This window comes from Leucoraja erinacea, chromosome 7 (assembly GCF_028641065.1).
Source record: "Leucoraja erinacea ecotype New England chromosome 7, Leri_hhj_1, whole genome shotgun sequence".
In the NCBI taxonomy this organism is placed as follows: Eukaryota; Metazoa; Chordata; class Chondrichthyes; order Rajiformes; family Rajidae; genus Leucoraja; species Leucoraja erinaceus.
In genome coordinates, this window is record NC_073383.1 from 64,740,506 (window position 1) to 64,884,684 (window position 144,179).

The window sequence follows — 144,179 nt, forward strand, 5'->3', positions numbered from 1 at the left end:
TTGGATTGACGTATCAATTAAATGGTTTTATTTCAGACACTTTGTAAGTCTTTTCGCCAGCACACTGAAAAAGATCTTGTTCTCTATGTTAAGAAGGTTTATTTGCCGAAACAGTTTGATGATGGTGGAAGAAACACAGTTGGACATAGTAAAGCTTCCCCCCCCCCCCCCCCTCCTGGAAAGGGCGTTAACTTCATCGCGGTTACTGGCAGGCAAGAGGACCAATCAGCCATTTTTTCTAAAATCAATACAGCGCAGACAGGAAGTGGTCAAGATGAGACTTTTAATTATATAATTTGAATTGTTATATAATGTTGAGTAAGATAGACACAAAAAGCTGGAGTAACTCAGCATGACAGGCAGCATCTCCGGAGAGAAGAAATGGGTGATGTTTCGGGTTGAGACTCTTCTTCCGTAATATTCACCTTTACATTGTGCTTGTTTAGACATCTAATGCTGAGTTGTATTCATTGGATTTAAGTTAGCTTTTTCACAGCATTTGTTTAGCTTCCATCACCCAGTTTAGTCCAACACCTCTACCTAGTCCCATATGGACCACCCCTTGCACTACTATAGACTGTTATTGAATGATTGAAAGATACAACATGGAAATGAGCCCTTCAGCCCACCAAGTCCATGCCGCACATCGATCATACACTCTAGTTCTTTCTCATCCACTCCCTGCACAATTAACCTACAAGGCCTCATATCTTTGGATGACGAAGGAAACTGGAGCGCCTGGATGAAACCCATGCGGTCACATGGGAGAATGTGCAGTCCACATAGATGGCATCCGAGGTCAAGATCAAACCTGGGTTGCGACACTGCGATGCATCAGCTCTACCACCTGTGCCACCCTTGTTGTTTTATAATGTTACTTTGCACATTAGAAAAAATCTTTGTTTTTCTGTGCAATCTATTTCTTCTCATTGTCTTGCAGAATTTCTGTGTAATTTATGGAAAGTTTATGCCACTGTATGATGTCTAAGTCTATCTGCCTATGGTGCTGATGCAAGCAAGCTTTGCTTTGTATCTGTACCTCGCTGTAACTGCGCAAATGACATTAAACTTGACTTGGCCATTGATGAAGGGAGTGTACTGAGGTCATAACTACAAGGTTAAAAGCTGTCAATTGGCAGGTCAGACACAATAGTGCACCAATTCAATTTTTAATCTAGTGGTCCTATCATCACTGATACTGCTTTTTAATTCTTTATTAATTTAGTTTTTGAATTTAGTTTCTGCAACACCCATGGTGGGATTTGAACACTTTTTAAATTCAGAATTATTAGCACTAACAATTAGTTTGACTAATTAGTTATGACGACAAACTCATAGAGCAGTGGTGAGTTTCTCAAAACAAGTCGATTTAGTTTAGTTTAGTTTAAGTTCATTGTCCGAGGTACAGTGAAAAGCTTTTGTTGCGAGCTAACCAGTTATTCAAGGCCTTAATGGTATATATTGGAAACAATCTGACAGAACCCAAACTTCTTCATTAATTCACAGCACCTACAGGATTTTCACACACTTTGACCAATGGTTAGATTCAATTCAATTCAATTCAATTCAATTCAACTTTAATGTCATCGCACAAATACAAGTATCAGTACAACGAAATGCAGTTTTGCGTCAGTCCGTAGTAGTTGTACATAAAGAGAAAAAACAAGAAAAAAATAGAAAGAGAGAAGATACAGAATAATCAGGAAATACAGAATGATTAAACAAAGGGGGACGGAGGGACCAGATGCCTATTTTACATTTTACATTTACGCCTAAATAGATGCCTATTTTACATTTTTTTAATAATTCCTAAGTGACCAACCTTGAACTTCCTGTTCCTTCTTCATTACAAAACTGTTCTCCCATCTGTCTTGCAAATGAGTGTCAAAAAGTGACTTTTCTTTCCCCAAGATCAGTTTTATTGCACTCAGCCTGGTTATCAGCCTCCCATGTTTATCTATACTCCAGCTAGCTATGCCGTAATCTAAACACCTCTAAAATCTATGCATTGTCTTCCCTAAAATAACCTTCAATTTAACTTCACTATGTTGGCTTATTTTCCCATCGTGCTTCTTCAGCATGAAAGGTCTTAGGTTAAATATATTACAACGTTTCCCAATTTCCTTATAATTTCCTTACAATGACCAGAATTTGCCCTATCAGTACTAATTTACAAACATGTGCCAGAGCAGAATTCATCAGGATCAGTCAGCATTGCCGCATAAACTATTGCATTTGGCACTTCAATCAAGCCGAATAATATGTAAACGAGACTCACACAGAAGATAGCTGCAACCAACTGACATAACAAGAAATCAAACAATTCAATTCCAGAATAAACAAGATGTCTCAAATTTAAAGTAATTGCACCTCACCATATTTTAAATCGACAATTAAAAAAACAAAAAGAATCATTTAGTTTGACCATAATAATCTTGAACAATTGGTGCCAGGCAGAGTGAGATGGCCAAACTGTAGTTCGTCTTCCATGAATCGTATGTTGGAATTTAAATTTCTTAACAAGAATGACTTCAATATCCAATGCCATTGATTAATCATGTTAGAGTGTGGCACTGATCTAAAACGTGCTTCTGATTTATAATGACCTACTCCACAATGTGTCAGAGACATTGAACTTCTTTAAAGATTGGTTGCCACAGAAACAAATTAATCTTCAGAATGATCAGAAGTGCTAAACTGCTCAAACTAAACATGTTGCAGAGGTGGAGTTATTTTTATTAAAATTGAATGATTAAAAAGGGTTCTTGAATTATTTTATTTAAGGCTTCAAAAGTATAATGGTAAGTTAGCATTCAGCATATTTGTAAACTCATTATTATACTATTTTGCCAAAGATGGACTACACAAGGGTGGCACAGTAGCACAGCGGTAGGGTTGCTGTTTTACAATGCCAGAAACACGGGTTTGATCCTTTCTACGGGTGCTGCCTGTACGGAGTTTGCACATTCTAACAGTGACCGTGTAGGTTTTCTCCGGGTGCTCCCGGTTTCCTGTGACATTTCAATGATGAACAGGTTTTTAGCTTAATTGGCTTCTGTAAATTATCCCTAGTAGGATGTGTAGGATATAACTAGTGTACATGTGATCATTGGTTAGCGTGGTTTCGGTGGACCAAAGGGCTTGTTTCCACGCTGTATCTCTAAACTAAAATAACCATTCTGGTCAATGAGACTTCCAAGATTTTTATGTCTAACCAACCATTCTGCAACCACCCTCCTTTCCCCCCACCCCCGCCCCCACCCCCCCCACCCCACCACCTCATAAAAGTACAGCCAGCCCGACTATGCAATATTTCAGTAGATTAATTGAATCACAGATTGATTACTGCCAAAGTGCAGATCATTTAGAATTAATTTAAAAGAAAATAAACATTTGATAGGTGCGGGAACTTTAAGATGTAAAACAAGGAACACAGAGAGAAAAAGGCTGCAGTTTTATTACAATAAATGGTTAAAATAATTAGCTGTTCTGTGCAATGTGGTTACTTTGACCTTTGTCAAAATGTCAGCTTGAAAGGACATCAATACATGCATTAGTGTGCTCTTTAATTGGCACAGAACAAAGTAATTACTAGAACCGTGGAACACAGTGAAAATCATTTTTAATGTATTCACTCACACAAGTCATTCAGTCCTGAAGATTCAGATAGGCCCCATTGCTCCTTGCTTTGTAATTAAAAGAATGAGCTCAAAATTAATGCTGTAAAGAGTGACATTTTAGAATTAACGTACAAAACTTCCATGAACATTTAAAGTGCTTCCATAAAAATGCACTTCCACAGTAAATATCTTCCGCAGTATAATATTGCTCTGTCTTCATTTATCTAAATAAATATCCAATATGATTTGTAAATTTACTGCAACTAATCTTGGGAGATAACGTTCTCTACCCACTGCTGTGAAATTCACTTCTGATTGCCCTGAGTCTTGGGATATCAGAATTAGAATCAGAATCACACTTTATTCGCCAAGTATGTTTTGCAACATACGAAGAATTTCATTGACCAGGTCAGTCATACAATTAAAAGCAACAGATCATTCAAAAACACATTTTAACATGAACATCCACCACAGTGACCTGCACATTCCTCACTGTGATGGAAGGCGAAATAAAGTTCAAATATTTTGCCACTTGTTGATTACATCCAGATGCAAGGCAACAATAAAATCCTCTGCCAAGTCAAAAAATAATGTAAGGTCAGAAACTTCTCAAGAGATCATAAACATGCTTTTGATGTCAGACATGACACAATGGCACCGAGGTGGATGAGTTATAGTCATCCTTCATCCAATATCACTACAACAGATTATCTTGTCATTATCACTGCTGTTTATAGGAACTTGTGTATGTAAAGCATTTGAAGCCGTCCACATTTTCAAAAGGTGCATTATAAAAGCATTATAATGCTTTCTAAAGATATCTTAATAAATGTATTATAAATATATCTTTATAGTAGATGTTAATATAAGTACTTGGTAATAAATAAAATGTAAAATATGTTTTTGATATACCCAAGCAAAAGTCCAATATTAATTGATTGGCATTAAAATATCTCCGGGTTAAGGAAATGTAATTGAATATTTTGTCACTTGACTACAATGTTTATCCAAAATGTTAAATGACACAAATAAATTCAGCACCTGCCTCAGAGTCCTGACAGAAAGGATAGAATAGAAAAGTAATATTAGTATTTGAATAGATCAGATATATAGTCGGCTTCACCAATTTGACACCATTATTCAGATTGTTTTACTTTCGTGATCACTCTGCCACAATGAAAGGAAATTTTTGTGCAACAGCCCATAATATCTACAATGGATAGAGGTGATTTATTTGCAGCTATAGTTTCCAGATGTTTCCACTAATGGGAGAGTCTAGTACCTGAGGTCAGCCTCAGAATTAAAGGATGTTCCTTTAGGAAGGAGATGAGGAGGAATTTCTTTAGTCATAGGATGGCGAATCTGTGGAATTCATTGCCACAATAGGCTGTGGAGGCCAAGTCAATGGATATTTTTAATGTAGATATAGATAGATTCTTGATTTGTATGGGTGTCGGGGGTTATGGGGAGAAGGCAGGAGAATGGAGTTAGGAGAGAGAGATAGATCAGCCATGATTGAATGGCAGAGTAGTCTTGATGAGCTGAATGGCCTAATTCTACACCTATCACATGAATTCCTGAACTCTTATTTTTTTTAAATGGTCCTAGCTTATGGGAGATATGGATTCTGGGAGAGGCAAAGAGGTTTGCCACGCACTGCAAGGGAGCAGTGGACCAGACAGGAAGAGCGGACGGAATTACCACTAGACAGCCAAACCAGTAGGTAATTTACGGCTGGGGTGAGTACTTTCCGATTTATAGGAGGTAGGATTATATAAATAAGGGGTGTATCAATACAGTAGGGGATTCTTAAATAGGACCAGTTAATTACTTATATAAGATGGGCGGTCAGGAGATGTGCCAATACTGCGAGATGTGGGAATTTGTCGACACCATTGATGTAGAAGATCCCTACAGCTGCAGTAAGTGTTTGAGGCTAGAGGAACTCCAGCTCCGCATTGATGAGCTGGAGACCCAACTTCATACGCTGCGGTACATCAGGGAGGGGGAGTATTACCTGGATGTTTTGTGCCGGGGGATGGTCACACCGACCAGTTTAACTAATTCAGTAGGCAGTGAGCAAGGAAAGGAAGGTGTGGCCATAAGCGAGGCAGGTAGGGGGAACCAGGAGGAGATGCGGCAGGAGCCACAGCCCTTGTCCCTGACGAGCATGACCGAGGCTCTTACTCAATGTAAGGACGGGATCAGGGGCTGTGGGAGGGATGAGCAACCTGGCTGCAGCACCGTGGATCAGGAGGCCATTCAAGAGGGGGGAGTTAGAAGAAATGCCGTAGTGATAGGGGATAGTATTATTCGGGGGGTAGATAAGGTTCTCTGCGGCCAGCAGAACATGTCCCGAAGGCTGTGTTGCCTACCCGGTGCTAGGGTTAAGGATATCTCTGCGATGCTGGAGAGAAATTTGCAGAGGGAGGGGGAGGATCCAGTGGTCGTGGTCCATGTGGGGACCAATGACATAGGAAGGACGAGGAAGGAGGATCTGCTGAAGGAGTTTGAGCAGTTAGGGAATAAATTAAAAAGCAGAACCTCGAGGGTACTGATCTCCGGATTGCTACCTGAGCCACGGGCCAAATCGGCGAGGGTACGTAAAATTAAAAAGCTAAATGCGTGGCTCAAAGACTGGTGTGGGAATAATGGGTTTGGTTTCTTGGGCCACTGGCACCAGTACTGGGACAGGGGGGATCTGTTCTGTAAGGACAGACTTCACCTGAACGGTGCTGGGACTGGGGTCCTGGCAAATCATATAACTAGGGCAGTAGAGAGGTCTTTAAACTAAGTAGCGGGGGGGAGGTATCAAGGGGGGTAATAACGGCAGGGGTAGAGGAAATAGAGCAGGGTATCAGTGGGGAAGCGGAAAGTCAAAATGTGACAAGAGACAGAATGTGTGAAGATAAAGCTTTAGATGTAAAAGGGGCAAAAACGGAAAGGAAGGGTAGTAAAAATCATCTGAAAGTGCTTTATCTAAATGCACGGAGTATTCGTAATAAGATAAATGAATTAACGGTGCAATTAAGTATATATAGTTATGATATCGTGGCCATTACGGAGACATGGCTGCAAGGGGATCAGGACTGGGAGTTAAATATAGAGGGGTACTCGACAATTAGGAAAGATAGACAGGAAAGAAAGGGAGGAGGGGTGGCCCTTTTAATAAGGGAGGGAATAACGGCAATAGAGAGGAAGGATATTGCGTTGAAGGATCAGGATAGTGAAACAGCTTGGGTACAGATAGAGAATAATAAGGGGAAAAAAACACTAGTGGGTGTAATTTATAGACCTCCAAATAGCTGTGACGCTGTTAGTCAGAACATAAATCTGCAAATAGTTGACGCATGTAAAAAGGGAACTGCTGTAATCATGGGGGACTTCAATTTTCATATTAATTGGGCAAACCAAACTGGGCAGGGTAGACTAGAGGAAGAGTTTATAGAATGTATTAGAGACGGGTTCCTAGAACAGTATGTCACAGAACCGACAAGGGGGGAGGCAATCTTGGATCTGGTCCTGTGTAATGAAGCAGGATTAATTAAAAATGTCATAGTTAGGGACTCGTTGGGAACAAGTGACCACAATATGGTCGAATTCCATATTCAAATAGAAGGGGAGCAGGTTGAAACTCAGGCTAGGGTGCTTAGTCTAAATAAGGGGGATTATGAAGGTATGAGGACTGAGCTGATCAAAGTTGACTGGGATAGCAGACTCAAGAATAAGACGGTACATGAGCAGTGGTGTACGTTTAAGGGTATACTGTATAACCTTCAAGAAAAATTTATTCCTATGAAGAAAAAAAGGGGTAAGGGTAAGAACAGTCAGCCATGGCTCAGTAAAACTATAAAGGATAGTATTCGGCTGAAGGCAAGGGCATATAAGGTAGCCAGAGATAGTGGGAGGGTAGAGGATTGGGAAGCATTTAAAGGTCAGCAAAAAATAACTAAGAGATTAATTAAGACGGGGAAAATAGACTATGAAAGGAATTGCGAACAACATAAAAACTAATAGTAAGAGTTTTTATAGCTATATAAAAAGAAAAAGGGTGGCTAAGGTGAACGTTGGTCCATTGGAGGGTGAGACTGGAGAGTTGTTGGTGGGGAACATGGAAATGGCAAAGGCATTAAACGAGTATTTTGTATCAGTCTTCACCATAGAAGACACAAAAAATATTCCAACGCTGGATAAACAGGGGGCGGTAGGAATGGAGGAGCTAAATACTATTAAGATCACCAAGGAGGTGGTATTAGGGAAATTAATGAGACTGAAGGAGGATAAATCCCCTGGGCCTGATGGATTACATCCAAGGGTCTTGAGGGAGATAGCGGTGGGGATTGTGGATGCATTGGTGATAATTTTCCAAAACTCCCTGGAGGCAGGAACGGTCCCAGTGGATTGGAAAATGGCCAATGTAACACCTATATTTAAAAAAGGAAGTAAACAGAAGGCGGGTAACTATAGACCGGTTAGTCTAACATCGGTGGTGGGTAAAAATGTTAGAGACAATTATTAAAGAAACACTAACGGGGCACTTGGATAAACATGACTTCATCGGACAGAACCAGCATGGTTTTGTGAAGGGGAAGTCCTGTTTAACGAATCTGCTCGAATTCTTTGAGGAAGTAACAACCCGGGTGGATAAAGGGGAACCGGTGGATGTGGTATACTTGGACTTCCAAAAGGCTTTTGACAAGGTGCCACATAAGAGACTATTGCTAAAAATAAAAAATTATGGGATTGGGGTAATATATTAGCATGGGTAGAGGATTGGCTAACAAATAGGAAGCAGAGAGTGGGGATAAATGGTTCATACTCGGGATGGCAACCGGTAACTAGCGGGGTTCCGCAAGGGTCGGTGCTGGGACCCCAGTTGTTCACAATTTATATAAATGATTTGGAGGAGGGAACCAAGTGTAATATATCAAAATTTGCGGACGATACAAAAATGGGAGGAAAAGTAGGGGATGAGGAGGATAGGAAGAGTCTGCAAAAGGATATAGATAAGCTAGGTGAGTGGGCAACAATTTGGCAGATGAAATTTAATACTAATAAATGTGAAGTCATTCACTTTGGGAAAAAAAATGATAGGGCAAGTTATTTTCTAAATGAGGAGGAGCTGCGTTGTAATGCAACGCAAAGGGATCTAGGGGTATTAGTACATGAATCACTGAAAGTTAGTATGCAGGTGCAGCAAGCAATCAGGAAGGCCAATGGAGTTTTGGCCTTTATTGCTAGGGGGATTGAGTATAAAAACACGGAGGTCTTGCTGCAGCTGTACACAGTATTAGTGAGACCACATTTGGAATACTGTGTACAGTTCTGGGGTCCATACTTAAGAAAGGATGTACTAGCCCTGGAGGCAGTGCAGCGAAGGTTTACAAGATTAATTCCTGCAATGAGGGGATTGACATATGAGGAAAGGTTAAGTAGGCTGGAACTCTACTCTTTGGAGTTTAGAAGAATGAGAGGCGATCTCATTGAAATATATAAGATCGTGAGGGGCCTTGATCGGGTGGATGCACCGAGGATGTTCCCAATGATCGGGGAAACTAGAACTAGGGGACATAGTTGCAGAATAAGGGGGGGCTCTTTTAAAACTGAGATGAGGAAGAACTTCTTCACCCAGAGGGTGGTTAATTTATGGAATTCACTGCCCCAGGGAGCAGTGGAAGCAGAAACTTTAAATATATTTAAGACTAAAATAGATGGTTTTTTAGCTGCCAAGGGGATAAGGGGCTACGGGGAGAGGGCAGGGATATGGACCTAGGTATGGTTAGTATAGTAAGACCTGAGTGATCTCCTGGACAAGTGTCGATCGCCTAGATTGGGGTCGGAGAGGAATTTCCCGGATTTTTTTCCCGAATTGGACCTGGGTTTTTATCCGTTTTTTTGCCTCCCCCAGGAGATCACGAGGTTCTTGGGGTGGAGAGGGGTGATAGCGGTATAAAGGGGAGGGTAGTGTCTTGTGTTCTGTGTCTTGTGTCTACTGTTTGTGGGTAAGTGTGTCTGTTTAGTGTTCAGCCATGAGCGAATGGCGGTGCGGGCTCGATGGACCTGGTGTTCTGCTCTCGCACCTACTTTCTATGTTTCTATGTTTCTATGTATGGAAAGACCATTCAGAAGCTCGATAACATGTAAATTATATTGCCAATGATCAAAGGAACATACATACTTGCAGGGCCAGATTTAGATGAAGAGAGGCCCTAGGCTATTTCACTAGTGAGCCCCCCCCTCCCCCTCCCAATCCCCCACCCCCACGAATAGAGGACCATGATTACCCGACAGTGACAGTGTGACAGTTTTAGATCCTACTAGAAACATAGAAACATAAAAAATAGGTGCAGGAGTAGGCCATTGGCCCTTTGAGCCTGCACCGCCATTCAATATGCTCATGGCTGATCATCCAACTCAGTATCCCATCCCTGCCTTCTCTCCATACCCCCTGATCCCTTTAGCCACAAGGGCCACATCTAACTCCCTCTTAAATATAGCCAATGAACAGGCCTCAACTACCGTCTGTGGCTGAGAATTCCATAGATTCACCTCTCTCTGTGTAAAAAATGATTTTCTCATCTCGGTCCTAAAAGACTTCCCTCTTATCCTTAAACTGTGACCCCTAGTTCTGGACTTCCCCAACATCGGGAATAATCTTCCTGCATCTAGCCTGTCCAACCCCTTAAGAATGTTGTAAGTTTCCATAAAATTCCCCCTCACTCATCTAAATTCTAGCGTGTACAAGCCGAGTCTATCCAGTCTTTCTTCATATGAAAGTCCTGCTATCCCAGGAATCAGTCTGGTGAACCTTCACTGTACTCCCTCTATGGCAATAATGTCTTTCCTGTACTGTATGGTGTCATTAAACAGTTGGTTTTAAAATACATATTGGATTCTCCGCGGAGCGGGCGATGCCATACCTGGATCGCCTTTTGAAGCTCCGGAGTGTTGGGCCTGCTGCTTCAACATCATGGAGCTGTGGTTTGCGGAGCTCCCAGCCTCAGGCCGCACTGTAGTGTGGGTGGGGAAGAGCTGGGGTCACATGGTTTGAGGGGGATGGGGAAGACCCAGTGGAACAGCCACTGATGTTACCAGGGTTGGGGGGACTGGCACTAGGACCCAGCGCAGTCAAACCCAGGGGAGTTGGAGTCTGTAGCGTGGAAACTTCAGGCCCGGTGCTGAGTCCAGGATTCAGGTAAGATGACGGCTGCTGTGTGCTGGAGAGCAGTGGAGTGATGATGGTCGGTCTGGTCGGGTCAAGCGGATGAAGCATGGGAGGTCCTGGTGGGCGGATGATCGGTGGGGCAGCGAGGTTCGGTAGGCCCAGTGAGGTGGCGAGGTGAGTAGGCCCTGGTGTGGCGGGGAGGTTCGGCGGGCCCCGGTGCAGCGGCAATGTTCAGTGGGCCCGGTGAGGTTCAGAGGCCCCGGTGCGACAGCGAGGTTCGGTGGGCCCAGTGCAACAGCGATGTTCAATGGGCCTGGTGTGGTGGCGATGTTCGATGGGCCCTGTGAGGTGGCGAGGTGAGTAGGCCCCAGTACGGCTGTGAAGTGGGTAGGCCCCAGTGAGGCGACGAGGTGAGTAGGCTCCGGTATGGCGGCGATGTTTGATGGGCCCGGTGAGGCAGCGAGGTGAGTAGGCCCTGGTGCGGCGGCGATGTTTGATGGGCCCGGTGAGGCGGCGAGGTGAGTAGGCCCCGGTGCGGCGGCGATGTTTGATGGGCCCGGTGAGGCGGCGAGGTGAGTAGGCACCGGTGCGGCGGCGATGTTCGATGGGCCCGGTGAAGCAGCGATGTACGATGGGCCTATTGTGGTGGCAATGTTCAGTGGGCCCCGTGCGGCGGCAAGGTTCAATGGGCCTGGTGCAGCAGTGATGTTCGGTGGGCCCCTGCGGCGGTGAGGTTCGATGGGCCCGGTGAGGTGGCGATGTTCAGCAGGCCCAGTGAGGCGGCGAGGTGAGTAGGCCCAGGTGCGGCTGCGCGGTGGGTAGGCCCCGGTGCGGTGGAGAAGTGGGTAGGCACCAGTGAGGCGGTGAGGTGAGTAGGCCCTGGTGCGGTGGCGAGATGGGTAGGCCCCGGTGCGGCGGCAAAGTCGGTAGGCCCCAGTGGGGCGGCGAGGATCGGCACACTGCTCCACGATGGTACCTCAGTGCTGAAGCTGCAGCTCGAAGCTCTGGCTGGTCCCGGCAGGAAAGGCTGCGCCAATCTGAATGGTAGTCCGCGAAGAGGGGGCGAAGATGCGGCTTGGAGAAAGGACGCATCCTCGCCCATGTAGGGACTGGGAAAAATGGTTAAATAAACGACATACCTTTTGCTTTGTTCTGCACTTGTGATCCGAGATGGTGAAGGCGTTGAAGGCGTTTTTAGTCGCTTAGAACGGATTTTCAGCATCAGGTCCATGAGTAGCAGTCCGAGCAAATCAAAGATCCAAGGATCATTGGAGCAAATACCTCTCTGACAACGAATATAAACCTCACCTGCATTTTAATCCCCCCCCCCCCCCCCCCCCCACACACCACCAAAGCCTCGGAATCACAAGCACAGCGCCACTGATGGTAGGTTTTGTAACAACGCCACTATCGCGCAGCGCCGCTGATGGTAGGTTTTGTTACAATGCCACTATATCAAAAGTTTTGTGCACCTTGGCGGAGCGAGGCCGAGGCTCCCCTAGATCTCGAGGCCCTAAGCTTAAGCTTTTGAAGCTTATACGTAAATCCGGCCCTGCATACTTGTAAATAGTTTCACTCAAGATTTACTTAAAAATTCTGTTTTCGTATTTCCAGTGTGAATAATTCTGGATCAGGTCCATTTAGCTAACTATCCCTGGATCCAATGCAATCTAAACTTCCAGAGCAACCTAACATGTAGAACCTTATTAAAGCGCTTGCTGAAGTCTATGTAGACCATGTCTACGGCCTTGTGCTTGTTAACCTTTTTAGTTACGACTTTAAATTCAAATTCAATCAAATTCATGGCACAATCTTCCACATACAAAATGATGCTGACTATCCCTAATCAGCCCCCATCTACCCAAATACATTTATATTTTATCCCTCAGAATCCTCTCCTATAGATGTTAGGCTCACGAGTCTATAGTTCCTAGGCTTTTCCTTGCAATCTTTCTTAAATAGAAACACAACATTAGCCATCCTCCAGTCATCCAGCACTTCACCCGTGTCTAACAATGATTCATATATGTCAGCGAGGGGCCCCGCAATTTTGTTTCCTGCTTCCCACAGCATCCACAGATATATTTGATCAGGCATAGGAGATTTATTTACAATAACATTTCTGCTTGCATCTGCTCTAGTTTAGTCACTAAAGGCAGCTCATTATTAGTGTAGTTCTTCCTTGCCCACCCTCCATTCATTAGGCAAATACCTTACCAATTAATCAAATGGATTAGATTTTTAAATTTGTTCCATTATGTACTTCCTTAATTGAATCACAAATATACATGTGAACCTTCGTTAGATGAGGTCAAGTCTTATGTTTGGTATTCTGATTAATTTAGTAAATTTCTATATTTCATTGACCAACATTACTCAGAACAAGTATGTCTCTTATTCATCCGCTCATATAATAGGAATAACTATTAAATTAAACTATCAAAACACCTGCTGCATTAAAAATAGTGTTACGGAACCAACCCTATCCTTGGAGTGGTTCCATTCAACTGTCTTCTTCTGGAACTTCCTCTTTACAAAGCCCTAGTAGCCAGCAGCTCACCACATGAAAAAAGGCTTGTTTCTGTATCCACTTTCTTCACATTCCAAGATACTGAGAGTGGCTGGTAATTTAAACTATCAACAGAACTATTTTGTTCGAGAAAGAACTTACAAGAATAGCTGGCATCCTTACAGCTGCTTCATTTCAAATCTCTCCCTTCTGTCACTGGCATCCCCAAACACTACAGCAGCAAAGCAGATGAAGCTCTTGCAGTAAAGGAATAATTATTGTGCATGGACAAATTTTACATTTGATGCAAATATTAGAATCATAGAAAATAGGTACAGGAGTAGGCCATTCGGCCCTTTGAGCCAGCACCGCCATTCAATATGATAATTTTGATCATCCAGAATCAGTAACCCATTCCAGCTTTTCCCTCATATCCCTTGATTCCGTTAACCCTAAGAGCTATATCCAACTCTCTCTTGAATGCATCCAGTGAATTGGCCTCCAATGCCTTCTGTGGCAGAGAATTCCACAGATTCACAACTCTCTGGGTGAAAATGTTTTTCCCCATCTCAGTCCAAAATCAGAATCAGAATCAAAATCAGATTTTATTCGCCAAGTATGTTTTGCAACATACAAGGAATTTCACTGGCCAGGTCAGTCATACAATTAAAAGCAACACTCAAAAACACATTTTAACATGAACATCCACCACAGTGACTCCTACACATTCCTCACTGTGATGGAAGGCGAAATAAAGTTCAAGTCCTTCCCTTTTGTTCTTCCTCGGTCGGGGGCCTCGAGCCCCCGTTGATGAGATGATCTTGACCGCCGTAGCCGGTGGCGTTCGGGCCTTCCACGTCGAGGCATTCAGCTCCCGCAATGGTGGGTTGTCAGCTTCCCTGTGCTAGGCGATCAAAACTCGCGTTGGGGCTGGTCAAGCCTTCTGCGGCGTTGGAGCTCCCGACTTGCCTCTCCCGAGACTGCGAGCCCTTGATGGTAAGTCCGCAGGCCGCGTGGGAGCAATCCCAGGCAAGGGATCCGATCCGATGTTAAGTCCGTGCCCCGCGGTGGGACTCACGGCAGTCCAAGGCGGCTTCCAGCTCCAGCGATGGTAGGTGGCAGAGCCCGGGGAATGTGATCCGAAAAATGATCACATCTCCAGGAAGGTAAGAACCTAAAAAAACTGTTTTCCCCGATCCTCCCCCCCTCCCTTCACATAAAACAAACCGAAGCACATTAAATCAAACTTTTAACAAACACTAAAAATAACAAAAAGATGAAAAAAACGAACCTGGCCATCTCCCCGGCACCCCTAGTGGTGCAATGGCGCCCCTGGTAGTGTAAATGGCCGACCCCTTATTCTTAAACTGTGACCCCTGGTTCTGGACTCCCCCAACATCTGGAAAATGTTTCCTGCATCTAGCCTGTCTAATCCCTTAATCATGTTATATGTGTCTATAAGATCCTATTGCAGGAGTTTTTGCATTCAAATAAGAATAATGCCCATAGACCAATATTACCGATGGTACAACTGTTACAGACTGGCATCGCCTCAAACTTTCACTATCTGGGTGTTGAGTTATGGATATTTTAGGTACCCTATCGACCCACCCGTTAATATCCCTTGAATAAAGTCGAATAAAAGGAAACCATAAAGGGGTAACTCAGCCCCTTCTAAAAAGTCACTTCCAGCTGCCGCAATGCCACAGCCAGTTACCAAAGTCAAATGTCTGAACCATCAATTTTATGAAGCTGCATCACAAAATAGGATCAACACTTCCGTTCTGGATCACAAAGCAGGTAAAATAGTTATTTCTCCATCTTCCACAAATGCAAAAATAACTTGACCTTGTTGGTTGTCAGGTGCAAATTTGCAGTCCTGCAATGTTGGTTCAGTGCAATTTAGTGGTAGCTACATTATCAGCAGCCCTCTGGTGAACCTGAATATGTTTCGGGCAAGCAATCTGTCTCAGAACGTTGTAAATCAATGTTATTACAAACGTCTGAAAGGAAAGCTAATTTGAAACAGTCCATGTTACAGTAGCACTCTCCAATCCTTTCTTTTCTCTTTACATCCCACTCCATTTTCTTGATTGATCTCTCTCTCCCAACACCTCCCCCAACACATTCCTAAGCCTCACTTTAGCAACCATGCCACCAAGGACCTATACGCAGCTTGGGATAGAAGCATCTTAACGCCACCATAAGCATATGATCAGCCAAACCATGCAATATACATAGTGTATCCGAGGAGGGTTTGCAAACATCATCAGTGGACCCACCGGTCTCAGGATTGAAGGTATAGCACAAAATGCTGGAAGTAACTCAACAGATCAGGCAGCATCTCTGGAGAAAAGGAATAGGTGATGTTCTGGGTCGAGATCCTTCTTCAGCCATTTGAGCCAGCCAACTGGATTTAGAGAATAAATGTTAGCCTTAAGAACAACAACGGATTATTTTTCAGATTTAATCATCATCTACATTCTATAAAAATGCCTCAAATAGCAATTTAACATTCCCCTTATGCCAGTGAACATATGTGAAGTTCTACTGTCGAAGATGTAGCAAAATAAAGACGTCTCCTTTCAAAGAAATTGAAAAAAAAATTAATAGTGCTAAATAATAGAGCAAACTGCCCAGTGCAAAGTGGCAGTGTTTTGCCAGTTCAGTTTCCCAAGTTGCGTGGACCTGAAAGCAAAATAAGAAAACACTTTATTGTCTACCCTATAAATGTTGATTAAGGAATTATCTTACCCTTACATACTTGGCCTTGCACTGTGGGTGCTAGTCTGAAAAAGACTGAAGAAGGGTATCGACCCAAATGCCACCTATCCATATTCTCCACAGATGAAGCCTTACCCCCCGAGTTACTCCTGCATTTTGTGTCCATCTTTGGTATAAACCAGCATCTGCAGTTATTTTTATTACTTTCAGGTTGGAATCCTTCTTCAGACAGATTGCACAGGGGGGGAGAGGGGCGAGGAGAGGGGAAAAGCGAGATGGGGGCATGACATTTCGGGTCGGGACTCTTCTTTCCTACCTGAAACATCACCTATACATGTTCTCCAGAGATGCTGCTTGATCCGCTGAGTTACTCCAGCACTTTCTTTCTGCTCAAGTACTTGGAATGGGTTTGGAACCACAATCTTCTGATGTCGAGAAAATATGATCACCAACTATGTATTAACATGAACGGAAGCTAGTTTTGGAATAATTGGACCTGGTTTTCTTGCTATAACTTAGTTCCCTTTTTCAAAATATATGTCAATCACACAGTCAAGATTGTATAAATGTTTGCATTATTTGTTTATGCTTTTTGTCATGTACTACTATAAGTCATGTTGTGTGAATACATTTAAACTGAGGCACTTAACATCGGGAAAGTGTGCACTGGCATCATATTTTTAATACATCAATTTCTTAATATTAACACAGAAATATGGACTTACAAATATAAATGTAAATATGTGCTCTTCAGACAACAATTCTGGGCCAGAATGTGCTGCCAGCAGAAAGCTACAGTATATGACGCTTAATGAGAATTACTGGAGTGAATGTTGGCAGTTCAGTATGGAATCATCAATATTTCCCTGTTCCAGTCTTTTGTTTCCCAAACCTTTTTTTATGATTTATATATTCTCCAGAACTATCAATCTCTCTCCTCATCTGCCAGTTTTAGTCCTCTGCAGTGTACCTTTATCTTGGAGTTTCATGCCAACACAGTAATGGTATTTCTACTGATTCTTTTATATTTTAAAAAAAATCAAGAAATATTTGGGAAGAAGCATTTATCTGATTACTCTAAGTTATCATTAAACAATGTTCAGAAGTATGGTTTCTAATCCCTAGAAATGGCAAATATTACATTTTCATTTTATGTTTGAAATCAGAGCTGATCTTTCCACAATTAGGGATTAAGGTTAAGGGGATAGTGAGAAAGAGATGTTTTTTTTTTAACTCCATGGGACTGGTAACGTCTATGATAATGGAGGTGGTTAGGCATGGTGTCAAATGTAGATGCTGGTGAGAATATCAGCAAGAGATGAAAGATAAAGTTTTAGGAATAGTTTAATGTACCGCAGTTATGTTTAGCAGCACTGGGAAGTGAGTAATTGTGAAACGCTTTCTTCAGAGAGACCAATCTTGTGTGCTGCAAAGAAATTAAAACAATTGTGCCTGGTCTGCAGAGGGAGAAGATTGCTGAGACAACTGGCTATTTTCACTCTATATTCTTTATCAAAATTCTGCTTTACATGTGGTTCCCACTAGCTAATTTACATATTTGTTCTGTTGGATGATCAGCCATGATCATATTGAATGGCTGTGCAGGCTCGAAGGGCTGAATGGCCTGCTCCTGCACCTATTTTCTATGTTTCTATGTTTCTATGTTCTTATGCTGTAGTTTCTTGCTTCTCAAATTTCATTGGAAGGATTATCCTTTGATAATACGGCCATATCTTAATAATGTGTCATTTTATAATTATTTCATTGTGCCCAATTTAGTAATCTCCCCAAGTCCTGTACCATGCATAAATTCTCTATTTCAATTATCGTATATTTGTGTACATCTTCAACCCAGCCACCAGTTTTCAATTTAGCTGCACAGTAATTATTTTCTTCTTTTATCTTTCAAACCAAATTACCCTTCTTCTTTCTTTAATGCTTTGCTTAAAATGTATCTCCTGGACCATGATCATCCCTTTCAGTAGCTGCTTATTTAGCAAACACATATTTGTTTCATCTCTGTGGAATGCTATGAGACATTTGTCTGCATCAAAGACATGAAATAAATACAAGGCAGGTTATTGAAATTAACCGAACTGTGCGTTAGCATTTCATAGCTCACCAAGCATGTTCTTAACCATGCATCGACAATGTATTTCATCCATACACCTTATAAACACGTACATGCTAAGTACTGACTATAAAAGTGGGGATTGGCTTGTTCTAACTCGAATAAAGCATGTGAATAACATTTTAATACCCAAGGAAGGTGGAATCATCCAGACCACAATAATCTCAATTCTCTATTTTGTACACAGCTGCAACAATATCACAGTACAGGTTAGAGACAGTGAAAGTAAAATCACTTGTAAACCTGGCATCGATTAAGCTTTTGAAAAACAGAAATGAGAATTTCATGCATTGCATTTGAAGGCAGTTTTTGGGGCCGCTCATTTCAAATTAATGTTTAATGCTAGCAATTACAAGTTAATGTACCTTTTTAAAGACATCATAATTGCTCATTAGTGCCAATCAACATTGCTGGCTCTCTAATTAACTAATACAAAAAGGTAATTTCCTCTCCTCATGTCTTGAAAATAAACAGGTGATATTAGAAAAGTTACATTTTCTTCATGCTTTTCATTTTACTCCCCCATCTAATATATTTGTTTCTACTCTTTATATGATTTTCTCTACTTGATTTGAAATATAATTTACTGTTCTTTATTCATCCTTGTTCTTGTTCCACCTCTAGAAAATTTCAATGATACATCACACTTGCTTGAAAATTACAATATTTCCATCAATCATTCAGAAGAAAATGTCCAAGATCCAGTATTACTCAATTCGAATTGACTTCAGGATGCCTCGTCTTGAAAGGCTAGTTTTGCCTTTAAACATACTGTTACTTCTGTGCAAATTCAATAGTAACTATGAAACAGTCAATGAGAAGATCCAATTAAACATAGACAACTGGAAATTGGTATTTAGGATATTCGTCCATTTTTTCTTCACGAATAATATCTTTCACTGTTTGGATCAGTATTTACGGGCAATTAACATCATAAACTTGCCATACTGGCAAAGAGGTAGGGAACTAAAGCCATCTCATTTGATTTAGAAATTTGTAGGATAGTAAGTGGTAATTAAATAAGAATAAAGTGTTAATTTCTGATATGCAAAAATTTAGTAGTACATTTGTGCAATCTTGTTTCTTCAAAATCAAACATGCTAATGCCCCATCATAGGGCAAGTTCGCCCTCATTTTAAGAAGTCCGGCAAGATAATTAACAATTTTCTTGACAATGTAAGGACATAACTGGGTCCAGCTCTACCTTGAGTTTCAAATCTTCAAATTCAATAAAACTGTAGAAATGAGAAACTGCTGATGCTGGTTTACACTAAAGAACACAAAGTGCTCGAGTAACTTAGCAGGTCAGGCAGCATTTCTGGAGAACATGGACAGGTAACATTTTGGGTTGGGACCATTCTTAAGACTGTATTCTTGAACTTTGATGGTGCTGGAGTGCAGATTTTCCGGACCCCTCAGATGTCACCAATTAATAACACAACACACTTTTAATTCACTTTTTCTTAATGCTGCGTGTTAATTTGCTAGCAGACTGGGTAAATTTAGAGGGAGTTTGGGAAACAGGGCTCAGATAAGTTTCAACAGATCACAGGGAATGGAACCAGGTGTGTTTAAAGGAAGCACAGGAATTAGGACCCCTGTGAATTTAAAAGCATTGTGGAAACCAGGATCCCATTGTATTAAAGGAAGAGGGGACGCAGGACCCCAGTTTTAAAGTACTAGGGTGGCACAGTGGTGCAGCAGTAGAGTTTCTGCCTTACAGTACTTGCAGCGGGTTTGATCCCGACTATGGATGCTGTCTGTATGGAATTTGTACGTTCTCCCCGTGATCGCGTGGGTTTTCTCCTCCCATGCTCCAAAGACGTTCAGGTTTGTAGGTTAATTGGCTTGGGTTTGTATACTTGGGAAAAGTGTAAATTGTCCCCAGTGTGCGTAGGCTTGTGTTGGTGTGCAGAAATTGCTGATCGGTGTGGACTCGGTGGGCCGAAGGGTCTGTTTCCATGCTGTATCTCTAAAACTAAAACTAAAGCTTCCATTAGCTAACCCTATACAAGAGCATGGTGTTCACGGGACAAGATTATGAAACTTCGGTTAGGTCACAGCTGGAGTAGCTGTGAGTAGTATAGTTAGGATGGATAATTATAATTTTTCCTTATAATGAAAAGGTCTAATGCAGCGGGCATCATTTTAATGTAAAGAAAAGGAGGGGCATTGGAGGATATGAAGTTTCTTTTTTCTCACCCAATGCATTGCTTGCAATTTGCAATACACTGCCTGAGAACGTGGTGCCAGCTAATACTCCTGCAACATTTAAGGAATATCTGGATAAGCATATCAACAAGAAGACCGAAGAAAGGTCCCGGCCCAAAACGTCACCCATTCTTTTTCTACAGAGATGCTGCCTGACCCATTGAGTTACTCCAGCACTTTGTGTCTATCTTCGGTATAAACCAGCATCTCCAGTTCCTTTCTACACATGCTATTGTTGCCCTGGATTGATCAACTCCTAATGCCCTTTTGCCTCAGCACTACTATCAGATCGGTTAGTTTGTACAATCTGCGGGTAAAAAGTTTGTTGAACAGAAGGTTGTTAGGGTAAATGTAGCTAACAACAGACTACTGTTACAAGCTTGATCACAGGAAGAGTTAACTCTTGATCTGTGAATAGAGACATATTAGATAACTTGATCCTTCAAAATTATACATGCCAATGCCCCATAATAGAGGTAAGTCATCCTTGTGACGTCTTAGGCAAGAAAATCCACAACTCTCTTGACAATATAAGGACATAAATAGGTCCAGTTTTATCTAAATCTTTCATCTAAAAATATTTATGTCCTTATATTGTCAAGAGAATTGTGGACTTTCTTGCCAGGCTTCCTAAGAAGCCATGAGGACGATGTAACTCTATGGAGCATTAGTATGTATGATTTTAAAGGATCAAGTGAACTAATGTCTGTATAATATGAGATATGTTTCAGGATATTTTCATGACCAGCATAACATTTCCAGTTTGGTTGCTGTGGACATTGAGATAATTGCAGGAAGAATCTCAGTAGAAAAGGTTCAGAGTTAGATTCACAGTTCACAAAGGATTGAAAATGGAATTCCAGGAGAGTTGTCCTCGGCAGTGAAGGACACGAAGGAATGTAGAAAATCATTAATGTCATTGAAGGTTTTCATCGCTGGCATCAAGGCTACGACATAAGGGGGAATTAATAATTCTCTCATCAAATTCAAATAATTGAAATCTTTCCAGATAACATCTCTCCAGCTTTTCTGACAACTATAATTTTTGAATATGTTTATATCTAAGCATTTAAATTTCTGACTCCGACTTAGTGCATATCACCAAATCACATCACAGCAAACAGACCACACAGTAGCTTGAGTGACCTTCAAACAACAGTGACAACAAAGACGTAAGATTATATTTGTGTAGTAATATGTGACTGAATATGTGACTGAATATGTTTCTTACTTCAGAAACAAGGAGCTGCAGATGCTGGTTACAAAAAGTGCTGGAGTGATAGGTAGACAGAGGTGATGGAGTTTTAGATAGGCAGATGGTTGGACAAACGCCAGAGATGAATACACCTAAAGGTGTCTCATATTTATAAAATCATGAGAGGAACAGATCGGGTACATGCACAGAGTCCCTTTCCCAAAGTAGGTGAATCGAGGACCAGAGGACGTAGGTTTAAGCTGAAGGGGAAAAGATTTAATAGGAATCCGAGGGATACATTTTTCACACAAAAATTGGTGGGTCTATGGGATAAGCTGTGAGAGGAGGTAGTTGAGGCTGGAACTATCCCAACGCTTAAGAAACAGTTAGACAGGTACATGAATAGGACAGGTTTGGAGTGATATGTGCCAAATGCGGGCAGATGGGAATAGTGTAGCTGGGACATGTTGGCTGGTGTGGGCAAGTTGGACCAAAGGGCCTGTTTCCACATTGTGTCACTTTATGATTCTATGACTATGTGAGATAAGGATAGAAGGATAAATAGGATAGAGCTGTAAAATGTGAAGCCTGAGGAAGGAATGTAGGTGGAAAGAGTGTGCCAAGGGCGAAATGGGTGAAAGTCCAGAGGGCGCACAAGGAGAAGAGGGGAAAAGAGGAATAGAGGGGAGGGAAAAGAAGAGAAAGGGCTACTAGAAGGTCTTACACTGAAGTCATCCTTGTTTCTTGGCTAACGGAACGGCCCAGACTCTCTAAGCAAAGTCTGTCTGGACGAGATAGCCACAGGTGATTTTCATTGGGTTTCTACGACAGTCGACAGGTGGTATGGCACATACAACTACTCTGAGAATAACAGCCTTTGTGAAGGAATTCCAGTTGGATTATTGATATTGGGCATTGATTCAAGGGAACAGTGAGTGACAGACCCAGTGGGTCTCACCAGTTCCTGAAAGATTTTCTTGCCTGCACTTCTACTCCCTGATTACAAGCAGAAATTGAAGTGAGGTCTTTCACTATTGCTTTGACTTGCTGACCCATAGACCACAATTAGTGAGGATAGGTGACAAAATATCCTCCACGTCGGTGCCCCACAAAGATGCATTGTCAGCACCCTACTGTACTATCTATACACTCAAGACTGTCTGATCAAACTCTGCTCTAACTACATTAACAAATTTGCAGATGACACCGCCATAGTGGACCAGATCTCTGACAGTGACGAGACGGAATACAGGACAGAGATAGAGCTTAATAACATAGTGTCAAGACAACAACCCATTTCTCAATGTCAGTAAGGTGATGAATCTAATTATTGACTTCAGGAAGTAAAATGAAGGACATGCTCCAATCAGTATCAATGGTGCTGAAGTAAATATGGCCAAGAGCTTCAAGTCCGTAGACATCAATATCAACAACAATTTGTCCTGGACCAGACACATTAAAACCTTTACTTCCACAGAAGACTAAAGAAGTTCAGCGTGTCTCCAATGACTTGCACACATCTACAGATGCACAACAATAAGCACACAATTGGGATGTATGTATATAATATAGCCCAATTTAATTTGATTGGATGACACACAAAAACATTTCACTGTATCTTGGTGCACATGACAATGATAAACCAATATCAATACCAGAGATCTTAAGGAGTAAGGATTACTACCTGACCTCTATAAAAATTAGAACATGGTTTTCTCAAATCTCTTGAATTTTTTTGTGTCATTAGACTCTGATAGACCACTGTCCAGAGACGGACCAGTTACAGGGTGTATTTCCAGATATAACAGTGCAACCTGACAAAAGCTCTTACTTTTAGATTTATTTGGATGAATTGCTGGTGAAAAAGTTGACAAGATCATTTACATTTCTCAAACATTTTCTTCATGCCATCTTTCCAAACAAAAACAAGTCCAACATACCAAAATATACCTCCTAACCAATGCCCCTGATCCCGAATCAACATTATGTTCCCTCTCTATGCATATTTAGTTTTCCTGTTTTGCATACATACTGCGCATGAGGTCTCGCCAGCTATTTTTCAAACATAATCACATCATCTGCTTTGTAATCTATCCCTCAGTTATCGCACATGTCCTGCTAAATTTCAAATGCTCAAGAATTATATTAGAACATATGAATATTACAACATGTTCAATCTGCCACAGTTCAAACTGTTCCCCAGATGCTATCACAGTGAAGCTTTCAGCACATTTTGTTCCTGGCAATTGAACGAATTGAGTTTTTCCTGAAAAATTCAGCATGAAAAAAGAGCTTATTTTATGAAATAAATTTCAATGGATTATCACCATCTGTGATCCAACCCAAAAGGATAATTGCATTCACTTGGGCCTTAAGAACTTCTAAATTATTCAAACCACAGTGATCAATAGAAAATTAAAATTAAATCTGTGCACTGAACTAGATCAAGGTGAGAACGTTACATGAGTTTCTTAGCTTTATATATTAATGGTCAGGTTAGCACAATGGCAAAGCATAAATAGAAAATGTTCTTGCTTCCACACGACCATTGTTGTAAGCATTTCTAAAGCTTATTTATATCAATAGCAAATCTTTGCACTGTGGAATTTCAACTTTGCATTCACCTATGTGAGTTCTCTTATCCTCTTGCTCACTCCACTGTCCAAGTTTTAGTATATTCCATTTGTTTTCTTTCTTATTTCAAAACCATTACTGATACTGATTCTGATTACAATCCAATAATTGGATAACAATATAACATGTCTGTGAAAAGAAAATCAGACTCCACTATAATGTGTATAGCAAGGAAATGCAGATGCTGGTTTACATCGAAGATAGACACACAATTCTGGAGAGACTAACAGTCTGAAGAAGGGCCTCGACCCAAAACTAACCCATTCCTCTTCTCCAGTGGCTGCCTATCTCGCTGACTTACTCCAGCATTTTGTTTCAGACTCCACTATAATTCCAGAGCTAGTTCTTCCAAATTCTCGCCACACCTGCTTCTACATTGATTTCCAATCCTAACCACCCCTGACCACTTTTCTCCTTGCTCCCTCACTCTTTGATTACACTCATTTGGTAGTTTAGGGGTTCTATTCTTACATATTCACTCTCTTTCTCACTTTCTTTATTTCTTGCTCTTTCTCTCTTTTTTTATTTCATCTTTGTTAAATCTTGTATATGTCATATGCCACGCGTTATACTTTTGTACACAGCTTCAAATAAAAATATAAATAAAAATAAAAAATAAAAAATATATAAAATGCTGGAAGAACTCAGCAGATTCCTCCAGAACTTTGTGTTTTGCTCAAGTGATCAAGGGAGACTTCTGCGCACATCAGATAAAAGTACTGATATATGATTAGCCTCATATGCAGCATGTAGACAATACCACAACTACATGGAATATCAAATCTTTCACCTTGAAGGCATTTCTCTCAGTCAGTTTTGCATTCTTACATTATGTGCCACCGAATGGCCTACTCCTGCACCTATTGTCTATTGTCTATTATCTATTGTCATTGGTTTTTAGCATCTAATCATATACCATCTGGTCCTCATTTGGACTAATTCCATCCCAAATCTGATATAATAATCTGAGCATTGAACACAACCCATTTACTTTTGCCCAAGACATGCTTTGATTAGACTGCACTGTACATCAAACAGGCCATTCCTTACTTTATGACCGCCCCATAACATGCTTCCAAACATCTGAAGAACATAAAACATCATAGAAACTGAAGCACACCAATAAACCCAATAAACTCTATGCCAGCTCTCTATCATTATTGCATTCTGCGTCATTTAACAGGCGGCACAGTGGCGCAGCAGTAGAGTTGCTGCCTTACAACTCGTGCAGCGCCAGAGATCCAGGTTCGATCCTGACTACGGGTGCCGTCTGTACGGAGTTTGTACGTTCTCCCCGTGACCGCGTGTGTGAGTTTTCTCCAAGACCTTCGCTTTCCTCCTACACTCCAAAGAAATACAGGTTCGTAGGTTAATTGACTTAGTATAAGTGTAAATTGTCCCTAGTGTGTGCAGGATAGTGTTAATATGCGGGGATCATGGTCGGTGCAGATTCAGTGTGCCGAAAGGTCTATTTCTGTGCTGTCTCTCTAAACTAAAAACTAAATCAAATTCCCAAAATATTAATGTTACATCTTGCAAATTAAGGAATAGAATTCAAATTGCTGCACTGCTGAAATATTGGAGATCAATAGAAGGGCAGATGTTAGAATACAGAGCAAAACACAAAAGTGTTATAATAAATCCACAGGTCCCAGTTACTCCAGCACTTTGTCTTTTGCTGTTGAATAATTGCGAGTTACCAATTTTACCTTATTGTATTTATCCTTCAGCCATGACAATGCAAGCTGAAAAGTTTAGTTTAGTGGTACAGTGCAGAAACAGGCCCTTTGTCCCACCGAGTCCACACCGACCAGTGATTCCCACACACACACACTACGGTCAATTTACAATGACTCCTAGCCAAGTAACCTACACCTGAACGCCATTGGAATGCGGGAGGAAACTGAAAATCTTGGAGAAAACCCACGCAGGTCACGGGGAGAATGTACAAACTGCATACAGACAGCATCCGTAGTCAGGATCACACACTGGCGCTGTGAAGCAGTAGCTCTACCACTAAGCCACCTTAGTATACATTAAAAAAAGATTACCCCCAACCCCCTCGATTATTTTGCTTTATGCTCCATGTCAAGGATGCATGGGTAACAAAGAATAATGTAAGCATTTTGACCCCCCAAAAAATGTAATGAGTAACTGGCTAACAAATAGGCATTCAAGGCATTCAACAAAAGGTAACTGGCTAACAAATAGGCATTCAAGCCTGACTTTAAACAGTCTGCACAAAATGGTCCCAAGAAATCCGCAAATAATTGTTTTTATTGAAAGGAAATAAGATTATGATGGAATTGCAATGAACATTTCTTTTCCTAAAGAAAAGTGGACTCAAGGAACAGATTTGTACAGTGAATACATACTGCTTAATTGAAGTCCTTCCCCCCTTCCAACACACCCCTCCCCCTCCCACACACACCCCCCCCCCCCCCCCCACACACACCCCTCCCCCCTTTCCCCATACACCCCTCCCCCCCTCCCACACATATTCCTCCCTCTATGCACCCCCCCCTCCCCTACGCACCCCCCCCCCCCACCCACCCCCACTCCTCCCACGCACCCCCCTTCCCCCCCCACCCCCCCCCCCCACAGCCCCCACATGCCCCCCACGCACCTCCTGCCTCCGATGCACCCCCTGCTCCCCACGCAAACCCTTCCTGCGCCCACACATCACCCCCCCCCCCACAACCACCCCGACCACACACATTTTGATCTTGTGCCCTTCCTGCTTGCGTGGTTTCTCTATTTGCGCGGAAACAGTACACAATATCGGTAGGCCGTGGCAGGGGTAGGCAACGACAGGAGTAGGCCACGGCAATGCTCCCCCTCACCGGCCCCCGACAGGCCCAGTCTGAAGCTGTCCCCGCCCCCGGCTACAGAACAGTCCTGCCAGCCCCCGCCTGAAGCCGTCCCCGTCCCCAGCTGCAGGTCATTCAGCCCACAACATCTGTACTAGCCTGATACAATACAATACAAATTTATTATCATTTGAGCCCCAGTGAGACTCAAACGAAATGTTGTTTCCACAGCCATACAAACAAAGACACTGTCTTACAGACATACACATAATTAAATTCACACAAACATCCATCACAGTGAAGCCACTGTGATGGAAGGCAAGTCTTTTCTCTCCCCTGTTCTCCGTGTCTCTCCCGATGTCCAAGCCCCAGGCGGGCGATGATGAGTCCCACGGCCATTTTAGGCCGCGCGGGGCGATTTACGGCCCCGCTCCCGGTCTGAAAGTCCAAGGTTGGAACCCCCACGGGTGATGGTGAGTCCCACGGCCATGAAGCCGTGCCGGGTGATGTACTGTCCCGGTCCGGGTTGTTCCAACCCCGTGACACCGGCTGGAGAAGTCGCGTTGCGGGAGCTCCGGGAAGCGGTCTCTCTCTCTCTCCTCCCAGACCCGCGAGCTCCCGATGTCCCGGTCCACCGGACCTGCGGCTGCGTTGCTGGAGCCATTGTCCATTGTCCATAAAAGTCCATTGGGCCCACAATGTCCATACTAGCACTCTAGAAACCAGTCCTTTTAGCCCACAACAACTAGCCCAAGAAAAGTTCCTTCCGCCCACAATATCCATACTAGCCATATGGATGTCCCCTGCTACAGGAGGCTCCCACCGCACCCCGCCTGAAGCCGTCCCCCTCCCCCGGCTGCAGGATGCTCCCCCCGGTCCCCTCCCCCGGCTGCAGGCTACATGAGGCTCCCACCGGTGCCCACCTGAAGCCGTCCCCCTCCCCTGGCCACAGGATGCTCCCACCGTCCCCCTCCCAAGGCGACAGGATGCTCCCGCCGGTCCCTGCCTGAAGCCGTCCCCAGATGACACCCCCCCCCCCCCCAGACAGCCCCCGCCTTTGCTGTCCCCCTCCCTAGCTGCACGACACTCCCCCTGATAGCCCCCGCCTGAAGCTGGAGGAACAGGGAAAAACATTTAACACCAATTTCATCCTTTCCAAAGTTAGAGGTCAAGATCATGTGCCTATTGCTGTAGCATCCTCTGGGATAGCAGCTAAATTAATGCCTAGTGGAAGAACTGCACATTCTCGATTCAAGATAAACATCCAAGTAGCCGAGGATACATTCTGCAACATTAAGGAGAACTCTCACATGGCACGTTTGATAAGGCAAGTGAAACATAGTTTGGAATGAATGCCCAATGATTAAGAGGGAGAGTTTTGAAGCTGTGGACAGAACTCTTGAAGATGTATGCACCAACACTAAAGCTTTTGACAGCTTTCTTACAATTTGTTGTGGTGATTTTTGTCAATCCTTCCTGTAGTGAAATGGGGAAATGATGCCGATGTTGAAAATTCCTGCTTCAAGAAATCCTAAATCTAGACACTTTTCACCAAGTTTCAATAGCAGACAAATATGCAATTGAGAGAAGGAGCCAATGATGTCATTCAGTCAAGTTTTGCTATGACGATCCATAAAGCGCAAGGACAAATCATGGAAAAAGTGTTGATATACCTCGAGAAACTGGTATTTCAGCATGGACAATTATATGTGGCTCTTGGCTGAGGAAAGGTGAAGGAAAATGTCAACGTTTTCCTGAAGGATGGAACATTAACCAAGAATGTTGTCATTAAGCGCGTGCTTGGTTGAACGATGACTTCTGAGATAAATTTTCAGATTTTCTTCAAGTTAAAGTTTGACCACTCAATAACGTATCTATATTAAAATTGTGTGTCTTTTCTTTCATCAACAGCAAAGAGACATCGAGGCGCAGTGAGCAGCAGAATGCAACAAGAAAGAACTGAACTAAATAAATCTCATCTTTATCGTTTAAATTTTATTGTATTTTAAGAGTTATTCACATTTTAAGCTTTAATAAATCCCTTTTCCACTTGCCGCGCCCATCAGCTGCGCCTACGCAGTAATACCTGTGTGTTCTATGTCACCATGACCATATGGTGTCAGCACAACAACCTGGCTCTCTATATCAGCAAAACCAAAGAACTGATTGTGGACTTTGGAAGAGGTAGGTTGAGGACCCACAATCCTATTCACATTAATGGGACGATGGAGGAGAGAGTCCAAAACTTTAAATTTCTGGGCATGCATATTCCAACGATCTTTCCTGGACCCAGCATATTGATGCAATCATAAAGAAAGCACATCAACGCCTCAACTTCCCGAGAAGATTACGGAGATTTGGTATGTCAAAGAGGATTCTCTTGAACTTCTACAGGTGCACAGTAGAGAGCTTACTGACTGGTTGCATCGTGGCCTGATACGGCAACTTGAACATCCAGGAGCGGAAAAGACTGCAAAAAGTTGTAAACACTGCCCAAGCCATCACCGGCTCTGACCTCCCCACCATCAAAGGGATTTATCGTAGTCACTGCCTCAAAAAGGCACCCAACATCATCAAAGACCCACACCATCCTGACCACACACTCATCCCACCACTGACATCAGGTACAGGAGCCTGAGAACTGTAATGTTCAGGTTCAGGAACAGCTTCTTCCCTACAGCCAACATGCTATTAAACACTACAACCTCATAAGCTTGGAACTACACTAGACTATTATTATTATTATTATTATTCTTATTCTTATTATTATTATTATTATTGCACTATTATTGTTTGTTCTTATTTTCTGAGTTTTTGTTATTATTTATTACGATTATATAATTATATATTCTGTTGTGCTGCAGCAAGTAAGAATTTAATTGGTCTATCTGGGACATATGACAATAAAACACTCTTGACTCATGGGAACCCAATGAGCGGGAATGGCTGCGCCGCCGGAGAGGCACTAAGAAGGGATGGGGGGGTTGAGGGGGGGTGGAGTGAGGGTGTGGGAGGGGGGGGGAGGGCCAGCGGCAGAGTGGGGGTGGTGAGTGGAGGAGGGGGGATCAGGGGCATCACAACGGGAACCTGTCAGCTGTGCCTGCGCAGTTGGGGCTATGAGTGAGTGGTGGAATATTGCGTTGGGGGACCAGGCCTCCCGTGTAACAATGGGACCCAACAGGTCCCACTTAGTCTAGTATGCTTTCAATTTCAGTCGAACATGAAAGAAATAGTGATCTTGCACTAAACGAGCTGTAGAAAAAGAGGAGTTATCCGAAGTAAAAATAATTAATTGGAGGAAGGCCAATTTTAATAGGATGAGAATAGATCTGGAACTTGACAAGCAAAAAGTACAACAGAGTAATGGACTGCTTTAAGGTAATGTTCCCGAGAAAACAATCCAACCTCTTCTTATAGCTAATTTGAATTTGTATTTGAATCAAGCGGACCTCCGTGGTGATGGCGTCGCTGCCGAAAGCCAGAACGCCGTCTCCGCTCCGCTCCGAGTCGGCCCGCCACAGCCTCAGCTCTGAGTCCTGCTGCCTCAGCTCCGAGTCCCGCAGCCCCAGCCCCGGGCCGCTGCATCAGCTCCGAGTCCCGCAGCCTCAGCCCCGGGCCGCTGCCTCAGCTCCAAGTCCCGCAGCCCCAGCCCCGGGCCACTGCATCAGCTCCGAGTCCAGCTGCAACAACTCCGGGCCGCTGCCTCAGCTTCAAGTCCCGCTGCATCAGCTCTAAGTCCCGCAGTCTCAGCTCCGGGCCGCTGCCGAAAGCTGGAACGCCGCATCAGCGAGTCGGGCCACCGCTGCCTCGGCCCCGAAGACGGCCAGCCTCGCATGGTAAGTCCTGGCTGGCTCTGCCTCCGGAGCCTCGAGGTCGGTCGCAGGTTGGAGACCGCCAGCTCCGCATTAGGCCTCAGCGCAGACGGAGGCAGAGAAGTGGGATACGACAAGAAAAAGGCGCATTCCCCAGAAGGAAGAGACAAAAAAACATGTTACACCCTCCCCCCCCCCTCCCTCCATAACACAACCCAACAAACTAAAACTTAGCCAAAACAAGACAAAAAAAACAACAACAAAAAGTACAGACAGACGGACTGCAGGCGAGCCGCAGCTGTTAACAGCGCCGCCACTTCCAGATTCCGGACACTAACACCCTCTGATCAAGGCAACATTATGGTAAACCTCTTCTGCATTTCCACTAAAGCCTCCACATCCTTCCTGTAACCAGAACTGCACACAATACTCCAAATACAACCTGACCCAAATCCTCTAAATCTGAAACATGACTTCCTGACTCAATGCTCTGACCGATGAAGGTAAACATGCCATACACCTTCTTTGCCACTCTGTCTACCTGTGTGTCCACTTTCAGGGGGCTATGGACTTGAATCACAACGTCCCTCTGCACATCAAGGATGTACAAGGGAAGAAAACAAATCCAAATCCAAATCTCCCTGGCTCTTGCAGGAGATGCAGAGAAAGAAGAATCTAAAATGGCTGCTTATGCTGTGTCTGTTGTAAACCCTAATGACAACTAGACATTCAAAATAGAAACAAAGCAAGTTTAAAAAAAATGTCTGCAAGGATGTCGTAGAACAAGAGAGAGTATAAAAGAGATTCAGCCTTGGATCTGAAAATTGGAGGATGCCATTTATGGAGAGCGATTGGGTAGGATGCATCAGTTTTCCCTAGAGTGAAGGAGGCTGATAGGGATATATGAAATTAAAAGAGGCATAAAATAGGATATGCATTTTCTACCATGGTAAAGATATCAAAAACAAGGGATCATAGGTGAAGTAGAGTATTAAAGGGAATTTGAATTTGAGTTTCAAGAAGGGTTGAAATTTGAGTTTCAAGAGAGGCCCAGGAGCAGTTGGAGTGGCTGGTGCAGCGTCTGGATGGTAAGTTTAAAAATCGAGCGCGGGGCTTTGTTCCACAGAGGCCCAGGAGCGGATGGAGCGGCTGGTGCAGCGTTGCCTACTCTGCAACGTTCCATCACACTTCAAAAGAAGTGGTCTAGAGGAAGCCGCTGATTGGTGGAAGCAGACTAGAGGAAGCAGCTGATTGGGAGTAACCCCAGGTTTGTATTTCTACTTTCTGTTTGTACTTTTTAGTTAAGGGTTCAGTGAGTTAAGGGTTCAGTGAGTTAAGGGTTCAGTGAGTTAAGGGTTCAGTGAGTTAAGGGTACAGTGAGTTAAGGGTTCAGTGAGTTAAGGGTACAGTGCTTTTTAGTAAAGGTACAGTTTAAAGGATTACGATTTTTATAGTGGGAGTGAGTTGATTTAATTTGGGGGTAAGCCATGTAAGTTGAGATCGGTCCCGTGCATTGCTCACCCTGCAACATGTGGGAGATCAGGGATATGGTCGGTGTCCCTGGTGACTACATGTGCAGGATGTGTGTCCATCTGCAGCTCCTGGCAGACCGCATTGAACGATTGGAGCTGCGGTTGGATTCATACTGGAGCATCCACGATGCAGAGAAAGTCGTGAATAGCATGTACAGTGAGTTGGCCACACCGCAGGTAAAAGTTAGGCGGACAGAAAGGGAACGGGTGACCACTAGCCAGCGTAGCAGTATGCAGGTAGTGTAGGAGTCCCCTGCGGTCATCTCCCTCCTAAACAGATATACCATTTTGGATACTGTTGGGGGAGATGGCTCATCAGGGGAAGGCAGCAGCAGACATGTTCATGGCACCGTAGAAGACTATGGGATAGCAAATACTACTCTTCCATTTAACAATAAAGGAGCCACAAGGCCAGTCAGTTTAATATTTGGAGTGGAAAGCTTTTAGAAACATTGATCTCAGAAAGGATTAAAAGTCACCTGGAGAGAAGATTAATTCAGGCAAGCCAACATGGATCTGCTAAGGCTAAATTCTGTTTAATTAATCAATAGACTTATTTGATGAGTTAACAAATAGAATGGATGAGGGTAATGCAGTCGATGTGATGTATATGGATTTCCAGAAGGCTTATGATAAGGTGCCACATGACAGGTTTATTAGCAAAGAAAAGATCTTAGATATTCAGTGAAGGCATGGATTTAAAGTTGGCTAAAGAACAGATGACATTATGATGTGGTAAATTGTTGTTTGTCAGACTGAAGGAAGGTGAACAATGGTGTTCCCCTGTGATCCATGTTTGGGACATTGCCTTCCTCTTGATCTGTTTGATGAGCTAAAAATTGTTTACAAGTTTATAAAATTTATTTGTTTATAAGTTGATGAGCTAAACTTTGCTGTAAAAGCTCAAATTATAAAATTTGCTGGTAGCAGACTCAATAGTATGATACATGGTGAGGTCAAAGTCCATAGGTTGCAATAGGATATCAAAGCTGATGAGTGGCAGATGAAATTTAAAGTGGGGGGAAAGTGAGATGAAGTATTTCGATAGGAAAAATGAGTGCTCTTCTAGAAGGACACCAAGGGCAAAGGGTCCTAGTGGAAATCTATGCACAAATCATTAGCAGGACAGCTAAAAACAAGAGGTCATAGTTTAAGGTGAGGAGAGAAAGATTTAATAGGAACCTGAGGGACAGATTTCTTACACAAAGGATGGTGGGTATATGGAATGAGCTGCCGTTACTATCACAACTTTTAATAACCATTTGGACAGGTACATGGATAGGATAGGTTTAGAAGGGTATGGGCAAAACGTAGGCAGATAGTATTAGTGTAGATGGGGCATGTTAGTCGGTGTAGGCAGGTTGGACTGAAGGGCCTGTTTCTGCGCTGTATAACTCTATGACTATAACAATGATCCCTGGGATGAGAGATGAAAATTAAATGGAGAGATTGGAGAGTCTCAGACTTGTTTTCTCCGGAGAAAAGAATATGAGAGATAATTTGGTAGAAGTTCAGATAGTGAGAGGCTGTTCCCTCTGATGGACTAGTCAAGGACTAGAGGAGAAGACGATTAATAGTTACATGAGGAAAATCGATCACTATGCAGCATGTATTTGAAATCTGCAATGAACTGCTTGAAGATATGATGGAGACAGATTTATAGTTTCAAGAGGAAATCGGTTAAACTTATGTTCAAGGAGAATTTGTAAGGCTATGTGAAGGGACAGTGGATGGAAATAAAGCTTTGGCTAGTAGAGGGCCAACATGGACATGGTGGGCCAAATGGCTTCCATCTGTGCTGTAACCATTCCATGATTCTATGCACCATGCCAATACTTAGGACAACTCATAATGTTATACAGTAATTCTATTTACTGTCAACTTCAAGTTGGATTTGCACCCTCGACATGTTCCATTACTTATATTGCTTGTTGGTTTTGGATTAGTATGGGTGAAGACAAAGACAATCTATATAAATAATTTAATTGTTTAATGTATTTCAAAGTACCAAGACGCAATTTTTCAGTTGGTCACATAAACAATTCTCCCATTTGTTTAGTTATAAAATTATTTAGTTATGAAATACCACGATCAAGAAAATACTTGCACAAAACGACATCTTTGTATTGGTATGAAGAAGCCAATTATATAAACATTTTCTGATTCAGTGAGTATTCTCCGAGCGCAGAATTCTTTATCTATTCTGAGATATGAATTAACATGTTTTACTTTTCTGTCTTTGCACTTGGGACAGAGGGTACCATAAAATTATTACATTAGCTCATCAGCTCTCTGCGTGAGACGCATACAAAATTCAAGCAGCAGTTTCATTGAAAAACTTTCATGCAGGTCAGAGAATGTCCTGATTGTTATGAAAACCAAAGAAAGAATGAGAATCTTGCATTTCAGTTCATGGAATATCGTCAGTTAATAAATGATAATTGGTCAGCTGCATTATAGTAAGTTAATGCTTCCCCCGCAACTTCCTCTCCATGCCCAAAGCTGTTGATTCCATGCAGGGTTTAATTCCACAGTTAATAGTTGGCATCTTGCCCAAGTAGCCATTAGTCAGATTCTTGACAGTGAGTTGGCAACTACAGAACCCTCTAAGCAATGCATGATCCCGGTTACTGCAGTAGCTGAACTCTAATGCGAAAGCTGCCAGTTACAACAAAAAGCTGGAGTAACTTGGGATTTTCAGCTTTGACTGCAGGCAGCTGTACAATATTGTTAGGAGTATGGGGGAAAAAAAGCAAAATCTAGAATACTACCTTAATGGTGTGGATTCAACAAAGCTACTTAGGTTTCAACAGGCACAGCCTGTTTAAACCTCAAACTTGTCAGGGGACTGTTCTTGTGCAGTAATAAATGAGGAATGGATTTGCAGTTAGAGTAATGGGCGGCAACAATTCTTAAACTATTAAGGAGCTTTATTAGATGCAGAAAGGAAAGGATTTCAGCATCTTTCCAGATAAATGGGCATTTCTTGGGATGAGGGCACATGCCCGAGCCTCAATGCCCATGGGAATGTGGTGATGAGCTGCCTCTGTGAACCACTGTTATCATTCTGATGGTTAGAAAAAGAGTAGAGGGATACAGGCCTAATGCAAACCAATGGAATTCGCATCACAGTAGGCACAGTTGAGTTAGGCCGAAAGCCCCATTACTGTCCGTGGAACTCTAATGCTCAATCGCCCTGTAAAAATATTACTTCCACACGATGTAGAGTAGGGATTAACAATATTTAGGCTTGCACACATGGAGGAACAGTGATACATTTCCAAGTCAGGATGACATGTCACAAATTCAGTGGAATTAATAATCTTCTTCACTCATTATCTTGCACATTTTCAGTTAGGCCTTAGCCAATTGGAAAATTTCAACTATTCAGTAATGTGCCTGCACTAGTTTTCAACTATGTGTGCAAAGGAATTCCTTTGGTAAATAATAGGAGTCATGGGCCTGTCCCACTTACGTGACTTTTTAGGGGACTACAGGACACTATGAGGTCGCCATGAGGTCGCCACATGTTCGCTGGAGGTTGCCAGGGTGTCACCTGCATGGTGATGAGTAGTTCCCCTAGTTTGTAACTAGATGCGGCTTCATTCTGGTCACCACTAATTTTTCAACATGTTGAAGAATTTGAGGCGACCAGAATTTTGTGCCATGGAGAGTAGCGAGAATTCTCGTGACGTAGGTGCAGTGGCAGTGGGTGGCCAGGAGGTTGTAGGTTGTTGTAGGTTGTCGCCAGTGCTGACTGGTGAATCTCATTGGCTCATTGGGAAAAAAAAAACATAAACAGTCGTTTTCAGAACCAAAGGATAACCGACCGGTAATGTTAATGTCCGCCGACATTATCTCTGGCTTCTTAAAAGTTGTCTCCACTCCTTCTCCTCATCCCGTTTCCCCCCTTCTCCCCCCTTCTCCTCCCCCTCCCCTTCTCCCCCCTATTTAAAAAGACTTAAGTGACCCTTCCGTACACTGTGCTTTCACCATCTTAATTACAGCTCCAACCTGTGTGGCTGTATCACATTGGCTTTGCACCGTGTAAATTTCACTCAGACAGCGCTTCCCCCACTTGCACTGTCCCCTGCCTGCATAACTGGCTGGTGAAGGAAGCAATGTATGTATGTGTTCCACTCTGACAGTCGCCGTTCCAGTCGCCGTTTCAGTCGCCGGTTTTTCAGCAGTAACCAAAGTGAATGATTATACAGGCACTAGCTGGCAGCTTTCTGGCAATTAATGCTGTCAAAGACCTTTCCAACAATTTCCAAATCTCCCTGATAATCAGAAACATTTTAAAAACAACTGAAATATATTTTTGTTTTATTTTTATTTTTATTTTTTAGGGATACAGCGCGGAAACAGGCCATTCGGCCCTCCAAGTGCGTGCCGACCACGATCCCCGTACACTAACATTATCCTACACACCAGGGGACATTTACAATTTTTAATCAAAGCCAATTAACCTACAAACCTGTACGTCTTTGGAGTGTGGGAAGAAACTGGAGCACCAAGAGAAAACCTACGTGGTCATGGGGAGAACCATGTAGACACCGCCCATAGTCAAGATCAAACCTGGGTCTCTGGCGCTGTAAGGCACCAACTTTACCGCTGCACCACCAAGTATGTATAAAAAGTAAAACAAACTATATGTATTTAAAAATATTTAACTGATATACTGTAAATAAATTACTTGACATTTTAATGTTGAGTAAAATATAAACAAAGCATTCATCCATTGAAACAGACAAGGGCCACTGTAGAATAAAACAGACCAGGCTGATTTGATGGAGGACCAGGAATTTACCTGCGATCATCTTTGCTTCTGCCTGAATCATTGGCTGATAATGTGCAGCAACACTCCTTTCACACACCACTTTAGCACTAGAATCAAGGTCTAATGCATATAATTAGCAGTCTAGCAACCCTGCCAGTGGGAAGATTTAGTCAGCCACAGAAACAGCAGGAACAGGGCAGTGAGACTTTCTTGGCAATCTGACAACCAATTTATGGCAGTAGCCTTTAACAATTCCCCTGAGTACCACTCGCTGTCTTACTTCTTCTCAGTACTTTATTAACAAAATGAATGCAAGTCTTGAACCAGCATTTCTGTAAGGTCCTATATGTTCAGTGAAGATGCATCAATTCCCCACAAGTACTTATGAGCTACAGAGGTGGTGATCAGAGCAGGTCTATTTTAATAGTAAACCCACTGTTGTGTCCTTGTGAACTGTGGATCGGCCAGTTATGCTCTTGTCCTCAAGACAGCTTCTTGTGGGCTTTACTTCAGAACAACTGCGTAACAATAAAGTTCTGACTACACATATGTGAGGGAGAGTGACAGTGGCTGAGCCATTGTCTTTCAAGTGAAAAATTATCCAAAAGCCCATTTCGGATGGCGATGCCAATATACTGAGAGTGTACCTTGTCGATATTTATCCATCAAGAAGAAATTACCCAAACTCTTTCTCTGCCCAGAGAAAGATGCACAGCTTTGCATCGATAGTGGAAGTCGACAGTGATATTGCATTTAACAACTATAACTTTAGTTAAAATTATCCTTAAGCTATCAAAGTCTCATGATGCATCATTGATATGGCATGCATACTTATAGAAATATCATGGTAGATGACCAAAAATATGGTGGAAAAAAATAGGTCTCAAGGAGTAGCTGATATCCGACTGTTGAATAAGCAAAGGGTTTAGTCCCGATCTCCCAACCTACTTCATTACAGCCTTTGCACTTTATTGTTATCTACTGCCTCTGTACCTGTAATGCTGTAACACTATTAACTGCATGCTGATATTTTCCTCCTTGCACCACCTGTTGTACTTGTGTAATGGCTTGATTGCACTAATGTATAGTATGATTTGACTGGATAACACACAAACACAGTTTATCACCACGTCTCAGTACATCAGGCAAAAATAAACCGATACCAATACCATTACCAATGTTACAGATGAAATAATTGTTGTGAGGGAGAGGTTTAGCAAGTGATTTGCAAGGTTTTGGGCTTTAGCAGTTAAGAAATATCAATTGTGGAGCAATTGAATTTGCGGATATTTTGAAAATTACAATTGTAGAGAATTTAGAAATTTAAGAGAGATCAAATCGATGAAGAGTGGAAGTTCAAAACAAGGATAATAACTAAATCAAGGCATTGCTAAACCAGGAGCCAAACAGGGTCACTGACCACAAGGGAGATGATTAAACAAGCTAATTAATAGTAAAGGAAATGAACTGAATAGCTTTGGATATCTTAAAGTTCACAGATGCTGGAACAAGGAAGTCCAAATTGAATTACATTACAAGGGGCTAACACACATTATGGTAAATTTAAACGATAGATGAGCTAAGGTGTGGGGTGATAGGCATTGTTAAGCAGAAGTAAAAAATATATTTCAGTGGTGCATAGTGGCGCAGCTGTAGAGTTGTTGCCTTACCGCTCCAGAGACCCGTGATCGATCTTGACTACTGGTGCTGTCTGTATCGAGTTTGTACATTCTCCCTTTGACCACATGGGTTTTCTCCTGGTGCTCTGGTTTCCTCCCTCATTCCAAAGATGTGCATGCATGTAGGTTAACTGGCTTCTGTAAATTGTCCCTCGTGTGTAGGATGGAACTAGTAAACAGGTGATTGTTGGTTGGCATGGACACAGTAGGTCGAAGAGCCTGTTTCCACGCTGTATCTCTAAGCTAAACAAAACATTAAATTGATGGTGTACTTATCTAAAAGTTGAGATCTAATATGACAGTTTCTGGAAATTGCCAGTGAGTTAATCATCCCACATTTTTTTTTGTAGACCTTGGTAAGTTCTATTTGATGACTGCTTCTAACACTTCTCAAATGGCTTAAAGTTCTCAAAATCACAAAATCTCATGACTTTCTGACCTCTTGATTACTGTATTGTATTGTAAGTAACTTGCCATATCTTACTTCTTTTCAGGCTTCAGGCAAGAGGTACAGAAGTGTGAAAACGCATACCTCCAGATTCAGGGACAGTTTCTCCCCAGCTGTTATCAGGCAACAGAACCGTCCTCTCACCAACTAGAGTGTAGTCTTGACCACCCATCTATCTGATTGGAGACCTTTGAACAATTCTTAATCGTACTTTATCAGACTTTCCCTTGCTCTAAATGTTATGCCCTTTATCCTGTATCTGTACACGGCTCATTGTAATCATGTATAATCTTTTCATTGACTGGATAGCATGCAACAAAAAACTTTTCACTGCACCTCGGTACACAAGACACAGTACACAACTAAACAACGGTATGTAGATTTTATCATACATAGAATGTAACTCATCGAATAGGACAGCATAGGAACAGACTCTTTTGAACTCATGGACTTCTTCAACTTCACCACCAATTTTCATCCTGCACTCAAATTTACTTGGACCATCACCGACACCTCCCTCCCCTTTCTTGATCTCACAGTCTCCATCACGGGAAATAGACTATTGACTGAAGTCTATTTCAAACCCACTGACTTCCACAAATATTTCAACTACACTTCTTCCCACCCAAGCTTCCTGCAAAGACTCTATCCCTTACTCCCAATTCCTCCTTCTATGCCTTATCTGTGCCCAAAATGAGGTGTTCCATACGTCCTCATTCTTTAGGGAACGGGGGTTCCCCTCTCCCATCACAGATGAGGCCGTCACTCGTGTTTCCTTGGTACCCCGCAGCTCCGCCCTTGCTCCCCCTCCCCCTAGTCATAACAGAGACAGTCCCCCTAGCCCGTACCTTCCACCCCATCAGCCGTCGCAGACAACATATAATCCTCCAAAATTTCCATCACCTCCAACGGGATCCCACCACTAGTCACATTTTCCCAACTCCACCCCTTTCCGCCTTCTGCAGAGCCAGTTCTCTCCGCAACTCCCTGGTTAATCATCATCCCTGCCACCCAAAACCCCCCCCCCCCCCCCCCCCCCCCCCCCCCCCCCCTGGGTACTTCCCCTGTAACCACAAAATATTCAAGGAATGGCATCTCATAGTTCACTTGGGCAGCTTACAGCACAGTGGTATGAATATTGATTTCTCTCACCAGGTAGCCCCGGAATTCCGGTGTCCTCTGTCCCTCCCCCACCCAAGTTGCACTAGCTTCTCATTTTCACCCTACGAACAGCTAACAATTACCTGTTTCCTTTATCATTGTTACTTTTTTGCATATCTTTCGTTCTTCTTCTTCTTCTTCTTCTTCTTGCGTATGGCGTGCACTGGCTAAAATTGTTGAACAATTTGTTCTATTTGATCTTATTTGATTGTGCATGCCAGGTTGATTGAATTTGTTGAAGCAGGGCAGACCACATGAAGGTTGCAAACTCCCACCCCATATCTTTCATTCATTGACCGAAAAGCCAACTAACCGAACGGACTCATCGCCGAAAACCCAAATAACGGACATGATGTCGCCGGGGGGGGCGGGACTTGTCAGCGATTGGTGCAGACCCCCGCATCCGTCACATCATTGGCTGGGGGATACGGGAGGGTGGGGATCATTTTTTATTTTCCTTCGCCGCTTTTGGACTTTCCTAAGTATAAAATAAAACCCCGTGTGATTGGAACTTTCGGTTGATTTAACAAAATAATAATCCAAATTGGTATATGGATATTTACACTAACTGTAACAATTATATTTTGACTACCACAATACATTTACATACACTACCATGCATCTTCAAGGCCAGTGGTCCTTTTTGGTTGTGAATCGAAAAACCAGTCGAAAAAAATGACTGTACAATCCCCCAAAATCGCTACGACTCTTTGGGCGACTGAGGAGACTACTCACGATGGTACAGGTGACACCCCGGGGACATGTCCCGGGGTGAAGCCTGTATGGTCGTGAGTGGTTGCCTAAAGAGTCGTACCTTGTTCTGGTTGCCGCTGGATTTTCAACATGTTTAAAATTTTCGGCGAGCTGCAACGACCTATGACGGGTGCCGGCAGTCGCCGAAAAAGTCGCGTAAGTTGGACAGGCCCATAAGAGACTGTTAGCAGGCCTCTAATGAGTACTATGTTGATAGGCCTATTAGCACAAGGTAAGAACTAGTGCAATTAGCTGCAAGTAAGAATTCCATTGTTCCGTTTTGCTACATATGACAATAAAACATTCTTGATACTTGATTCCTTGCATTTTCATAGATCTATCTAAAAGTCTCTAAAAACATCTAATTTTTATTTCAAATAATCTGGGTGTTTTATATCTGTACAAACATTAGGCATTCACCAAGTTGTTGCTGAAAAGACTCACACACGATTAAACACCAGTATAACTGAGTCATGATTAGAAATCATAACTGGCTCCAGAAATACATCAAAGCATGCAATTCAAATATGAACAGTGACAAGCAAACAATGTGCCTTTGATCATATTAAATGATTTGAATACACTGTAAATTTTATGTTTGGCATAGCTTCTCCACGGACCTATCAAAGTTCAATATTTGATTGCTGCTGATCATGCACAGAAGTATTTGTAGATGATTGATCTATCCTTCAGTTAAACTTCAGGAGATAGAGCATCCAGCCTGTTCTTTCAGACAATTAAGCTTCCCATTTATGCATGGTTTGAGTTATTCTCTTAACAACAGACAGCAGCAAACTGTAACTGATATTTTCTAGGTCACATGCAAGATGACTTGTTGGACCAGTAGATCAAAATTATTATTTTACATACCACCTGATATCTTGTTTAGGTTCTCGACCCGAAATGTCACATATTCCTTATCTCCATAGATGCTGCCTGTCCCTCTGAGTTACTCCAGCTTTTTGTGTCTATCTCTAATTTAGTTTAGTTTAGCGATACATTGTGGAAAAAGGGCCTTCGATCCACCTAATCTGTGCTGACCAACGACCACCCGTACACTCGTTCTTTCCTACACTCTAAGGACAATTAATGGTCAATTAACCTTCTCATCTGGACTTCTCTGGAGTGTGAGAGAAACCCGGAGCAAACGGAGAAAATTTTATAACTCCTGAATAATCCCTAACAGCTAACTGCTGGCTTAAGTTGCTGCAGTGTTTTGAGTTAGAAGATTCCAGAAGAAGGCTGTTTCAAAGAAAACAATGAGAAGGATGTTGACTGGCCAAGCATAGAGGTGTTTCAAGCATAAAGTGCTATTTTTTTTTATATTAACCATATAACCATATAACAATTACAGCACGGAAACAGGCCATCTCGGCCCTTCAAGTCCGTGCCGAACACTTATTTTCCCCTAGTCCCCTAGTCCCATATTGTCAATCAATAACTTTTGACAGTGGCACCGCTAGTAGAACTGTTGCTTCACAGTGTTAGAGATCTAGGTTCGATCCTGGCCGTTGGACAGATACATGGATAGGAAAGGTTTAAAGAGACATGGGGCAGGCAGGACTGAAGGGCCTTTTGCCATGCTGTGTGTCTCTATGATTCGGATGCTGAGTGTGTGGAGTTTGCATGTTCTCCCTGTGACTGTGGTGGGTGCTCTGGTTTCCTTCCTCATCCCAGAGATCCCAGAGACATGCGAGTTTGTAGGTAATGCCCCTGTCCCACTTAGGAAAACTGAACTGCAATCTCTGGAGACTTTGCGCCCCACCCAAGGTTTCCGTGCGGTTCACGGAGGTGGCAGGTGGTTGCCGGAGGTTGCAGGTAGTGGAAGCAGGTAGGGAGACTGACAAAAAACCTCCGGGAACTGCACGGAAACCTTGGGGCGCAAAGTCTCCAGTGGTTTCCGTTCAGGTTTCCTAAGTGGGACAGGGGCATTAATTGGCCTCAGTAAAATTGTCGCTAATGCTTTGAGAGTCGATGAAAAAATGAGATGATAGAATTAGTGTGAATGGCTGATCGATGGTCTTGCTGTATCTCTAAACTAAATTGTCCCCAGTGTTTTAGATAAATAATCTGAGAAATGTTGTCACATGTGCTGGGTGAAGACATTACGAAATTTAGGTACAGTGTGTAAATTTGAAAACTGAACACAAAACCTGATCCCTCTCATTGAGATTACACATGGTTATATGGTGAGAGATTCTGAGCAATGCAAATCACTTCAGTGATAACACATTAAAATACTCAATGTGCTGAATTTCCACACAAATAAAGTACCTAGAGGAATGGGAGAGTTAAAGGAGAAGTTCACACTGCTTATGGAGTTGGCTGCGGTAGATAAACCAGAGCAGACAAAAATTAAGGGCGTTATTGCATCTCATTGCTCTCAAAGTGAGAACAGCGATACCATAAAGCCCTCAATGATCCTCTGGGGAATACATTAAATGTGTGAGTAGCACATTGCAACCCACCTGGAAATGAAACCATTAAATATTACTGCTGTTTTACAAGCAAGCAGGGAGCAGGATGAATCTACTTATACGTTATTGGCTGAGTTAGTAAATAATTTCTTAGATTTGATGTGCATCCTCATCAGAGATCAGATTCTTTGTGGAGTCAGGAACTGCAACCATAGGGAAAGGCATCCACACAAGACAGAGTTATCTCTAGAAAAGTATTGTCAAAGCTGCAGAACTATCCAAAGCTAGATGCAAAATGTTGGATAACCATCAGAAGGAAGAACATGCATTGAAGTGCATGATAGTAGGGAGAACGGAAAAGGTAAAATGGCAACATTGCAAAAGTGCTACATTTAGAGAAGGTTGTGTGCAATGTGGGTCAGAAATGTATATCTACAAACAGCAAACTATAAAAAGAATAATGAGTGATTAGATCGGCTTTGCAGGGAGGGAGACAGGATCAGATTTCAAACAGATGTTGAAAACAATTTACACAGTGCCAAATTCTGTGCAAAGCCCACCTGATGTATTTACACCAAGATGTTTGTGCAAAGGAGCGTATAAGATGTTTACTTGATTTGGAGCAACCCCTACAGGGAGCAGTAGATACTGTCCAGTTCACCACAGGTACTGACCTCCCATTGTCAGAAGGGATCTGCCTTCGGAAGGGAATAGGTGCTGCCTTAAAAAAGCACCCAATTTCAATGCTTACTTTCAGTGACTGATGTACAAGGACTCCCAGATCTCGTTGTACTTCCCCTTTTCCCAACTTGATACCATTCAGATAATAATCTGCCTTCCTGTTTTTGCCACCAAAGTGGATAACCTCACATTTCTCCACATTAAACTGCATCTGCGATGCACCTGCCCACTCACCCAACCTGTTCAAGTCACCCTGCAACTCCAGGTCAAACAGGCAACTCCATTCAGTCAACACCTGAGGTCAGGATCGAACCCAGGTCTCTGGCATTGTGAGGCAGCAGCTCTACCAGCTACGCCACTGTGCTGCCAGATGAACCCAGGCATTTCAATTTTAGCTTGTTGGAGGTTATCATAAATTGGCGATTGTTGCCGGCATCTGCTCACCATGTCACTTTTGCATTATTCAGTGGGTATCACCATTTGCCATCGATCATCAGTCTTGAGTCATTAGGCAGGTCCTTAGGTCTTCCATTTAGAGATTTATACAGCTTCGCCAATATCACGATGTTGAAATAATGTTGTAAGATTTGCCAACTCGTATTTAATTTAACCTAACTCAAGAGACCAGTTTGTGATCACAAGAAACCTCAGAGGGTACAGGTATAGCATGACAGATTTATAAGGTACAAGCTGCTATACCTGGCATTGCTTGGCTTGTTATGTTGGCAATAATGATTTATTTCCATGCAGTCAGGTTTTATAACATTCGTTGTAAATGAAATAAAATTAAACTTAAATATATAATTGTTTTACGAATAACATAACTGGCTGTTAAGATTATGTTGTTTACGGAAATCATTAATGAAAACATACATTGAAAATAAATATGTATACAAAATTACATTTAATATAGTTTAAGTGTGTAATTTTTTTGTATTTCAATATTGAAGTTCTACAAAATACATTATATTTCATCAGAACATAGAAAAGTACAGCACAGGAACAGGTCCATCCGTCCACAATGCCTGTGCTGAATATGATGCCAAGTTAAACTAACCTCTTCAACCAGCACATGATATGTACCCCTCTTTTCTATGCATATTTGTGTGTATATCTAAAAACTTCTTAAACCCACCACCTTCATATCTGCTTCTACCACCACCACTGGCAATGGGTTCCAGGCACCCTGCACCTTCTATGTGAAGCACTGCCCCACACATCTCCATAAAACTTTGCCGCTTTCACTTCAAAGCTGTACCCTCTAGTCTTTGGCATTTCCATTCTGGGAAAAAGGTTTTGATTGTTTACCCTATCCATCTTTTGAATATGATGTAATAATGTATCGATATCTCCAACCCCAGAGCAATCAACATGTCACTGACCAAGGGAAATGCATTGAATTTTGACATAAAGACCAACAACATTTAGTGATTGTACCTTGTTAATAATCATAGCAAAACTGAGTTGAATAGGGAAGTGAAATATTTTGAATTGATAATGGACTAATTGGTATTCATTTTTTCCCAACAGCACTTTTGTCACTATTGTGGCTTCAATTACATGTTAGTAATTTTTAATCTTGTGCTATTGCAGAATATTGGTGGGGCCATATTGCTGAGTAACGGCACAGTGGCATAGTAGGCAGCACAGCAGTAGAATTGCTGACTTACAGCACCGTGGGTTCGATCCTGACTACGGGTGCTGTTTGTCTGGAGTTTGCATGATCTCCGTGTGACTGCGTGGGTTTTCTCCGGTGTTGTTTCCTCCCATGCTCCAAAGACTTTCTTTGTAGGTTAATTTGTTTCTGTAAATCGTCCCTAGTATGTAGGATAGTGCTGGTGTTCAGGGTGATCGCTAGTTGTGCCGATTGAGTAGGCCAAAGGGACTGTTTCTATGTTGTATCTATCGCTCTCTCTCTAAAGATTGAAAGGTAATGCGATGGCACACCAGATGCTGACAGATAATTTAAAGATTCAGGAAAATGTACAGCCATGTCAATGTCTGACAATAGATTTATAATATATTGTACAGGTTGTCTGGGAAACTTCAACAAAAACAAATATTTATTCATAGCCTAAACTGTGTCATTCACGTTTTGGTGCTAACGTTGCTTTTCACACAATCATCAGTGATTTCAATTATGTTGAGTGAGATTAATGAACATAGCTTACATGAAGTGATGTAGATGATGTAAGAATTCAGCCCAAGATTTTCATTGAAAAAATTCATTGAGTCTTTGAGTTTAATTTTCCCATTTCCTAATTTGAGTAAATTTGAATCAAACTTTTTGGCAGAATGAATCCCTGTAAAATGCACTTGTTTATTGGTTTTCAAGTGTAACAGTTTAACATATTCTCAAATATATTTCTTTAATACAGATTTTAGTGTTGCTGGGAGCGTTGGATAGAAATCTGCAGCTAACACTATAGTAACACCTCCCATCTGTAACAGTTGATCTAATGCTTCAATGCCTGCTTTGTGAACCAATGTACATTCATCTCAGAACATAATCATTTAGATTTTTTATTTTTCAGTTCCCTGACCAATGTTACATGGAGTCTCTACATTTGACAAAGTTAAGGGGAGTTTAAAATAAGAACGTGCAGTTTTCACCTTTGTCAACAGCGTTGAAGAAACAACCAGGGAAATCATGTTTTATATTCAAACAAAATCAAAAAGTTGACAAATATGAAAAGCTTTTCCTGTTGTAATAGAATCTAAGGCATTTATTTGGTGGTATCTCACTATACTTGGTTCTTTCCCTAGGATATATTCACCCAACTGGTTTAAATTATAGCTGGTCAAGCTCAGCAAGGCACCTTGGTCAGCATTGACATGTTAGGTTGAAGGGCCTGATTCCATGCTGTACAAATCTATAACTCTACAACTATGTCATTGGCTGAAGTATTCGAATGGTTCTCACCATATTAATTATCTCAAGTCCATATCAATTTTTTTTTTAAGTTTGTAATAAGTAATTTGTGAACCTGTCCAAATGTCTATACATCCCCCGATCTCAGTGTGAAAAAATTGCCCCTCAGGTCCCCTTTAAGCTTTTCCCCTCTTGCCTTAAACCTATGCCCTCCAGCTTTAATCTCACTCACCCTAGGAAAATGATCGACCGTCCACCTTATCTATGTCCCTGCTGATTTTATGTACTTCTATAAGGCTGCCCCTCAACCTACAACACTCTAGGAAGAACAAAAACAGCCTATCTAACTTATAGCTCAACCCTCAAGTCCCAGTAACATCCTTATGAATCTTTTCTGCATAATTCCGAACTTAATCACATCCTTCCTATAGTATGGAGACAAAAGTTGTACACAATTTTCTAGCTACAATCTCACTAATGCCTTGTACAGATGTAACATAACATCTCTTGTACTCCACCATGTGTCTTCCATACTATGTTATCTATCTGTCTCGAAGCTTTCAAAGAACTATGTACTTGTACCTCGCTGTCCTACAAAACTCTCCAAGGCCCTGCATTCACTGTTTAAATCCTGCCCTGGTTTAACTTCCTAAAATATCTCACCTTGCACTTGTCTGAGTTAAATTTCATTTGCACTTCCATTGTCCACTTTCACAATTGAGTTAGATCTTGCAATCCAAAACGATATACACAGTGCATTCAGAAAGTATTCAGACCCCTTCACTTTTTCCACATTTTGTTACGTTATAGCCTTATTTTAAATTTAATTAATTCCTTTTTTTTATCATCAACCTCTTCACAATACCCCATAATAAAAAAGTGAAAACAGGTGTGTAGATATTTTTGCAAAGTAATTAAAAATAAATAATCAAATATCAAATTTACATAAGTATTCAGACCCTTTACTCTGTTGCGGCACCTTTACATAGAAACATAGAAACATAGAAATTAGGTGCAGCAGTAGGCCATTCGGCCCTTCGAGCCTGCACCGCCATTCAATATGATCATGGCTGATCATCAACTCAGTATCCCGTACCTGCCTTCTCTCCATACCCTCTGATCCCCTTGGCCACAAGGGCCACATCTAACTCCCTCTTAAATATAGCCAATGAACTGGCCTCAACTACCCTCTGTGGCAGAGAGTTCCAGAGATTCACCACTCTCTGTGTAAAAAAAGTTCTCCTCATCTCGGTTTTAAAGGATTTCCCCCTTATCCTTAAGCTGTGACCCCTTGTCCTGGACTTCCCCAACATCGGGAACAATCTTCCTGCATCTAGCCTGTCCAACCCCTTAAGAATTTTGTAAGTTTCTATAAGATCCCCTCTCAATCTCCTAAATTCTAGAGAGTATAAACCAAGTCTATCCAGTCTTTCTTCATAAGACAGTCCTGACATCCCAGGAATCAGTCTGGTGAACCTTCTCTGCACTCCCTCTCTATGGCAATAATGTCCTTCCTCAGATTTGGAGACCAAAATTGCACGCAATACTCCAGGTGTGGTCTCACCAAGACCCTGTACAACTGCAGTAGAACCTCCCTGCTCCTATACTCATTTCCTCTTGCAATGAAAGCCAACATACCATTCGCTTTCTTTATTGCCTGCTGCACCTGCATGCCTACCTTCAATGACTGGTGTACCATGACACCCAGGTCTCGCTGCATCTCCCCCTTTCCCAATCTGCCACCATTTAGATAATAGTCTGCTTTCCCGTTTTTGCCACCAAAATGGATAACCTCACATTTATCCACATTATACTGCATCTGCCCAACATTTGCCCACTCACCCAGCCTATCCAAGTCATCTTGCAGTCTCCTAGCATCCTCCTCACACCTAACACTGCCCCCCAGCTTAGTGTCATCTGCAAACTTGGAGATATTGCCTTCAATTCCCTCATCCAGATCATTAATATATATTGTAAATAGCTGGGGTCCCAGTACTGAGCCCTGCGGTACCCCACTAGTCACTGCCTGCCATTGTGAAAAGGATCCGTTTACTCATACTCTTTAGCACCGAAAACAGCCTCAAATCTTTTGGGTATGATGCTACAAGCGTGGCACACCTGTATTTGGATAATTTCTCCCATTCTTATCTGCAGATTCTCTCAAGCTCTGTCAGGTTGGATGGGGAGTGTCGATGCACAGCTATTTTCAGGTCCCTCCAGAGATGTTCGATTGGGTTCAAGTCCGGGCTCTGGCTGGGCCACTCAAGGACATTCCCAGACTTGTCATGAAGCCACTCCTGCATTGTCTTGCTGTGTGCTTAGGGTCATTGGCCTGTTGGAAGGTGAAGCTCCACCCCAGTCTGAGGGCCAGAACGTTCTGGAGCAAGTTTTCATCAATGATCTCTCTGTACTCTGCTCCGTTCATCGTTACCTAGATCCTGACAAGCCTCCCAGATTCTGCCTATAAAAAAACATCCCCACAGCATGATGCTGCCACCACCATGCTTCACCATAGGTATGGTATTGGCCTGGTGATGAGCGGTACCTGGTTCCCTCCAGATGTGATGCTTGGCATTCAGGTCAAAGAGTTCAATCATGGTTTCATCAGATCAGAGAATTTTGTTTCTCACGGTCTGAGTGCTTTAGGTGCCTTTTGGCAAACTCCAAGCGGGCTGTCATGTGCCTCTTACTGAGGAGTGGCTTCCATCTGGCCACGACCATAAAGGCCTGATTGGTGGAGTGCTGCAGATATAGTTGTCCTTCTGGAAGGTTTTCACATCTCCACAGAGGAACTCCGGAGCTCTGTCAGAGTGACCATCGGGTTCTTGGTCACCTCCCTGACCAAGGCCCTTCTCCCCCGTTGCTCAGTTTGGTTGGGCGGCCAGTCCTATGAAGTGTCCTGGTAGTTCCAAGTTTCTTCCATTTAGGAATGACAGAGGCCACTGTACTCTACGGGACCTGCAATGTTGCAGAAATTGTTTTATATCTGTGTCTCGACACAATCCTGTCTCGGAGGTCTACAGGTAATTCCTTCGTCTTCATGGCTTGGTTTTTGCACTGACATGCACTGTCAATTGTGGGACCTTATATAGACAGGTGTGTGCCTTTCGAAATCATGGCCAATCAATTTAATTTACCACTGGTGGACTCCAATCAAGTTGTAGAAACATCTCAAGGATAATCAATGGAAACAGGATGAACCCAAGCTCAATTTTGAGTGTCATAGCTAAGGGTCTAACTACTTATGTAAATGTGATATTTCAGTAATTTATTTATACTTTGCAAACATTTCTACCTATTTTTGCTTCTTCATTCTTGGGTATTGTGTGTAGATTAAAAAAAAAGAATTTAATCCATTTTAAAGTAAGGCTGTAACATAACTTTCGTGTTCGTTTTCTAGGTCTGCACAAAAACTTGTGAGTCTTCAAAGTACAACAGAAGTCGTCATTACATTACTCAATGCTGGCAGCAAGACTACTCAAAATGGCTGCACACACAGACTGTCTACAGACAGGATAAACTATATACATATCTCCCTTTGTCCGGTGCAGCGCCACCTGCTGCACGGGCGGAGCAACGGGTCCTCCCACCCCACACAGTGCACCAAACATCACATTCCCCCTTTCCAGTTTGAACGTCTCCATTTGGCTGGATCTCGCATTACATTTTTTTTTCAGCCTCTTTTGCGTTTCACAACTCTTGCTCAAGGCTCGGAATCAAAAGAGTTTTTCTCAGTGTTCTCTTTTGAAGATATATCAGTATTTGCTTTATCTGTATGATGTTCTTTCTCCACTTGAATGTAGTTTCTCTCAGCGGTCGTCAGTGGTTTGGATGCGAACGCGATTGGTTCTTCCTTGCCGTCCGGCACCGTTTGTGAGATTACAGCTCCAAGACCATACGGCGATGCATCGGCGGCCAGCGAGATCAGCTTCAATGGGTCATAGTGGACCAAACGCGGCTTCTGAGCAAGCATCTCCTTCAACCTGGTGAATGCATGGTCACACTCTTTGGACCAGTGCCATTTGACGTCCTGTTTCCGCATGTTATTCTCGCACTTGCTGACCATGTTGCAATCCGTGGTCGATGTCAATGCCATAGTTGATCCATCGTAGATCAAGGCGTTCATGTCAAGCTTGAAAGAATGGATTCAGTCAATGGCGCACAGGGATGTACCTTCTTTACCAACGACGATCAGCGGCAACATCTGTGTCATACCATTACAGGAAACGGCGACGGTGCATTTGCCTTTCGTGGGTATGGCCTGTCGTCCATATCCAAAAAGGCGGATGTTGGCCGGTTTCCGTTCGGCGATCCGATCCTCTCCCAGATGTCCAGACCCACTAGCGACACAGCCGCACCATGTCCACCTGGAACTGAAGATCGACGTTTGAGACCCGTAGCGAAATCTCGGCTTGTCGGTGATCGTGGACACAACGAGCACTTCGATAGAAATGGTCCCGGCAATTTGGTCGACTGTGTTTTGCGCTTTTTTGTCCTTTTGCAGCTTTCCTACGGATTGACACACTGCCTGGAGATGACCTTTTCGGTAACAGACATAACAAACGGACTTGATATACGGGCACTCGCGGTGATGATGAGCAGTCGAACCGCACCGGTAGCATGGTTTTGATCCTCCCCCATTCGATCGTACAGGGTGACAGCTCTTCTGAAACTGTCCCACCTTCTCCAGATTTGCTCTGGGTAAATCAACTGGTTTCTGGCATTGCGGACGAGTCTGACGAACTGCATGCACCTCCTGAGGGAGCTTTAACACTGTTTCGCCGGCCATTTTGTGCAGTTCTTTACTCAGCAGCTCGGCCATTTTAGCACACTGCAGCACATTCTCAATGAGGCGTTCGATTCCTTGAGAATCGCCTGCTGGATGAATGCGTGCCTGCAGCCCATGATCATTCTATCCCGCAACGCATTGTCTTGGCACTTTTCGCAGCAATGAATTTTAAAATCACATGCCTTTGCCTTGGTGTGAAGTTCGGCAAGAAATTCAATAATCGATTTCCCTTCCTGTTGCACCGTCCTGTAGAAATCAAGGCTAGCTGCAAGGAAATTTCGACTTTCTTCGAAATGCAGCTGCAAAGCTGTTGTGATTTCAGCATATGAGGCTTCAGTTACTTCTTCTGTAAGTACATTTTGAAACAGTGCAAAAGTTTCTGGAGACATTGATGAACACAAGAGAGCCTTCTTCCTCTGGTCCGTCATAATTGTCATACTTTCAAAATAAAACTCACGCGCATTAAATACGATGATTAAATACCTTTCTCGATCGGAATCGAAACAATCGAATTGCCGAGATGTTAGTTAGAGTTCCGTTTTTTTTAAACAAAAAATAGGCTCTTATCTGGGTCTTTGGATGCAATCCGAAGAATCCCACTCCTGATACCACTTTTGTGTTCGTTTTCTAGGTCTGCACAAAAAATTGAGAGCTTTCAAGGTACAACAGGAGTCTTTATTACATTACTCAATGCTGGCAGCAAGACTACTCAAAATGGCTGCACACACAGAATCTGACCGCACACATAGACTGTCTACAGACAGGATAAACTATATACATATCTCCCTTTGTCCTGTGCCGCACCACCTGCTGCACAGGAGGAGCAACAGGTCCTCCCACCCCACACAGTCCACAAAACATCACAGTAACAAAATGTGGAAAGACTGGGGTCATCGTACTTTCTGAATGCACTGTACTTGTTACTGAAAGGAAAAGCCACAGGGTTATCCTGCACTCTCTGTCTACCCCCTCTACCTCGCCTGATGCTCACCCAGCTTCTTGCTGCCTGTACCTTCGGTGTGACCACCTCACTGAAGCTCCTGTCTGTGATACACTCAGCACACTGATGCTCCAGCGCAAGTGCAACAGCAGAGCCCGCCACTCAACGTGATCTGGACACACTTTCACCTGGAACTTTGGATGTCTTCCTGATCTCCCACACCATGCAGACGGAGCATAAAAAATGCCTTCCCTAAATCACCAAGACTAGAGAAGAAAAAAGTGGTGAATGACCTTCCCTTATCTTATCACTGCTCAGCTTCCTCATTGGCACCTTCCAAGACCAAACCTGGGCACTTACACCTCAAGCACGATGCTTTGATCTCACTAAACAATGGGCGCTCCAAAATGAGTGATGTATAGAAGATTCTGACAACTACCAAATAAAGCTTTGCACTGCAGCATCTGAAGCACATGATTCCTGCAGGAAAACAGGTAAATGTCAGGTTGAACATATACTTAGACCCGTCATCTGTGTGGGAGGTAGGCTGGATACTCAAGATGCCCTGAACTTCAGAGACAAAAGAGTATTTGATACCAAACTACACAGTTTGGCATATTCACATGCATTCACATATGGGAGTGAGTGATTGCATTTACAGAGTGAGAGAAAGTCCCTTGCCAGAGGCAGAAGAGGAGATCATTTGGACAGGTACATGGGTGAATAGGAAAAGTTTAGAGAGATACATAGACATAGATAAATTATACAATAGGTGCAGGAGTAGGCCATTCGGCCCTTTGAGCCAGCATGGCCATTCAATGTAATCATGCTGATCATCCACAATCAGTACCCCGTTCCTGCCTTCTCCCCATATCCCTTGATTCCGCTAGCCCTAAGAGCTCTATCTAACTCTCTTTTGAATGCATCCAGTGAATTGGCCTCCACTTCCTTCTGAGGCAGAGAATTCCACAAATTCCCAACTCTCTGGGTGAAAGCGATACGGGCCAAACACGGGCAGGTGGAACTAGTGTAGATGGAGCACCTTGGTCGGCATGGGACAGTTCCCGTGCTATATGACTATCAGAGGCCATATACAGAAACCAAAGACATGCAGATCTCTAACAAATAATCAACCAAAGGAAACACTTCACTCATATCAATCAAGTCACTGGCTGAAAGTGGGTAAAAGTCAGTTTAGATCTATTTCAGCCAGGTGGAACAATGTACCTGCTAACAATTCATTATTTTTCAGATTGAATGCTAAATTGACTTCTCAGAAGACACCCTCTCTTGAACAACCACTTACAAGTTCCAAGGACAGTTTGACAGACATGGCATCCTTGAGGCGATGATTACAGATAACAGGCTATGATTCACAGCAGATAGCATAGTAAGATTCTCAAGGAACTGGTGGTTTGATCACCAAGCAACACCTTTTCATTTCCTGCAGAATGAAGGAGTGGCAAAGAATGCTGCGGATAGCCAAGGCTAAATCATCACCATCAGAACTCAAGGAATGACATGCAGACCAGCTTAAGAATGTGTGTGCATTATAACTGTCTTCAACAACAGATACCAGAAGTGGAACAAACATGTTGGAAATTTGGAGAGACAATGAGGATGAAGCTCACATCAGATGCATCCTACATTTAGCAGAACATATTAGTGACTTAGCATGTATCACACCCGAGATCATACAAGATTGTGAGTTAAGGAGAGGGTTCCACGGTCAGAGAACCACCAAAGGGTCTGAGGGTCACCAAAGAGGTAGATAGCAGTTCAGCACTGCTCTCTGGTTGAAGGAGGATGATTCAGTTCCCTAATAACAGCTGGAAAGAAACTGTCCCTGAATCTGGAGGTATGCGTTTTCACACTTCTACACTTTGCCTGATGGGAGAGGGGAGAAGAGGGAGTGGCCAGGATGCTTGAACTCGTCTTTAATTATTGCTGCCATGTTTGCCGAGGCATTGTGAGGTATAAAGCAAGCAAGCAAATGGTAATGAGTAATTTCAGTGCGTACTCATACAACCCCAAAAGTTGGACAAAATTCCAACATGAAAATTAATTTTAAATGGTTAAGGGGGCACAAGGCTAGTTTATCCAAACTTTCCTCTTATGTAACTACTTTTGCACCAATATCATTAGTTGGATCTGTACTACACTACTCCCAAAGCCTTGCCGGTGTGGTTCAGAACTGAATACCTGAATGCTGTGTCTCGACCCATTCCTTCTCTCCAGAGTTGCTGCCTGTCCCACTGAGTTACTCCATCATTTTGTGTCTATCTTTGATTTAAACTAGTTCCTTCTTACACTGAATACCTCATATGCATTCAGTAGAAAAAAAAATAGAAACATGCACGGGGGAAATCTAAATACTGCAGATGTAAACTTGGCAAAAGAAGAAAGAACTTGTAATATTCATTGTGTTTCATAATCTAAAGGCATTGCAAAGTGTTTCAAAACTAATGAGTTACTCCTGAAATATCATTGCTGTGATCAAATATCACTCATCCATTCACCAATTCAGTTGACATAACCAAGATTAACAAGCCCCTAAATCTTGTTCCAGCTTTGATCCAGTAAAAGCCTTCAAGCACGTTTAACATTAAAGAGACCGTACAAGACTCTAATCACCATGGGGGAGTGCAGAGAAAAATCTTGCAGCAGTCTAAGTTAGTCACAATTCTGACTGTTAAGAGGTCAATCACATTCAGGTCATCACTGCCAAAGTTCGTCAGGGCAGCAACTTTGGCTCTAATATCTGCAGTGGTTTAATCAATGAGTTTCTGCTCAAGGAAAAGGCTGGGGATATTTGCTGATTAGTGTATTGCGTTCCATCGCCAAGTGAACCATGACAGCCAAATGCATACTGCGTTCATAAAATGCAGATAACATTATATGACTGATATTTTGAGGTCACAACTGATGCGAAGTTTAACTAAATGAACAATATGGTTGCACATCTACTGTTGTCTATTTTGAATTATCTGAGTCACCTCCTGAACTTTCATTGCCTTTTCAACAAGTGCAAGATACGGACAGGAAATCTTCCCTGGATCTGCTCTGAAATAATATCATCCATGAATCAAGTTCTATGTAAATATTATTCCACTCCCTGCAGTTTTTCCTCATGCTATCCTACTGCAGATCAGAATAACTTAATCCCTTTGGAATATGCAGGAAGGAACTGCAAATGCTGGTTTACACCAAAGATTTTCAAAATGCTGGAGTAACTCAGCGGGACAGGCAGCATCTCTGGTTAGAAGGAATAGGTGACTTTTTGGGTCAAGACCCTTCTTCAGACTGTCTGAAGAAGGGTCTCGACCCAAATTGTGCGGAGATACTATCAGTCTTGCTGAGTTACTCCAGCATTTTGTGTTAATCCCTTTGGATCTTGCCAATCAAGAGATAGTGACTATCTTGCTGTACATTTCAGGCAATATTTTAAATTAATTGCAGCACATCAGCCTGGAAGATGACTTTGGACATTTGTACAACTGGTTAATCCATATTGCAATCACAGGACTTTCTACTGTATTCAGAGTACAGTCAGAATGCTACAGAATGCGGCTTTGGCAAATCAAGTATATGCTAATTTGTAGAAGAGCATTCCCATTCTCTCACTTTTCTCAAATGAGCCTGCATTTGTAAGTGCATTTCCAATCTCTTGGAATGCAAGGGCCTGAGCGCAGAAGGCTGGGGGGTAATCTTATAGGGGAATATAAAATCAGAGCAAAAGAGATAAAGTGAAAACACATAGTATTTTACCCAGAGTAGGGGAATCAACAACCCTCAATCTTCTAAATTCCAGTGAGTACAAGCCAAGTCTATCCAGTCTTTCTTCATATGAAAGTCCTGCCATCCCAGGAATCAGTCTGGTGAACCTTCTATATACTCCCTCTATGGCAAAAATGTCTTTCCTCAGATTAGGAGACCAGAACTGTACGCAATACTCCAGGTGTGGTCTCACCAAGGCCCTGTACAACTGCAGTAGAACCTCCCTGCTCCTATACTCAAATCCTTTTGCTATGAATGCTAACATACCATTCGCTTTCTTCACTGCCTGCTGCATCTGCATGCCTACTTTCAATGACTGGTGTACCATGACACCCAGGTCTCGTTGTATCTCCCCTTTTCCTAATCGGCCGCCATTCAGATAATGCCTTTGTTAGGTTCCTAAACATGGGCTCAACAAATTGATATGTTATTTGTCCCCTTCATGAACCCCGGCAAAGCCCCAAATGACCCCTATAGAGGGTCACGACCCCCAGGTTAAGAACCACTGGTTTAGAGGAATATGGGTCAAACGCAGGCAGGTGGGACTAGTGAGGATGGAGTATTTTGGTCTGCAAATGCAAGTTGGGCTAAAGGGCCTGTTCCCATGCCATATGACTCTGATTCTATGACACAAAGCCCAGAAGATACTCAACAGGTCAGGCAGCATCTCTGGACAACATGGATAGGTGACATTTCAGGTCGGGCCCGAAATGTCATCTATGTTCTCCAGAGGAGCGACTTGAGCATTTTGTGTCTTTTTTCAGACAAAGTTGGAATATTTTCTATGGATTTCCAGAGGCTGAGGGGAGAGTTTCTAAAATTATAAAAGCCACTGATAGGTTAGAGGGTCAGAATCCTTTTCCCAGGGTGTAAATGTGGACTGGACTTAAGCAGCTCATGGCAGGGCAATTAGAAATCATAATACAATATAGCAGCGTTAATATATGATCTTATGAAATAGCAAATAATGTTTACCAAATTTGCTGGACTTCATTAAGGACATAATACACAGTGTGGATAATAAGGAACTAGCAATTGTAGTGTAATTGGACTTCCAGTCAACCTTACATGAAGTACTATTTAAAAGGCACAAATAAGAGGTTGGGTGTAATATTTTGACTTGGATAGGGGAATGGCTAACTAACAGAAATTGGAATCATGATGATGCCACAGGGATCAGTCCTGGGACTTCAGTTATTCATTGACTACATTGATAACGTGGATGAAAGAACTGAATGTTCTATACCCAAATTTACTGATAATACCAAGATATGTTGTTAAATTCTGAGGAGAATACAAAGGACCTGCAAGGGGATGTGGATGGGTTATTGCAAGAAGACGGCAGTAATGGTATTATGTAGTGAGATTACTCTCTTTGAATGGAAGAATGAAAATGTGAGTGTGTGGTACAAAGGCATCTGGGGTCCTAGTATATTGAACATTAAATGCAATGTTAGCATACATTTACAGCAAATAATGATGAAGATAAACAAAATATTGGCCTTTAATGCAAGTGGTATAAAAATAAGGGAGATTGAAGTAATTTTGCATAACATCCAGAGCACTGCGCACTAGATTTAGTCTCCGTATGCAAGGAAGCTTGGGCCGATATTGGAAGCCATGCAGAGAAAGTTCACTCAATTGATTCTTGAGTTGAAAGGGATAATATAACATGAAAGGATGAGCATGTATGGAATTTGGAATTCATTAGAATTTCAGAGAATAAAATATACCATTGGTGTAACAAAATAAACACTATTTGGCGTATCTGGAACATGGGGCACATTCAGAAAAGGGGTTTCATATTACAGGCAAAGAGGAGACAGAAATCCTACTTCCAAAGTGTCATAAATCTTCAGTTTTCAATACCCCCTAGAGCTCTGGAGGCAGAGTTATTGAATACATTCAAGGCAGAAATTGATTGAGAAATGTTTTAGCTACAAAAGAATCAAGTGATGTGGTGACAGGGCAGAAAAATGGCACTGAATGAGGCCACGATTGGATTAGCCATGATCTCATTAAATGGTGGAGGAAGCTCAAGTGGCTGATTGACGTACTCCTGCTTCTTATGTTCTTAAGTTGATAGTAATGACATACTGTGCAATTAAACCTTACCTTGTATTCATATTTCATTTTTTGTCCAAAACTTAAAATCTGCATCTTGTGGTTCTCGAAACATTTGCTTATGGGAACAGTTTTTCTTAGTTAACCCGTTAGATCTTTCTTTAATGACAAGTCAAGAGATATGATATCTAAAATAAAGATTAAATGTATGTGCTTATTGTTGCTATTAATCAAAAGCCAGTTATTTGTCATTTTGGTCTTTTGACCAGTCAGAATTAATTTTTGCATGCATAGAGGTGTGATTGGTCCAAAGGTGATTGTGCTCCCCATAAGCCTTTCTATCGAACCCTTTTGCACATAACACTGCATTGCTATTCATTTTCCTTTTTAAATGCATAGAGATATACAGCATGTTAATGGGCCCTTTGGTCCAAATTGTCCATGCTGACCGAGATGCCCCATCCTAGCTAGTGTAATTTACCTTCATTTGGCCCATATCTCAAAGCCTTTTCTATCCATGTACCTATCCAAATATCATAATTGTACCCATCTAAACTACTTTGGCAACACCTTCTATGTCCCCACAACCCTCTGTATGAAAATGCTGCCCCTCAGGTTCCTATTAAATATTTCCCCTCTCATTTTAAGCCAATGCCCTCAAGTTCCTGAATCCCAGACCCTGAGAAAATTGTGCATTCATCTGATCTATTCCCTTCATGATTTTATACATCTCTATAAGATTACCCCTCATCCTCCTGTGCTCCAACGAATAACATCCTAGCCTGCCCAACAGGTTGCTATACCTCAGGTCATGGCAACAACCTCATACATCCTCGTACATCTTCCCTCTACTCTTACATCATAGGGGCCTCACTAGGGCCTCCTCGATATCCTACAGCTCCTGCAGCTCCGCTCTTGCTCCCCCACATCGCAACAAGGACAGAGTTCCCCTAGTCCTCCCCTTTCACCCCCATCAGCCGTCGCATACAACACACAATCCTCCGGCATTTTCGCCACATCCAATGGAATCCCACCATTAGCCACATCTTCCCATCTCCACACCTTTTCCCTGAGACTGTTGCCTCTGATACTTCCTGGTTAACTCGTCCCTCCCCACCCTTCCCATCCCCTCCCCAGGTACTTTCCCCTGCAACCACAGGAGATGCAACACCGTCCCTATACCTCCCCCCTCAACTCCATCCAAGGACCCTGACAGTCTTATTAGGTGAGGCAGAGGTTCACTTGTACCTCCTTCAACCTTATCTACTGTATCCGCTGTTCCAGGTGTGGACTACTATATATCGGCGAGACCAAGCACAGGCTCGGCAATCATTTCGCTGAACAACTCCACCCAGTCCACCTAAACCTACGTGATCTCCCGGCTGCCAAACACTTTAACTCCCCCTCCCATTCCCACACTGACCTTTTTGTTCAGGGCCTCCTCCATTGTCAGAGTGACGCCCAGCGCAAATTGGAGGACCAACACCTCATATTTTGCTTGGGCAGCTTATACCCAAGCAGTATGAATATTGACTTCTCTAACTTCAAGTAACCCTTGCCTTCCCTCTCTCTCCATCCCTCCCCCCTTCCCAGTTCTCCGACTAGTCTGACTGTCCTCTTTTACATTTTATCTGTTTGCTTTGTTGTTATCTTCTCCAAGCTAACCATGATTTATTCTACATTTTCCTTGATCTCCATCTCTTTTTATCTTTTTCACACCTTACTTCCTTATCTCTGTATATCCCTCTCCCCCTGACTCAGTCTGAAGAAGGGTCTCGAGCCGAAACGTCACCCATTCTTTCTATCCAGAGACGCTGCCTGTCCTGTTGTGTTACTCCAGCATTTTATGTTGATCTTCCCTCCACTCTCTCCATCTTAATGCCATCTTTCCTACAACAGGGTGACTAAACATTAAATTAATACTACAAGTGAAGCCTCATCAAGTTGGTTGATAAAGATGGCCAACAGCAATCCCTGAGGCATACCACTGGTCACAGGCCTTCAACCTGAAAAACAACCTTCTACCACCTCCTCTGTTTTCAACCATGAAGCCAATTCTGCATTTGTGCTCCTGTCTCACCTACTCCTGATAAAGTTGCACATTCCAACCATTCCCCCAGTAAAGAAGCTTATTTCGCTCATTAAGATTATTAGTGCTTTTTTAAAAAATATTCTTGACCCAGAATCATTATACAGCAAAATAAAATTGACTGTTCGCGAATGGGCAGAGAGAACTGAATTTTGTTTTGATCGACTGTGTCCAGTCTAAGATTTACCCTCTATTACACTCTGATTAATTATTAATAACACTCTTCACGTTTTAATACCATGCACTGTATTATGAATTGGCTGCTGCTCTGGCTGCTGCACAGTAACAATAGAGTCACCATCATGAATACATAAACGCATTGAAAACAGCTTTCAAAATACAAAGGGCATAATTTACATGGATAGATTGGAGCAGCAGCAATTGTTCTCCATGGGATGAGAGGGCAAGAGGTGATTTGGCAGAAGTGCTCAAAATCACTAATTCTATACAAAGTGAATTAAGAGAAACAGTTTTCATTTGTGTAAGGGTCAAGAAGCAGAGACATGGTTTTAAGGTTATTGGCAGAACGATCAGGGACAGCATGAGGGAGAAAAAAAACCTTAGAACAAATAATTATGATCTGAAGGGATCAGTGCTGGGACCTCTGACGTTTGTGATATATATGGAAAAGACAGCTACAGACACTTGAGTTCCATTCTTGCAAACAAATTGGAGTTTTGTGCATGAGACATAACAGGCTGGTGTGTTTTGCCTAAAAAGGGCGTATCAATTTTGAAGGCATTTGAAAAAACCGAGTCACTAAAGAAAAAAAAGAGTGCAGAAAGGCCTCAACACCTGTACCTGGCAAAGCTTTGTTCATTTGCCTCACTGACCTTGATAGTGCACCTCCAGAATTTGTCTTGTCAGCCACACTTGGGCTCACCAACAAATGATTGCACAACTGACATCAAATTTAATGGTCAGCCAGGCAGTGATTTGATGGTAGATGATTTAAGCAAAATTATATGTACCCCAATTAATATGTGTTCAGATAACACTAAGATTGGCGGAGTTGAAGATAATGAGGAAGGTTGTCAAATGATACAGTTGGAAGTATGGGTGGAGAAATGACCGATGGAGTTTAATCCGGAGACGTTTCAGATGTTGCACTTTGGGAGGTCAAATGAAAGAGGAGAGTACACAGTAAATGGCAGGACCTTTGTTTGGTTCATTGATGCAGCGTGGAAATAGGCCCTTTGGCCCAACAAGTCCATGCCGACCAATGATCTCCCCATACACTAGTTCAATGTCTTACGCACTCGGGACAATTAACAGAAGACCTTTAGGAGAGAGCTGATGTACAGAACGATCTTGCGGCACACCTGCTTTTATTGGTTAGAGTATAAAAGTTGGCAAGTCATGTAATACAACAATGTTGGTTAAGCCACGTTTCAAATATTGTGTATAGTCGTGCATACATTATGGAAAGGATGTGGAGGCTTTGGAGAGGAGCTGAGGAATGGCGTTAAATGGAAATATTTTACAGAGAGTCAGCCCAGCTCAATGGACTGAATTACCTCCTTCTGGCTGTAACAATTACAGTATATGATTCCATAAAATATAATTGAGCACTCCACATTATGAGACATAGAACAGAGTTGTGTATTGCATATTAACCTGATGCAGAAGAAAACTCATATGTGAGAATCACAATATATTTTCATTAATTTAGCAAAACTCATCATGATTCAAACCTTCCTCAGTTAATTTCCAGGCATAATTTATGTGAAAGGAATTCTTAAATCAAGCTCATTAATGCAACCACACAGGGAACATTTTGCAATTCTCAGAATAGCCAGTGAAATCAGAATAAAATGGGCACTGAAAAGCATGGATATTTAAAGGTTTGTCTGCCTCAGTTTAATCAACATACGGCGTTTCTTAAGAAAGAAATAACAAAAAATTGGGAAGCAAACCAAATGCATTAATTGATGACTATTCTGGTACACTGTAGCAAGTTTGCAGATGACACAAAACTGGATGGCAGTGTGAACTATGAAGAGGATGTTAGGAGGCTGCAGGGTGACCTGGACAGGTTGAGTGAGTGGGCAGATGCAATATAATATAGATAATAGTGAGGTTATCCACTTTGGTGGCAAAAACAAGGGGGCAGATTATTATCTCAATGGGGTTAGGTTAGGTAAGGTGGAGGTACAGCGAGACCTAGGTGTCCTTGTACACCGGTCACTGAAAGTTGCCGTGCAGGTACAGCAGGCAGTGAAGAAAGCTAATGGAATGTTAGCCTTCATAACAAGAGGATTTCAGTATAAGAGTAGAGAGGTTCTTCTGCAGTTGTATAGGGCTCTGATAAGACCACATCTGGAGTATTGCATACAGTTTTGGTCTCCTAATTTGAGGAAGGACATCCTTGTGATTGAGGCAGTGCAGCCTAGGTTCACAAGATTGACCCCTGGGATGGCGGGACTGTCATTTGAGAAAAGATTGAAAGGACTAGGCTTGTATTCACTGGAGTTTAGAAGGATGAGGGGGAAGCTAATAGAAACATATAAAATTATAAAAGGACTGGACAAGCTAGATGCAGGAAAACTGTTCCCAATGTTGGGCGATTCCAGAACCAGGGGCCACAGTCTTAGAATAAAGGGGAGGCCATTTAAGACTGAGGTGATAAAAAACTTTTTCACCCAGAGAGTTGTGAATTTGTGGAATTCCCTGCCACAGAGGGCAGTGGAGGTGAAATCACTGGATGGATTTAAGAGAGTTAGATAGAGCTCTAGGGGCTAGTGGAATCAAGGGATATGGGGAGAAGGCAAGCGCGGGTTATTGATTGGAGACGATCAGCCATGATCACAATGAATGGCGATGCTGGCTCAAAGGGCTGAATGGCCTCCTCCTGCACCTATTTTCTATGTCTATGCATTGTGTGCTACCTATATAAAACGGTTTCTCCAACATTAGTTCCTGTGGAGGAAGGAACCGCAGATGCTGGTTTTCTGCACTGAAGATAGACACAAAATGTTGGAGTAACTCAGGGGGGACAGGTAACATCTCTGGAGAGAAGTAATGGGTGATGTTTTGGGTCTTCTGAAGAAGAAGGGTCTCGACTTGAAACATCACATTCCATTTCTTCAGAGATGCTGCATAACCCACTGAGTTACTCCAGCTTTTTGTATCTATCTTCTAGTTCCAGTGGGATCTATCACCCAAAAGGATGAAAGCAGCAGGTATCAAAATACCACTGTCCAAGTCATACACAATCTAGACCGGGAATTGTTTCACCTGTCAGCACTGGTTAAAAATTTGAGCAGCATTCTGGAAGTCTCATCACCATTAGAACCCTAGATGTTCAAGAGGTTGTTCCTATTTACAGTACCCTCTCAAGAGCAGTTTGATATTAAATGTTTGCAAAGATGCCCACAACATTAGAATGAATATAGTTAAACGAAATTCTTGGAAACATAATAATCTTAATTTCTGGAAGGCGCTGTAAGGCAGCAACTCTATCGCTGTGCCACTGTGTCACCCATTGGGAGGTCAGTAGTAGAATCCTCGCCCACTATTAATCTGTCAAAGATAGATTTATTTCCTCTTTAAGTATTTCCATTGACCTTGAAAAGAAGACACAAAGTGCTGTTCAGGCAGCATCACCTCAGCAGGTCAGGCAGCATCACCGGAGGACATGGATAGGTGAAGGAGCTGTCAAAGGAAGCGAAGAGGTATTAAAATAAAACACTTTGTCAATATTTTATTTTAGTATAATCTCCTGATACAGGTTCAGGGCGGCACTGTGGCTCAGCTGTAGAGTTGCTGCCTTACAGCACCAGAGACCTAGGTTCGATCTTAACTGCGAGTGCTGTCTGCACGGACTTTGTATGTTCTCCCTGTGACCGTGTGGGTTTTCTCCGGGTGCTCTGGTTTCCTCCCATACTCCAAAGATGTCCAGGTTTGAAGGTTAATTATCTTTTGTAAATTGTAAATAGTCCCTAGTGTGTAGGATAATGCTAGTGTATGGGGTGATCATTGGTCGGCACAAACTCGGTGGGCCGAAGGGCTAGTTTCCACGCTGTATCTCTAAAGTGTAAAGTCTAAAGGGTCATTTCCAGTCTGCATTAAGATATTGCATTCTCTGAGCTAGGATTTTCAGTCAATTAATTATAAACGATTAGGCAGGAACTTCTTAACTTTCTGCCCCAATTTGAGCTGTAAAGAAAAGACCCAAGGGAATCCGATCTTCTCAATTTAATTGTGGGATTCAAAAAAATTCAGAGTTACCAACCTTCCAAAGAAAAAAACAAGGAAAAGAAAATGCATAAATCTAACTATGTCGCAAAATGAGTGCAGAACAGCAGTCCATTGAGAAAATTTCCAGCAATGTTCTGACAAAATTGATTTACATTAACATCAGTTAAGAGCCTGTCCCACTTGGGCATCATTTGTGCGTCATTTACTCGACATAATTTACGCGTCACGGTGCACGACGCGCGGTCATGACGCGCACGTGGGACGGGCCCTTGAGTTTTAAATTGTTAGCCAATTTGTGCCTACTGTGTGAGTCATAAGAGAGGGATTAATGGAATAAATCACAGGTTACTAAATGGAGTACTGGGATTAATGTAGATGCTCCAATTGCCAACAAATCTCAATGGGACAAATTGCCTCTTTCTATGGTACGAGAATATGAGGTGAAAAAAACAGATGAATCTATCCAAGGACAAAATCCATCTTTTATTCATTTTTATAAATACTCTAATTGACACATCATAGATTTTGTTCTTACCCTCAGTAACTTCTATTTCATACTTTCTACAATTCAAAATGATAGCCATTGGCTCTCACATGTGTCTCAGCAATACCTGTATTTGTGTTCGCTACATGGAACGGTCCTCATTCAAAACCTGCTCTGGCATCCCTCTCCAATACCTTCCCCCTACCTAACACAACAAGGGTACTGCTTCCTTCACTTGTCTGGAACACCTCACCTTTGCCATATCTTCCACCCTGCCCACAAGTTCACCTGGACTATTGCTGACACTTCGCGTTCCAGGAGTAGAATTAGGACATTTGGTCCATCGAGTCCACTCTGCCGTTCAATCAAGGACGATCTCTGCTTCCTAATCCCATTTTCCTGCCTAATCTGTTCTAATCAAGAATGTGTCTAACTCTGCCTTAAAAATATCCACTGCCTTGACCTCCCCAGCCCTCTCTAGCAATGAATTCCACAGATTAACTACCCTCTGACTAAAGAAGTTGTTCCTGAACTCCTTTCTAAAAGAGCGCCCTTTTCATTGAGGTCCCCCCTCAACCTTCTAACTCCAGCAAGTAAAGGCTCATTGCTGTCAAACGATTGTCATATGCTAAACCACACATTCCTGGAATCATTCTTGTAAACCTCCTCTGGACCCTCTTCAGAGCCAGCACATTCTTCTTCAGATATGGGGCCCAAATTTGCTCATAGTAGTTCAAATGCGGGCTGACCAGTGCCTTATAGAGCCTCAACATTACATCTTCTCACAGAGCTTTACAGTATAGAAACAGACTTTTTGGCCCAACTGCATAAAATCATGAGATGAATAGATCAGGTAGTTCAAGTTCAAGTGAGTTTATTGTCATGTGTCCCTGTATAGGACAATGAAATTCTTGCTTTGCTTAAGCACACAGAAAATAGTAGGCATTTACTACAAAACAGATAAATGTGTCCATATAACATGATATAAATATATACACACATGAATAAATAAACTGGTAAAGTGCAAATAACAGAAAGTGGTTATTAATAATCAGAGTTTTGTCCAAGCCAGGTTTAATAGCCTGATGGCTGTGGGGAAGTAGCTATTCCTGAACCTGGTTGATGCACAAAGTCTCTTGTCCAGAGTAGGGGAATCGACGACCAGAGAACGTAGGGTCAAGGTGAAGGGGAAAAGGTTTAATAGGAATCTGAGGAGTAACTTTTTCGCACAAAGGGTTGTAAGTGCATGGAACAAGCTTCCGCAGGAGGAGGTTGAGGCTGGAACTATCCCAACATTTAAGAAACAGTTAGACAGGTACAGGGATAGGTCAGGTTTGGAGGGATATGGACCAAGCGCAGGCGGGTGGGACTAGTGTAGCTAGGACATGTTGGCTGGTGTGGGCAATTTGGGCCAAAGGGCCTGTTTCCATACTGCATCACTCTATGACTATGACTCTAACTCGTCCAAGCCAACAAAGTTGCCTAGTCCCACTTGCCTGCATCTGGCCTACATCCCACCAAACCATTCCTGTCCATGTAATAATCCAAAGCGTAATTTAAATGTCGTAATTGAACCCACCTCTGCTGGCAGCTCATTCCATTTACGCCCTTCCGTCTGTGTGAAAATGTTCCTCCTCAGATCCTTTATAACTTTATCCCCTCTCACCATTAACCTATCCTACTAGTTTTTAACCTCCTCACCCTGGGGAAAAGACTGTGGTTATTCACCTTATCTGTGCCCCTCCTGATTATATATACTTCCATTAGGTAACTGCCTCAGTCTCCATTCCAGTTTAATAACATCTTTCCTATAGTGGTGTGACAGATGTGTACACAATACTTTAATTGTGGAATTACCAATATCTTGTGCTGCTGTAATATGACGTCTCAAACGCCGAACTCAATATCTGACCAATGAAGAATGCCAAACAACTTCTTCACCACTCAGCCCAACTTTGTCACCACTGTCATAGAACTATATAACTACCTCGACCCACAACATCACCCATTCCTTCTCTCCAGAGATGCTTCCTGACCCGCTGAGTTACTCCAGCATTTTCTGTCTGACTTAAACCAGCATCTGCAGTTCTCTCCTATATGTATAACTACCTCACTTGGTCTCTTTGTTCCACAACACTCTCCATGGTTTTATCATTTGCTCTGTAAGTCCAAGTCTTGGGTGGGCTGATTAAAATGCAACATCTCATATTTATCTTAATTAAACTCCATTTACCAATTCTTAGCCTACTGGCTCATATGATCAAGATTCTGCTGTAGTCACAGAGAACCTTCTTTACTGTGTAGGAAGGAACTGCAATAGCTGGTTTACACCGAAGATAGATACAAAATGCTGGAGTAACCCAGCGGGACAGGCAGCATCTCTGGAGAGAAGGAATGGGTGACGTTTCATGCCGAGATCCTTTTTTAGACTTTTTGGTGACATTTCGGGTTAAGACACTTCCTCACTCCTTCTTCACTGTTGTACTATGCCACTGATTTTACAATAGACAATAGACAATAGGTGCAGGAGTAGGCCATTAGGCTCTTTGAGCCAGCACCGCCATTCAATGTGATCATGTCTGATCATCCCCAATCAGTACCCCTTTCCTGCCTTCTCCCCATATCCCCTGACTCCGCTATTTTTAAGAGCCCTCTCTTGAAAGCACCCAGAGAACCTGCCTCCACTGCCCTCTGAGGCAGATGATTCCACAGACTCACCACTCTCTGTGAGAAAAAGTGTTTTCTCGTCTCCGTTCTAAATGGCTTACTCCTTATTCTTAAACTGTGGCCCTGGTTCTGGACTCCCCCAACATCGGGAACATGTTTCCTGCCTCTAGCGTGTCCGAGCCCTTAACAATCTTATATGTTTCAATCAGATACCCTCTCATCCTTTTGCTGTCATCCACAAACTTATTGACCATTCCACCTCAGTTTACATTTGTTAATATAAATAATGAATAAACTTGGACCCAATACATATTCTCATGGTGCACTATTTGTTTCAGACCTTCAGAAAAGTGACCGTCTACTTCCACCCTCTGTTTCCTACCTTCAAGCCAATTTCGTATCCCATTGACTAGCTCACCTTGGATCCCATCTGATCATACTTTTCAGACCATCTTACCATGCGGGACCTTGACAAACCCTTGCTAAACTCCATGTAAACAATATCTACCAAACTGCCCGCAATCTTTTTGTCACTCTTCAAAAAACTCAGTCAGATTCGTGAGACATAATTTTCCTTTTGTACAAGGCCATGCTGACCTTCGCTAAACAGTCTCTCAGATCCATTCTATTTCTTCTTCTGGATCTCTGCATCTCAGGAAACAAAACTACCACCATTGATATCTATATTAAAACCTCCAAACTTCCACAGCTGTCTACTCTCTCTCTGTCTACCCTCTCTCTGTCTACCCACTCTTCTGTAAGAACACCATTCCTTTCTTTTAGTTTCTCTATCTCCTCCCCATCTGCTCTGTGACTTTTTTTTTCTTTTTTTTTATTAGAAGTACAGTAAATTACAGTAATACACATCACATATATCTTATTACATTTGTTGTACCACTTCATTTTTCGAGCTTTAAAAAAGATAGAAATAAAAGAAGTAAGGAAAGTGAGCAAGAGTCGTGAAGGTGCAGGAAAGTGTTGGGAAAAGAAGCCCCTTAGAAAAGAAGATAGAGAAGGAAGTAAAGAAAGGAAATAGACCCTAGAAAAGGAAGAAAAACAAAGGAGAAACAATCGCTCTATTATTACACAAAACTCCGCAAAAAAGGATATACCAACCGTGTTTTTTTTACCCCCCGTTTCCAGATCCTGGTACCATTTATTTTTTAAATTACTATTGCACCTTATGCTTGTAATAGTTCCATAAATGCAGACCACGTCTTTTGGAAGTGGTCTGCTTTGCCTGCTAGGAGGAGTCTCATCTCTTCCAGGTATAATGTTTTGAACATGTTTGAAATCCACATTTTTATTGTTGGTATTGGAGCATTTTCCCAGAATTTGAGTATAAGCTTTTTCCCCATTATTAGCCCGTAATTAAGTAAGTTATTTTAACCATATAACCATATAACAATTACAGCACGGAAACAGGCCATCTCGGCCCTACAAGTCCGTACCGAACAACTTTTTTTCCCCTTAGTCCCACCTGCCTGCACTCATATCATAACCCTCCATTCCCTTCTCATCCATATGCCTATCCAATTTATTTTTAAATGATACCAATGAACCTGCCTCCACCACTTCCACTGGAAGCTCATTCCACACCACTACCACTCTCTGAGTAAAGACGTTCCCCCTCATATTACCCCTAAACTTCTGTCCCTTAATTCTGAAGTCATGTCCTCTTGTTTGAATCTTCCCTATTCTCAAAGGGAAAAGCTTGTCCACATCAACTCTGTCTATCCCTCTCATCATTTTAAAGACCTCTATCAAGTCCCCCCCCCCCCCCCTTAACCTTCTGCGCTCCAGAGAATAAAGACCTAACTTATTCAACCTATCTCTGTAACTTAGTTGTTGAAACCCAGGCAACATTCTAGTAAATCTCCTCTGTACTCTCTCTATTTTGTTGACATCCTTCCTATAATTGGGCGAGAACCAAAATTGTACACCATACTCCAGATTTGGTCTCACCAATGCCTTGTACAATTTTAACAATACATCCCAGCTTCTATACTCCATGCTCTGATTTATAAAGGCTAGCATACCAAAAGCTTTCTTTACCACCCTATCTATATGAGATTCCACCTTCAAGGAACTATGCACGGTTATACCCAGATCCCTCTGTTCAACTGTATTCTTCAATTCCCTACCATTTACCATGTACGTCCTATTTTGATTTGTTCTGCCAAGGTGTAGCACCTCACATTTATCAGCATTAAACTCCATCTGCCATCTTTCAGCCCATTTTTCCAAATGGCCTAAATCACTCTGTAGACTTTGGAAATCCTCTTCATTATCCACAACACCCCCTATCTTGGTATCATCTGCATACTTACTAATCTAATTTACCACACCTTCATCCAGATCATTGATGTACATGACAAACAACAAAGGACCCAACACAGATCCCTGAGGCACCCCACTTTTGAAACACGTTTAGTTCAGGGTCACCTTCCGTTATTCCAAAAAATGATCCATTCTGCTTCTGGTTCAAGTTTGATTTTAATTAATTTTGTGAAGATTTCAAATATTTCGTTCCAGAATTTTTGGATTTTTATACAAAAAACAAAAGAGTGCGCTATGGTAGCTTCTTGAGACTGACATTTATCACAAGTGGGTGAGACATTGGGGAAAAGTTTATTTATTTTAGTTTTTGAATAATATAGTCTATGTAATGTTTTGAATTGAATAAGAGTATGTCGTACGTTGATCGAGCATTTATGCAAATATAGTACGTGTTTATCCCAGCTCTCTTTTGAAATTTTTATAGCTAGTTCTTGTTCCCAGTCTCTTCTAATACCATCAGTTGTAGGTATTTCTATATTTAAAATAGTATTGTATAAGTATGATATTAGATTTGCTGATTCAGCCTTTGTCTTCATTGCTTCATCCAGTAAGTCTGGAGGCATGTTATGATAGTCTTTTGTGTATTTTTTCAGATAGTCACGGATTTGAAGATATTTAAAATATTGATTATTTCTCAAATTGTATTTCAGTTGTAGTTGTTGAAATGATAATAATTTTCCCAATTCATACAAGTCTCCGAGCATTTTGATTCCCATTCTTTCCCATTGTGTAAATGATTTATCTATAATTGAAGGTTTAAACAACGGATTATTGACTATTGGCATTAAAAGAGATAGATTTCTTAATTTTAGATTCTGTTTTATTTGTTTCCAAGTTCTAATTGTGCTATGTATAATTGGGTTTTTATTGTAATTTTTGTTGTTCAGATTCATTGGTGAGAGGAGAGTCACTCCTATATTACACGGAGAGCAGTCCTCTCTCTCCATTACAATCCGGTCCACCTGCTGGGCAGAGTTGTCCAGCAGGTGAATCATATTTTTAATATTTACTGCCCAATTATAGTACATCAAGTTAGGGAGCGCTAGACCACCCATCTCTTTTGGTTTACTAAGGTGTGCTCTTTGTATTCTGTGGGATTTATAATCCCATATAAAATTTGTGATGTCTGAGTCCAATTTAAAAAAAAAACTTTTTTGAAAGATATATAGGTATTGATTGAAATAAATAGGGATTTGTGGTAAAAAGATCATTTTTATAGCGTTTATTCGACCTATTAAAGACATCGGGAGCGTTTTCCAGAATTTGATTAGATTATTTAGTTTCTTAAGTAAGGGACTGTAATTGGCATTAAACATAGCGTGATAGTTTCTAGTAATTTCAATTCCCAAATATTTGAATTTTTCTGTGGCTATTTTAAAGGGGAATTTCAAGAGATGTGTTGAGTCTTTCGGTTTTATCAACATAATTTCACTTTTGTTCAGTTTATTCTGTATCCTGAGAAAGATCCAAAGCTCAATTAGATGTAATATGTTTGGTATACTGATTTGGGGTTTTGTGATGTAGAGTAGTACATCGTCTGCATATAAAGATATTATGTTATTTGAATATTTTGTATTATAACCGTAAATATCCGGGTGTGTTCTGATTTTTTCAGCTAAAGGTTCAATTACCAGAGCAAATAACAGCGGTGATAATGAACATCCTTGTCTATTGCCCCTTGATAATTGGAATTTTGTAGATAGCATATTATTAGTTAATATTCCAGCCGTGGGTTTGTTATATAATAATTTTATCCATGCGATAAAGTTCTCTCCCATTTGAAATTTTTGCAATACTTTAATCATACATCTACTTGATCAAACGCTTTTTCTGCGTCCAATGAAATGATAGATAACTCTTGTTCTTGAGGTTTGTGTGAATGCATTATGTTAAGCAGACGTCTCAGGTTATTAAATGAATGTCTCTTAGGTATAAATCCCATTTGATCCTCGTTTATTAATTTACTAACATATTTACTTAGTCTTCTAGGTAGTGTTTTCGCTGATATTTTTTGATCCTTATTTAACAAAGCAATAGCTCTATATGAGCCTGGTTCTTCTATATCTTTATCTTTTTTAAGTATTAATGTGATCGTTGATTCTGCTAGTGTTTCAGGTAAGATTTGGTCTTTAAAAGCATATGTATACATTTTCTGTAAACGTGGTGTAACTATGTCAGAAAAACATTTATAAAATTCATTACTGAATCCTTCTGGTCTTAGTGTTTTTCCATTCTTAAGTGTGTTTATTGTGTCTTCTATTTCCGTAGATGTAATTTGTGCTCCCAGTTCCTCTTGTTCCTTCAATTCTAGTTTTGGAAGGTTACAATTGTCCAGAAATTCTGAAACTTTATTATTGTCTATTAACATTTTGGATGTGTATAAATTCTGGTAAAATTGAGCAAATCTTTTATTGATATCATTAGGTAGTGTTAATAATTCCCCTCTATCTGATTTAATCTTTAAAATTGCATGATCTTTTTCCCGTTTTTCAGTTGGCGTGCCAAAAGCTTATGGGGTTTATCCCCAAATTCGAAATGTTCTTGTTTTGTAATTTGGAATAGTCTTATAACTTTCTCTGACAATAATTTATTTAGTTTAAATTTCAGTATTAAAATTTTATTATGTTTATCCATAGTTTGATCTTTAGCATTATCTATATCTAGTTGTCTGATTTGTTCTTCTAATTGTCTTTGTTCATTCTTATTATTTTTGTTTTGAAAAGCTTGATACAAGATAATGACTCCTCTAATAAATGCTTTGAAGGATTCCCATAGTAAAGTGGGCGATATATCTGGTGTATCGTTTGTCTCAAAAAATAGGTCCATCTGTTTTTTTAGATATATACTCCCTTGTGGGTCTTTTAGAATTTGCGAGTTAAACCTCCAGAACGATTTGTTCGTAAACATTCCTTCTAATATTAAAACGAAAGTTAGCGGGGGAGTGATCTGAAATCGTATTGGTGTGATATTTAGGGTTCATAGTATAAGGGATTAGTTTTGTATCCACCAGGAAATAATCTATACGTGAATATGTTTTGTGTACCATTGAATAAAATGAGTATTCCCTTCCAGTCGGATTCGCGATCCTCCAAACGTCTGCTATATTTGTATTTTTTATATATGTATTTAAGAGTTCACTAGTTTTAGATTTCATATTACCTCTTTGTTTCTGCGTCGATTTATCTAAGTACGGGTCCAAAACACAGTTGAAGTCTCATCCAATTATAACATTTTGGTAGTTAAATTCTGCAATTGTATTCAGAATTTTATTGAAAAATTGAGGATTATCAAAATTGGGTGCATATATATTTACCAAAGTGATTGGTGTAGCATGGATCTCTCCTGCAACTATAAGATATCTCCCTTCCTTATCTGATATAATGTTCTTTGATTTAAATGGTATTCCTTTGCGAATAATAATTGCGGTGCCTCTGGATTTCGAAGTACGTGAAGAGTGAAATGTTTGGCCTATCCAATTCGCCCTCAATCTCATCTGATCTTGATGTTTAAGATGCGTTTCTTGTAGAAAAGTAATGTCAGTGTTGTATGATTTCAACTGAGCTAGTATCTTGCCCCTTTTAATTGGTTCATTAATACCCCTTATATTCCAGCTACACAGTGTGATTCCTCCCATTTTCTTTTGTTTATCGTCTTGCATTTTCGCTGGTTTTAATACCCTTATTTATTACGGTGCATCCATACCTCAGGACTCTGGATATTTGGGGGGCGTTTATATTACTGACTTCCTTGGAAGATCCCTTTTGCGATTGTCCTTGAAAAAAAAACACATAGTTGTGACATATTGTGATTAAAAAAAAAATTGAAGAAGTAAAATTACAGTGTCTGGAGTATTCGACACTGTAGTGAGTGTCCCACCGTCTGTGGGATTCGACATCTATTCGACTTCCGATGTTGATGTTGTACAATTAGCTCCGCTCCCTTTATTACTCTAAACCTAGGAGGGCGGTACCCTTTCAAAATCAGTTATATTTCACCCAATTACACTAATATATATATATATATATATATATAAAATTAAGACTTATCAAATCGTATGTTCAGCTACTGTGAAATTTACATATCTAACACTTTTATCTACTAATTATTTATAATTAGTCATACCTTTGATAATAGTAACCCCCCCCCTTTCTGCTCTGTGACTTCTGTGTTCCTTTCACAGTCCAACAAGTTAGTCCAGTGTCTCTCTCCTCCTTAACCTGGTCCCATCTGCCACTCCTTTATTTGGTTCCACCTCTCATCCCTTCCTCTCGCTTGACATCAAGGCACCATGTGACCAAGTGTGGCATCAAGGTACTCTGTTAGAGCTAAAGTCTTTTTTTTTTTTTTCCATAATTTTATTTATTAGAAGTAAGCACAATACAGTGGTACCTTTTTACAGGTTCCCAAAATTATGTTAACATATTACATTCTCTGTACAACTTCCGTTTTTTTTTTAAAGAGAAAAGTAGGAAGAGAAAAAGGAAAAAGAGGTAGTAAAGAGTGAAGGATAGGCTAGTGTGTTTGAGTAAAAGGCAGAAAAAGTAAATAATGAAGAAAAGAAATGTGAGGAGGGAAAGCAGGAGAGAGTTTATTCAATCGCCACAAGGAGATGATTTTTTAATGTTCTAGATCGTCTTTTACCTATAACTGAAACTTTTAATTTCCACGATACTGTAACACCACGTGACTCCAAGAAATCAATAAATGGGGATCAATTCATTAAGAATTGGTCTTGTTTGTCTATTAGGAGGAGTCTCATTTCTTCCAAATGTGCCGAGTCCAGCATATTACTGATCCACATTTTAAATGTTGGTATATTAGCATTTTTCCAAAATTTAAGTATGAGTTTTTTTGCTATTATTAACCCATAATTAAAGAACGGGTTTTGGTGTTTATTTAATTTGTCCCCGTCTCCTCTTACTCCAAATACAATCATTTCAGTATTAGGTTCCATTTTTATCTTAAATAGCTTTGTGAATATATCAAATATATCACACCAAAATTTATGAAGTTTTGTAGAAGAAACAAATGAGTGTGTAATATTGGCATTTTGAGAAAGACATTTATCACAGATGGGAGAGATATTTGAATAAAATTTATTCAACCTAGTTTTTGAATAATATAATCTATGTAATATTTTAAATTGAATTAAATTGTGTCTAGCGTTAATCGAACATTTATGTATATATATCAAATACTTTTCCCATGTTTCTTTTGAGATTTTTGTCATTAATTATTTTTCTCAGTCTTCTCTAATTGCCTCTGTTGATGGTAATTCAATGTTTAAAATACTGTTATATAGGTATGATATTAATTTTTGTGACTCCGCCTTGATATTCATTGCTTCCTCCAGTGGATCTAAAATTATACTTCGAAATCTTGGTATATATTTCTTCATAAAATCACATACCTGTAGATATTTAAAATATTGGTTGTTATTCAATTTAAATTTTGATTTTAGTTGTTGGAATGATAATAAACTTCCCATTTCATACAAGTCACCTACCTTTTTAATTCCCACTCTTTCCCATTGTCTATACGTTTTATCCATACCAGATGGTTTAAATATTGGGTTATTCACTATTGGTGTTAGCACTGATAGGTTTCTTAATTTTAAAGTTAATTTTATTTGTTTCCAGATTCATATTGTATTATGTATAATTAGATTCTTCTTATATAATATATTATTCAATTTTAGAGCTAAAGTCAATGGGCATCAAAGAAAATACACTCTGATGCCTGGACTTATATCTTACATAAAGAAAGATGGTTGTGGTTGTCGGCAGTTAATCATCTCAGCCTCAGGGTGTTGCTGCAGGAGTTCTGCAGGTTAGTGCCCTAGACACCATCATCTTCAACAGCTTCATCAATAATCTTCCTACCATAAAGTCAGCAGTAGCAATGTTCACTAATAACTAGGATCGTAACTATCAACTGTAAATTCCACTGGTCAGCCACATAACAAAAGTGGGCCAGTCACCAGCCTGTCTATATCCTCAGCCTTCCCCACTGCCACCAACCTTGTCCATCCTCTGCATACACCACTCCAATGTCACTGCAACTCTCCTTCCCATTTCAAATTCACTTGCCCTTCGCCTCCTCTGCAGTGGCGAGACCAAATGCAAATGATTCAATCCTTTTGGAGAGCACTTACATTCTGTCCATAATGGCTATCTTGAGTTTCTAGTTGTATAACATTTTGACTCCCCTGACCATTCCCATATCAACCTTCTCTACTGCCACAGTGAGACCAAAAGCAAACTAAAAGAATAATACCTCATATGCCATCTGGGTACAACCTAATGAACATTAACATCCCTCTATCTTCCTTTCTCTCAGCTGCTGATCTATCCAGGTTCTTTCAATTAACCACCCACAATTACCCATTGTTTTTCCCTTCTATCACCCACAATTAACCAAATGGATCTCTTATCCCCAGCTTGTTCCATTTGGCCATCATCCCTACCTTATCTGTCTACACCTATCACGTTCCTTACTTACCAATTTCAGCCTCTGCCTTTATCTCCACCCATTGCCTCCATTTGCCTCGTTATTTACTCTTCTCATCTGTTTCCATTCTCACCCACCAGCTATTGTTTCCATCCCTCCAACTCTCCCAGCAGGCTTCACCTGCCCATCAGCCCCTTCTCACCTGAATCCACCAATTACCTGCCAGCCCCTGCTTCACACTTTCTGCTCACCTCATGGTACAGGTTATCTCCCCATCTACACTCTCAGTCCTGATGTAGTCTTGACCTGAAACATTGACCAACCCTCTGCCTCCATAGGTGCCATCTGACCAGCTGAGTTCCTCCAGTAGTTTTTTTTACAGCTACATAAATACTGAGGCTGCAAATACAAGGCGGGTGATGAATATAATGTTGGCAAGCGACTGCCTCTCCCAAACACCCTTAAGCACTTCCATGGTTACTGGCCTTCAAGCAATGAACAAATCACAAACCGTCAGAAGCTCCAGCATGAAATACCTCTGCACGAAATGGGCTATGATTCTAACTGGATAGCTCTGATCGGTGTAAAATATCATAATCTCCCTTTTCCTTCTTACTACACTGCATTTTTACATATGTGCATGCAGTTGTTTAGTATGCACATTTAAATTCAGCTCGTGTAGGAAGGAACTGCAAATGCTAGGATACATCGGAGGTAGACACAAAATGCTTCGGACTGAAGAAGGGTCTCGACCCAAAATGTCACCCGTTCCTTCTCTCCAGAGATACTGCCTGTCCCGCTGAGTTACTCCAGCATTTTGTGTCTGTCTTTTTCAGTTCATTCAGAAGCATTCTTGCCCCTCAGTTGGAACATTCTTTCTTGATAATCCACTCTATGGATTTGAGGTTGAAGCCTAGGCTGACACTGCAATACTGTGATATTGTTGCACAGTTGGAGGTGCCATGTCTTACATGAGACATCCTTTCTTCCACGTGGATAGTCCACCTTGGATCTTGTATTGAAAACAGGTGACTGGTGTTTCAGTGGAAGAGCAACTTTCATACCTTCACTTTCATTTTGAGAACTTTCATAACTGTTAAGAATGTTACGAATAAGGTTAAGTCTGGATCTTGGGGGAAAGAACTAAACTAGAGTAAGGCAGATTTCAACATTATTGAGCAGAAGCTAGGGATGGTAAATTATAAGCAGTAGCTATTGGGCAAGTCCACAGACATATAGGAGTCCTTTAAAGACCAGCTGATCAGAGATCAGGTGTGGCATGTTCCTGTAAGGAAGTGTTATAGAATCTATTGAAGAGGACTCCTCATGATCGGGTTTACTTGTATTGGAATAGAATTGAATAATAAAGGAGAGCCAGCACAGCTTTGTCTGCAGTCGGTGATGTCTTATGAACTTCATAGAATTTTTTGAGAAGGTGATTGATGAGGGTAGGGCAGTGGATGTTTTCCATGCGGATTTTAATAAGGTATTTCTTAAAGTGTCTCATGGTTAGCTCATTCAGAAGATTAAGGTGCACGGGATCCAGATTGACTTGGTAGTTTGGATTCGGAACTGTCTTACCCTGAGAGGATGAAAGGTGGTGGTGGAAGAGTGTCATTCTGTCTGAAGTCTGAAACCAGTGTGTGCCGTAGGGATTTATGTTGGGACCTCTGCTGTTTTTCTTATATTCATAAATGACTTAGACATAAATGTAAGGCAGACAAAAATGCTGGAGAAACTCAGCTGGTGAGGCAGTATCTATGGAGTGAAGGAATAGGCAACGCTTCGGGTCGAGACCCTTCTTCAGACTGATGTAAATGGGTTAATTATCGGGTTTTCAGACTTTGTTCAGGTCAGGTCGGGTGGAGTTCCCCCCGCCATGGGTACCATTTAATCCCGTGCTACCTGCTCCATGAACAGATAGTCGGTGACTAAACCGTCTCCCCCACCTGGTTTGCCTGGTGAGGAGGGGGCTGTGGATCCCCAGCAGGACCAAAAACAAGACATGTCAAAGGGCGGATGAGCTTCTAGCGAGCCAACGGCCATCAACACTTCAGTGCAATCCCAGTCATTCATAGCATTGTAAGGAATGATGATAAAGCAGACACACCAAAATCCTATACTTCCAGCGGCGGAAGTCTGCAGGAACTGGAGGACATAGATGTGTGGTGCGTCCATCACCGTTCCCGTTGGAGACCAGCACCACTGCATCGCTAATGTTTCAACAATGATGAATGAATGAATGTATTGCAGGCAACGGTGGTGCAGTGGTAGAGTTGCTGCCTTAGTGCTTGTAGTGCCGGAGACCCGGGTTCGCTCCCGACTATGGGTGGAATCTGTATGGAGTTTGTACGTTCCCCCCGTTGGTTTTCTCCAAGATCTTCGGTTTCCTCCCACACTCCAAAGGCGTACAGGTTTGTAGGTTAATTGGCTTGGTATATGTGTAAATTGTCCTTAGTGTGTGTAGGATAGAGTTAATGTGTGGGGATTGCTGGTTGGCGTGGACTCGGTGGGTTGAAGGGCCTGTTTCTACGCTGTATCTCTAAACTAAACTAAACTAAGCAACAAATACAAATTGGTGGAGTTGTGAACAATGAGGAGGGTCATTTTCGCATTACAGGTTTCCGAGTTCATTGTGCACAAAGTGATTTTACATTTCCCCACAGTACAACAAAGATCACACTTCTAAAATACTTCATTAGGATATGTTTAATGAATGTGAATGACATTGCATGAATCAAAGGCTTTTTCTTTCATTACCAAGATTCATTTACAACAGGTGCGCTTACAATGGACATTAGCACAACAAGGCAAATTTTAGAAATCAAAACCATCACACCTACTGCACTAATGTTAAAGCCACTATCTGAAACAGATGGTGAAGATAACTTAAACAGACAAATCTTTTAATCTTTGCACCTATTTACATCTCATTATACACTTTGTATGTAATCTACAGTCACATCTTCAAGGGGTAATTGTGCCTCAGAAAAAAAAGCTGTATCAGTCCACAGTACACATCATATATTAAAGTGCAATCATTAACTTAAATCATTGGAAAAGCATGTACAAATATTTCATTTGGATCTGTTGACACTGCCAAGCTTAAAAGAGAAACATTTAATCTTGTGGGTAGACAAAATTGCTGGAGAAACAGTGGGTGAGACATCATCTATGGAGCAAGGGAATAGGTGACATTTCGTGTCGAGACCCTTCTTCAGACTGATGTGGGGGTGGGGCGCAGGAAGAAGAAAGGAAGAGGCGGAGACAGTGGGCTGTGGGAGAGACGGGAAGGGGAGGGGAAGGAGGGAAAAAGCAAGGACTACCTGAAATTGGAGAAGTCAATGTTCATACTGCTGGGGTGTAAACTACACAAGTGAAATATGAGGTGCTGCTCCTCCAATTTACGGTGGGACTCACTCTGGCCAAGGAGGAGGCCCAGGACAGAAAGGTAGGATTTGGAATGGGAGGGGGAGTTGAAATGCTAAGCCACCGGGAGATCTGGTTGGTTAATGCGAACTGTGCGGAGGAGTTGGGCGAAGCGATCGCCAAGCCTGCGCTTGGTCTCACCAATGTAGAGCAGTTGACACCTAGAGCAGCGGATGCAATAGACGAGGTTGGAGGAGGTGCAGGTGAACCTCTGCCTCACCTGGAAAGACTGCTTGGGTCCTTGGATGGAGTCGAGGGGGGAGGTAAAGCGACAAGTGTAGCATTTCCTGTGGTTGCAAGGGAAAGTACCAGGGAGGGGGTGGTTTGGGTGGGAAGGGACGAATTGACCAGGGTGTTACGGAGGGAGCGGTCTCTGCAGAAAGGAGAGGAGATGGGAATTTGTGGCCAGCGGTGGGATCCCGTTGGAGGTGGTGAAAATTTTGGAGGATTATCTGTTGTATGTGACGGCTGGTAGGGTGGTATGTGAGGACAATGGGGACTCTGTCCTTGTTGTGAGTGGGGGGATGGGGAGTGAGAGCGGAACTATGGGATATAGAAGAGACCCGGTTGAGAGCCTCATTTATAGTCGAAGAGGGGAACCCCCGTTTCCTAAAGAATGGGGACATCTCTGATGCCCTGGTTTGGAACACTTCATCCTGGGTGCAGATGCAGCATAGACGGAGGAATTGGGAGCAGGGGATAGAGTCCGTACAGGAAGCAGGGTTGGAAGAAGTGTAGTCCAGATAGCCATGGGAGTCGGTGGGTTTGTAGTAGATGTCAGAAGTCTGTTATCTACGATGGAGGTAATGAGGTCTAGAAATGGTAAGGATATGTCAGAAATGGTCCAGGTGAATTTGAGTGCCGGATGGAAGTTAGTGGTGAAATGAATGAAGTCAGTGAGTTCTGCATGGGTGCAGGAGATAGCACCAATGCAGTCATAAATGTAGCGGAGGTATTGTTTGGGGATAGGGCCATGGTATGTCTCGAACAAGGATTGTTCAACGTACCCTACAATGAGGCAGGCATAGCTGGGGCCCATGTGCATGCCCATAGCTACACCTTGGATTTGGAGGAAATGGGAGGAGTCAAAGGGAAAGTTGTTGAAGGTAAGGACCAGCTCCGCTAGGCGGAGTAGAGTATTAGTAGACGGGGATTGATTGGTTCTGCGGTTGAGGAAGAAACGGAGGGCTTTAAGACCCTCCTGGTGGGGGATGGAGGTGTAGAGTGACTGGACATCCCTGGTGAAGATGAGGGAATGGGGGCCTGGAAAGTTCAATGGGACAAGAACTAGCAGAAACAATGGGTCTGCCAGGATAGTCAGGTTTGTGGATTTTGGGGAGAAGATAAAATCGGGCCATAATCTTGTTATCATTTTGAAAACTACCCAGTACTTTGCTTGATTTTAAGAGCAACAAAGAATCACATGTTACTTTGCAGGACCTCGCATATAAAAAAAATAACCACCCTGCATTGCAACACACATTTTTTGGTCACCATCATAGGCATAGGAACATGCAGGTCCTGTGTGTATCCAGATTCACTCCAATCAGTTTGATGAAACGGTTCTAAACTGTTTTCTTCATGAAACCTTCTTCCATTTGCAATCAACCAAGCTGAGTGCAATATTAAATTTGACAGCAGCTTAAAAGAGATAGTTATCTATGAAGCAATCAGTCCATAACAAGTGATTTACATCGTTTCAAGGCAAGAAAGAGTAATTGATTAAATATCAGCATTAGGGTGTTTTATTCATATATGTATACCTTCCCACCCCTAATTCACCTTGAACCAAGTGGCTTATGGAGACATTTCAAAGTAAGCACATTGGTAGTCAGGGCCGGCCTTAGAAGATGCGGGGCCCAATTGGGAACAATTTTGGTGAGCCCCAGGTTCTCAGCCAAGGTCTGTAGAATCATAGAAATACAATTAAAGTCTATTATAGACTTTATATCTCTATAGTAGAATGGAAAGTAATAGAATAGAATAGAATTCCTTTTATTCTGTCATTCAAACAGCTTGGTTTGAACGAAATTTCATTCTTACAGTTTAACATTACAAAAAAACAACAAGACCCACACTTAACACAATTTACACAAACATCCATTACAGTGAATCTCCAACACCTCCTCACTGCTGGAAGGCACAAGTCTTATCTCTTCCCTTGGTTCTTCTCCTGCGGTCCAGCAGTCCAACTGCCGCATCAAGGCGACTGGGGCTAACGATGTTAAAGCCCCCGGTGGATAAGAGGTCTGTATGCTGGAGTTAAAAACAAGGAGATGTGGTCAGACTGGCCCAGATGGGGAGAGGTGATGCTTTATACCCTTGTTTAATGTTACTATAAACATTATAGTAATGTTATTTCAAGTGCGTTTTTTCCTCGTGTGGGGCATTGTACATGTTGATAACATTTCGGGAGGACAGTCTTTAGTTCAGTTTGGTTGAAATCACCTGCTATTATAAAACCTTCACGTGGTCCATCCTGTTTGGCTAATGCAATCAACCCGACGTGCACAGACCCCAGGATGACCGTTGTGGGCAGACTTAAAATAGGCGACCCTCAGAGCTTCGGGCACCACGACCTTGTGCCCCTTAACCACCACGCCGTCGTGCAGGACGAGCTCATCGCGGACCAGGAAATATGGGACTACACTGGCCGGCAAGGAGGAACGGCGTTCAGGCCAACCCTGGATGATGATGTCGGACAGTAGCTGCAGGGCAGGATCCTTGGCAGTGTGGGAAATGAGGGACTGCATCTGCTTTAAAGGCACATGCACTAGCCATCTACAAAATAGATGTAGTGTTTTGTTAGGCTGTGCACGCCATACGCAAGAAGAAGATAAAAACTCCGTCAGGATGGGCGCTCTGTTGGCTGCTCAAGGCAGTTAGCAGATAGCCCAAAGCTGTTATAGTATTAGCATCTGGCGGTATGTATACAGTTGTGATTATGGCAACCATGAATTCTCATGGCATATAGAAAGGGCTACATTTTATTGATGAATATTCCGTCCGAAGAGCAGTGATTATCGATGACCTTTACATTGTTGTTTATATATACACAAAGTCCTCCTCCCCTGCCCTTACCAGAGTCTCTGTTCCTGTCATAGCAGTGAGCTGCTCGGCCTGCTAGCCTCCTCCGAGATCATCGGGTTGTGCCACGTTTCCATAATGATTATAATGCAGCAATCGTGTATGTTTTTCTTCGTAGATGTGATAAGTTCCAGCTCTTCCATCTTGTTGGCAAGTGATCTTGCATTTGTGATGAAAAGACTTGCCAATGAAGGTTTGTGCGGGTCTTTTCATAGCCTAGCATGTATCCCAGCTGAGCAGCCTCGTTTTTGTTTCTGTCTCTGCGTCGCCTTCATCACTTTCCGGGTAGGACAGTAATCTAGGAGACCCCGGCTGTCTGACGAGTTCTGGCAGAATGTTGTGTCCAAAATTTGTTTTGTTGAAAACACTGCCACTGTTCGTCGAACCGATGTTTAGTAGTTTGTGTCGGTTGTGTGATATGTTAACGTATACATACATGGCACTCAGTAATAAATAAACTAAAATAATACTAATTAAGGAGCGCCGGCATGAGCCACTGCAAGTACGTACGCCACCATGCTACATCCCCAAATCTATATTCACAAGTTAACAGTCTGCTTAACCTGAAATGACTGTTGGGTTCCCTGGGCAGAGGGAGGAGGTATAGCGACAGGTGTTGCATCTTCTGAGGTTGCATGGGAAAGTACTGGGGAGGGGGTCGTTTGGGTGGGAAGGGAAGAGTTAACCAGGAAGTTGCGGAGGGAACAGTCTTTACGGAAGACGGAGAGGGGTGGAGATGCAAAAATGTGGCTAGTGGTGGGATCCCGTTGGAGGTGGCTGAAATTTTGGAGGATTATGTGTTACCTATTGGGCCTCCTTTGTTATTAAGAAGACATAATCTCACAAGGCAAATTTACCTCAAGAGTCAGGAATGTTTCATTGTCATCTGCACCAAAATGGAACAATAACATTTTTACTTGCAGCAGTACAGCAGGTTTGTAAACACAGTACTCAATAGGTAATATAATAAACAACCAAAAAAAGAGAAAATTGAGTAAAAATAAAGAATATAGTGCAAAACAAATTAAAGCCCGAAGTCCCTCGTGCAACCTAGTTAGTTTGTGGCATTTAATCGCCTCATGGTTGTTGGGAAGAAGCTGATCCTGAACGTAGACATCACAGTTATCAGACTCCGATACCTTCTTCCTGATGAGAGGAGTGAAATGAGCCAGGGTGGTTTATCTCATACCTAATGTTCTCCATCCCTAGCACCCTCAAAGAATAAATATCAGCAATTTGACTATTGCAATTAAATATTTTGTGTTAATGCAATATGATACCTGGAATACCTACAGTGCTGTCTTGTACTGAAAATGTTGGATGTTTTAGCATGACCTTTTTGTTCTAATTCTCTGAGCCTCAGCCAATAAAGGCAAGTTCCCATTTGCCTCCTTAACTAACTTATTGACCTGTTCTGCTGCCTTTAGGATCTTTGGACATGCTTCGCTGTTCATAAGTTCTAGGGGCACATTTAGGTCATTCGGCCCATTAATACTTTGCCATTTAATAATGACAGATCAAGAGTGGTGAATCAGTGGAATTCTTTGCCACAGAAGGCTGTGGAGGCCATCAGTGGATATTTTTAAGGCAGAGATAGATAGATTATTGAATAGTACAGGTGTCAGAGGTTATGGGGAGAAAGCAGGAGAATGGGGTTAGGAGGGAGAGATAGATCAGCCATGATTGAATGGTAGAGTAGACATTATGGGCCAAATGGCTCAATTCTACTATTATTCCTTATGAGCTATCTTTCCCTCTCAACTCCATTCTCCTGCCTTCTCCCCCTAACCCTTGACACCCTTACTAATCAAGAACCTGTGAATCTCTACCTTAAAAATATCCAATGGGAGATTTCTTCACCTTTTTTGCTATTCCCAAATGTCATTCCCCTGATGTGTCATTTTCCGTTTTTATTTCCCCATTCTGACCAATCCAATATTGTCTTGTAATATTTTGCTTTCTTCCCACTACCAATTTCTGTACCACATGGAAATTTACTAACCTCAATTTTTAGTATAAATCATTGATCTATACCACCAAATCCAAAAGCTCTAATACTGAACTGATTTTAGATTGATGCTGCCATTTTGCTTTATTTCTCAGGAGCTATTAATTTAATTGGTCTACCATTTGGAAATCCTTTGTTATGATCCATTCAGATGGTTAAATGCAAATGATCATCAAATGTACTACTTTCACCAATCCTCCTTGCTTCCTTCTCAACAATTAAGGAACGAGACTGGGAGAGCCTCCTTTCTGTTATCCACATTGGTGGTTTCTGATTTATCAGTATCATTATTATTTATATATTCTAGACAACATAGTTAAGAATGCTCGACAGTCACAAGTGCCCAAAATCAGCATCAAAAACTCACAGGTCAAACTGAGCACAGTTGTAACAAAGGTGATGCATGGAGAGAACAATATCTCTGTATAATAGTTTTCCTCTAAGGCATGGATCCATAATAGTTTTTGCTAGATTAAATTGGATTACTGAGTCACCCTGGGATCCATCAGTAAAACATGGTAGAGATTAAAAAAATGTCCATAATCACCAACACCCCAAACTGACATTATCTTGTTTATCTACTAATTGCATACTTTTAAAACCCTCAATTAATTCTCCTCCTTGATTTTGTTATTACGCTTACTTGTAACCATCCTGGTAAATTGTAATGACTTTTGAAACTGATTGACTACTAATCATTGGTGCTTTGGGATTGAATTAAAATCTCATGGGTGGGTCCATCCCAACACATAAATGCTCCAAGATTGTCCTGGCATTATATTGGGGCAGGTCGAGAACAGAATATGTTCAGAGGTGCCAAAACTCCACTTTATTGATCATATTTGTCTAACATCCAGACACTGCAAAAAGTTACCTCAAATAATTTTGTTCTTTTGTCTAGTCAAGACAACTCTCTGATCAGTGCATTCTGTACAAAGTTTGAACATATACTTTTGCAGCTCTTCGTAAAATTCGCTGCAGCAGATGGGCAGTTAAAAATCCATCTTGAAAATTAAAAGATACTGCTAGGATAAATAAAATGTATAAAACAAGTATATTGCTTATATGTAATATTAGGAAGTCCAATAAAATGAGCATCACTTAATCCCTGAACTCTGCTACATTGATGACTGCATTGGTGCCACCTTCTGCACCCATGCAGAACTCACCGACTTTATCCATTTCACCACTAACTTCCATCCGGCATTCAAATTCACCTGGACCATTTCCGACATCTCCCTACCGTTTCTAGACCTCACTATCTCCATCACAGGTAACAGACTACTGACCGACATCTACTACAAACCCACTGACTACCATGGCTATCCCCTACTCCACATTCCTCCGTCTGCACCCAGGATGTTGTCCTGGCACCAGAGTGCCAGATCAGCCACCTCCTCCCGGTAGGCCTTCTCATCGTTATCTGAGATCAGCCCAAGGTTCCCAATTTCATATCCTAAGGACCAACATCTGAAGAAGGGTCTCAACCTGAAACCCTTCTCTCCAGAGATGCTGCCTGTCCCGCCGAGTTACTCCAGCATTTTGTGTCCATCTTCAGTTTAAACCAGCATCTGGAGTTCCTTCCTACATGGACAAACATCCATTTCAGGCAGAAAATAAACTTTTCAGCCTTTGCTAATACGGTGGGTGGCATATTAACAAAGCAGTGAAAAATACATGTAGAAAATCTGCCCTATTGAGTACTAAATTGTCCGTATTAAACCTGTAATTTTGACATTTGATATTTGCAGTGGACAGATATAACCTGTGGTGCTGATTCAAGCCAATCAGGTCTGCCTGAGAGAATCAGGTAAGTCCTCCAGATGCTGAATACAATAGTGAATATTTTGGTTTCATTGGTATCTCTACCAGGATCAATAACATTAGTCTTTTAAAGATTTTGGTCCTTCACAACCTCTCAAGGATTTATAACATGCTTCCACTGTGATATATTTTGACTTTGAAGAGTGCAAAGGAAACGTGGGTCCTTTGAATCTTAATAAGCTGCAAACATGGAAAACTATCATAGCCTTTGCGCCAGATTACTGAGGGCAGTCAAAATGCATCAGAATCCCTTTGGGAATAAAATTCACACTTTGTCAATTTAAATTGCCCTAAAGTTCTTGTCTACAGAATTATGACCTATTATTTAGAAGGATTCAAACATCCAAGAATAAATAAGTTCAAACACTGATAATGATGTGGCTTAGATTTTTTTTTTTGTCCATAGTCATTTTACTCCAGGGCAACTATGAAGCAGAACAGCTAATGTTAGCAGTTCTATGTTCATCCAGCCCTCAGGTGAAGTTTATACATTTCCTTCAGTGAGATGTACATCACAAAACAGGCACTTTGGTCTAATTTATCAATGCTGGCCATGTTGCCGAATCAGGCAATTATTTTTTTGTTTTTCGAGATGCATCGTGGAGACAGGCCATTTGGTCCAACGATTTTACACTGACCATCGATCACCCATTCACACTAGTTCTATGTCTAACACACTAGGGGCAATTTACAGAAGCCAATTAACCTTTGGAATGTGGAAGGAAACCGGAGCACCCGGAGAAAACCCATGTGATCATAAGGAGAATGTACAAACTCCACACAGACAGCACCTGAGGTCAGGATGGAGCCCAGGTATCTGGTACAGTGAAGCAGCATCTCTACCACGGTGCCACTGTGCCACGCACTTGCCTACCCCTGGACCATATACCTCCAAATCGTTCCAATCCAGGGCCTGGGATCTTTCGCCGAGGATCGTCAGTGTTGGAGCACCACCCAGCTCGGCCTGTGGACTTCGGAAGCCGCGGTCTCCGGTAAGAAGTGGCCAATTCGGAACTCCAGGCCGCTGAGAGTGTTCTTCTGACGCCGGAGCTCCGATCATCCCGGCTAGAGGACTGAAACATCGGGCCGCCGTTGTGGCGACTGTGGAGGCCTCAATATGCCCCGACCACGGGTGAACAAGAGGAAGGTGACTGAACTTTGTTGCCTTCCCTCACAATGGGAAACGTTGATTCCGTTGTAGGGGATGTTTATGTTAAATTCTATAGTGTTATGTTTATTTTATTTATGTGGCTGCATGGTAACTCAAATTTCACTGCACCAATTGTGGCAATAAATGTAACTTGAACTTGAACTTGAATTACTAACCATGCCACTCACGTTCACATCTAAATGATTAATACAAGTAATGAATAACATGGACCCAACACCAAACACTATGGCACAGCACTTTTTAGAGGTCTCCAGTCTGAAAAAAAACCCTCTACTACCACCCTCTATATCCACCATCTGGCCAATTGTGCAACAAATTGGCTAGCTTGCTCTTGATCCCATATGATTTAACCGCCCAGATCAGCCAATCCAAACCTTGTCAAAGGCCTTGCTGACGGCCATGTAGACATAGATGCCCTCATCAATTGGCTTGGTCACCTCTTCAAATAACAATTAAATTGAAGAGACATGATTTCTCACACACTAAGCTACACAGACTATCCCTAATCAGTCCTTGATTTACCAATGCATGTAGATCCTGTCTCTCAGAATTTACTCCAATAATCTACCCTCGACTGATGCTAGGTTCACCGGTCTGTAGATTATTTGCTCTGGTTCTTTCCACATCCTGAAAGACATGTTGATGGCTTAATTAGCTATTTTAAATTACCTTAGTATAGATTTAAAGCAAAAGGAATAAAACGAAATGAACTGGGACTAAATAGATTGCTTCACTGGGAGCTGACATAGGCTAAATGGCATCCTTCTGTATTGTTAAAAGAATAAAATAAGATAAAGAAACAGATAAAGAAAATAAAAGGCACTAATTGAAGCAGAGCACATAGATACATGATTCTTGGCTGAATAGTATTTTCTGTGTGCCAACTTTGTCGAAGACCATGTTGAACATATTTAAGACAGATTTTCTGTGTTGTCTATCTTCCTTTCTGCTCAGACTCAAATCCTAACTAAACCATGGAGCGGAGATCTTTTTCACTTACTACTTGCTTGAATGGACACTAAGAGGGAAAGTCATTGCTGGCCATTTGGAAAGCAAAATAATTCATGAAGGTGGCATGAAGCTCAACTGCTTTGGCAGCTACCCTGCTGTAAATGTTCATACATGGGAATTTGCTCAGTACCAAGAACAGATGGTGGTGACACCACAGAATATAACCAGGTGCTTCATTTTAATATGCCCATCTTCTAATTGCTTGGCAGAATGCACCAACATCACAAATGCTCATGGATTGCAACAAAATGCTGTGCCAATTTGAATCAAATAATTTTAGTTTAGTTTAGAGATATATGATGGAAACAGGGCCGTCGACCCACTTAGTCCGCACCGACCAGCGATAGCCACATATTAACACTACCCCAACACACTATAGGGACAATTTTTTTTAACATTGATACCAACCCAATTACAACCTACAAACCTGTACATCTTTGGAGTGTGGGAGAAACCTACATAGGTCACAGGGAGAATGTACAAACTCCGTCGTCAGGATCGAACCCGGGTCTCTGGCGCTGTAAGGCAGTAGCTCTATGCCACCGTGACTGCCCACTTAATATTGCTTAACAAAGACAATTGAACCATTCATGAGAGACCAAGCTAGATTATTTCATATTATCATCTCCAGTCACAGCCATGGCAATGTGGCCAAAACACACACTCATTGCTGGATGTAGGTTGCCATTATGGATTTGATGGATGTTATGCCCAATTTAAAGAAGCATGAGGTGGTGGATTTGTCAAAGGAACTCTATGTCACCTGGTCTATGGTCTGAGAGCCCGACACATCCACCATTTTCAAATGGGTTCACATTTATCAGATTTGTTTGTAATGTCCCTACACTCTACCAGTTCACCTACTTCACCATCTTTACTCTTTGTGTCCCTAAACATCTCTTCACTTCTCTGCACAATCACCAACCACCACTCAACCTAATCACCACCATCTTCTTATATTATTTGTGCAACCCCTGCATACTTTCTATTCAAATATCCACATAATCTCAATAATGTCTCTCCTACTAATGATTACAACCTCACTCATCTCTTTTCTGACAGAATTCCTACTCCATAACCAGATTGTGGCTTGATCCTATCAATATCTGTGCCCATGAATGTAATCTAACTCACTTAGAGTCATAGAGTCATAGGCATGGAAACAGGTTCTTCAGCTCAACTTGCCCATGCCGTCAAACATGTCCCATCTACACTAGTCTCACCTGCCCGTGCTTGGCCCATAACCCTCTAAACCTATCCTATCCATGTAACTGTCCAAATGTTTTTAAAATATTATGATAGTACTTGTTATGATAGTTATGATACTTCTTCTGTCTGCTTCACAATGGAGGAAAGTGGTAGGGAAAAAGTTATTGTGATTTCATTATTGTCCGGTCTTGAACAAGGATACATAATTACATGATTGTAAACTGAGGTTAAGGTTCATGTTTATGTTAGGTTTATTTTTGTCACGTATACTGAGCCACAGTGAAAAGTTTTGTTTTGCATGCTGTCCAATCAAATTCAATGTCTGCAATGAGATAAATAAAAAAACACATTGTACCCTAACTTGTGGGAGGCATGTAGGAATCTCTTAACGTAGAGTTTCTGCTCAAGAGACTTGTGGATGCTTGATGATTGAGGGTATTTAAAGAGGAAGTCAACACATGTTTAAAAGGTCAGGACATTTAGTTTAGCTTAGCTTAGAGATACAGCGCGGAAACAGGCCCGTTGGCCCACCTAGTCCGCACCAACCAGCAATCCCCGCACATCAACATAAGCCAACACACACTAGGGACAATTTGCACATGCCAAGTATACGAACCAAAGCCAATTAACCTACAAACCTGTCTTTGAAGTGTGGGAGGAAACCGAAGATCTCGAAGAAAACCCATGCGGTCATAGGGAGATGGTACAAACTCCATATAGGCAGCACCCATATTTGGGATCGAACACGGGTCTCTGGCGCTACAAGCACTGTAAGGCAGTAACTCTACCACTGCGCCACCGTGCCGCCCATAAAAGGCTATGAAGAAAAGGCAGAGATGAGAAGCTGAGACCTGCAGAAGATCACTACATTGAAAAGTGGGGCAGGCATAAGGGACTAGCTGGCCGGCTCCTCCTATTTGCTTATGTTTTTATGTAAAGTGTGCAAGGCTTGTTCTTGTATGAAATTGCATTGCCAATGGTTCTCACTGGGCAGTTCCCCCTTACAGGGCATCTTCACAAACCTATGTGCTTTATTGCGCATACTGATTTACAATCAATGCATGAATCTACTGTAGCTATTATAAACAATAGACAATAGACAATAGGTGCAGGAGTAGACCATTTGGCCCTTCGAGCCAGCACCGCCATTCAATGTGATCATGGCTGATCGTCCACAATCAGTACCCCGTTCCTGCCTTTTCCCCATATCCTTTGACTCTGTTATCTTTATGAGCTCTATCTAACTCTCTCTTAAAAGCATCCAGAGAACCAGCCTCCACCACCTTCTGAGGCAGATTTCCACAGACTCACAACTCTGTTTGTGAAAAAGTATTTCCTCATCTCCGTTCTAAATGGCGTACCCCTTATACTGAAACTGTGGCCCCTAGCACAGTTATAAGGCAAAAGAGTTGATTTTGTCGATATCTATTCACCAATTCCTATGGCACATTTAACAAAAAGCTTCAGTCCGAAATCATTTGCAAATCAGAATCTGACAGAGTGTACGAAGATAAGATGCAAAACCTATTTTTCATGTCCAATTTTAATAATTACCTTTGCTCATTTGTAAACTTATCATATTCCTTATTTTTGTGCCTGAATTCTATTTTCAACTAGTTTCCAATCACGAAAGTTGTAGCTAAATTTAACTCACAATATTTTGCAGCAATTTGCTGTTAAAGCATTCCCTATTCAAATAAAGGCCCATTTTGACTATTCATGTGGTGCAAAATAATTCCATGATTTACGCCGGGAAGTCATTGTGTGCTGATGCCTTGTCTAATATGTCTCCTAATTGCATCGTTATCAAGAACAGATTGGTTTGTCTAACAGAAGTTGATCGGTAGCCTAACGTGATAACATAAATTCCAGTGTAAACTCAATTAGAATGTATTAACGCTGGGAAAAACAGCAAATAATTTGGGTTTTGCCAATGCAAGCTGAACTATATGTTACATTCTTTTGTGTATACACTTCAAATAGACAATTGGAAGTTATATCTTCAAAGTTTCAAGAAGGAAACAGAAAGATAAAAGTCAGTGTATATTATCTTCCAAATTAAAGCTTCTGAATCACGTCATTGAGATCAATATAGAAACAATAAAAATGCCATTGAAGGTAAACTATGTGAACACAAAGGAGAATGTGTGCTTGGGAAGAGAAATCCACAGGTAACAAATATGCATCGTTTTAATGCAATTGTGCTATGTTTGATTATCACACCTAAAGCAGTGTCATTACGATCACAGCAGTTGAGTTTTATTATTATGTTTACAGCAGTTAAAATTCTAATTGTGTTCCCTTGAGATGGATGCCGGTTTGGCTAAATAAGTTAAGATGCTTACTTAGTTCCAGAAGGTTAGTTAAGTAGTTTATTGATATTTCCCTGCGCCAAATATAATGAAAATCAGTCCTGTAATTTTCCATCTGTTGCACTAAAATGTAATTGGCTTTTTTATTTTTTTTTGTTTATGCTTGTTCCATAGGTTATTATACATCAAGCTTCACGTTTCATCTAGATCCTCAAAATTTACCTCTTAAATGCTCTCCGATACATTGTACTTACTCCTAAAATTTATGAACTTTTCTTATTCAATATAGCATAATCACAAAATAAGGAAGCCATTTTTAATCACAGGCATCAATCTGTAGTAAAAACCCAGCAAGTCAGGCTACATCTGTGTGAAACAGGAGCTAACAGTTCCAAATACAAAAAGAGTCAGCCCACAATATTACCAGAACTCTATCACCTGCTGGGGAATGTTCACAAGGGACAAGTGCATGCTATAAAGATGGGAGAGAGGTGGCAAAGATTTCACAGGAGAGCAGAGAAAATGGCCCAGGGTTCTGAAAACCAAGATACTGTCAAAGGGGCGTGAGTACTCTCTTTAAAATGCATGTACTTTTGGGAGCTCTGCAATGCAATCAAATGTCCCTTTCTGGGGTGAATGGTAAAGTTGTATTGACTAAAATTGTGGATTACCCTCTATGAGTCTATTTTTTAAACATCTGCAATGCGGCAGTGAACAGCAACGTCACATGTTGCGTATCTCAGTAAACAAAGCCTGCAAGGAACCCAGGAATAGGCTTTTGAGACTGAGGATGGCCCTGACATTAACTTTAACAATAGTGAGGTACCTCTGTGAATTGGTTTCCATCGATTGTAGAGAAATCTCAAAAAGCAAACAAACATTGAATTGCCACTGATGAACTCATCTCTCAGCACTGTAGCCTTGTCTCCATAGTAGCTGAAAAATTGCATGTCATATTGCAATGTGTCCCTTCTCATGCTCATGGGTGTGACGAAATGCTGTAAACATGCTGGAAGTTCAACCCCTCAGGCCCGCTGTCCCCAAAATAGAGTCATGCTGCAAAAGAAAATCAGGTAGCACATTTAATTATGTTTTCCTCTTCTATGAAACATATTATTTGATTAAGAAATGTGAAAATAGGCATGCATGCACATTGATTATGATGTGAAAATTTGTGTCAGGCATACCGTGTGCCTATTCTTCTACTCCTTATAGAGATGTGTCATATTTATATTGCCACTCATTCTTTCCAGCCAAATGTATGACATTATATTTCTCCTATCTTCCCCATCCGACTCGCCTGGTTATATCTTCTTAGAGTCCTCTACCATGCGCATCACAGTTCAGTAAATCTCCAATATTTTGTGTTTCCCTGCAAATTTGGAAAACTGTGGCCCTGTATGCAACAAAATCCAAATCATGAACATATATGGAACGTATATGAACATATATGAACATATATGAAACTTGGCTGAATCCATTCTATAAGTTCTTTGGTCCAAAATAATTGTCATTACAAGTTTCCGTCTCCTGCTCCATAGTTAATTTTCCATTCATGCTGCTACAGTCATTATCATTGCATGGCTTTCAAACTTAACAATGAGTTTATTAAGCATTATCTGACCAAATGCCTTTTGGAAGTCCATATATACCACATATTTCCTTTCACAACAGTTTGTGTTAATTCATCAAAAAAACTCCATGGTTATTTGGATGTAACGAGTTCAGCTGTTTTCTCTTAATAATTCTGTTCCTGGTCTTTACAGTAGCTTTCCGTTAACTGATGGATCTGTGTTTGCGCAGTTTTTCTCTTCAGTATTTTTTTTCTGATCCAGGTGTAACAGTTGTAATTTTCCAGTCTTTGACCATCTTCTGAATTTAATAAAATAGAAAAAACTACAGGAAGGGCCTCTGCAAATTACTCCCTTATTCCTCTCATTACCAGGATCTCATCTATATACTTATTATAAAACTCTCATCTTGGCCTCTTCCAGCTTGCGTTGTTTTTAAGTTTGCGCAAAAACGGTGCCCGATAGCGCTACGATTTCTTGCCACCTTACTCGCCATTTGTCAGGTCTCACATTTAATCTCTAGTTTCTGTTTCTTATTGTTTTTATTATTATTGTTTGCTTTCTTGTTTTATTTTGGTGTCTCACATCTCCTCTTGTTTCAGGTCCCATTTCCTGTCATGTCGTTTCCCCTCGTGTGATTGTTGGCCCCGCCCTGATGTGTTTCACCTGTGTCTCGTTATCCCCTGTTAGTCTGTGTATTTAAGCCCTTTGTGTGTTAGTTCTCATTGCCAGTTCGTTGTGTATGTTACTTCGTATCACCTCGTGCCAGCTCTAGAAATCTTTTGACCTTGTTATCTCGACCATTGCCTGTTTTTCGACCACTGTTTTTGCCTGCTCCTTGATTGTACTGTTGCCTCCGTTTTTGCTTACCTATGTACCGACTTGGACCGATTAAACTCTGAAAACTGATCTGCCCTGTGTCTGAGCCTGCATTAGAGTCCTCCTCCTCGTTCAGTTCTGATATTACGAACTGGCCAACTGACTCAGCGGGCTCTGATCTTTTTCGTGCAGCGCTCCATAAGCAAGAGGAGCGCATCTCGCATTACGAGGGTCAACTCGCCTCGATCTTCGCCGGGTTCCAGGATCTCGGCGAGCGTCAGCAGGGGTTCCAGGCGGACATCGGCTCACAGGTAAACACTTTAAGTTCCCAGTTTGAACACCTGGTTGCTCGGCTGGATTCTTTGTTTCCTGCCGCGGCTCCCGTGCCTACTGAGTCTGTTTCTCCAGGAGCTCCGATGGCCACGGCTACCGCAGCATCTCCATTCGTCGACCGGAACACTTCTCGGATGAATCTGAGAAGTGTAGAACTTTTTTGATTCCGTGTGGACTGCATTTCGAACTTCAAGCGGCTTCCTTTTCATCAGAATGCTCAAGGGTAGCCTTTATCATCACGCACCTGTCGGGCAGAGCGGAGGCTTGGGCCACGGCAGAATGGTCTCGGAATTCTCCTGTTTGCCGGACGTCGGTCCTGTTCATGGAAGCTCTGTTCCGCACGTTTCATCACTCCAATCCTGGCCGAGAGGCTTCACAGAACCTGGTCTCCATGAAACAAGGTAATCGCACAGTTATGGATTTTGCTATTGACTTTCGAACTGTTGCTGCTAAGAGTGGATGGAATGAGGCTGCTTTGTTGGATGCTTTTCGCAATGGATTGTCTGAAGCTATCAAAGATCAGTTGGCTCCACTAACCCTGCCTTCTGACTTCGGGTCTATGATTTCCCTGGCTGTCCAAATTGACACTAGGCTCAGAGAAAGAGAGCGAGAGCGAGAGAAGAGATCAGCTGCAGTTCGGTCTTCCTCCCAGCAGTGGCGGCAGCATCGCCCTTCACCTTCCGGTTGGGAATTCTTCCCTCTCGGCCGGTCCAGTCAGCCTACAGCGCCACCTGTCTCTTCGGAGGAGCCCATGCAGGTGGGACGAGCCAAACTCAGCCCGGAGGAACGGCAGCGCCGTCTAAGGGAGGGGAGGTGTGTTTACTGTGGTGAACTGGGACATTTGTTGAAAATGTCCAGTAAAAGACAAAACTCACCAATGAAAGAGAGGACATTGGTGAGTTGTACCGCTCCTATGAGCCTTTCCTCTCGTCAACTCACAGCTGTACAATTGTTGGTACATTCCCAGTGTCACTCCCTGCAGACTTTGGTTGATTCTGGGGCAGATGAGAACTTCTTGGACATTCGCTTGGCTGATGAATTCAAGCTGGAACGTGAACAGCTTCAAAATCCTCTGGAGGCTAGTGCACTGGATGGGCGCCTACTGTGCAGGGTAATTCACCAAACTCAACCTGTTCAACTCATTGTGGCAGATAATCACATTGAGACCATCAGTTTTCACCTCCTCGACTCTTCTCTTCATCCTCTAGTTTTGGGGCTCCCTTGGCTGTCCTATAATCCTCACATGAACTGGGGTACTGGGGAAGTAATTTCCTGGGTGAATAACTGTAAACTCACCTGTCTGGTGCATGATTCTTCTCCTGAGCCTATGAAGGATCCGTCGAGGAGCAGTTTTCTGGGATCTTCCAGGCCCACCCTCCGGCAGCCTCCCCGTTCAAGGGAGGGGGACTTTCCAGATCTCACCAATGTTCCCTCGTGTTATCTGGACCTGAAGGAGGTGTTCAACAAGGCCAAGGCCACACCTCTTCCACCGCATAGACCGTACGACTGCTGCATCAACCTTCTGCCAGGTACAGCGCCTCCTAAGGGTCATCTCTACTCCTTGTCTTCACCTGAGCGGCTCGCCATGGAAAAGTACATTGACGACGCCCTTGCTGCTGGGATCATCAGACCTTCCTCTTCACCTGCAGGAACTGGATTCTTCTTTGTGGATAAAAAGGATAAAACACTTCGGCCCTGCATTGACTACAGAGGACTCGATGACATTACTGATAAAAACAGGTACCCTCTTCCTCTTATCTCCTCTGCATTTGAACTGTTAAAAGACGCTAAAGTATTCACTAAGTTAGATCTTAGAAATGCTTGTCATCTGGTGAGGATAAGGGAGGGGATGAATAGAAAACTGCATTTAACACAACCAGTGGTCATTATGAATATCTGGTCATGCCATTTGGTCTTACTAATGCTCCAGCAGTTTTTCAAGGCCTGGTTAATGATGTATTGTGTGACATGCTGAACAAATTTGTGTTTGTGTACCTTGATGACATTTTGATCTTTTCTCCAACGAGACTTCCCATGTGCAGCATGTACACCAGGTGCTGGAACGTTTGCTCCTGAATGATCTGTTTGTGAAAGCTGAGAAATGTGAATTTCATGCTAACACTGTTCTATTCCTTCGTTATTTTGTATCACCTGCTGGTATACAGATGGACCAGAGCAAGGTCAGTGCTGTGGCCAATTGGCCTACACCATCCAGTTGTAAACGATTTCAGGGGTTCCTTGGGTTTGCTCATTTTTGTAGGAAGTTTATCCGGAACTTTAGTGTCACTGCTGCACCACTTCATGCTCTCACTTCACAAACCCTCACAACCCTCCGACTCCACATCTCCCCACCACACACCCATCCCAGCAGCAGCAGCAGTGGGCCACACCAGCGACAGTGGTAGGCCACGCCAGCGGCAGGGGCAGGGGCAAGGGTAGGCAGAGTCAGGGGTAGGCCATATTTCAAGAATTATTCATATTTTAAGCTTTAATAAATTCCTTCTCCACCTGTAGTGTCCGTCAGCTGCGCCTGCGCAGGAATACCTGCATGTTCTACATCACAATGGGAACCCAATGGGTGGGAATGACTGCGCCACCGGAGAGCCGCTAAGAGTGGATGGGGGGGGGGGGGGGGGGGGTTGGAGTGAGTGCATGGGGGGGGGATCAGGGACATCACAACGGGAACCCGTCAGCCGCGCCTCCGCAGTTGGGGGCTATGAGTGTGGTGGAATATTGTGTTGGGGGACCAGGCCTCCCGTGTGAGAATGGGAACCAACGGGTCCCATTTAGTCTAGTATAAATTAATCATTTCACTGAGTTTGACCTTCATGGTCCACTTGGCTTTTCTATTTTATAATACGGAGGAAATGTATACCTGCACCAAATATATATTTTTTGGATGATGAATAGCAGCATCTTTACCCTGTCAGCACAGTATATACGTTCATTGAATATTTATGTTATGATGTAAGTTCTTGGCCTTAAGGGCCTGTCCCACTTGGCCGTCATTTATGCAACGGGCCGGTAGTGACTGACGCGCGACTGTCACACGTGTCATCACCCGTCATCATGCGCCTTCAAATATTTTATCTGCTCTGCAAGTAGAATTAGTCAGCGTATTGACATCATTCGTTAAGTGAAACATTTATAAAATTATAGTTTGCTGGAAAAATTAATTTACTTTCTGAAATACTCCCAACAAACACAAAATGGTATTCTATTATAGCAGTTGGAGGGTTTGAACCCAATTTAAGAATGAGTTTGCAAATTTTTTTTTAAATGGTGTTAGTAACATTTTTGGTGTTAAAATTTAAAAAAATATTAATTTGGTTACTAGTGTTCTTTTAGGATAGAACATCTGCAATCCTTACCTGGATGTTAACTTTTGAAACATCCTGAACTTAGGATGTTTCATAAATACTTATTAAGGTATTACTCTGAAAGCATTGATGCTTATGGCGTAATTATTTTCTCATTGTGGTCGACTGCATATGGGCGGCACGCGGCGGCGTATGGTTTCGCACAGTGACGAAATCATGCGTCACCACGCACTACATGTACGAGATCAGGACGTCAGCGTGTGACCGCTGTACGTCTGCGTGCGTGCAAAATCGTGGTACACCGCACGATACCGCGCGCAGCTCCCTACTCCTCCACACCTCTACATGCGCCCATCCCACTCTACCCACACGCTACTCATGCGTCACAACGCGACTACCAAATTTTTGGAGGTCGCGTAAATGGCGCGCAAATGATGGCCAAGTGGGACAAGCCCTTAACCAATTCCTGACAGTCCTTTCAGGTTAGGCAGAGGTTCACTTGCACCTCCTCCAACCTCATCTACTGTATCCATTGTTCAAGATGTGGACTCTTATACATCGGCGAGACCAAATGTAGACTGGTCGATTGTTTTGCAGAACACCTTCGCTCAGCCCGCCTGAACCTACCTGATCTCCCGGTTGCCGGACACTTTAATTCTCCTTCCCATTCCTACACAGACCTTTCTGACCTAGGTCTCCTCCATTGTCAGAGTAAGACTAAACACAAATTGGGGGAACAGCATCTCATATTTAGTTTGGGCAGCTTACAGCCCCGTGGTAAGCTGCCCAAACTATATAAGCATCTAGATAAGCAGGGTCTGATTAGGAACAGTCAACATGGATTTGTGCCTGGAAGGTCATGTTTGACTAATCTTCAGGAATTTTTTGAAGAGGTTACTAGGGAAATTGACGAGGGTAAAGCAGTGGATGTTGTCTATATGGACTTTAGTAAGGCCTTTGGCAAGGTTCCTCATGGAAGGTTGGTTAAGAAGGTTCAAATGTTGGGTATAAATGCCGGAATAGCAAGATGGATTCAACAGTGGCTGAATGGGAGAAGCCAGAGGGTAATGGTGGATGGCTGTTTATCGGGTTGGAGGCAGGTGACTAGTGGGATGCCTCGGGGATCTGTGTTGGGTCCTTTGTTGTTTGTCATGTACTTCAATGATCTGGATGAAGGTGTGGTAAATTGGATAAGTAAGTATGCAGATGATACCAAGATAGAGGGTGTTGTGGATAATGAAGAGGATTTCCAAAATCTACAGAGTGATTTAGGCCATTTGGAAAAATGGGCTGAAAGATGGCAGATGGAGTTTAATGCTGATAAATGTGAGGTGCTACACCTTGGCAGGACAAATCAAAATAGGACGTACATGGTAAATGGTAGGGAATTGAAGAATACAGTTGAACAGAGGGATCTGGGTATAACCGTGCATAGTTCCTTGAAGGTGGAATCTCATATAGATAGGGTGGTAAAGAAAGCTTTTGGTATGCTAGCCTTTATAAATCGGAGCATTGAGTATAGAAGCTGGGGTGTAATGTTAAAATTGTACAAGTCATTGGTGATACCAAATCTGGAGTATGGTGTACAATTTTGGTCGCCCAATTATAGGAAGGATGTCAACAAAATAGAGAGAGTACAGAGGAGATTTACTAGAATGTTGCCTGGGTTTCAACAACTAAGTTACAGAGATAGGTTGAATAAGTTAGGTCTTTATTCTCTGGAACGCAGAAGGTTAAGGGGGGGACTTGATAGAGGTCTTTAAAATGATGAGAGGGATAGACGGAGTTGATGTGGACAAGCTTTTCCCTTTGAGAATAGGGAAGATTCAAACAAGAGGACATGACTTCAGAATTAAGGGACAGAAGTTTAGGGGTAATATGAGGGGGAACTTCTTTACTCAGAGAGTGGCAGCGGTGTGGAATGAGCTTCCAGTGGAAGTGGTGGAGGCAGGTTCATTGGTATCATTTAAAAATAAATTGGATAGGCATATGGATGAGAAGGGAATGGAGGGTTATGGTATGAGTGCAGGCAGGTGGGACTAAGGGGGAAAAAAGTTGTTTGGCACGGACTTGTAGGACCGAGATGGCCTGTTTCCGTGCTGTAATTGTTATATGGTGGTATGAATATTGATTTCTCTCACTTCAGGTAGCCCCTGGCATTCCCTCTCTCTCTATCCCTCCCCCACCCAGGTTGCGCTAGCTTCTCGTTTTCATCCAATAACAGCTAACAATGGCCTGTTTCCTTTATTATCATTACTTTTTTGCATACCTTTTATTCATTGTTCTTTATCTCTCCACATCATCATCTATATCTCACATTTTCCTTATCCCTAAACAGTCTGAAGAAGGGTCTCGACACAAAACATCTCCCATTCCTTCTCTCCAGTGATGCTGCCTGTCCCGCTGAGTTACTCCAGCTTTTTGTGTGTATCTTCGGTTTAAACCAGCACCTGCAGTTCCTTCCGACACTAATTCTTGACTCAGTCCACTTGAAAGTGCTTGCATGAATAAATCAAGCAAGCTTATTGTCTCAAGGGCTACAAGCACCACCAAAGGCTTCTCTGACATAAGTTAATCATGCCTTACACAAATTTTCACAATTTACAATTTAAAGCACTAGCTGTAAATTCTGACTGTGTTAGCCACTGTTAGACATTAAGTTAACAGCATCAAATAATTCTTCATTTACCATTTTAAACCATAATAATTGAAGATATACAGCTTTTCAAAGGAATTTATGGATTATGCTCAAGGGATGTTTGCGAGATGCTGCAACATCAAACTGGATTTATTTTGAGCTCATCTTTTCTGAGCATTGGCAGAATGCATCAGTATAAATTACATTATCAGTTCGTCACAACTTCTTTAAGGCTGAGTTTCTGCATTAAGGTTGCAAGAACATGAATGGAAATCTGACACATTCTAATTTCACCCAAGAACATGTTGATACTTTCCCTTTAGAAAGTGGTTCAATGTTCACAGTAACCATCACCAGTGTGGAGGAAGGAGAGGTTGTGATTCCCTGCTGCCCCCCTTGTAAGTCCCTATCTCACCAGGGACTAACTACAGAACGTTTTTCCTTCCATTATTTATTATGTAAAAGAATATGTGTGTTATGATTGTGTTTATAATTTGTTTGGTTGTTTATCTTTTGCACAAAAGTCCGCGAGCATTGCCACTTTCATTTCACTGCACATCTCGTATGTGTATGTGACAAATAAACTTGATTTGACTTGACTTGACTTGACTTGTAAAGGCAATGTTTAATGCTAGTCTGGAGTATAATCTCCTAAGCGTCCTTTAAATTTACCCCAAACTGATCTTTGCTAGGAGCATGCAAGCACACCCTGCCCACATACTCAAAATATTTAAAATTCAGCATTCAGAAGTTCTGAACGCTTTCCTGAGCAGGTGAATTCCAATTGACGACATGCATTATAAGTGAGGTAGTGCCGTGCCTTGGTGGAATCATCCTCAGCTGCTGACTTCCAAACAAAGTCTGCAGTACAAAAGTGCAACAGCTTCACTTATTCACCACCTTTAAAGGAGAGTGATCAATTCTGCAACATCCTTAGCAATCCCTTGCTATCCCTTGCCACCCCTTGTGTTTCATTCACCCCCATTTCTTTCTCTTTTCTTCCACTGTTTATGATTCCCTAGTTCTGATATAAGATTCCCTGGCTGCATTTAAATCTAAGGTACAAATACACAACTAAATTCAAATGGATCAGTTGGGCCAGAAAGATTCCTTCCTCATTTAGAGTCATAAAGTCATAGAATCATACAGTGGAAACAAGTCCTTCAGCCCAACTTGCCCACACCAGCCAACATGTCCCAACTACACTAGTCCCACCTGCCTGCGTTTCACCAATATCCCTCCAAATCTGTCCTATCCATGTACCTGTCTAACCATTTCTTAAATGTTGTGATAGTCTCTGCCTCAACTACTTCCTCTGGCTGCTCGTTCCATACATCCACCACCCTTTGTGTAGCAATGTTACAAAATTTTGAGATTTTAAAAATCAAGTCTGCAATTTATCCCATCAGATAAAGCATAAAAAATAAGTTTCATTTGACACCTAATTCACTTTCATATCTTCAGTATAAAAAAATGTATGGCCATTTTCATACTCTGAAATTAGCATCTTGTTCCATATTGCTTTTCCATTGACTTAACACAAAAGCTGTGATCGAGGACAGTCAAAAGCCCATAACTTTCTTAAAAATTAAGAGAACTGAATGGAATTTTCAGTTATTATAGATTGAAGTATACTGAAAGAAATATAAAACATCTTACTTGGATGACCTGAAATTAAAGCATATAATTAGTTAATTACCTAATTGTAGTTAATTGCAAAATTGACCCTTGTTACGGGAATAATAATAAACACCCAGACTGCCTTGAAAATTAAAAAATGTGATATTCTCAAGATCAGAACTTTAATATTATTGTATAATATGCTGTAAGTCCATATCAGATAGGTAAATAAATTACAATTTCTAGCAATAGACCATGTCTTTATGGAGAAGATCAATTGCTAGCTGGTACATTGGCATATCATAATCAGTAGCATCATCATACTCCTCAGATTGTAACCAATAAGCAACTCTGTACGCCTTGTTTTTCCTCAACTTTTCAATTTTGGCATTGTAAACTACAAGTTTTTGCTCTTCAAACCAAGCATGACATGCCTTTCTGCCCACTACTTTCCCATTAAGGATGTCCTGTAGATTCCATTTCTTAAATAGCCTAAGTATCCAAATAACAAACTAATCCCATGCACACAATTCACAATATAACATGATTTTTAAATCTCACTGTCATGAATTTATATGCCAGATGGAAGGAATTTAATGTTTAATTCCCATAAATTAATCTAGAAACATCCACTCAATATAATCAAAATCAGTTTTTTTTTTTTTTGCACAATACATGGGACTAAAACTGATATTTAGTATAAAAATATTGACTATGGATAGACAATAACAAAAAATATAGACGATTTAGATGCTCTTATGACATGATTGTCCAAAAAAAAGAGCATTTAAATCATCTTGCGAGTGGGTTTTTCTGGAACCCGATCGATTGGAACGTTGCATTTGCGGTGAATTTGAACTCCATATCGGCAGGAAAAACACTGTTGGTTCGTATGGGGCCCAAATCACATTTTCACAACGTTAAATTAGATTAAAACTGAATTTTAATCCCCCACACCCCCAAGGCGCTAAGTCGCTCACACTGCCAGTGGCAGAACTGCAGCGTCGCTGAAGGTAAATTTTGTTACATCGCTACTTTGTGTGAAAAAGTTACCTCTCAGATTCCTATTAAATCTTTTCCACTTTATGGAACTTGTGGAACTTTGTGTTTACTTTGATATGATCACTCTTTGTTGTTGTTAGGTTAAATATAGGCAATGGATTCAAGACAATATACGCGAACATAAGAAATACAATATGAAATGCATTCCTCTGATAACATCTTCCATTCTATTTCAGAAATGGTAGTAAGTACATTTAATTAAACAAATGGCTACAGGAAGGAAATTTGAAACAAATCTAAAAGAATTTACAACATTTCTTTGATCTATCACAATAATTTTCCATTTTTGAAGTCGTTTTATTTTAGTTTAGAGATACAGCGCAGAAACAGACCCTTCGGCCCACCGAGTCTGCGCCGACCAGCGATCCCCCCGCACATTAACATTGTCTTACACAAACTAGGGACAATTTACATTTATACCAAGCCAATTAACCTACAAACCTGTACGTCTTTGGAGCGTGGTTGGAAACCGAAGATCTCGGAAAAAATCCACGCAGGTCAGGGGGAGAACATACAAAGTCCGTACAGACAACACCCATAGTCCGGATCGAACCCGGGTCTCCGGCGCTGCGAGTGCTGTAAGGCAGCAACTCTACCGTTCCTCCACAGTGCTGCCCATGTTGACTATATTTGGTAACAACATTATTCCCAAAGTGCCAATTATTAGCTAATTCTGCTGTCAGAATACTGTGAGAGACGGAGGATTATTTTATGTCCATAATGTAAATATGTCTATCCTGCACTCACAGCATTTTTTCTGGAGAAATTATCTTGAAATATTGCTGTAGTTTCCGCCAAATGTTCTCTTCCTGTACCCTTTAAATAGACTCAGCGTAGAATAAATTGTTTGTTGCTGTGAGCCCAGATAAATGAGTCTTCCCCTCCATTACCAGGCTTCTGAACATTCCTTTCATAAACTAGGGTACTATCCGATTCATCTTTACCCCATTGCAGACATTGGATTTTTTCTATGGAACTGGTGTGTTGCAACGTTGAAAACTATATTCTGCACTCTGTATCTTTCCAGTAGTCAGGAATCAGGGAGGAACGGTTCGGGCGTGTTGAGAAGACTGGGTTAGCATAAGCAGCCAGAGTATGATGGCCTTGTGAAAGGTATGCAATGGCTTTTTTCAGGAGCAGTTTATTAATGCAAGTGAGAGATCTCGGCTGATTACAGTGATTCGAAGGAGAAGTAAAAGAGGAAATAAGGAAGGCAAAGAGAAATAAAGCGTGAGATGAACAGAAAGTGAAATCCAAAAATATTCCTGAGACATGCAAATAGGAAAGGTGTTGTAAACAGAGAACATAGAACAGTACAGCACAGAAACAGACCCTTTGGCCCACAGTGTATGTGTCAAACATAATGCCAAGATGTTAATCTCATCGACCGGCATAAGATCCCTAATCCTCTATTCCCTGCATTTCGTGTGATGGCGATAATCAGACAATCCCAGTCTGAAGAAGGGTCTGACGATGAAGGCTAACTGAAAACACTAGAGACCAATGAAGATTTGTCATTCCTGAAAAAGAAATAAATGTTATTAAATCTATTCTGCAGAGATAGCCCCTCTAACCATTCTACCCAGACTTAACTTCTGAATGTCTGCTTACAGGAGTTAATGGCTCTTTCTTCCCATGTCATGAGTACAAATGCAATGTGGGTCATCACTCTGATTGTTAACCTCCTAGGCATCAGGGAAGCAAAACACCATCTTAGGTTAACATCTGCAACTACAGTCTACTGCTGCTCCTAGATTTCGAATCCCCTTTAACCATTGCTTTTTTTGTTCACTCAAGGGTTGCGGGCTTTGCAGCTGAGCCAGCATTTAATCACTCACCATAAATTCCCCTAAGAAGGATGCAGTGAGCTGCCTTTTTGAACTGCTGCTGATCTTGGAGAATGGATATACCCACAGTTGTAAGAGAGAGTTTCAGGTTTTGGCCTGGAACGATGAAGGAATAGTGATAACTATCCGCCTCATGATGGTGTGTGGCTTGGAGGGCAACTTTCATCTCCTACCCCTTAGGGTTCGCTCATGACCAGCATAATATAGTTTTGGTTCTGCATACATCCCCCTATTCAGCATCTGGTTGCACAGTGGCGCAACGGTAGAGTTGCTGCCTTACAGCGTCAGAGATCCTGATTACTGCCGCTGTATGTATGGAGCTTCTACGTTCTCCCTGTAACCAAGTTGGTGTCATCCGGGTGCTCTGGGTGCTCCGGTTTCCTCCCACATTCCAACGACGTGCAGGTTTGTAGGTCAATTGGCTTCCGTAATTTGTCCTTGGTGAATGAATGAATGAATGAATCTCTTTATTGTCATTGCACATAGTACAACAAAATTTAAAAGTCAATCCCACGGTGCGATTCACAAGAGCAATTTTAAATATATATAAGAAAAGGTAAAAATATATACATATTAAAAAAAAAATTACAGATAAATAACAATAGGAGCTGAGGTAGAACCATTCAGTTGAATGCGAGTGTTATTTCTTATTTTGCATTGTTAAGTTCACGTATGGCTATGGGGTAGAAGCTGTCTCTGAGTCTGTTTGTGCGAGTTTTGAAAGACCTGTACCGTCTGCCAGAGGGCAGCAGGTGGAACAGGTTGTGTCCAGGGTGGGAAGGGTCCTTCAGGATGTTGGCTGCCCTGCCAAGGCAGCGGGAGCTGAAGATGTCCTTCAGGGAGGGCAGTGGGCAGCCAGTGATTTTTTTGTGCGGTGTTGATGACCCTTTGAAGGGCTCTCCTGTCCGCTGTAGAGCAGCTGGCATACCATGTGGTTATACAGTACGCCAGCACACTCTCGATGGAGCAGCGGTAGAAGGACACCAGCAGCTTCTCCTCCAGGTTGTTTTTCCTGAGGATCCTCAGAAAGTAGAGTCGCTGCTGGGCCTTCTTGACTGCTGTGGTGGTGTTTGTAGGAGTGTGTAGGATAGAGCTAGTGTATGGGGTAATTATTGGTCGGCGTGGATTCAGTCGGCTGAAGGGCCTGTTTCCACGCTGTATCTCTAAACTAAACTAAAGCACCCGCCCTATCAGCATTCAATACTGGTCAGAGAGCGAGATATACTCAGTCATCTCATCAACTGACTGCCCTCTTTTGTCTGTCTGGCAATCACTTTCAAATTAAGTGAGTCATTAAGTGCTTGAAATAATTTTGAATAAATCCATAGTACAGTGACACAAATGAATGTTAGCTCTTCGCTATCTCTAGGCCATGCTTTCAGGAAGCATGTATCTTAAAATCACATGAGCTCATGATTCGTCATGATTTATTTTGACCGCTGTTGGTAAAATGTAACATATCATTAATTCAAGGATGAGAGATCATGAAGGCAGTAAAGACAATGTGGGGGCATGGCAGCTTAAATGATGTTCTCATCTTTACATTCGCTTTTTATGGTTTTGATGATGCAGTGATAGGTTGTGCCCAGCAAATTAATTCCGAGGGAAAGTCACGTAATATTGAAGGTTTTTCAAAAGTGACACTGGATTATGACTCACTGGCATCTTGTGATACTTAAAGAACACAGTTAGTATAAGGAAACTGAAGCAAACATCAGGAATGACACAAAAAGCTGGAGTAACTCAGCAAGACAGGCAGCATTTCTGGAGAGAAGGAATGGGTGACGTTTCGGGTCTAGACCATTTTGCAGACTGAAGAAGGGTCTCGACCCGAAACATCACCCATTCCTTCTCTCCAGAGATGCTGCTTGTCCCGCTGAGTTACTCCAGCTTTTTGTGTCTATCTTTGGTTTAAACCAGCATCTGCAGTTCCTTCCTTCACATCAGGAATGACACTTTTTAATTTAACATCCAACAGAAAAGATGTCAAACAGAACTCTTGTTTTGTTCAATATTTCTTTCTGCATTTAAAAATTTTGCAAGAGGTTAGAAAACTGTTTTGACAGTTAAATCAGACAACTGAATTAAAAAGATGTAAGAAGGAACTACAGATGCTGGTTTAAACAGAAGGCAGTCCATCTAGGAGAGGGAAACTCTGATTTAAAACCTCCACTGCCTTGTGCCTGGTGTCAAACTGTAACAGCCCTGCTGTTCCTTTGGATTGGTCAGCGACGTGGAGAGCGGGGTCGTGCTGCATGGGCAACAGCCTGTCCTCCATATGACATCGCCCAGGCTTGTATCCATAACGTGCAAACCTACACCTACAACCTGGAGGGGACACTCCAGCTTTGCCTGTGGCGTCGACACAACACGGGTAGCAACAGTTATCACTAGATTGGCGTAAAGCAAGGCACCAGGGGTTGTTCCCGATAGTGGGAGGGATTTTCGGATCTCACTGGACAGCTACCACCCACCTCAAGCTGGGCAGCCCCTAGCCAATAAGGTGCTGTCCAGCCATGGTCTGCTATCCTCACTCGGTGTACTGGGATTAGGAACCATCCGAACAGCAGATCACAACCTTCGCACCTACCAACAAAACAACACATCAAAAGAGACCAGCTCTAAAACTGGGAACTTGGATGACTGGACAATGATGACCGGCCTCTCTGAAAACCTACAGGACATCAGCGATTGCAGAAAAACAGCTGTCATAAACGACGAGCTCAAGAGACTCACCATAGACATACCACCCTTCAGGAAAAACAAGGCTGGCAGACCTGGGCACACTGAAGGAGAAGGAGTACACATTTTACTGGCAGGGGAAGGACTCTGACAAGCCCAGAGAGCACGGAGCCATTGGTGTGGGCAAAATGAATGAGAATGGACAGCGACTGCTTAAGCTGTGCACTTACCATGACCTGTGCATCGCCAACTCGTACTTCCAGACAAAGCCCCAGCACAACGTTTCCTGGAGACACCTACGCTCAAAGCATTGGCATCACCTGGATCTGATCCTAGTCAGACGTGCCGCCATTAAGAACCTTCTCCACACACGCTCCTACCACAGTGCGGACTGCGACACAGACTACTCCTTGGTGTGTTGCAAGATCAGACTGCAGCTAAAGAGGTTTTACCGTACCAAGAAACAGGGGAACCGCCACATCAATGTCAGCAAGATGCCCCGTCCAGATCTCGTGCAACAGTTTGCAGAGGCTTTTGAGAGAGAACTTGGCACCTCATGTCCCGGAGACTCTGCAACAGAGAAGTGGGAAATTCTGCAGGACACCATGCACCGCACAGCCTTGGCTAGCTTTGGGAAGAAGACATGGAAGATGCACGACTGGTTTGAGGACAAGTCGATTGAGATGGCTCCCGTCACCAAAGCCAAGCACACCGCCCTAGCCAAGTACAAGCGGTCAGAAGAACCTGCAGATCCTCAGGGCTGCCAGGAGCAAGGTTCAGCAGACTACCAGGTATCGCGCCAATGACTACTGGACACAGCTTAATGAGGACATCCAGACGTCCGTCGTAACAGGGAACATCAGGGGAATGTACGATGGCATTAAGAAGGCATTCGGACCATTCGAGAGCAAGGCAGCCCCCGCCAAATCCTCCACTGGGGAAGTAATCACAGACGAATGCCAGCAGATGGAGAGATGGGTGGAACACTACTCCGATCTCTACTCGAGAGAGAGAGAACACTGTCCCCCCCCTCAGCCCTTGATGTCATCGAGTACCTGCCGACCATGGATGAGTTAGACACAGAGCCGACGGTAGAAGAGCTCAGCAAGGCCATTGACAGCCTGGACTCAGGCAAGGCCCCAGGCAGTGACGGGATCCCCCCTGGCCTGATCAAGCATTGCAAGACTACCTTACTGCTTCCTTTGTATGAAGTTCTCTGCCAGTGCTGGCAAGATGGAGCTGTACCGCAGGACATGAGGGATGCCATGATCATTACCCTCTACAAGAACAAGGGCAAGAGAAGCGACTGCAACAAATACAGAGGTATCTCCCTCCTCAATATCGTCGGCATGGTCTTTGCTCGGGTCATCTTCATCCGCCTGCAGAAGCTGGCAGAACATGTCTACCCAGAGTCACAGTGCAGTTTCCGAGCTGGAAGGTCAACAGTAGACATGGTCTTCTCCCTTCGCCAACTCCAGGAGAACTGCAGAGAACTGCGGATGCCCCTGTATGTTGCTATCATTGACCTCACCAAGGCGTTCGACCGCATCAGCAGAGATGGCCTATTTAAGGATCTGCCAAAGATCAGCTGCCCACCAAAATTACAGAAGCTGATAGAATCATTCCACATTAACACAAAGTGGACAGTGCAGTTCAATGGCAGCTTCTCTGAGCCCTTCGACATCCGCAGTGGCATCAAACAAGGGTGCATCCTCGCTCCCACACTCTTTGTGATTTTCTTTGCTCTGCTCCTGAAACATGCCTTCGGCACTGCAACAGAGGGGATCCACCTGCGTACTAGATCAGATGGCAGGCTCTTCAACCTCACCCGCCTCGGAGCAAAGACAAAAGTACGTGAAGCTCTCATCAGATACATGTTGTTTGCCAATTACGCCGCAGTTGTGTCCCACACCCAGCAGGAGCTATAGTCACTGATGGACCGCTTCTATCGGGCATGCAAGGACTTCGGGCTGACAATCAGCCTGAAGAAGACGAACGTCTTGGGGCAGGATACAGAGGCGACACCTGTCATCACCATTGACGACTACAAACTTGATGCCATCCATCAGTTCACGTACCTCGGCTCCACCATCACCGACATAGGGATTGATAAGAGGATCGGGAAGGCAGCTACAACTCTTGCTCGCCTCACAACTGGAGTGTGGACCAACCCAAAGCTGACAGTGAAGACAAAGATAGCAGTCTACAATCCCTGTGTCAACAGCATGCTGCTGTACGGCAGTGAGACATGGACTACATATGCCAGGCAGGAGAGAAGACTCAACACCTTCCACCTGAGAAGCATCTGCCATATACTGGCCATATCCTGGCAAGACGGAGTGTCCAAAGCCTAGATCCTGTCTCGCACTGCCCTTCCCAGTATGTACGTATGTACACTACTCGGGCAGCTCAGACTGCAGTGGCTGGGCCTTGTCCACCGCATAAAGGATGGCCATATTCCAAAACGACATCCTCTATGGAGAGCTGACATCTGGGAGGGGAACCATCGGCCGCCCCCAGCTATGTTACAAGGATGTCTGCAAGAGAGATATGAAGGCGCTCAACATCAATGTGGAGTCCTGGGAGAGCCTTGCACCTGACCGCATGAGGTGGAGAAGTACCCTGAACCAACATCTCAAAACGGGGGAAGAGAAACTGTTGAACACAGCGGCAGACAACTGGGCACGCAGAAAGGAGTTCAGCAAGTTCAACAAACCAGAGACCATACACAAATGTAACCTTTGCCACGGAGACTGTCACTCCCACATTGATCTCTTCAGCTACAAGCTCTAGCCAAGGTTTGGAGCAAGCAGCCAACAACTAGGATGCATCACCCATGGTCAGTCATGACTGAGGGGAGGCCTACACTATATCTGTCTATCTGTCCTTATGTGATCCTGGAACTACGCCAAAATGGTACACGATAGCGCTAGAATGTTTGTACCACCTTACTCACCATTGTCCCATGGTTGTTTTTTTGTCAAGTTTCGTTCAGATTGATGTTATATTTCACGTTATTGAAATTTAAAAGTTAAAAAAAACACTGAGAAGAATAACTGTGACTGTGCCGTGAGAGTTTTTTTGCAGTTTCCAGCTATGACGTCACAATGGCATCTCACAGTCCTCCAATCACAATGGGATCTTATTTACATACGCTGCCGTGAACATTTTGCCACCTGACGATGACATCACAATGGAATCTCAGCTGCCAATGAACAGTGTTGGGATAAGCTCCAGCCAGTGCAATGAGTGGGGGAGGGGAGGAGAAGAAATGTTACTTAAACATGTTGTGGGGGAGTGCGAAAGTGGAGAGGTGAGGAAGGGAGTGACTGAGGGTACATAATGCAAGTAACAAAGTTCAGCTGGATTTGAAGAGGCTGGCAAACATTTAGCATGTTACTTGGCATGGAATGGTGGACAATGAATAATCTGCAGAAGGGGAATAACCTGCTAATTATAATGCTTGTAAAAATAGCTGGATATGAAGAATAAATTGTATATCATTACTACGACATGGGAGTTTTTGTGTTATAAAGCAAAGATATTAAAGCCTGTTGAAAATGTTTCAACTGAGATTGCCAGAAATGAAAATTTAAAGTTATTAGACATTGTCACACACTGAACAGCGAGAATGGTTTCCACTCACACCACTGCCAATGCACAAAGTGTTAGAGGAAAACAAATTATATCCACTTTCCTAAAGTCTTTACTCATCTGCTCTTAATCAAGTTTATTGGCATTTCCCTTCCAAGCTCACCACTGCCACACTATTTCTCAGTGCAGTGGCCATTAATAGGTCAGGGAAAGGGAAGAGCCATAGCATAAAATATAAGCCCCCATTAAAAATAGTCCCTTCAATAAATTTACTGAATTCCTATCCAATGGAGGAAGTCATATTTCAGGATATTAAGCATTAAGAAGTACATTGGAGCAAGTGATGGAGATTATAACTATAGTTTATAACATTTGGAAGGTGGCACGGTGGCACAGTTGCTTCCTTGCAGCACCAGAGTCCCGGGTTCTATCCTGACTACAGGTACTGTCAGTATGGAGTTTGTACATTCTCCCCTTGACTGTGTGGGTTTTCTCCGACATCTTCCTTCTCCTTCCTTCTCCTTCCAAAGACGTACAGGTTTATAGGTTAACCATATAACCGTATAACAATTACAGCACGGAAACAGGCCAACTCGGCCCTTCTAGTCCGCGCCGAACACTTATTCTCCCCTAGTCCCATCTACCTGCACTCAGACCATAACCCTCCATTCCTTTCCCGTCCATATACCCATCCAATTTATTTTTAAATGATAAAATCGAACCTGCCTCCATCACTTCCACTGGAAGCTCATTCCACACAGCTACCACTCTCTGAGTAAAGGTTCCCCCTCATGTTACCCCTAAACTTCTGTCCCTTAATTCTCAAGTCATGTCCTCGTGTTTGAATCTTCCCTACTCTCAATGGGAAAAGCTTATCCACGTCAACTCTGTCTATCCCTCTCATCATTTTAAAGACCTCTATCAAGTCCCCCCTTAACCTTCTGCGCTCCAAAGAATAAAGACCTAACTTGTTCAACCTTTCTCTGTAACTTAGTTGCTGAAACCCAGGCAACATTCTAGTAAATCTCCTCTGTACTCTTAATTGGCTTGGTACAAAAGTAACTTGTCTTTAGTGAGTGCAGGATATTGTTAATGTGCGAGGATCGCTGGTCTGTGTGGACTCTGTGGGCCGAAGGGTCTGTTTCCCGCTGTACCTCTAAACTAAACTAAAGATGGGCACTACCTTTTGCCAACTTATTTTTTGTAACATCCCAAAAGATTGTAGCTGATGGGAGAAAACAACCAGCATTGTTATCCATCTGGCAGCGCAGAATATAGGGAGATAGAGAAGTTAGTAACATGTTGTCAGAGCAACGTCCTCCCTCTCAAGCTCAGCAAGATGAGAGTTTGTTATCAATAGTGCCTAATGGAAATGATTGAGAGCTTCATGTTCCTTGTGGTAAAAATTACCAACGATCGGTCATGGACAAACCACATTGAAGTAACAGCCAAGAAGGACCACCAACACCTCTACTTCCTCAGGAGGCTGAATAAAATGGACATGTGTCCAAGGACTCTTACAATCTACTGTGGATGCACCTTAGAAAGCATAACTTGGGGTTCCATTACAGCTTGGTTTTGGAACAGTTCTGCCCAAGACCGCAAGAAATTGCAGAAAGTTGTGGGTGACGTGCAGTCCAGCATATATACTGGATATCGAAGAATTACCACCCCCCGCATGAAGACATTTCACCTGACCTTATTCCAAAATGGTCTACCCTTAATTTCTGTGATTTTAATCCCTGTTCGAGACACCTAAACAAGAAGAATCATCTTCCCGACATCGAGCTTGTAAGAATTGGATACGTTTCTGTGACATCTCCCCTCATGCTTCAAAACTCTCAAGAAAACAGGTCCATGATCCTATTTCTGTGTGTGATTAACTGTTGTTTGAGGTTTCAAAAGCATAATAATTTTCTCATTTTTCCTTTGTGGCTTTTTTCTTAATCTCATCTATCTTTCCCTTCCCCTTTAAAAGAACACAGTAAAATAGGAGCATGAGCAGGCCAGCTGACCCCTCCAGCCTGTCGAGTCATTCATGGTTGATCTAATCCAGGCTCAACACCTCCTATTGGATAATGGTATCATGGCAAGAAATGAGAAAGAAAGAAATATGCAAGGTAACAGTTATCATGTTACACCGCACCAACATCCAGCATGAAATTTACAAAAATAATTACGCTCTGGACAATATTGATCATTTTTGCTATCCCACCTTAACTCTTACCAGCCTCCTTAGTATTGATAGACAACTTGACGTGACTAGTCAATAAAACCAGCATTACGTGTCCGGAACAAGAAAGCATTAACAATGACAAGATGTTTCCCTATCAGACCTGTCCCTCCATAATCTACACCCATGGAAGTTGTGTCACATATTCCATGCAAGAGTGGAGGAAAAGCAATATTAAGCTTTGTTGTCTCAGAAGAAATCACTTGAGATCACCAACAAATATTATCAGACAACCCAACTAGTTGTTCATCGGCTTCAGTGGTTGTGTAAAGTGAATCTCATGCTTTCATCTGCCGAAACTTGGAGTCCATGACAACTCCATGCCGATGAGGCAGACATAGGTCAAAGTCCGCAGGTCAGACAAGGTTTTGAGAAACTCTGCATTCCCTATGACCATTGGGAGCACCCTGCCTAGATCAAGTCAGTCTGGAAGAACTGATTAAGGTCGGTGCTGTCACCATAGAGAGACTTCCGTTCTGAAGCCAGCAAGTAGAATGACATTTTATTTTGTTACAAACTTTCAATTGCTGTTAGTTCTTATTAGTTCTTTCAGAGGTAGAATCTTTTTCTATCATTTTTTTTTCATTTTGCTTCCAGCTTCAAAACATTTAATCATTGAAAGGGAGCACAATGACACACATACATGAGCCCCCACAGAACATGGTGATCTTGTGGGTTCAGTGTCTGAGGCTAACATCACAGCATCCTTCATGAGGGTGACTCCACACAATGTGACTGGCTCCGATGGTGTAACTGACCAAGTGCTAAAGAAGTGTTGTGGATCAACTAGCCAGAGTATTTACTAATGACATTTTCAACTGCTTGCTTCCACAGTCTGAAGGTTCCTACCCCCTTAAAAAGAGTGTCTATTATAGCAGTGCCCAAGAAGAGCATGGTGACCTGCCACAATGACTACCATCTGGTCAACTCCATGCCAATGAGGTCTTACATCTACCATAATGTAGCGCTTTGAGTAGTTACTTATGGTGCAAATCAACACCTGCCTCAGAAATGGTCTGGATTCACTTCACTTTGTAGGTATGTTACAAAACCTACCTGAATCGTGGCTGAGCATCTGCCCTACCCCGTGTGCGCGATTTTGGCGCTGTTTAGAGGGGGCGGGTTTTAAAACGCGATTTTTACTAGGCTGTTCCAATCGAAAATGTTCAGCCTAGTAAATCATTAACGGAAAATCGCTGAAAGACCCCGTCGCAAAAGGTATTATTAGTTTTTATGGCCTTGTATAATATTTATAGTAGTTTAAAAATCACTCTCTCACTCCGCAACCTCTCGCAGCCCCAGGGTTTTATAAAGCAAACAATTAAAGGTATGTACCTTATTTTTACATTAAATGGGGCTTCTTAAGAACCCTGTTATTAAAGTTTTCTATAGCGAGTAGCTCATTTTGGGCTCTTTCTATCCCGCAGTATTTTTCTGGGCATTTGAGGGCACAAATCCAGCGCAATGTGAACGTTCTAAACCAGCGCGTTCACAGGAACCCACTAGAAAGCTGATTTTAATTTACTTTAATTTACAGCAATTGAACACTAAATTCCTTCCATTTGGCCTATAAATTGATGTAAATGAGATTTAAAAATCATGTTTTATTGTGAATTATTTGTGAATATTATTTGGACACTTGGGCTATTTAAAAATGTTAATCATTTATTAAGAAATGGATAGATATTTAGATCTAGTAATTGAAGTTTGAAATTAGCTACAATTGGGTAACTAACTAATTATATGCTTTAATTTCAGGTCATCCAAGTAAGATTATTTTATATTTGTTTCAGAATGCTTCAATCTATGATAACTGAAAATTTCATTCAGTTCTCTTAATTTTTAAGAAGGTTATGGGCTTTTGACTGTCCACGATCACAGCTTTTTTGTTATGTCCATAGAAAATCAATAGGGAACAAGATGCTAATTTCCGAGTATGAAAATTGCCATAACGTTTTTATTACTTGAGATATGAAAGTGAATTATGGGTCAAATTAAACTTATTGTTATGCTTTATCTGATGGGATAAATTGCAGACTTGATTTTTTAAATCTCAAAATTTTGTACCATTGCTACACTTTGCCTATAATCACAACAGGCCCACAGCAAATGTGTTCTCATTGGCTCTTACATGACCATGTATTTGTTTTCTAATTATGTTACACACAAATACCTTGTTGTTTTTACACAATCTTTTTGTTTGTAGAACCTGTGTGATTTATGTTTGTGTGTGCTGTCTGAGTCCATGCGCCTGTGATGCAGTGCAAGCAAGATTTTCATTGTACCTGTTCGTCAGTGAAGTGTGTATATGACAATAAACTCAACTTCACTTCAAATCCATGGTACATTGGATATCCGTCCTATTGAATCTTCCTTTAACACCAATAATTTCAGACCTGGTAAGCAATGACCCATTGCACAAACAGCCGTGAGAACTGCCCAGGGTCACATCTAACATTTGAGCAAGATAGCAAAGGAGCATTACCAATAGCAAATGAATACATCACGCAAGATGCTAACCTCATGAGTATGAAACAATGAGGAGAAGATGAGGAAAACATGGATTCTTCCTCCACTGGCAAGCTATCTAATTCTATACCAAATAGTTGGTTTCTTGAACCATTTAACCCTGTTCAGGCATTCAGCATTTATTACAAATTAGACTAAGTGGGACCCGTCCCAGCCACGCTAGAGGCCTGGTCCTAAACAACGTGGGGCTGGGGGGGTTAGAGTGCGGGGGTGGGAGAGGGGAGTGTGTGGGTGGGGAGGAGGCTGTGTGTGCGGGGTGGGGGTTGAGTGTGGGGGCGGGCCAGGCAGTGTGGGGGTGGGGGGGGTGGGGGGGGGAGTGTGGGGGCTGGAGGGTGTGTGGGGAGCGGGGGGACTGTAGGGGTGGTGGGGGGAGCGGATTGGAGGTGCGTAGTGTGTGGGCGGGGTGGGGGGAGTGTGAGGTCGGGGGGGAGTGTGAGGGTGGGAGGGCATATGAGGGCAGGAGGGGGTTGTGGGGATGGGAGGGGGCGTGTGGGGGGGCAGGAGGGGGTCGGGGTGGAGAGAGCTCGGAGAAAAGACGCACAGAGGGCGGTATCATAGGGGAAAGGGGGGCAGGAGCCAGCAAGGAGGACCAGTGGGGAAGGGGCTGTAGCTGATGGTACGCTGAGGACTTACAGAGGGCAATGGTCGCTGGACGTTCTCCTCCACCGGGATCAGAGTCTCCATTTTCCATCTGGCGACATCGGCGACATCTCTGACTCCGCACTGGGTTGGGTTGGGTTGGGTTGGGCTGGGCCGGGCCGGGCCGCTTCCGGTCCCTCCGAAAATTGTGTCTGGTTGGAGACCAGGCCATCCAGAGCTGGCCATCCAGAGCCTCACTGAGCTCCAGTAGAGTCTCCGTTTTCTGTTTGGCGACTTCGGCGATATCTCCGACTCCATGCCGGGCTGGGCTGGGCTGGGCTGGGCTGGGCTAGGTTGGGCGGTGCAGGGCCGGCTCTGGTCCCTTCTAAAATTGTGTCTGGTTGGAGACCTCCGCCGGCCATCCAGAGCCTCCCTCAGCTCCAGTAAAGACGCGATCGTGCAGGAAGGGGCGGACCATCCCGCAGAGTGACAGAAGAAAAGACCATTCCACGCGGCACCGACTGGCAGGAGAAGAGAGCGATCTGCGCACAAGCAATTTTAAACCTCACTAACTTTAACATTAGACCCCTGATCGGAACGAAACTTGGTGCACTCGCAGCAGAAGGGAATAGCGAGTACACTGGCGAAAAATCGTAGCGCTATCATGTACTGTTTTTGGACTGCGCAAACCGGATGATAACGAGACAAGATCAGAGTTTTAATTATGTAAGGAAGATAGATAGATAGATAGATAGATAGATAGATAGATAGATAGATAGATAGAAAAATCTGTCCGCATTCATCTGATGCATTGCAAATAACCATCTAATTATATATCATCCATCTTCACTTCTTCAGCCTCAGGCCTTTGTAGTCAACTAAACGAATTCAATATTTCAAAGTCATTCACACCACATTGTATAAAACACCAGTGCTATTATTAAAAGAGTACTCCTACCTGAAAGAACTACCCCCATACAGGAATTGCCATTAAAACAATTTGTCAGCAGACTTCAAGCATCAATTGTCCAACGTCACACTTCACTGTGGACTAAAGATTTGAGTGCATCATGAAGTTCATAACCTCACATTATCAGCTCTACCATTTTGAATACGAAACAACTCGCTTGGGTTGGCGGCTAGTGTGATGTCTTCCCAGCCAAAGCATTCAAAGGGAAGTATATTTTATCCATTATCTCACTCGTCATTTGTATTCAGATATAAGAAACTCGTAAAATGGTAAACTCATGAATAATACAACACTTGAGGGTGCACTGTACAGAGCACATCCACGTCATTTTACTTCCAACAGCATAAATCAATCATAGCAGGAATTCCCAGTTGACAAACTTCAATCTAATGATTAGTTTATGCAGATCATTTTTAACATTTTTAATATTGATTGTTGACTTTACGCAAAGTAAGGCCTGAAAGCTTGAAGCATCACTGTCAATCATGTTTGGCACTGAATCTGACTCGAGATGACCTCAGGAAAAGGAAAAATAGGTAGCAATCAATTATCTTTTCATATAATTGTTCTGGGAGTCTTTGGTCTTTAAGATTTAAGATTTTGGCTTTTATGGAAGAGAGCAAAGCAAGTAAGCTAGTAAAAAGCAATTTACAAGTAATTTAACAGTAGATGATGTTTTGAATTGCTTCAACACTGATTGACAGTTAAGAATAGGATTGCATAATCAAAGAAACATAGTCATACAGCACGGAAACTGGCCCTTCCGCCCAGCTTGCCCAAACCAACCAAGGTGCCCCATCTACACTAGTCCCCTGCCTGCATATAGCCCATATCCCTCTACACCTTTCCTATCCATGTACCTGCCCAAATGCCTTTCAAATGTTGTTATAGTTCCTGCCTTAAATACCTCCTTCGGCAGTTCATTCCATACACCCACCGACCTCGGTGTGATTCCTATTACCAGTCCCTCAGATTCCCATTAAAATTTTCCCCTCCCACCTTAAACCTATATCCTCTGGCTCTTGGTTCCCTTACTCTGGACAAATGACTGTTCATTCACCCTTTCTATTCCGCTCATGATTTTATACATGTCCATAAGGTCACCTCTCATTCTCCTACGCCCCAAGGAATACAGACCTAGCCTGCCCATCCCTCTCCTTATAGTTTAGGCCCTCAAGACCTAGCAACAACCTCGTAAATCTTCTCTACATGATTTCCAGCTTAACAACATCTTTCCTACAATAGTGTGACCAAAAATAAACACAATACTCCAACTATGACCTCACCAGTGCCTTGCACAACTATAACATAACATCCCAAATTCTATTCTCAAAACCCTGACTGATGAATGCCAATGTGCCAAACCTTATCTGCTGTAACCATTGATAACCATCTTTGCTATCTACAATACCACCAATTTAATGTCATCTGCAAACTTACTAATCATACCTTGTAGGTAGACGAAAATGCTGGAGAAACTCAGCAGGTGAGGCAGCATCTATGGAGCAAAGGAATAGGTGATGTTTCGGGTAGAGACCCTTCTTGAGACTGATGTGGGGGTGGGGGCGTAGGGGGCGGGACAAAGAAAGGAAGAGGCGGGGACAGTGGGCTGTGGGAGAGCTGGAAGGGGAGGGGAAGGAGGGAGATCGCAAGGACTACCTGAAATTGGAGAAGTCAATGTTCATACCACTGGGGTGTAAACTACCCAAGCGAAATATGAGGTGGTGCTCCTCCAATTTGCGGTGGGACTCACTCTGGCCATGGATGAGGCCCAGGACAGAAAGGTTGGATACGGAATGGGAGGGGGAGTTGAAATGCTGAGCCACCGGGAGATCAGGTTTGTTAATGCGAACTGTGCGGAGGTGTTGGGCGAAGCGATCGCCAAGCCTGTGCTTGGTCTCACCGATGTAGAGCAGTGGACACCTAGAGCAGTGGATGCAATAGATGAGGTTGGAGGACATGCAGGTGAACATGCATGGTATCATCGAGAACCTAGATATCGAGAACAAGGGCTGAAGAGGGCCAGGCATGGAGAGGGACATAAGATTGTGGAATGACCAGAATGGAGGCACTGGCTGCAACGGGCGTTGTGGCCAGCTGCTGCTGGGACTGTACAATAGTGCCAAAATGGCACCTCCAGCATATGGACTTGGTGGGCTGCTTTGTACATATTGTACTGACTGGGATGATTGTGCTTATGTGTGGGGATAGTCTTGCTGAGCTGTATACAAAAAATGTATGTCACTGTAGCTGGTACAAATGACAAGAAAGAAATCATTGAACCAGTTATCAAAAATTACAGCAGGGTCTTGTTCAGCTAGGTAAGTGGGCTTAGGAATGTTCAATTGAGATAAATGAGAGGTGTTGCATGTTGAGAAGTCAAACAATGTAGGACTTTCACAGTGAATGGTTGAGCCCTTGGGAGTATTGTGGAACAGAGGGGCCAAGGTGTACAAGTACATAGTTCTGTGAAAATGGTAGAAAGGGTGGTAAAGAAGGCATTTTGCATGCTGTCCTTCGTAATCTGGGCATTGAGTACAGCAGTCAGCCAACATAATCAAAGACTTGTACCACCCTGGTCTCCTTGTTCCCGTTGTAAAAGATGCAGAAGCTTGAAAGTGTGCGCCACCAAACTCAGGAACAGTTGTTCCACAATCAGGAAGATTGTGCTATCAGGCTTCTGAATGGTGCTTCCATATTGTCTAATTCATCTCTACCTTGCGGACATTGGACTTTGTCTATGCAACTGATGCACTACAATGCTGAGAACTATATTCTGCACCACATATCGTTCCCTTTGCTCTTTCTGTTGAACTTGAGTTTGATTTAATTGTATTTATGTACAGTATTCTCTGATCTGATTAGATAACATGCAAGTAAAAGTTTTTCACAGAATCTAGAGACAGGTGACACATAACAACAATAAACAAAAATAAATAACCTAAACCTAAAGTCTGAAGAAGGGTCCAAACCCAAAACATCACCTATCCTTTTTCTTCAGAGATGTTGTCTGACCCACTGAGTTACTTCAGCACTTTGTATCTATCTTTGGTATAAACTAGCATCTGCAGTTCTGTGTTTCTACATCTAAACCTTCATCTCTTACTCACATCCCTATTGCAAGTGATCATACAATGTACAGTAAATAAACGCTTTGTATTTAGCATTACCTCAGGAAATGTTTTACGCAGATTTTGGTGACTTTGACAGATGTTAGTATGACTTGGCTGGGTTTAAGTCATCAATCAGCAGCAGAATTTTCATATTTAGGAAGGGTGGGGAATTTTCAATTCCTGGCATGCTTTGAGTGTCCAGTCTTGTTGATCACGGAGAAGAACCCTGCAAGCAAATACATATACTTGATGTCGGCATTACACGTGAACAGTGATATATTTAATAAATAGCATAAACTGACAACAACTTAAAAAAAAATAGGAGCTGGTGTGGACACCGGGCCCCTCATGCCTGCCCTGCCCTACCTTGTTCAATATAATCATGATTGATTTATGCTGGCCTCATCTCCTCTTCTGCCCAATTCCCTTAACCCTCACTATCTTAATTTTTCAAATATTGACCTATTTCCAACTTAAATACATCAAGTGATCTGGCCTCCACTATCATCAATGGCAGAGAATGCCAGAGATTCACTACACTGTGAGAGAAGACATTTCTACATGCCTCAGTTTGCAATGACGAGTTCAATTTTAGTACATACTGTATGTCTCTTTATCTGTGTCTCTCCCACTAATGAAAGCATCTGAACATCTACCTTTTCAAACCTCCTTAGCATCTTATATGTTTCAATAAGGTCACCCTTCATTCTTCAAAACAAAGGACTACAGACTGTCTACCCTGTCTTGATAACGTGAATAACTTGGGCTGAAAAACCTATTTCTATGCCGTATCGCTCTATAATTCTTTAACTGTTGAGAGCATAGTTTTAAGGTGAGAGGGGAAAGATTTAAACAGCGACTGTGAGGCAACTTTTTCCACACAGAGGCAGTGGGTTATAGAACAAGATGCTAAAAGAAGTGTTAGAGGCGAGTATGATTACACTGTTTAAAATATAGACAGGTGCACGGATAGAGAAGATTCAGAGGGATATGGGCCAAGCATAGGCTTATGTGATTATCTTAGGTGTGCAAGGTGAGAAGAGACAAAAGTTCTGATAGTGAAAGCTGAAGAGGTGAGTAAAGCAGTGACATCTATATTACTAAAAGTCTGATCTTGACCACTTCCTGTTGTTATGTATATTGATTTTAGAAAAAATCCTGCCACTTACGCCTGTGATTTTTGGCCTACTCAGAGTCCCCCTCCGCTGTGCAGGACAAGAGGATTTTTCCCATCGATTAATTAGTTATTCGATAGCGTTATTAGTGTTTAAAAAATGTTGAAATTCTCTCTCCCGAAGGCCATGCCTCATCTGGAGGTACTATAAAACCCAGGAGTATTGAGTGCCTCAGTCAGTCTCTGCAAGATGGGGGAGCGAGAGGATCACGTCTCTCAGTTTGAGCTGTGAATAACACTGAACACATGTCTACTAAATTGTGAGTGGTTTTACTGATCTGTCAGTGCCCTTAATGTGGTTTGAAAATATATTTTTGCACTGCTAAAGCTGTGTTGCCTTTGGTTTGAAAATGCTAAAGCTGTGTTGCCTTTGGTTTGAAAATGCTAAAGCTGTGTTGCCTAATTAAAGTTGCCTTGCCTAATTAAAGTTGTGTTGCCTAATTAAAGTTGCCTTGCTTAATTAAAGTTGCCTTGCCTAATTAAAGTTGCCTTGCCTAATTAAAGTTGCCTTGCCTAATTAAAGTAGCCTTGCCTTCTATATAATTAAAAGTCTAATCTTGACCACTTCCTGTTTGAGCTTTATATTGATTTAGAAAAAACGCTACCACGTACGGCTGTGATTTTTGGCCATCTTACCTAGAGTCCCTCTACGCTCATCAGGTGCCGAGGATTTTTGCCATAGATGAAAAATAAAAGAGTTATTAGTGTTTTAAAAATGTTATGATTCTCCTGTCATTCACGTCATGAAGACCACGCCCCTTCTAGTGGGAGGGGGGTGGACTATAAAACCCAGCATTGTGGGCGTGGCTCAGTCTCTGCAAGATGAACAAGCGAGCGGTCACGACTCGCTGTCTTTAGTGGCCTTGCACCCTGCTTGAAGTAGTAAGAAATTGCACTTGAATTTGGTGGCCTTGCACCCTGCTTGAAATGGAATTTCAAGGAATAGCTGTGAGTCAACTGCCAGCCCACCAACCGTGAGTGAGTGAGTGAGCTGCCAGCCAACAGGCTTGAGTGACTGAGCCGCCAGCCCAAGAATCCATTCGGCCCACAATGTCCCAACAAGCCCTCTGGAAACCAGAACCTTCAGCCAACAACACCCATACTAGCATTCCAGAAAGCCCCCCCCCCCCCCCCCAACGGGTCCCATTAAGTCTAGTTAAAAATATATTTAGTCAGGTAGATGGATAGGAAAGCTTTAGAAGGATATGTGTTGAATTTAGATTTATGCATCTAGTTCAGTTTTCAAACCCGGTCAGCGTAGATGAGTTGGGCCAAAGGGCCTATTCCCATGTCATATGACTCAATGACGCTATGCCCAGATATCAAAAAGAACAGGTCAGAATCCCTGGACGATTCTACCATAAACTTTTATTTAATCTAATAAATAAATGTTCACTACCAACGTCTGCTGTTAGCTCCTTAATTAATATTGTGCATTGCTGCACAGTTGGCCCTGAACCTTCCAATGTGCTAAAAATTCCATTATGATGCTCCAATAAAAGCATTTTGAAAGCCCCGATATACATTATTCTTCTGAACATTCTCTGTAATTTCAATGAAGAATTTTATCACATTTTTAGGCTATGTGCTTTTAACAATTCTGTTCTGGTTGTCAGTTGTCTTTCCAAGGATCATTATGTCTCTAAAAGTTTCCTAAAGCCACTGTCCCACTGTATGAGGTAATTCACGAGTTCTCCCGCGTTTTCCCCTGATTCGAACTCGGAGAATGTCCGTAGCGGGTCCGTAGGAGTTTGTGGATGTCTTGTAGCGGTAGGTATAAAAAGTAACATTGTTTTCCATCATGTGTATTTTTTTACTCGTGGACATTTTTTGCAGGGATGAACAAACGCCACGAGTTACCGGATGTCCTGAGTACCTACCGTTAGCATTACTAACACGTTTGTCTCTTTCCCCTATTGAACAGGATGAGAAATATACAGTTCTCCGGTTCTCTGGTGCTTCTTCCATATCCGAGGAGAATTAAAAACAATGCTTTTATTGTGACAGTACATACTGGTACAGTGAACCAGTACGTCTAAAATCTTAAAGCATATTAACTGAATAACCTGTTTAATTTTTAACATGTGAATTTTATACCTTAGTTGGTATTAGTTTATTAAATTAGGTGTAGATTGGTCACAAAATCAAAACAGACGAGAGGGGTGTACCGCTCCCTTCTGATGGAAATAAATTATTGATAAATGTAGATTAATTTTTAATTCATGTGCTTACTGGCACATTGTCTACAAAGAAAGCACTGATTGAAAGATTGAAACATCTAGAGCAGGTGGCTCATTCACTTTCAGAAATATTAACCTATCACGTATGAATGTAAGAACAAAAATATGAAGAAGCAAAAGAAGGCCATTAATTTCCTTGCACTTATGCTGGCATTCAGTGTGGTCAAAGCTAACCTTTTACATTTCCCTATCTCATTTTTGGCCTATTCTTTCTTTCAAAAAATTATCATGGGGCATTCCTTGATTCCTTTAAAACCTAAAATGTATCCATCTTCTCTTTGAATATACTTAGTAAATATAAATAAACTTAGTTATATGGTTATATGGTTATATGGTTAAATATGCTTCGATGGCCCACATTTGGAAGAAAATTCAGAATACAATCTATTCAGTCCTAAATGGTGATTTCGGGTGCTAGACATTCCAGTCAATGAAAACATCAACTATGAATTAGTCTGGTCAAGAACATTGAATTTCTGGTCAAGGAATTTCTGGGCATAATCCAGAAGACGCAGGATCATTTCATTCCAAAAAGGAAGAAAGATTCTAAGGGGAGTAGGAGGCAACTGTGGCTGACAAGAGAAGTTAGGGATAGAATAAAACTAAAAGAAAAGATGTATAACACAGCAAAGAGTAGCCGGAAATCAGAGGATTGGGAAACTTTCATAGGACAACAGAAGGAAACAAAACGTGCAATACGGGCTGAAAAGATGAAGCACGAAGGGAAGCTGGCCAGGAATATAAAGAAGGACAGTAAAAGCTTCTTTAGATATGTTAAGGGAAAAAGAGTAGCAAAGTCAAATGTGGGTCCCTTGAAGGCAGACATTAAATTATTATTGGCAACAAGGAAATGGCAGAAGAGTTGAATAGGTACTTCGGATCTGTCATCACAAAGGAAGACACAAACAAGCTCCCAGATGTACTGGAGGACAGAGGATCTAAGAGGGTAGAGGAACTGAAATACATTTTTCATTAGGCGAGAAATAGTATTGGGTAGGCTATTGGGGCTGAAGGATGATAAATCCCCTGGAACTGGTGGTCTGCATCCCAGGGTCATCAGGGAGGTGGCTCTAGAAATAGTGGACGCATTGGTGATCATGTTCCAATGTTCAATAGATTCAGGATCAGTTCCTGTGGATTGGAGGATAGCTAATGTTATCCCACTTTTCAAGAAAGGAGCGAGAGAGAAAACGGGGAATTACAGACCAGTTAGCCTGAGTTCGGTGGTGGGAAAGATGCTGATATTAAAGAGGTAATAATGGGGCATTTTGATAACAGTAAAGGGATTAGTCCAAGTCAACATGGATTTATGAAAGGGAAATCATGCTTGACTAATCTTCTGGAATGTTTTGAGGATGTGACAAGTAAAATGGATGAAGGGGTGCCAGTGGATGTAGTGTATCTAGACTTTCAGAAAGCCTTTGATAAGGTCCCGCACGGGAGACTGGTGACTAAAATCAGAGCACATCGTATTGGGGGTAGGGTGTTGATATGGATAGAAAATTGGTTGGCAGACCGGAAGCAAAGAGTAGGTGTGAACGGGTCATTTTCAGAATGGTGAGTGGTGCCGCAAGGCTCGGTGTTGGGGCCGTAACTGTTTACCATATATATTAATGATTTGGAAGAGGGAATTAGGAGCAACACTAGCAAGTTTGCGGATGACACAAAGCTGGGTGGCAGAGTGAGCTGTGAAGAGGATGTTAGGAGGTTGCAGGGTGACCTGGACAGGTTGAGTGAGTGGGCAGGTGCGTGGCAGATGCAGTATAATATAGATAAATGTGAGGTTATCCACTTTGGTGCAAACACAAGGGGGCAGATTATTATCTCAATGGGGTTAGGTTAGGTAAGGGGGAGGTGCAGCGAGACCTGGGCATCCTTGTACACCGGTCACTGAAAGTTGGCTTACAGGTACAGCAGGCAGTGAAGAAAGCTAATGGAATATTGGCCTTCATAACAAGAGGATTTCAGTATTGGAGTAAAGAGGTTCTTCTGCAGTTGTATAGGGCTCTGGTGAGACCACATCTGGAGTATTGTGTACAGTTTTGGTCTCCTAATCTGAGGAAGGACATCCTTGTGATTGAGGCAGTGCAACGTAGGTTCACGAGATTGATCCCTGGGATAGCGGGACTGTCATAAGGTTGAAAAGACTAGGCTTGTATTCACTGGAGTTTAGAAGGATGAGGGGGAATCTTATAGAAACATATACAATTATAAAAGGACTGGACAAGCTAGATGCAGGAAAAATGATTGCAATGTTGGGCGAGTCCAGAACTAGGGGCTACAGTCTTCGAATAAAGGGAAGGTCATTTAAGACTAAATGGTAAGAAAAAACGTTTTCACCCAGAGAGTTGTGAATTTATGGAATTCCCTGCTGCCACAGAGGACAGTGGAGGCCAAGTCACTGGATGGATTTAAGAGAGAGTTAGATAGAGCTCTAGGGGCTAGTGGAGTCAAGGGAGAAGGCAGGCACGGGTTATTGATAGGGGATGATCAACCATGATCACAATGAATGGCGGTGCTGGCTCGAAAGGCCAAATGGCCTCCTCCTGCACCTATTTTCTATGTTTTTATTGTGCATTGTAGATTATCTATCATTCTCCCCTCTCAATCATCTAAGCATAAGAAAGTAAAGAACCGTTTCAAGAAGGTATAGTCCTATTCTACTTAATCTATCTTCACATGACAAGCTCACCAAATTGGGAATCCACCTGGTGCACCTTTGCTGTGTATCCTCTTTTGCAAGTATAACCTTCCTTGGGTAAAGAGACCGAACTCCTTCACAATATTCTAGATGTGGTCTCAACCAGGCTCAGTGTAATTCGAGCAAATTGGCTTGACTCTTGTACTCAAATGCTCTTGCAATAAAGCTCAACATATTTTGCTTGTCAGGAGTGAAATGAGCATCCAGCCAGAGTGATGTGGGTCCTAGGCAATGCCGACTGCCTTTTTCAGGCAGCAACCCCCATAGATCCTTTCAATGGTGGGGAGGTCAATACCCACGATGGACTTGGTGGCGTCCACCACCTTTTGTAATTTCCTTTAGTTCTCCTTTGGCCACTCTCACTCTATCTTTGGATAAAGAGCTAAAAGACACATCCAGATCTTAGTAGTCCTGATGAAAACCCAAACTAAATGCCAGGAAGAAAATTACTGCTGAGTAATCACATTCTAATAGAACTATTGGAAACAAGGGGTGGTGTTGCTGCAGGTGGGAGAGAGCTCGTGGTAGGGAGAAGCAAATGCAGGAGTTGGGCCAATTATCCACATCATCATATGAACGTCAGTGTTGCAATAATGCTGACACTTATTGGTTAGAGGCACAGGCAGTTTTGGAGCACAAATCTTCAGTACTACAGCCAAAGTTTTGCCTGGACCCATAACTTTGATGTTGTTGAAATTTGCTACATCTACTGATACACCAACAACAAGGACCAGAACAGCAATGTCGAAAAGGCATTTTTTTCGTAGCTCTGAGACATAATGAAAACTGTAAATCATGAGAACTCTTACTTATATTCTTCATTGGGATCGCGTTAAATTATTGCAAATTTGCAAGCTTATTCTTTGCTTTATGTTGTGTGTCACAAAATTGAAAGCAACGATTTATGATCGGCCTTTACAAAGCATTATTATTCATCAGAAAAGCTGCAGTTCATTTGAAGGTCAAATACTTCTGCCAAGAACTGCTTATTCTCTCATTAGCGTAGAGATGTATAAACAGAAATAATTAACGTGCAACAATAATTTTGTTCACACAATTCATTTCTTTTCAGTGTTCAGTTGACCCTGCACTGCAGTAGTAGAGGTGTGCACCAAGATACTTTGTGTTTTATTACAGGATCAACTCATTAACAGAAATGTTTAACATTTCTGTGACTCAGTGCCTGATATGTTGGGGCATACAAGGGTTAATAAAAGTAGCTACCAAGCACTGATAACATAGGGCCTGAGGAGCAAGATTTAACACAAATCAGCACGGTGGCGCAGTGGTAGAGTGGCTGCCTTACAGCGCCAGAGACCCGGTTCGTTCCTGACTACAGGTGCAGCCTGTATGGAGTTTGTGCGTTCTCCCCATGACCTGCGTGAATTTCCTCTGCGTGCTCCGGTTTCCTCCCACACTCCAAAGACGTACAGGTTTGTAGGTTAATTGGCTTGGTATAAATGTAAATTATCTCTAGTGTGTGTTGTGTGCGGGGATCGTTGGTCGGCATGGACCCGGTGGGCTGAAGGGCCTATTTCCGTGCTGTATCTCTATCTCTAAGTTTAACTAAACTAAAAATGATGTTGGGTATATGGAAGGAGCTGCCAGGTGAAGTAATTGAGGTGCGTATAATAACATTTAAAAGACAGTTGGACAGGTACATAGGACATAAAAAAGTTTAGAGGGATATCGTACAAATGGGGACAATACGGACTGGCTTAGATGGGGCATCTTGGTCAGCATGAACAAGGTGGGCTAAAGCGCCTATTTCTATGTTGTATGACTGAATTACTCTAAAGGACCTGCAGCACCAGTGACATGTTCCCAAGTCAGAAAAGGATTTGTGCATTGAAACTATTTCAGTTTGTTAACTGCAGTGTAGTTTTGAGAAATGTTGTCACAAAAGCAAAACACACATTTATATAGCACCATTAAAAAAAAACCAAGTCACTTTGCAGTAAATAATCAGGCAAATGATTGAAAATAAGCCACACAAGCAGGAAGTAAAGGGTGTAACCAAAAGTTTGGTCAAGGACATTTTAAAAGAAATGGTAAAGAGATAGAGAATTTAGAGTGGAGATTTCAGAGCTTGGGGGTCAGACAGCAGAAAGCATGGCAAACAGTAACAACTTGCTGTAAATTGGGATCATGAGGGAGGTCAGAATATAAACAATAAGAAGATCTTGGGAGGTAGATAGACTGGAGGTTATTATAAAGATAGAAGTTAAGGTAGGAGATAAGAATCTTCCAGGGACCTGTGACCCAATGTAGTAGTGTAACAGATGAGAAAGTGAGGCAAATATAATGGTTAGAGCAAGCAAGTCCTGTAGGCAGTTAAGGTAGGGGCAGGGCAGGGAGCATAGATGGTCTAAAACTATAGGCTTATGCCCCTGTCCCACTTAGGAAACCTGAACGGAAACCTCTAGAGGCCTTGCGCCCCACCCAAGGTTTCCGTGAAGTTCCCGGAGGTTTTGGACACACTCCCTGATGGTGGAAAGTGGTTTCCGCGTAGTCGAGGCTTCTTCTATGTTCCTGCGATTATTTAAAAAAAAACAAAACCGGCCTCGACTAAAAATAGGTTGCCGTTTGGTCGAAGCCAGTGGAGTGGGGCTGCTATTTACTTACAGGCAGTCGAAGGCAATCTCTTTCGCTGACTGGCCATTTTGATTGGCTCATTGGAGTTTTCAGCAAATATCCTGTAGGATCTTTGGTTTTCTGTGCCTAGAAGATCCGCCAGAAGGTAAAATGCCCGCTAACTTTATTAAACTTCTTAAACCCCCCCCCCCCCCTTCTCCCCCCCCCTTCTCTCCCCTTCTCTCCTCATCTCTCCCCTTCACTCTCCCCTTCTCTCCTCGTCTCTCTCCCTTCTTTCTCCCCTTCTTTGTCCTTTTCCCCTTCTCTCCCGCGCTCTCTAAAGGACTTACTGTGCTCTGTGGCAGCCGTTTACCTTCCTCTTCATCGCGCAGACAGCGCTCCTCCGCTGTCCCTGGCCCCCACTGTGTGTGTGTGTGTGTGTGTGTGTGTGTGTGTGTGTGTGTGTGTGTGTGTGTGAGCAAAGATCCTGTTGGATCTTTGGTCAGTAGGTGCAGCTCACGCTTCGGTCGAGGCTTTTCAGGCAAGTGACCAAAACCTCTGGCGACTCATGAAAACCTTGGGTGGGGCGCAAGGGCACCAGAGGTTTCCGTTCAGGTTTCCTAAGTGGGACAGGGGCATCAGGGTTTCATGTGAGAAGGATGAGAGGTGTTTTATAGAAACATATAAAATGTTTAAGGGATTGGACACTCTAGATGCAAGAAACATGTTTCCGATGTTGGGGGAGTCCAGAACCAGGGGTCACAGTGTAAGAATAAGGGGTAGGTCATTTAGAACTGAGATGAGGAAAAACTTTTTCACACAGATAGTTGTGAATTTGTGGAATTCTCTGTCTCAGAAGGCATTCACTGGATGCATTCAAAAGAGAGTTAGACAGAGCTATTAGGGCTAGTGGAATCAAGAGGTATGGGGAGAAGCCAGGCAAGGGGTACTGATTGTGGATGATCAGCCATGATCACATTGAATGGTGGTGCTGGCTTGAAAGGCTGAATGGCCTATTCCTGCACCTAATGTTCATGTATCTATGTAAGCCTTTCAGGTAACGCAGATTAACTCAGAATATTATAGCTCTTACAAAAGCACTGTATAAATGCAGATGGGCAGGACTGACTGCTCAATGTTCTTAGGTATTATTGTTTCTGGCATGACAGAGGTGGAGGCAAGAGTGAAGAAGAAGTTGCACTGTTGATTAGGGAGAACATCACAACAGCACTTCAAGAGAATATCCCAGCCTGGACATCTAGTGAGGTCATATGCATAGTTCTTAAAAATAGGGTGATCACTTTGATGGGATGTTGCTGTACTTCTCATAATAGTTAATGGGAATTGGAGAAGCGAGTAGGTGTAGACCTAAGGTATTTATAATAGAAGGTGATTTTAACTTCCTTAATATTGACTGGTGCTAAGGGTTTATATGGCCAGATTTGAAGTATGTCTAGGAAAGTATTTTGGAGCAATATGTAGAGGGCCCTACCAGAGAATGGGCTACAATTGACCTCCTCTTAACTAATGAAGCTGGGCAAGTGGTTGGTGCGGAAGGAGTTATGGGATCAGTGGCCACAATTCCATATGTTTCAAGTTAGTTGCGCAAAGAGATAAGACTGGTCCTCCAGTTAAGGTCCTAAATTGGGGAAAGGCTAAATTGGGCTGGAACTTGCAAAACATGATTGCGAGAAGCTGTTTGTTGGTCACGGTACAGCTGACACTTGATAGGCTTTGAAGTGAGATAGGGTCCTGTTCAAGTGAAGGGCAAGGCTAGCAAGTTTATGGAACCTTGATTGATGAGAGATATTGAGATTCTGCTCAGGAAAACGAAGGAGGCATATGTTAGGTATAGTCAGCTGGGATCAAGCAAGTCGTGATAAATGGATCATGATACATGAAAATAAGGTACAATGGTGGTTATAAGAGATTTTTCGATAAACACATGGATATACATGAAATAGAGGGATATGGATTGTGTGCATTCAGATAACATATTATGCTCAGCACACACATTGTAGGCTGAAGTACCTGTCCCTGTGGTGTACTATTCTACATTCTGTGAGAGAAGATGGGTACTCTGAAGTGAATGATCAGTTGTGATCATGTTGAACAGTGGAGGAGGGCGAAGGATTGAATGGCCTACTCCTGATCTTGTTTATTACATCTGTATTTCAATAAGATCATCTCTCATAGTTCAATAAGTATATATTTCTTATTTTTTGTGCTGTGTGATACTATGATTCTATCTTTATCTCTATTGTATATGGCCTCTGCACAACTTATTGATCCATATATCCTCCTACAATCAACATAATTGGCCACTGTACACTTGGTCCCTTCATCCAAGTCAATAATATTGATAATCAATGATTAAAATCTCAGCAATTATCCCAGTGACACCACTCTAGTTATTGACTGCAATCCAAAAATGTATCAATTTACCTCAACTCGTTTTTTTAATTAGGCAGCTCTGCTGTTCAGTCCCCAGATTTTTTAATTCTAGAATCCTAGTACAGGTCATCCCCAGATAATGAATGACTTCTGTTTTTATGGACATGAAAGGCGTAAATAGAGTGGATAGTCATTTCCAGCCAGTCCCTGGATGGAAATGTCAAAGACTTCTGGGCATAGCTTTAAGGTGAGAGGGGCAAGGTTTAAATGAGATGTGCAGGGCAGGTTTTGCGATTAGTGGGTGCATGGAACATGCTTCTGGGGTTGGTGGTGGAGGTGGAGTCTACACCAACATGGCTGAAGCTTACAAAGCCATCCCCCTCCCCCACCTTGGTCAGTCTGATCACGTCTCATTGTTCCTGCTCCCTAAGTACTCCCCACTCATCAGACGGGTTAAACCAACTGTAAGGACAGTTAAAGTCTGGTCAGAGGAAGCGGACTTCACACTTCAGCAGTGTTTTGGAAACACTGACTGGAAGGCGTTTGCAGCCCAGGCCACCCTTGACTCTCACACGGACATTGATTCCTATACATCCTCTGTTCTGGACTTTATAAACTCCACCATCAATAGTGTCACCTCCCTCAAACAGGTGACCATATACCCGAATCAGAAGCCATGGATGAACAGCGAGGTCAGGCTACTGCTGAAAGCACGGGACACCGCTTTCAGGTCAGGCGATGCTCGAGCCTACAGTTCATCCAGGGCTAACCTGAAGAGGGGCATCAGGAAGGCCAAGCACTGCCATAAGCTCAGGATTGAGGAGCACTTCAACAACAACTCCGACCCCCGACGCATGTGGCAAGGCATCCAGGCCATCACGGACTACAGACCCTCCAACATCACCCCCACATCCAGCGACGCCTCCTTCCTTGAGGAGCTTAACCACTTCTATGGCCGCTTCGACAGGGACAATCTAGAGACAGCCATCAAGGCTGTGCTACCTGCCGATCACCAACCCCTCACACTCACCCCCTACGACGTGTACGTGGCACTGAGTAGGACTAATGCACGTAAGGCTGCTGGCCCTGACGGCATCCCCGGGCGCGTGCTCAGTGCCTGTGCTGCGCAGCTGACAGACGTCTGGACTGACATCTTCAACCTGTCACTTGCCCAAGCAGTTGTCCCCACTTGCCTTAAAGCCACCTCCATCGTGCCAGTGCCAAAACACTCCACTGCGGCAAGCCTCAACGACTTCCGCCCAGTTGCACTTACCCCCATCATCACCAAGTGCTTCGAGAGGCTGGTCCTGGCACACCTCAAAAGCTGCCTACCTCCCACACTGGATCCCTATCAGTTTGCCTACCGCAAGAACAGGAGTACGGAGGATGCCATCTCAACGGCACTTCACTCCGCCCTCTCCCACCTTGACAACAGAGACACTTATGTAAGAATGCTGTTCATCGATTACAGCTCAGCATTCAACACCATTATTCCATCAAAACTGATCACCAAACTCGGTAACCTGGGCATCGACCCCTCCCTCTGCAACTGGATACTGGACTTTCTAACCAACAGACCCCAGTCTGTGAGGTTAGACAAGCACACCTCTTCAACCCTCACCCTGAACACCGGCGTTCCTCAGGGCTGTGTGCTGAGCCCCCTCCTCTACTCCCTCTTCACCTATGACTGCACACCTGTACATGGTACTAACACCATCATCAAGTATGCAGATGATACAACGGTGATTGGCCTCATCAGCAACAACGATGAGCTGGCCTACAGGGAGGAGGTCCAGCACTTAGCAGCATGGTGCGCTGACAACAACCTGGCCCTTAACTCCAAGAAGACCAAGGAGCTCATTGTAGACTTCAGGAAGTCCAGAGGTGGCACGCACACCCCCATCCACATTAACGGGATGGAGGTGGAACGTGTTTCTAGCTTCAGGTTCCTGGGAGTCAACATCTCCGATGACCTCTCTTGGACCCACAATACCTCTACTCTGATCAAGAAGGCTCATCAGCGTCTCTTCTTCCTGAGGAGACTGAAGAAGGTCCATCTGTCTCCTCAGATCCTGGTGAACTTCTACCGCTGCACCATCGAGAGCATCCTTACCAACTGCATCACAGTATGGTATGGCAACTGCTCTGTCTCCGACCGGAAGGCACTGCAGAGGGTGGTGAAAATTGCCCAACGCATCACCGGTTCCTCGACGCTCCCCTCCATTGAGTCTGTCCAAAGCAAGCGCTGTCTGCGGAGGGCGCTCAGCATCGCCAAGGACTGCTCTCACCCCAACCATGGACTGTTTACCCTCCTACCATCCGGGAGGCGCTACAGGTCTCTCCGTTGCCGAACCAGCAGGTCGAGGAACAGCTTCTTTCCGGCGGCTGTCACTCTACTAAACAACGTACCTCGGTGACTGCCAATCACCCCCCCCCCGGACACTTATTATTTATTTTTTATTCAAATCGTTTGCTATGTCGCTCTTCAAGGGAGATGCTAAATGCATTTCGTTGTCTCTGTACTGTACACTGACAATGACAATTAAAATTGAATCTGAATCTGAATCTGAATCTGAGGAAGCTACTATAGTGGCATTTAAGAGGCTTATAGATAGGCACATGGATATGCAGGGAATGTGCAGGCAGATTATATTTGTTTAACTTAGCATCATGTTTGGCACAAACTCTTTCTGTGCTGTATAGTTCAATGTACAGTACAGCAGAGAATCAGAAACCTATTTTAATGCCATCTGCAAACTTACCAATATATTCTCATCCAAGTCATTTATCAAAGATTTTGTCCATAAGTTAAAAACTACATAAAAATCACTTGATCGGGTAACCTTACCTCCACAGTACTGTAATAATTAGCATCAAAAACACATAAGACTGATAAGAAAGAACTATTACTGAAAGGGGACAGCTGTATTTATAATAATTTTAATTTTATTTTCTGATATTTAATCCTTTTATTCATATTGATATATAATTAAACCTCTATGGTCTTTCCAGACGTATTTTTTGAGCCATGACCAATGAGCTTAATTCTCTGCCATTAAGTGGTCATAAGAAATGTCCACCTTGAAATCTCCTGATGAGAGTTAGGACCAAACGTAACTGTGACCTTCAAGAGGAAATAAATTGTTGTTCTGTATTAAATAATTAGTTTTCACAAAATATATTTCATAGATGAATGGCTATATATCTATCTGCTCGATATGGAGCCTGATGTTAAATCACAGTTAACAAGATGTGGCTGTCCTGAATATTTTGCTGATTTTCTATTTGACATGGCGTGTTTAGTGATCTCTTTATTCTGGTATCTTATTCTTTTCAGATATTTTATTTCATTTCAGATATTTTATATCTCAAATGTGATGTTTTCTATGCATTAACCTTTTAACATATTTAATATAAAATGAAATAATTTTGTTATTTAAAAAATATTTTTCATAAATGTTATACAGTACAAACAATTACATATATCAATTTCAGTTTTCCAACAAATATGGGTAACCAGCTATCTAATAAGTTGATTTACTATCATTATTTTGCAACCTGATATAGGTGCTAATGTCAGAAGCAAATTCATCAACAACCCAACTTTTACTGCTTTGAAATCAAATCCCTATACGGTGCAACTGCAGATAGAGTACAACCTAGCCACACTTCATCCAAATGCATCTAAAATCAATAACTTCTGCAGCTCTGGATTTGTACTTCAAAGAGACCCAGTGAATGAGCCTCGAGGGCCCTCTCTTTCTTTGTGCTTGACATCGCTGTAGACCTGAAAACTGAAAGCTGATACTGTTGTGGACTGTTGCTACTAAATGTTTGATTTCCCCTGATACACAAGACTCCCTTGTGGCTCATTAGGTGCATTTACATCTGACTCATAAATCCAAGGCAGCCATTTTATTTTACTCTATAAACATGGGTGTGAGTGAGAAAAACTATTTTAATGATAGGAAGACAATTCTTTGAAAGGTCTGGTAGGCAACTCATTGAACCCTAAAGAAACAGATCATACCTCAGAACCTGCCATCTGAGACCTTCCACTTAATGCGATGACTACGTCAAACAGGAAGCGTCAGTCTGGAAATTACAGGTCTGCAATCACTACCAGAGAGACTACTTAATAATTAAGGCTAAGGATATTGGCAATGAACAGGCAACTGGAAGCCTGGAGTTGTCAACAGTACTCAGCTAATTACAGAAACTGAGTGATAAATCAAGGATGAAAGATAAAGAACCAGGGTTTGGTAAGAAGCAGCGCATTTGGAACATGCTCAAAGTGTTAAACTGAATAACAGGAGAAAAGAATAATGGTGACATGTCTAAGACATGTTCCCTGGGCTCCATCCAGCTGCATGCAATGAATGTTTGACACGCTCTTGATGTCCCAAGCAAATTCCTGAAAATTATAAGATGCATCACTTTTCAATTTACTTTCCCACCCAAATATTGTCTGGATGCAGTCCGAGTTTTAATCCCATTGCTCAGCAATGTTATTCCCACCAAATAGTTAATAGCAACACAAATTGGCATGGATGATTGGAATTAGTGGGTAGTTCCATTGATTTATTACTCAAACACCATAAGTACAAACTTGTCCTATTCATGTACCTTTCTAATTGTTTCTGAAGCGTTGGAATAGTCCCAGCCTCAACTACCTCCTCTGGTAGCTTGTTCCATACCCCTACCACCCTTTGTATGAAAAAGTTACCCATCAGATTCCTATTAAATCTCTTCTCCTTCACCTTAAACCTATGTCCTCTGGTCCTCGATTTGCCTATTCTCTGCAGACTCTGTGCATCCGATCTATTCCTCTCACAATTTTATACACATCCAAAAGACCACCCGTCATCCCCCTGTGCTCCAAAGAATAGTCCCAGCCAACTCAACCTCTCACTATAGACTCAGACCCTCCTGGCAACATCCTCATAAAGACACAGTGTCACTTTTTTAGTAAACCAGTATCTGCAATTCCTTGTATCCATTCTGAGATTTTCTTCTAACTCAAAGTATGGGCTGAAGACGGGTCCTGACCCGACGTGCTGCCTATCCACAGATGCTGCCTGACCTGCTGAGTTCCTCCACACTTTGTGTTCTACGCTGTTCTGTACTTGGAGAGAAATGTCTATTAATTCATACAAGGAACTGCAGATGCTGGCCTGTGGAAAAAAAGACACAAAATGCTATAGTGACAGCGGCTCAGACAGCATCTCTGGAAAACATGGATAGGTGGCATTACGGGTTGAGACCCTTCTTCAGACTGAAGAAAGATCCTGATGTCAAACATTACCGACCCATGTTTTCCAGAGATGATACCTGAGCCGTTGAGCTACTCCAGCACTTTGTGACTTTTATCTATTCATGCAGCCACTGCTCATTCAAGAAGCCTCAAATTCAGCAAAAAGTCCTTTAAAGCTTGTCGCACCCTTCCCCGAAAACTTTTCCAACTGAAAATAACTAGAAAGTAGGAAACACTTGCAGAACTGGAGCCACAGCTAGAATAGATCAGCCGGTAACTCGTTGTTTAAGAAGGAACTGCAGATGCTGGAAAATCGGAGGTAGACAAAAGTGCTGGAGAAACTCAGCGGGTGCAGCAGCATCGATGAAGCGAAGGAAATAGGTAACGCTTCGAGCCGAAACCCTTCTTCAGACTGTAGCGGGGGGGGGGGGGGGTGGCAGGGAGAAGAAAGGAAAGGAGAAAGGAAGAGGAGGAGCCCGAGGGCTGAGGAAGAGCTGAGAAGGGGAGCCGGTAACTAAATGGAAGTAGTTAATGGTTCCTGTAAACAGCCCAGATTAATGTTGAGCTGTGCGAGGGCATTAGCCGAGGTCTTGCACTCCAATATAGCACTGGTGGCATCAGAGCATAGCATATTGAGTTTTGGCTGCATATTTCCAGTACAAGTGTGATAAGGCTCATAACGTTATGACAGCCAGGACGATTTGCCACGTGCTTTGGGCATCATTCTGTAGTTTTCAGGGCATTTGGAACATCTGAAGAATTGGTTGCTGCCAAGCTCAGTGCAACCTCTAAAATACTTTATATTTACAAAATTATCAGTTGAAGTTACAAGGCTTACAAGAGAAAAAATGCTTATGGTGTTTACCAAGAGCCAAGAGAGTTTAATTGCAATATGTACCAAAAACAGGACAATTAAATTCTTATTTACAGCAGCATATCTTGTCTGTAAATTCAGTATTCATAAAAAATACAATAAACAACAAAAAAAACCAATACACAACAAATGCATACTCTCAATACATAGAAAGCCTTTACAAAATATTTTTTTTCTATTTGTTTCTACTAGAAAATTAGGGATCTTTTTTCTCTTAGTGCACCTCATCAGGTCACCTTTAGTTTTAATGACAGCTTTAATCTTTTTGCACATAGTCGGTGCATGATTCTTCCATACATTAGATAATATGCTATGCTAGTCCTCGGTCAACTAATCCGTCAGCTTGTCCAGTGAATGTTAGCTCAAAGACTTGGCTGTGATCCATTTCTCAAGGACATTACAGAAATGTAATGAAATTGTATCTGTGGAGTGCAGTGTCACAGGGCCGAACTTTCTTTAAACATAGACGTTGGATTTTCCCTGTACATTTAGAACCATTGTTGATGAACTACAGCAGAAAACATATTTTTATATACAAGGATTATGACTGATATCTGAATTCTTTAGAATAGTCCAAAAACTTACATTTACATTTGTACAGTGGTGCAGCTGTAGAGTTGCTGCCTTGCAGCACCAGAGACCCGGGTTCAATCCTGACTACGGGTAATTGTCTATATGGAGTTTGCATGTTCTCCCTGTGACTGCGTGGGTTTCTCCAGGTGCTCCGGTATCCTTCTACATTTGAAAGACGTGCAGATTTGTAGGTTAATTGGCTTCTGTCAATTGTCCCTAGTCTGTATGTTAGTGCTAGTGCTAGTGCTGGGGATTGCTGGTCGGCATGGACTCAGTGTGCCGAAGGGCTTGTTTCCATGCTGTATCTCTAAACTAAACTTTAATACATCACATCTAGTTTCGTTTTTAGTTTTAGTTTAGAGATAAAACATAATTCTTTGGACCACACTAGTTCCATGCCATCCCACTTTCACATCCACTCCTTACACACTCAATACGCAATTTGCAGATACATTTTTTTCTGAAATCCTACTCTTCTTTGGGGTGTGGGAGGAAACAGGAGCACTCGAGGAAACCCACAGGGTCATGGGAAGAACATGCAAACTCCACGCAGTCAGGATTGAACAGGCGTCGTGAAGCAGCAGCTCTACCAGCTGCATTGCTGTGCTGCACATGCACCACTTTGCCACCCTATGTAGTTTCATACATTGTCTGGTAAACACCAATTTACAATCCAGTTGATAAACCGATAACCATTAATATATACAACAAACTATAATTAGCAAGACACATTTTTGTGTGGTCCTTATGATGTTGGCATACATTTTAAAAGAGTTTCATGCTTATTGACTTCACCACTACTTCTGTGTTGCCTGTTACAATCATTCTAAGTTCTCCCTTAAACTTTTGTTGCTCAATCCTACAACGGCACTGAAAAGTACTGGAAGCCTCAAGTAAAGCAAAAGTTATGTAGATACTGACGTCCCTTGGTGGAGCAAATGCATTTGTCAATTGGCCCATATGTCAAAGAGATGTTTAATCTATTTAATAACAAATTCAACCTCAGGGTGTGATTTCACCAGACATAAACAAATTTCTATGGGGTGTATTATTGTGTCCAGTGCTAATGTAGCTGATCGGATCCAAATTGTGGACCGGGATTTTATTCGAAATACAGCATGGAAACAGGTCCTTCAGCCCACCGACTCCACGCCAACCATTGATCACCTGTTCACACTAGGTCTATATTATCCCACTTTCACATTCACTCCCTACACACTGGGGGCGATTTACAAAGGCCAATTAACCTACAAACCCACACGTCTTTTGGATGTGGGAGGACGCCAGAGCTCCTGGAGGAACACATGCAGTCACAGGGAAAGCTTGCAAACTCCGCACAGGCAGCACACGAGGTCTGTGTGATTGAATATGGGTCCCTGGCGGTGTGAGGCAGCAGCTCTACCATTGCGCCAATGTGCCATCAACTCTCTGTGTAAAAAAACTTGTCGTAAATCTCCTTGAAACTTCACCCCTCTCATCTTAAACAGTCTTTCTAAAGCAATTTCATTACCCAATTTGAGCTTTTCAAACACGCATTGTATTATGGATGACAACAGCCCCTGTCCATCATCTCACTTGAGGTAATAACAAATAGCTTTGGGACTTGTTTATTGAACTTCATGGTTTAATTTTAAAAAAAAAACAATAAACACCAAAATATTACAACCCTATGCAATATCATTTTCTAGGCGTTTGTGTTTCTTACAAAATTCCTTAAAAAAAATATTTTTTGATAAATAATGCCTGGTGTTTCATTTCTTTGCAAACCGGCTATGAGCACATGACGGAAGTGATAACAAATGCACGCAGTGAGTAAAGTGACAGTAACGAGTCGCAGGCTTTAATTCAGATTTTAAACCCACATTAAATCTAATTACAAGCCACTGGAAAATAATATTTTAACACTTATTTCAGTAAGTGTGGTGTCAGCTATCTGTCAGATGAAGCTCCCTTGCTGCTCTGTGCATTGCATGCCAACTGTCAGTGTTTGATGCTAAGAGTCAGCGTTTTGAAGACTCACTGTGCTGACACAAATCAGCGCAGCAGGACGAGCTGTATCTCACTAGCCCAGTCCTCCCGAGTTCCTGCTGTCACACAACATAGAACAGTACAGTACGGAACAGCCCTTCGGCCCATCACGTCTGCACTGACCATGCCAGTCTAAATTAATCCCATCTGCTTGCACATGACCCACATCCCTCAATCCCCTGCCTGTTCATTTCTCTCTCTAAATACTTCATAAATGTTGCTATGGTATCTGCTTCTATCACCTTCCTTTGCAGTGCATCCCAGGCACTATCATTCTCTGTTTCGAAAACCCGTTCTGTAGGTCTCCTTTAAACGTTCCTCCTCACACCTTAACCCTAGCCCTCTAGTATTAGACCTTTCCACCCTGGGAAAAAGACTGTATCTGCCCTATCTATGCTTCTCATAATTTAATATACTTTCAGGTCACTCTTTGAACCCCCAACAGTCTAGAGAAAACAATTCAAGTTTGTCCAACCTCTCCTCATGATACTCTTCAATCCAGGCAACATCCTGCTGAACCTCTTCTGAGCCCTTTTCAAAGCCTCCACATCTATCCTGCAATGTCGTGACCAGAACTGCACACATTATTATAAATGTTGCCTAACCGAAGTTGTATACAATATGACTTCCCGATTTTGATACTCAATGTCCCAACCGATGAAGCCAACCCCTCCTTTACTACCCCATCCAATTGCATTTCCACCTTAAGGGAATGATGCTCTTGTACCCCAAGATCCATCTGTACATCAATGCTTCTCGGGGTCCTGCCATTTACTGTGTACTTTCCACTTACATTTAACCACCCGATGTGCAATGCATCACATGTCTGGATTAAACTCCATTTTTTGCTGTTTGCCATTTCTCCCCTTAAATTTCCCAATGAATTTATATGCTGCTGCATCCTTTCACAACCTCCCTCCCTGTCCACAACTCCAGCAATTTTTGAGTCATCTGCCAACTTACTAATCAGACCACCTACATTTTCATCCACATCATTTATATATATATATACATAATTCAAGCATCAGAGGACCCAGCACTGATCCTTGCAGAACACCATTGGTTACAGATCCCCAATCGGGAAAGCAGCCCTTCAACTCTTACCTTTATCTTCCACAACCAAGTCAGCCACGTAGTCAATATTCTGCACGTAAATCTGTAGAGTGGTGTAACTCAAACTCCATGACCTCAAAAACAAGAGTGCAGTCAGATGGATCAAAATGGCAATTAAAACACATCGGCATTCATCTCTGGATTATTCCACGCTATATTTAGCAGAACCAGATATTTATTAAAAGTGCTGTATTAAAATGAGAAAGCCATGCAAAGGATCTCATAAAGTTGCAACGCTTAGCTATTATCAATAATTGACTATTCAACATTTTTTCCACAATTGGGAATAATTAAAATAAAATCATGCTTTGTTTTACAAATTTAACACAAATTGATTGTTCCTTTGTTTATAATGATACTTTATTGATGTATAATAATTCAGTAACATTATTGTTGCAGCAGTGAAATTGATTAACAAATATCCACAGTCCTTAACATATCGATTCATATTTTTACAATGTTTGCACAAATGTATTTATTCCAATTCAAGATATTTTTTGAATTATTATCTTTGCAGAATAAAACAGCAATCGCCTTCAATCCTGTTCACTGATTGTTTGTGTGTGTATAAACATCAGAGATTATTGAAAATTGGAGCAACAATCAAATTTGGGCACAGTGGGGTAGCTGGTAGAGCACAGCACCAGGGACCCAACTTCAATCTTGGCCTTGGATGCTGTCCGTGCAGAATTTGCATGTTCTCCCTGTGACTGCATGGGTTTCGTCCAGATGCTCCCAAAGACATGCAGGTTTGTTGATTAATAGCTCTCTGTAAATTACTGCTGTGAATAGCGAGTGGACGCAAAAGTGGGATAACACCGAAGTACTGTTCACAGGTGATCAATGGTCAGCGTGGACATGGTGAGCTGAAGAACCATGCTGTATCTCTAAAATAACAACTAAACTATATGTAGCAGTATTAAAATACCCTGTTTCCATGTAGAAGCAAAGAACTGCAGATGCTAATTAATACACAAAAGACACAAATTGCTTGACTCACCAGGTCTGGCAGCATCTCCGGTGAACAGGGACAGGTGAAGTTTCGAGTTGAGAACCTTCTTCATGGGCGACAGATAGCACAATGGGCTAAGAGTTCGGCTGGCGACCGGAAGGTAGCCGGTTCAAATCCCGCTTGGAGTGCATACTGTCGTTGTGTCCTTGGGCAAGACACTTCACCCACCTTTGCCTGTAATGGAATGTAATTACGGCGGCAGGCGCGGGCACACCGCGACGCCCTGTGTCTCCCTTTCAAGGGAGATGCTAAAAATGCATTTCGTTGTCTCTGTACTGTACACTGACAATGACAATAAATTGAATCATTTCATTTTTTTTTTTTTTTTTTCATACTGAGTCTGCACT